The 131,467-nt window shown below is 40.4% G+C and overlaps 2 protein-coding genes across 12 annotated transcripts; both read left to right on the forward strand.

The window, feature by feature from the left end:
• Positions 1–1,087: 1,087 nt before the first annotated feature.
• ZNF143 (zinc finger protein 143) lies at positions 1,088–62,097 on the forward strand. 11 transcript variants are annotated; one of them, XM_036860194.1, is made up of 17 exons: positions 1,105–1,165; positions 11,597–11,717; positions 20,698–20,816; positions 21,144–21,236; positions 22,083–22,166; positions 22,699–22,782; positions 24,471–24,667; positions 25,217–25,291; positions 30,081–30,200; positions 32,752–32,827; positions 34,422–34,547; positions 35,985–36,164; positions 43,667–43,894; positions 46,399–46,547; positions 48,722–48,883; positions 60,363–60,509; positions 61,357–62,097. In XM_036860194.1, the coding sequence occupies exons 3-17, from the start codon at positions 20,705–20,707 to the stop codon at positions 61,438–61,440; spliced, it is 1,917 nt and encodes a 638-aa protein (XP_036716089.1). In that variant the 5' UTR covers positions 1,105–1,165; positions 11,597–11,717; positions 20,698–20,704; the 3' UTR covers positions 61,441–62,097. The 11 variants fall into 11 exon arrangements, with proteins under 11 accessions (XP_036716088.1, XP_036716096.1, XP_036716085.1 ...); XM_036860195.1 differs by lacking the exon at positions 1,105–1,165 and adding an exon at positions 8,578–9,279; XM_036860193.1 differs by lacking the exon at positions 11,597–11,717 and having other exon boundaries at positions 1,088–1,165.
• A 15,431-nt stretch (positions 62,098–77,528) lies between these two features.
• On the forward strand, positions 77,529–91,680 carry WEE1 (WEE1 G2 checkpoint kinase). Its single transcript, XM_036860203.1, has 11 exons — positions 77,529–78,375; positions 79,849–80,054; positions 80,510–80,573; positions 80,934–81,106; positions 81,594–81,715; positions 85,172–85,318; positions 87,770–87,865; positions 87,961–88,046; positions 89,170–89,340; positions 89,433–89,578; positions 90,353–91,680. The coding sequence occupies exons 1-11, from the start codon at positions 77,800–77,802 to the stop codon at positions 90,504–90,506; spliced, it is 1,941 nt and encodes a 646-aa protein (XP_036716098.1). The 5' UTR covers positions 77,529–77,799; the 3' UTR covers positions 90,507–91,680.
• Positions 91,681–131,467: the final 39,787 nt, after the last annotated feature.

Consider the following 131,467-nt stretch of genomic DNA (forward strand, 5'->3'; position numbering starts at 1 on the left):
AAATCTTGAGTCTACACACTTTACCTCATCTTTATTCAGCCTGGTTGCCCAAGCATATGAATACATACTGAATACTCCTGAAATGACTAGTATTTCTAATAGCTTAGAAAAATTCTGGGTTGAGAGCTACAAGAAACACTACCTAAACTTCACAACTAATTTGTATCCATTCTTAATACTGGGGAGACCGAGTCAATGCTTTCCTCAGCCTTTTGACTTTCCTTTAATTCGCGACACACACAAAAGGTTAAGTAAAAAAGAAGTTAGCGACACCATTACAGACGACTTCAAAATTTGAACCTAAGGAACATGAAAGCGCAAAAGCAACCGCAGTGTCTCCCAGCAGAGTCCAAGACCACCGCCGCGTTGTCGAGCTACCCCGGAGCTTCAGCTAAGGCAGGAGGCCCATCCTCCTACCAATGATGATGCCCCGGCGACTGGAAAAGCAAAGGGAGACTTGGCAGCCAGTGACAGGCATACAGCAGCTCTCGGAAAAGCAGAGCCTCCGCCCAAGACCAAAGGCCTCAGTTGGCACCGAGAGCCCCCAGGGAGCGGTGAGGCGTCCCATCCTGTCCTTCCCCACCCTACCACTTCCCTCCCAACGGGACGACACTCGGCAATTGCTAGGCAAAGCCCACCCGGTCTCCAGAACGCGCTCCAGCAAGCCCACCGGGAGAGCCAAGGCCACCTCCTAGCCCCTGTGGGGAAAATGGCGTCTGTGAACCCTTCTCCCTCCCGGCTAGTCACAAGGACCAGCCTCCCTCCCTCGCTACAAAATGGCGCCTCCTGCTGGGGCCACAGAATCTGCATAATTCACTTGTCAGCGAGGCGGTGTCGCGCTGGGACGAGCGGTTCTGCCAACCAGTCAGAAGCAGAAAATTTCGTTCCGCACTTTGGGTAAGCCACTCAGGCGCTGGCTGTAAGGCCAGGCGAGGCTGACGTCAGGAAAAGGGGCGTGGATAAGGCGGTCTCCTTTCGCGTCGCCTAAATTTGAGCCAATGGCAAGCAGGAAGCGTCCAGTGAGTGACGTAATGACAGCCCAATGGAGGCTGGGGGCGGGCCTCAGACCCACTATGCTGGTTGCGGGGTTGAGGGGCCGGGCGGCTGTTTCCTGTCCTGGTGCATGGTGGTCGGACGAAGGAATTGTTGGAAAATTTTCTCGGAGGTTCGTATATAAATGTGTTTTTACCCAGTGTGCATTATTCTCCGCCCGGCCGCCGCACTCAGCGTAGCGGCGCGGGCCCGCTTGGGCCCGGGCTCGGACTCCGGCTCCTCAGTCTCCGCCGTAGGCCTTGCAGATCCTACGGCCGGCCGCGGTAGAGACGCCTGGGCAGAAGCGGAGTTTATTAATAACCCGCGGCCGCCACTCGGGCGGCGGAGCTTTTCTCACTGAGGACGCACCCCCACCCCCCGCCCTTGTCTCTGCGCACTGCGCCCCGCCTGTTCCCCTCAGGGGACCGCCGAGGGGAGGGAGTGAAGGAGGGGAGGGTGGAGCCCTTGGGAGCCCGGCGGCGCTTCTCGGCCTGACCTCCGCGCGGAGCGAGTCCCCTGGCGCCGCCGAGGCGAAGCCCCTCCGGCTGAGACGCTGGACCCCGGTCGGCACCAGGCACCAGCTGGGGCGCCGGCGGCAGAACTGGTCGAGGGCCCGGTCGGCATCCCTCCTGTAGATCGCACCCAGAATTTCCTCCCACTCTGATCCTGCACAGATTTCTTGTTTCCCTCACTTAAAAAAAAAAAAAAAAATTATTTTTTATGGTCATTGAGGTCTAACAGCGAATATTCGAAATTGTCAATTTTATCATTCTCCTTTTTTCTCGGTTTTGGCCAAAGAGTGAACGAATGCTTTCGTTGCTTTGTAATATTTTATTGTGGAACGTAAATCCATTTTTATTCTCTCCCCTTTTGCTTTTTTTAACATTTAAGTTTACGCATTAAGGAAGTTAAGTAAAAAGTAGATAAGAATACAATTGCTAAACTGATTATTTGTTTAAAATCAGTTTAAGCCTTTGGAAGTGTCTAATCAGCTGGTATAGTCTAGTGGGGATGTGAAAAATTGTAGGTTCGAGGTTGTGGTCGGCTTTGTCCCGAACCTTACTAGAAGATACTTGTGTTTTGCTGTAGTTGACAAAAATCTGTGCAATATTTAATATATTCTCTTGCTAAGTGCTTAGTTTCAGTTCATTGTTAAGTGTTTAGTAAGAGAATAGGTAATAAGATCATACAAAAGCTCAGGTAAGACAGGTAACTAATTTATCCAGGTGTATTTTTATTACTTTGGAAATTATTTAGTGTACAAATACTTGAGTGCCTATTTCTTCCATAGCTGTCTTTTATTTTTTTAAAATAATGGCTTTATTGATATAATTTATATACCTTTACAATTCACCCATTTAAAGTATTATAATAATTAGGTAGGTTTAATGTATTCAGAGTTGTGCCACCATCACCAAAATTTTAAAACATGTTCATCACCCCCCAAATAACTCTGTATCCACTAAGTTACTCCCCATTTCCCCATAACACTCCTCCTTCCCCAAGCACTAATCTACAGATTTGTCTATTCCCAACATTTCATAAAAATGGAATCACACAGTATGTGGACTTCTGTGACTGGCTTCTTTCATTTAGCATGATATTTGCAAGATTCATGCATGTTACAGCATATATGAGTACTTCATTTCTTTTAATTGCCAAATATTTCACTGTATGGATGTAACACCTTTTATTTATCCATTCATCTGTTGATGGACAATTTAGGTTGCTTCCACTTTTTGTCTATGACGCATAATGCTGCCATGAACAGTTGCGGAACAAGTTTTTATGTGGACATTTGTTTTTATTTCTCTGTGTGTATATATATACCTAGGAGTAGGATTTCTTGGTCATTTGGTCATATGGTAACTCTGTGTTCAATGTTTTGAGGAACTGTCAAACTTTTCCAAAGTGGGTGTACCATTTTACATTCCTACCAGCAGTGTATGAGAGCTCCCATTCTCCATATCCTTGCCAACACTTGTTATTATCAGTCTTTTTGATGGTAGCCATCCTAGTGGGTACGAAGTGGTATCTCTTGTGATTTTGATTTGCATTTTCCAGTGGCTAATGGTGCTGAGCATTTTTTCATATGCTTATTGGCCATTTGTATATTTTCTTTTTGGAAATGTCTATTTGGGTCTTTCCCCCATTTTAAAATTGGATTGTTTATCTATTATTGAGTTCTAAGAGTTTCTTATATAAAGGTCCTTTATCAGATATATGATTTGCAAAATGTCCATTGCCCTTTGCTGCAGGTTGGGATATTGCTGTGAAGTAAGGATTCATCATATTCTTCATGGAAAGATGACCTAGCTGTTTTGGGGAATTGTGCCTCTACTATTACTTTAGCTGTTATTAAATATTTATAATGTAGGTACAGTTTATGATCATGGGAGGAGAACTTTCTGAGTCCTGATGTTCTCATCATTACTTAATTTTGAAGTTTTTATCTAGTTTTTGTTTTTGGTTTTTAATCTGAGGTTTTACCCAGTTCTGAGTCTTTTTGCTCCTGGCTTTGTTTCAGGACATAGTGATTTTTTAAAGAGTTGGGTTGCTTGAGTCATTGATCTTTGCTTAATTTGCATTTTAAGGGATGGCTTTTGTGAGACAGTGTTTTTTGTTTTTTGTTTTGTTTTAAGTTTTTTTTTTTTAATTTATTTTTATTTATTTATTTTTGGCTGTGTTGGGTCTTCGTTTCTGTGCGAGGGCTTTCTCTAGTTGCGGTAAGCGGGGGCCACTCTTCATCGCGGTGCGCGGGCCTCTCACTATCGTGGCCTCTCTTGTTGCGGAGCACAGGCTCCAGACGTGCAGGCTCAGTAGTTGTGGCTCACGGGCCCAGTTGCTCTGCGGCATGTGGGATCTTCCCAGACCAGGGCTCGAACCCGTGTCCCCTGCATTAGCAGGCAGATTCTCAACCACTGCACCACCAGGGAAGCCCTGTTTTTTGTTTTTTAATTAATTAATTAATTAATTTTTGGCTGCGTTGGGTCTTTGTTGCTGCGCGGGGGCTTTCTCTAGTTGCAGCAAGTGGCGGCTACTCTTCATTGTGGTGCGTGGGCTTCTCAGTTCGGTGGCTTCTCTTGTTGCAGAGCACAGGCTCTAGGTGCATGGGCTTCAGTAGTTGTGGTTTTTGGGCTCTAGAGCGAAGGCTCAGTAGTTGCGACGCACGGGCTTAGTTGCTCCGCGGCATGTGGGATCTTCCCAGACCAGGGCTTGAACCCGTGTTCCCTGCATTGGCAGGCAGACTCCCAACCCTGCACCACCAGAGAAGTCCCTGAGACAGTGTTTTAAACTTTACCGTACTGTCAAAATCAAAGTGATTTTGTTTTAAAGATGGATTTAGACTGGAAATCTTCCTCTTCCTCATAGAAATAAAAAATCGAAAACAGTAATACAGCTTTCTCCATACTTTCCCATAAATCTAATCCCATTTTAAAACTGTGCCGCAGTGGGAACTCTCTACCCTGTGGAAATAACTTGTCCATTAATGTGGAGACACAGGCATTTAACTCCAAACTACATTTTTTGTACTTAAAATACCACTTTACGGGAATTCCCTGGCGGTCCAGTGGTTAGGACTTGGCGCTTTCACTGCCCTGGCCTGGGTTCAATCCCTGGTCGGGGAACTATGATCCTGCAAGCCGTGAGCCGAGGCAAAATAAACAAAAAAGAACAAAAAACCCCACTTTACTCAGCACTTAACTTTGACTAGGCACTGAGTTAAATGATTTGTTGAGTGGTGTACATATATACATAAACTTATCTTCGCTGCAAACCTAAGTCAAGTACTGGAGTTATCCCTGTTTCGTCAACTGAAGTTTAGAGTAACTTGACCAACTGTTATACAGCAACGCTTGGACTTGAACCTATGACTGGCTCAAAAGCCCAGTCTCTCAACTGAGTTATTCAGTAACCTACCAAGTACCAACTTCTTTAACTTTTTAAAATACAGGATGTCTGTAGTTCCTAGAATGATACAGTATTTTGACTACTGTACATAATATGGCAGAGCATGAATGTTGTGCTGTTTATATACACCTTTAAGTTAAATAATGACGAATGCATTTGTCCTCATTTTGAAAATACAGAGATTTATGTAGTATGGATGTAATGGTCACAAGAAGTTGGAATCATTTAAATTAATGGCAGTTTATACATGCTATATACATAAAATATACAGTAATATAAGAAGTGAGGCACAATGAAAAGAGCATTGGAATAAAAGAAGACCTAATCTTTAATCCTGTTTTAGGCAATTAACTAGCCATGTCCTCATACTAATTGTATTCATTTGTTCAATAAATCTTTAGTAATTGTGTAGCATGTGCCAGGCATTCTTTTAGGCACTGGGAATTCAAGAGTGAACAGGACAGAGGGTGGTTCCTGCTATCATGGAACTTAGAGTTCACTTAGAAATTCTGATAAGTGGGACTTCCCTGGCAGTCCAGTGGTTAAGACTTCGCCTTCCAATGCAGGGGGCTTGGGTTCTATTCCTGGTCAGAGAGCTAAGATCCCACATGCCTTGCGCCAAAAACCCAAAACATAAAACAGAAGCAGTATTGTAACAAATTCAATAAAGACTTTAAAAATGGCCCACAAAAAAAAAAAAAAAAAGAAATTCTGATAAGTGCTATGAACAAGATAAGAGTTCTGTGATAGAGAATAAGAGGGTGGTGGTAGAATGGATATTTTAGATAGGAGGTGACACTGAACAATATGTGCGAAAACAGGAAGAGTTAGGTGTGTTCTAGGAAGTAGAAGGTCAGCATGCATGGTTGGATGTGTACAATGGAGGACCATTGAAAAGCACTCTGCAACATGAGTTATGTTAAACTCATTAGATGTTTATTGAACATATAATCTTAGGTGTCAAAATTCCAACGACCCCTAGGACAGAGTACCTACCTTAGAAGGCTTATAGTCTAATTGGGAACATTGGATGTGGGAGTAAAAGGACTAAGAAGAGAAAGGAACGGAATCAGAAGCCTTTCAGCCAAAAACAAGGTTCTGTAAACCTCACTTTCCTCACCTGTAGAAAGAAAACTGGCATGTTTTGAATACATCTTGAGTGCTAAGGGCTTTATGTACATTTATTTCACATAATTCTTTTACAACAGCCCTATCAGGTGAGTGTTCTCCCATTTTATCAAAAGAGGAAATGGAAGCTCACCAGCAGGTTAATTGCCTGGAGCTGAGAGCAGGATTCAACTGCATAGCAGGCCGGCAAATTATAAAACATACAGATGAAATCTATAATAATTAAAACATGATTGGTAATTCAAAGTGACGAGGGCTACAGGCCAAATATCAGCAAATACTGTAGGATTCAGATGATAATGGACTGAGATCTTGGTAGTGAGCAACAGAGGCACGTGGAAGAGCCAGTGACAATTAAAGGCTGTTCCCTGTGTCTGGACTGCCTTCTCTACTCTTCCTACCCCTAGGAAATGTTTATTTATCTTTCTTATGCCCATATTCACATGTAATCATCTTTGCATACCTGAGGCAAAGTTAGGTGCTCCTTACTTTATTAATGCTTCTGTTTATAGTAACTTTTTTTTTTTTTTAAGTAACTAGTTCTAAAACCATGAAAATAATACATGGTAAATTTCTTTTTAACTTATGGAATGTATACAGTAGAAGTTAAAAGCCCCGTCCCCAGTCCACCCTCATCTCCTAGTCCCATTTCGGGGAGGTTCTGCTATAAAAAATTACGTATGTGTGTGGACAGCAAGAGTTAAAGAAGAAAACCAGGAAACGAAAAGATTTGATTTATTAAGCTAGTGGGAATTAATCTTATTAACTTAAATTTTTATTACAATATTGTATGCAATGAAAATTCTGCTGTTGTACAAGACAAAATAAGGTAGTTGGCGGTGTTACTGGACTGGAAGGATGAGAGACTGGAGCAAAGAAAGCAGTAAAGAAGTTATTGCAGTAGTTAATGTGTGAGGAGTTGGACAAGAAAGGTTTTGAAGGATAAAAATCACGGAGTTGAGGGGAATGCCCTGATGGTCCAGTGGGTAAGACTCCACACTCTCACTGCTGAGGGCCTGGGTTCAATCCCTGGTCCGGGAACTAAGATCCCACAAGCTGGGCAGTGTGGCCAAAAAAAATTAAAAAGATGAAATGCTCTCTGTCATACCAAGTTCCCATATATATGGTTCCATTAAAAAAAAATAATGGAGTTGACAATTGCCCTATTGTGAATTTAAGAATGAGGGTTTAGTCAAGGATGACTTTTGATCATTTTAATCTGTTGTCTGGGTTTGGTGGAAATAGCCAAGTCCATATGGCAAATTGATTAGAGTGGAAAGATGAATTGGCAAACCTTAATGGTGTATATGGAATGTGTTGTGTTTAATTCAGACAGAAAACAAGATGTATTTTGATATAAAATGAATGACAACGTGGTACATTCCTAGGAGACCTCCCCACCTACCTATTGGATAGTGTCTTCCCTTTCCTCTGGCATTTGTCCTTTCAAACAGAAATGCTGAGAGGAAAAAGAATCACTGGCAGACTTTTGGATGGGGCAGTTTGATTTGAGACCTAGGAATGTATGTAAATGTTTTTAGTTGATGGATTATAGATCTGTGTTTTTAAATGAGGAGTGAATGTTAGATTCAACTGGGGAGCTTTTTGTAAGTGGACATGCTTATTGTTGAGAAGATAATATTTAAGGAAAATATACTAGGAGATAAATGTCTGTTATTAAAAGTCAGTTATTTAAGGAATTCCCTGGCAGTGAAGTGGCTAGGACTCTGAGCTTCCACTGCAGGGGGCACAGGTTCGATCCCTGGTCAGGGAGCTAAGATCCCACATGTGGCAGCATGGCCAAAAATAAATAAAAAAATTTTTAAAGTCAATTACTTAAAATCACCTTTATTTTATCTTATTTTTAAAATAAATTTATTTATTTATTTTTGGCTGCGTTGGGTCTTTGTTGTTGCTCACGGGCTTTCTGTAGTTGTGGTGAGCCGGTGCTACTCTTCGTTGTGGTGCGCGGGCTTCTCATTGTGGTAGCTTCTCTTGTTGCGGAGCATGGGCTCTAGGCATGCGCCCTTCAGTAGTTGTGGCAGGAGGGCTCAGTAGTTGTGGCACGTGGGCTTAGTTGCTCCACGGCATGTGGGATCTTCCCCGACCAGGGCTCGAACCCGTGTCCCCTGCATTGGCAGGCAGATTCTTAACCACTGCGCCACCAGGGAAGTCCCTAAAATCACCTTTAGAAATTATTTTTTGTCTTCCTTTTTTGGGGAAAAAGACTTTCAGAAGGAAAAGGAGATTTTTTTTTTTTTACCTTTTTAAAATTGAAGTATAGTTGATTTACATTATTATTCTTTTAAGGTGTACAACATAGTGATTCATTATTTTTATGGATTGAAATTTTTTTTTATTTTTTTATGGAGAAACCTTGAAAACATTATGTATAAGTGAAAGAAGGCAGTCACAAAAGACCACATACTATGATTCCATTTACATGAAGTGTCCAGAATAAGCAAATCTAGAGAGATAGAAAGTAGATTAGTGGTTGCCTAGGGCTTTGGAAAGGGGGAGGTAGGGTTTTCTTTTAGGGGGTGATAAAAATATTGTGAATTCAGGTTGTGGTGATTGTACAACTCTGAATATACTAAAGTCATTGAATTGTACACCTTAAATGGGTACATTTTGTGATATGTGAATTATTTCTCAGTAAAGATATTTTCAAAAAGGAAAAGCATGAGCAAGAGGAAAGTTCCTCTTGAATAACACATCTCTGAAACTTTTTTTTTTGTCTTCTTTCTCCTCTGACAATACCCTTTTACAGTAGTAGGAGAAAATAGTGAATAAGACAAGAGATAGAGCCGTACAGTCTCTTCTCATTTAGCTTTAAACTACTGATAAGCATTTATAGCAAACATATATATAATGCCATGTGCTGTTACAAGTGCTTTGTATTTAACACAGATACCTCACAATACCTCTGTGAAGTATCTTCCTTTTACAGATAGGGAAACTGTGGCACAGCATGGTTAAGTAACTTGCCCAAGGTCACATAGATAATATGTGGTAAAATGAGATTTTGAAACAGGCTGTTTGGCTCCAGAGTCCTTATTCTTAAGTATAGTGTTATACTACCGCTCATAAGCATTCCTTCCTAGGTATAACCCATACTTTCCAATCTATCTATAGGGAAATCCTCCTTAGATATGTTTTAGTAGCTGGTTACTGTAAATATACTGCTTCCAGTCTGGAGAAAAACAGGTAATTATACTGTGATAAGTGTTATTATAAGGGTATGGACAGAGTATCTTGGGAAGTACATGTAAAGCATTCTGACCCAATTTGGGGAGTTCAGATAAAACTTTCTGGTGGAATCTGAAGAATTTAGCCAAGTAAAGAGAGGAGGAAGAGTATTCTAGAGGGTATGAATAGCAGTGTTCAGAGCCCAGATGCAGGAGACACCTTGGGCTGTTCTGGGAGTGGCAAATAATCCAGCAGCTCATGTAAAAGTTGTTGAGCCAAATGGTTAGAAGGTTGACTTTGCCACTTACTTATGTTGTGAAGTTAAGGACATCATTTAACCTTTGTGAGCTTCACTTTCTTGGTCTGCAAAATTGTGATAAAATGGTACTTAATTCATAGGATTGCTAGAAGGATTCAATGAATTAGTAGTAATGCCTGGCATATAGTGTTTTGGAAGGGTTAGTTATCATTTTTTTTATTTTTTATTTATTTTTTTTAATGCTATTCTTGTCTGCTTACATTCTTTTTATGTATGTATGTATGTATGTATGTATGTATGTATGTATGGCTGTGTTGGGTCTTCGTTTCTGTGTGAGGGCTTTCTCTAATTGTGGCAAGCGGGGGCCACTCTTCATCGCGGTGCGCGGGCCTCTCACTATCGCGGCCTCTCGTTGCCGAGCACAGGCTCCAGACGCGCAGGCTCAGTAATTGTGGCTCACGGGCCTAGTTGCTCCGCGGCATGTGGGATCTTCCCAGACCAGGGCTTGAACCCGCGTCCCCTGCATTGGCAGGCAGATTCTCAACCACTGCGCCACCAGGGAAGCCCGGGTTAGTTATCATTATAATCCTTTTTATTTATTAGTATTATTAACATTTTAATTAATATTATTATTAAATGATACCAGTATCATTAACTACTAGAATTTTAAACAGTATTGCTGGAGTGTAGAATGTGAGGTTGTGCTAGAACAAGACTGGAAGATAGAGTGACCAACTTGTCTTGGTTTGCCCAAGACTATCCCAGTTTTATAACAAAGTGTCCCCGGCCCCGCCCCCCCCCCCCCCCCCCCCACCAAAAAAAAAAAAAAAAAAAAAAGAACTGAGAGTCCCATGACCCAGGAAGCTTCTCAGTCTTGGGCAACCCAGGATGATTGTCCGTCTTATTGGAGAAGTTAGTAGAATCCAGATCATATTTGGACTATATGGGGAAATGGGAAAGTTTTGAAGGTTTTGAGACAGAGAAATGCTCTGATTGGATCTGAAAGCACTTGGACTGTGCTTTGGAGATTAGATTGGAGGAGGGTAGGAGTGGATTTTAGGAGGCCGATGTAGTAACCCAAGCGGTGATGGTACCCTGAATTAAGACAACCTAATAAGAGAAGCGAATGGATTTGACAGATATTTAGGAGGTAGAGTGATAGTTCTTAGTGATCGGTTGGAGAATAAGGGGGATTTGACTACTGGGTAGGTTACTGCGTTTATCATTGAGGGAGAAAATACAAAAGTAGAATTTTGTGGCAAACTGTTTTGAGATGGAGGTGACTGTGGACCATGAAGGTCACCAAGGCCAGTAAGCAGCTAGATATATAGATCAGGAGCCCTTAAGAGAAAGGACTAGACTATGAATAATTTTTAGTATATGTATGTCCCCTGTGATACTTGGGACATATTTACATATAAAATAATTCCTTGTTTATTTGAAATTCAGATTTAACTGGTGTTCGGTGTTTTTCTTTGCAAAATCTGGCCACCCTAGTTCCAGCTTCTAAATTGAAATGATTCCACACTCTTCCCTGTGATGCCACAGCGGTATGGGTGGTAACTGCTTCTTTTTTTTTTTTTAATTTATTTATCTATTTTATTTCTTTTTGGCTACGTTGGGTCTTCGTTGCTGCACGCGGGCTGGGCTCTCTCTAGTTGCGGCGAGCGGGGGCTACTCTTCGTTGCGGTGCGCAGGTTTCTCATTGTGGTGGCTTCTCTTGTTGCGGAGCATGGGCTCTAGGTGGGTGGGCTTCAGTGGTTGTGGTGGACAGGCTCAGTAGTTGTGGCTCGCAGGCTGTAGAGCACACGCTCGGTGGTTGTGGCGCATGGGGTTAGTTGCTCCGCTGCATGTGGGATCTTCCTGGACCGTGGCTCGAACCCATGTCCCCTGCATTGGCAGGCTGATTCTTAGCCACTGTGCCACCAGGGAAGTCCCGGTAACTGCTTCTTGAAGTTACTCTTTTTATGATACTTTAGTTTCTTTTTGCCTTTTTGGTTCTCTAACATCTGCTTAACAATTATTTATATTAAATGCTCTCTTTTTTAAAATAACTGATATGTTTTCTGTCTCCAGATTGGATCCTAACTGATAGACCAGCGCAGCCCACTTCCTGGTGATGTAGATTCCAGGACCCAGGAATGGCCTCAAATACAATCCCTCAAAAACTTAGTAGCTTCTAGTCTCTTTGCTTCCGGTAAATTTGCTTCCATATGTAAACAAACAACTACAGCGAAAACTCTCCTCTAGAGTTGTTGGCTCTTTATTGCTGACCTCTGAGCTCTGCCCATCAACTCCTCTCTTAACTTAATGGCCACTGTCATAGAAACAATAGATGAGCTCATTCGTGAGGGCTGGCAGGTGAAAGATGCTTTAAAAAGGCCTTTAAGCCACAGTCTTATCTCCTTCCAAGGTAACCACTTTGCTGGCACCACCAATGGCCTGTCCAATTTGGGATACAGAAGCAGATGGCTTTTTCAGCTGAGCAAGGGACCAAATTATGGGGTTCTAGTCAATTTAGATTTCAGGCTTTAGGCAGAGTTCCTTCCTTAGTAAAGCTATGCTCCAATCATCTCTTCTTGCAAACTGGCTGGCTCTACTGTGAGTTCCTCTTTCCATCAAAGAAACACACCAACAATCTGAATTTTCCTACCACTACCCCTAAAGCTACTGCCTCAGTTGGTTTATGATCTGCTTTCCAAGATAAGACAGGCAACATTGGGAATAAATATTTCACTTCTGTCACTTTATTTTTTTTTAAATTTTATTGAAGTATAGTTGATTTACAATGTTGTGTTAATTTCTTCTGTACAACAAAATGACTCAGTTATACATATATATATTTCACTTCTGTATTAAAAAGTTCACCTTGGGAATTCCCTGTGACAGTCCAGTGGTTAGGACTCCACGCTTTCAGTGCTGACGGCCCGGGTTCAATCCCTGATGGAGAAACTAGGATCCCACAAACGCACGACACAGCCGAAAAAAAAAAATCATGTTTTCCAGCCTGAAAAAATCTGTTTCTTCACTGCCCCAGACCCTACCTCCTCCCTGATTCCACCTTCTCTAGGTTCTGTTTCCTGCAACAACAGATATAAAATTCTGATTAAAATAGGAATTGTTATATAATAGAGATCTGAAAAATCTATAACTTAAATTCTGGATTTAATTTTTCTAATGAAAAGAGAAGTCCAGAGGTAGGCAGCCAGGGCTGTGTAGTTCCATAAAATCATCAGGGACTCAGGTTCCTTCTGTTCTCCTGTCTGTCATCTAGCACACAGCTTTCATATTTAAGATTCCCTCAGAGGCCATAGGATAACTGCTGGAGCTCCAGTCATTAAAGCCAACCTCCAGGAAGGAAGAAGGAGAATATAAAAGGGCAAAAGATATATACTAACTGAGCTAGCCCATCTTGTAAAGGAGTTTTCCTGGAAGCCCTACCCAATAATTCCTACTTAGATTTTGTTAGCCAGAATGTAGTCACATGCCCACTCCTGTCTCGAGGAGAGGCTGGAGAATATAATTTCTTGGCTGGGAATATTGCTATCTCAGGATGGTGTTAGTAAGAAAGAAAGTGGGAAATGAATATTGGTAAGTACATCTCAGCTGGTGGGATCAGCATTGACAGGGGATACTAGAGTGTAGCCCACAAGCTACAAGCATCCCACATGATGTGGGCATCAGTAAGTATGTTTAAAGAAAGCATGGACAACCCACAAAAATCTGTTTTTTTGTTTTTTGTTTTTTAAAATTATTTATTTATTTATTTATTTTTGGCTGTGTTGGGTCTTCGTTTCTGTGCGAGGGCTTTCTCTAGTTGCGGCAAGCGGGGGCCACTCTTCATCGCGGTGCGCGGGCCTCTCACTATCGAGGCCTCTCTTGTTGCGGAGCACAGGCTCCAGACGTGCAGGCTCAGTAGTTGTGGCTCACGGGCCCAGTTGCTCCGCGGCATGTGGGATCTTCCCAGACCAGGGCTCGAACCCGTGTCCCCTGCATTGGCAGGCGGATTCTCAACCACTGCGCCACCAGGGAAGCCCCCAAAATCTGTTTTGATTCTATATACCAGCAATGAACAATCTGAAAGGAAATCAAAAAAACAATTCCATTTACAATAGCATCCAAAAGAATAAAATACCTAGGAATAAATGTAATCAAGAAGATGAAAAACTTATACCCTGAAAACTAGAAAATATTGCTGAAATTAAAGAAGACCTAGTATAGCAGAAAGTAACACAACATTGTAAATCAACTCTACTCCAATAAAAAATTTTTAAAAATCAAAAAAAAAAAAAAGAGAAAGGACTAGATAGATTTTAAAGAGCTTATAAATTCCAGAGATCTTTGAAGCCAATGGAATGGATATGATATTCCAAGAGGAAAAGTGCATAAAATGAAAAAACAAACTAGGACGGAAACTTGCGGGTTCTCAATATTTAGGAACCCATAGGAGAAATGGAAAAGGATTAGCTAGGAAGCTGGAAAAAACCAGGAGCGTGTGGAAGTCATAGAAGCCAAGGTGAGAGAATGTTCTAAGAAGGAGATAAAGGTCAGTGATATCAAACCCAATATAAGACAGAAAAGTATCCATCACTTTTTTTTTTTTTTTAGCTGCGTTGGGTCTTCGTTGCTGTGCGAGGGCTTTCTCTAGTTGCGGCGAGCGGGGGCTACTCTTCATTGCGGTGAGTGGGGGCTACTCTTCATTGCGGTGAGTGGCTTCTCTTGTTGCGGAGCACCGGCTCTTGGTGCACAGGTTTCACTAGTTGCAGCAGGTGGGCTCAGTAGTTGCAGCACGCGGGCCCTTGAGTGTGTGGGCTTCAGTAGTTGTAGCGTGAAGGCTCTAGGGTGAATGGGTTTCAGTAGTTGTAACACACGGGCTTAGTTGCTCCGCGGCATGTGGGATCTTCCTGGACCAGGGCTCGAACCCACGTCCCCTGCATTGGCAGGCAGATTCTCAACCACTGCGCCACCAGGGAAGCCCCATCACAGCTTTTTTATCTGTTCTTTTATTGATGGACATTTGAGTTCATTCCAATTTGGAACTATTATGAATAAAGTTGCTATGGACATTCTTGTATAAGTCTTTCTGTGGATGAATATTTTCATTTCTCATTCATAGGAATGGCCATTGAACTTCATGTTAAAGTGGAGATTAGTGACCAGCGAGAGCAGTTTCAATACTTAGGGACAGAAACCAGATGGATAGCAGTGGGAAATCAGGAAATAGTAACAACTGTTAGAGAAATCTAGCTGTGATAAGGAGGAAAGGGAGACTAGTAGCTGAGTCAGAGGCAAGATTTTGTTTTTTCGATTTTGTTTTTGTTTTTTTAAATATTTATTTTTTGTATTTGGCTGCGCCGGGTCTTAGTTGCCATGTGAGGGATCTTCATTGCGGCATGCGGGATCTTTTAGTTGCAGCACGTGGGCTCTTAGTTGCAGCATGAGGGATCTAGTTCCCTGACCAGGGATCAAACCCAGGCCCCTTGCATCGGGAGCGTGGAGTCTTAACCACTGGACCACCAGGGAAGTCCCTGTTTTTGTGTTTTTTTTAAGTTATTGATGGGAAGGAACTGGGAGAGAGAGGGAAATTGTTTACAGAAGAGATCCCTGAGATCCCTAAGGAGGAAAGACAGATGAAATGCAGAATACAGGTTGGAAGGATTAGTCTTACCTTGTAGGAAGGTAATATTGTAGGAGAGAAGGAAGAAATGTGTGGAAATACAGTGAAGTGAGGTTTGTTGGCAGAGAATTCCTCTGATGACTTCTATATTTTCTGTGAAGTTGGGAGCTGATTAATTTGCTGAAAATGAAGTGGTGAAGGAGACAGGGTGGGAGGATAGCAGGAGAGGGAGTGGGGGTAGAAGGTTTGAGGTAAATGGAAAATATTTTAAATAGTCACCATGAAGAAATAAAGACATGTAAGTTTGCTGGACCGCTTTGGGGGTTCAGAAGAGGTTGGAAGAGCCCAAGAACTTTTATGGCCCTTCAGGACTATTCCATCAAATAAGTTATTACATCTGAAAAATGCTTTGTAAATACCTATACAAACAGTTATTTCTGACTAGAGGTGTATGTTTTAACTATCCATGTTTAGTGTCCTATTCAATGTACTTTTTTGGACAGAGGATCTATTTTGTTATAGAGTTGTGTTTCAGGAGTGCCCTCTCTCATTTTCATAATTGTCTCACAATGCTTTGCGTCCCTTACCTATGACAAGATGAGCAATTTGGGTAATAAAATATTAACATACACAGTGTTTATCTTGAGGGAAATAAAGTACAATCTAGCATCATAGTTTTGAAACGACTTTATGCTTTTTTTAACAGAGCAATGTCAGAAGTTGAGTTTGAATATATCAGAAACTTTCTCTTACTCCTGATGCTTCCTCAAACTCCCTAGTCTCAGTGAAAGCAAGCCAGGGCATGCTTAGCAAACTGAGCTATGCAGGTGTGCCCTTATCAAGCCCTGTTTTTAATGCTACACTGTTGAGGTTTGAGAGAGATTTTTTTGGGTTGTTTTTCACATCAGTGGTTCAGTTAAGAACAAACCATCACCAAAATTGACGTTCCTGATGACTAGACCTAGATGTCCATTTCTCAATTCTTGTCTCTTCTCACCTCTTTTTCTCACAAGTATTTTAGTTTTAGGTCTCCTAGGCCTCATCTCAACTACCTGCCAGTCAGTTTCAAATACTCTATTTCTGAATGGTCCTGGAACTTGGCAAAAAGCTTGAAAGCCTTCAATTTCCAACATTTCACCCATCTGATAGAATATTCTACTTCTTTAAAATAGGTAGTATAAACTCTATCCCTCAGTTTTACCCTTTAGCATTCTGTAGAGCCTATGAAAACTCTACATCATTCACCAGCACATTCTAACTACTCTGTACTTAACTGAATTACGTTTCATCAGCGGAACATGCTTATTCCCTGGGTGTATTTAAATAAAATTGAAGGGATTTAAAGACAGTTTTCCACAAATGTTAATCAAAGCAGTGTTACTGGATCAGCATACTGCAAAGGTACAGGATAGCCTGCTATTTTTATGTTGCTATACTAAGGAACTTCCTCATTCCAGGCTAGGAGATGTCATAAAATGCAGCACAAATGACCATGCTTAAATGGAGAAGCACTTTGTATAGTAGTAAATTTATGAGGAAAATTTGGAATTGAGACCAGGTAATAGAATGGCATAGCTTCTCTGTTAAGTGTTGAGGTGAAACCAGCCTGAGGTTAGGATCTGAGCTTGACAATTTCTGAAGGCCTGGCTTCTGTGGCTTCATGCAAAAAGACCTCTAAGATTTGTTAATCTAGATTTCTTTTTGTATCATTTCTTACCCCAATAGAGCTTACTTGTAGTTGGAGTTCTTTATACCTGGACCATTGGATTTATATTTTCATAATCATTTGTGGTAATAATTGTATCTAACAAATTAGACCAAACTTGAAATATCTAAGGGCTTCACATTTTAAAATATTGGTCTGATGTAGATTCATACCACTGAGGAAACACTGATTCTTTTTTTTAAGGGATGAAGTCAGCTAGTATTTAGTTACTAATTTTAACCATCAATTTTCAGACATTTTTTTTCTTCCTGCCAATAATTTTGGATATTTTTCACTTTTAAAATTATGAAATCTATCAGATATAAGGAGGAGTACCTGTATAAGTAATTGAATAAAAGCTTATGTACCCACTTGGTTTTTAACAGATCCTAACATTTTTCCATACGTGTTCAGACCTTTTTCTAAAAATTATGGTTAAAAACCCACAACATAAAATTTACCGTCTTAACCATTTTTAAGTGTAGGGTACAGTAGTGTTAACTATATGGACATTGTTGTGTGATAGATCTCTAGAACTTTTTCATCTTGCAAAACTGAAACTATACTCATCAAACAACAACTCCCCTAGTACTTGTAACTACCATTCTACTTTCTAATTCTAAGAGTTTGACTACTTTAGATAGCTCATATAAGTGGAATCATGCAGTATTTGTCTTTTTGTGACTGGCTTATTTCACTTAGAATAATGTCCTCAAGGTTCATCCATGTAACATATGACAGTATTTCCTTCTTTTTTAAGACTGATATTTCATTGTGTATATATAAATTGCATTTTCTTTATCCATTCATCCGTCGATGGACATATAGGTTGCTTCCACCTCTTGGCTATTGTGAATAATGCTGCAGTGAAGAGGTGTGCAAATATCTCTTTGAGATTCTGTTTTTAATCCTTTTGGATATGTACCCAGAAGTGGGATTGCTGGATCATATGGTAATTCTATTTGTAATTTTTTGAGGAATCTCCATACTGCTTTTATTTTATTTTTATTTATTTATTTGGCCGTGCCACGCGGCTTGCAGGATCTTAGTTCCCCGACCAGGAATCAAACCTGGGACCCCTGCAGTAGAAGCGCAGAGTCTTAACCACTGGACTGCCAGAGAAGTCCCGATAGTGGGCATTCTAACAGGTGTGAGGTGATATCTCATTATGGTTTTGATTTGCATTTCCTTGACAATTAGTTATATTGAGCATATTTTCATATGTTTGTTTGCCATTTGTTTATCTTCTTTGGAGAAACTTCTATTCAAGTCCTTTGTCCAATTTTTAATTGGGTTATTAGTTTTTTGATGTTGAGTTGTAGAATTTCTTTATATATTCTGGATATAACATTTGCTACATTTTGTAAGTGTGTTTTTTTCTCTTATGCTAAGATCCATCATCATCTTCCAGAAAGGCAGGCACTTTATTTATTACACACATGTCGTCATTTGAGATTCCTGTTGTGCCCCCATGACAGCCTCCTCTGTGTCTGATTTTGGCCCATGATTCATTATTAAAGCACAGGAAACTGACTACCTTTTGCAAGGTGGCCCTTTCTAAAGGTGTCATGTGTATCTTACATGCTTATTTTCACACAACCTGAAAATGTTGGTGCCAGAAATAATCAAGACATGATGGTGGATATGGTGTGAGCAACTATAGAGTGTTTGATCTCTAGCTTATTTATTTCATTTATTCGCTGTCATATTTTCCCCAGTTGATCATTTTCTAACAAAGGGCATTAATTGTATCACAGAGCCTTTTTGAGAATAAGATGGGCTGTGTACCTGCCATCACTTATTATCTCTGGTAGTTGTAGTGCCCATATGATCTCTTCTGAATCCTTCACCACCCCATGTATTTGCCAGCAGTTTGTGTCCAGGAACCAGCTGGACAGTTAGTGTAGATTATTTTCCCTTAGGATAGAAACTATAGGTCCTGAAGCCTTCCTAAAGAAAGTTAACACTTGACCAGCTTTCAGACAAGAAAGAACTTTTATTTATTGCAGATATATCAGTTACCTGTTGATGCAGTTATTTGGAGATTTATAGATAATTCAATGAAAAGGACAAATGCTTGAATTATGGTCACACCATAGGCATTTCTTAACATCATGACCCAAATTAACTTGTAATCTGCCTTTTTCAAAATTCGTCTTCTAGATGAATACTGTAAAAATCATAGAGTGCTTATTACATTTTTATAGGTGTTTTCCCTTCCATTTCCTTGTCTTATTTCTGTTATATAGTGACAGTACTTGTTCTGAAAATTAGCCTGTCCCAATCCTATACTCATCAGGGGGCTTAACAGCAGAGTACCAGTTTTACTTTGAGGCTTCTCTGTTAGCCCTTAGAAGTAGCAAGGAAGTATTGAAGTTTCAGTCTGCTTTATGAACAGTTATAGATCAGAAATATTTCAGGAATCCCTGAAAAGTCAGCCCGTGATTGACTTTTATCACAGCACTGATACCTTTCAGAGTCTAAACCATAGTCCCTGGCTTTAATCCAAAGAGGGTGTAGTTTATAGTGTTTATAAAACAAAAATCTTCAAGTAGTCCTAACATAAATATAATTGCATATTATTACTACTATCTGCACATTGCTCTTTTAAATATTGACACTGAAATCAGATCTTTAGACCTGGAAAGGTCCTCAAGAGATGCTCTGGTATCCAGTTCCCTGGCTCAAGGCAGCTAAATTATCCCAACTCATGTTTGAGACAACTCAAGGCCTACAGAGGTAATGGGACCCGGAGATGGGAAAAGGGAGGAAGGGGGTTGTGGTGATGATTGGTAAAAGAGCCATTCATCCATTTATTCTGCACCTATTGTGTGCCAAGTACTTTTTAGGCACTTTAGTCAGCAATGAGCAAACAGGTAAAATACCTGTCCATTCTACTTGAGAGAGAAATAGATAAGAAAAAAACAAGTAAATACATGTAATATGTCAATTTATTAGTACTATGCCAAAATATAAAGGAGGGAAGAGGGCTGGGGTATATCATCATTGGGGGGTTGGAGGTACAGTTTGCAATGAGGTGAATAAGGAAGCTCTCGTTGAAGTGCCATTGAACAAAGACTGGAAGAAGATGAGGGAGTAATAATGAAGATACCAAGAAGAATGTTTCAAGCAGAAGGAACATCAAATGTAAAGGTCCTGAGGCAGCAGAACATCCAGTATGTTTGAGGGAAAGCAAGGGCACCAGTGTGACTGAAATGGAACGAATGAGACGGAGAGTAGTAGAAATGGGGCAAGATCATTGGCCTCATAGGCTAGTGTAAGGACTTTTGGCTTTACTCTGATGAGAAATCATCAAAGGGTTTTGAGCAGAAGAGAGATGTGATCTAACTTTTTCATTCAAAAGGACAATCTGACTGTTGTGTTGAGAGGAGATGAGGGAAGTCACAGTAGAAGCAGGGAGACCAGTTAGAATGCTATTGCAGTAACATCTCAGGGTGAGAGATGGTAGTGGCTTGGATCAGGGAGGTAATGGTGAAGCTTGTGAGAAGTGGCCAGGTTCAGCATAGATTTCTGAAGATAGAGTCAACAGGATTGACTCAATCCATTCATGGATTCTAAGTGGGAATCTTCAACCATGTTAAACCCGAAGAACACTAATTATGGGAATTTTAGACATGGTACAGAACTGATGGGCAAGACTTGGGTGTGCTCAATAGTTTACTGATGAATTATTAAAAGCATGGCCTGGACTTTACCCTGCATATTAAGTGAAATTTCAGCTTATTTCAAACACTGTTTACTTCCGTAGCAATTTTTTATGGTTCATAAATATTGTTTGTAGATCTTGTTTCATATACATTGTTCTTTGTTCTCAATGCCTACATTTTTTTCAAGGTAGAAAATGTTGTTAGCCCAAATAAATCGAGATTCTCAGGGAATGACAGAGTTTCCTGGAGGAGGAATGGAGGCTCAGCATGTTACCTTGTGCCTGACAGAGGCAGTAACTGTGGCAGGTGAGCAATCTTATTTGAAGGGATCATGTGGGTTTGGAAATATTTATCTTAAGGGAAAATGAAAACTTACAATACTGTTTATTTTGTTCCTCCTCCTTTAGCTAAAGTCAACACAAAGCTAAGCCTTTTTATGAGCATTTTTACCCTGGTATGGATGCTGGTATAGTAGGGTGTAGAAATATTTTTTGTAAATGCTATAAGAAATCCCATTTGAGTCTAAGTTAAGCAATCTGCCTTTTGACTAATTTTTATTTCTAAAAAGCTTAACTTAAACAGCACACACATATGATAGTTATCTAAAGAAAATAACTATTTTTTTTATAATAGATGGTGACAATTTAGAAAATATGGAAGGTGTAAGCCTGCAAGCAGTAACACTTGCAGATGGTTCTACTGCTTATATACAACACAATTCTAAAGGTATGTGCCTCATATACAACCCATTGGTTATTACCAGCAATTCATAACCTCAGAGTTGGAACACCTAGCAGTTATACCCCTTCCCAGTCCCTCCTACAGACACTGTACTACATATGGTAGTAATTTCAGTTTAACTTAAATTTTGTTTTGATAATTTGAGGACACCTTTTGAGATATTTGGAAGATACTCTGGGGTATCAGAATTAGTGAGGAAAAGGGGAGGGGGTAGTGTCCCTGACCTATTTTTAGTAAGACCTTTCTCACTTTTTCCCTTTAAATTATTATTTAATGTTTTTACAAAATATGCGTAAAAGTAGACATTTGGTTTTGCTTTTATAACATTGTTTCTAAATCAGTGTTTACTTTGCTCCAAGAAATAGCCTAGTTCTCAAATTCCTTATTTTTTTGGAAAGCTACTGAGCATATGTATACATAGTCAAGGGACTTGTAGCCCCCAGGGATGAGAATGACAGCTGGCCTCGCGTGCACTGATACATCTTTCTATCTTCCCAGTTTCAGCTTCGCTGGGGTCAGGGTCACGATTCCTAAGTGGCTCTGAAAGGTATATAGAGGTTTGACTCATGTAGCTTGCTCAGATGAGCCACTCTTCCTCTTGAACTTGTCTAATTGAAAATCGGAGGGGAGAAAGGATGGCTGAGGGAGGATTTTCTGCTTTCTGTAGGATCACTGGATGTGTTATTGAATTGCCTCAGAACATTGAGGGAAGAATCAAGATGAACATGATCTTAAGTAGTGTATGTTTTTATAGTTGATATCATTTTGAAATTGTATGAAGTTTAAAATTTTTGCTTGTGCTAATTTATTGGCTTAAATCTTTTGTTCTAGATGGAAAACTCATAGATGGTCAGGTCATTCAGTTGGAGGATGGTTCTGCTGCCTATGTTCAACATGTACCCATACCTAAGAGTAGTAAGTATTTGATATTAACTTACCCTTCTGATTCTCATACTTCAGTATTTGCTGCCTCCAACTGCCTCTTACTACTTAAACTTAGTCCTGATCTCTAGTCCTCCTTCTGAAAGGGGAGATAGGTAGATGTCAAAGAGAGGATCTAAAGACCATTTTAACTTAATTGAGATTTTCTCTCAAAGATAATGGAAAAGAAGTTACTAAACTGCACTCTGGAGATAAATGGGCAACAGTTCTAAGTGAATATTTCTATTATTTGAGATAAATCCTACACACCTTCTCATTTTCTTTTTTTCCCTTCTTTCAATTCTCCTATCCCCTGGTAAATATTCCTAAAACAGGTATTCTAATATCTTTTTACCTTTAAACGCTTATTCAGAGCAGCTTTGCTGAAATTATTTAAATGTTGAAGGATCCATAAAGCAAATATAGGTTTGTATGATGTGTTTAATGGTTTATTGACTCTGTTGTTGCTGAGTTATCAGAATATGCTTGGAAAATATGAAATCTAAATGTAAACATTTTTTTTGAGCAGGGGACAGTTTGCGTTTAGAGGATGGGCAAGCAGTGCAGTTAGAAGATGGAACTACAGCATTTATTCACCATACCTCCAAAGGTAAATTAGCTTTGAACATTTGAATAAAATAAGGGAGAGGTAGGGTGTGGGAAAAATAAGACCTGCCTTTAGTTGCAGAAATGCTGCTGTCATGTAAAAGAAGGATTATGCTTGCTCTCTCAAATATAAGATGGTAGATTTTGGCACAGTCTAAGGGAAAACTTTATAATAATTTGAGTTGTCCAGTAACAGGTTGAAATAGCAAACCCCTGGTCCTTGGAAGACTTCAACTAGAGGCTGCTTTTAAAATATGAAATTGAACATTTGTAAGTTAAATTGTTGATTTTTTTTCTTCCTTTTAAATATAATGTCTTTAGCAAGGTCCTTTGCCCCTTGTGTTGGTCTTTAAAACTAAATAAAAATTTTAAAACTATCTGAAGCAAATATGGCAAAATGTTCGTGTTTATTAGCTTTGTGTAGGGAGGATCAGGGATTTGAGGTGGAATGCATAGGAGCAATGAGCACAGCTCTGTAGCCAGACTATCTGGGTTCAAATCTGGGTCTGCTGTCTTTTAGCTGTGTGCCCTTGAGCAAATTATTTAACCTTTTTGTGCTTCAATTTCATCATCTGAAATGAGGATTATGATAAGTATCCACATCATAGGGTAGTTGTGAAGACAAAATGTACAAACATGTAGAGCACTTGGAACAATATTTGTCACATAGTAAATGCTCAATAAATATTAGCTATTGTTATTACTTTATAAAATACTTTATTATAGAATGACTGTAAATGTTTTAAAAGACTAGTTGTGAAACCAAAGGAAGAAATTTTTTTAAATTTAGAATATTTGAATTTGTAAATAAATTTATTTAAAGTTGAGAAAAAGTAAACTCTGAAAATGTTTTTTTTTTTTTTTTTTTTTTTTTTCTGAAAATGTTTTTTCTTTAGCAGTGGGAGTTGATCACAGGTTCACTGTATTTGGCTAGATTTATTATTTCACAATGCTGTATGTTTCTTAGTATGGTTATTTAGAAGGGGGAAAAAACCATGGAGTCATAATGACATGAGTTCAGATCCTGGTTTCTTTGCATACTGATTTTTTTTAGTACTTTTTTAAAAAAATAAATTTATTGATTGATTGCTGCGTTGGGTCTTCGTTGCTGCGTGCGGGCTTTCTCTAGTTTTGGTGAGCGGGAGTACTCTTCATGGCGGTGCGCGGACTTCTCATTTTGGTATCTTCTCTTGTTGCGGAGCACGGGCTCTAGGCGCGCAGGCTTCAGTAGTTGTGGCACACAGGCCTCAGTAGTTGTGGCTCACGGGCTCTAGAGTGCAGGCTTAGAAGTTGTGGCGCACGGGCTTAGTTGCTCTGTGGCATGTGGGATCTTCTTGGACCAGGGCTCAAGCCCATGTCCCCTGCATTGGCAGGCAGATTCTTAACCACTGCGCCACCAGGGAAGCCCTGCGTACTGATTTTTGACTGTTAACTGTTAGTTTTTTTTATTTCCTGGGTCCAAAGGAAAGTGACTTTACTTCCTCAAGCCTCAGTTTCCCATTCGTACAATAAGGTGGTAAATATACCTGCCTCACAGAATCATTGTGAAGATTGAATGAAATAACACACATAAAGCACATGGGCCCTGCTCATAGTAAATATTCGATAAAAATTCATTCCCTTCTTCCTTTAAATATGTAACTGTTTATCAGACTACCTTTAATTTAATGCCATTCTCTTCTACTCCCTCAGATAGTTATGACCAGAGTGCATTACAGGCAGTTCAGCTGGAAGACGGCACCACAGCTTACATCCACCATGCAGTGCAAGTCCCACAGTCTGACACCATCTTGGCAATTCAGGCTGATGGGACAGTGGCAGGTCTACACACTGGGGATGCCACGATCGATCCTGACACCATCAGTGCTTTGGAACAGTATGCAGCAAAGGTATACAGCATTTTACAATGTGAAGAACATCCCAGATACAGCTTCTTTATCTTTCACTAAAAGAAAAGAAAGCAAAAAATAAGAAACTAGGAATTCAAAGTCATATCAGACAGCATCAAGGAGAAGATCAGCATTTATCTTAAAAGAAGTGAAGGGTAGAAAGAAACATTTGAAGACAAAAAAAGGAATGGAGTAAAAGCTTATAGAAGAGAAATGGGTGGCAGGTAATTCACAAAAAGATATACTCAAGGATGAGTGCCATAAAAGAAACAATGAGGTATAGATGGAACTGCTTATGAATTATAAAGTAGAAACTAGAGTTTGGAAAGGTGAAGGAAAATCTCAAGTTTTACATCAAAAGGGTTGTGTTTTTTTTCCTGCATTGAAATTATATCATTTATATAATTTAAAAGGTTTTTCCCCTATTTTTTATAACGGAAATTTTCAAATATACACGGAAATAAATGATAATGTACCCATGTACTTATCTCCCAGCCTAAACAGTTATCAATATGTGAAATTTTTTTAAGCTTTATTTTATTCCTATAGGTGTCCATTGATGGAAGTGAAAGCGTAACAGGTTCAGGAATGATTGGAGAAAATGAGCAAGAGAAAAAAATGCAGGTATGTAAGGCTACTTTTTTATATTAGAATCTCTTTCTCTTATCTGGGCCCTTCTAGGGATGAAAGCAAGAACTCACTACCTCCCTAGGAATATCTTCAGAAAAACAGTGTATGCATTAGGCAGCAGCTTTCTCAGATTACCTCCTCAGGTCTCAGAATTCATTATATGGATGAAAGTGGCACTGAAGAATTAGAAATATCACAGAAATCCAGATGAAGCTTGTGTTCTGGAGTCCAAAGCAGTTTTGGAGACCAGGCGGTCTTCTGTCTGCCCCACCCTTGGCAGTTTGTGGATCCTTTTTCTGGGCCTTCACCCTTACTGTGACTGACTAACCCTTGCTACTTTGGTTTTTATATGTTTTTGTTTCTTCTGTTTACAACTGGTTCCCTCCATACTTTCCTTTTCAACTTCTGGAGAGAAGGTCCAGTCTAGCTAATTGCCATTGTTCCTTCTGGGCAAAGCTGTTTTTACCGCTTCTACCAGACTCCTTCCTGGGCTGCAGATGGCCACGGGTTGGCTGCCCTTGATTCAGATGCTCACCTTGCGTCCAGTCCTTGGCTATCCCTTACCCAAATAACAGCCTAGAGCTGCAGAGCCTCGCCAAGGTTTGTAGTTAAGTACAGAGTAGTCACAGATGCATTCTGGGAGATCTACAAGTCAAAATTCAAGACTCTGTTATGAATTATGTGTTTTTGTGTTTGTTTGAGGGGTTGGTGTTTGTGTGGGTGGATGTTCTTGGAGCTTATATAATCACTGTAGTATATTACTGCTTTAATGCTGCTCCTTTTTTTCTCAGCAGTTATCTCTAGTATTTGGCTGACTGCTTCCTCATAGTTTTTTGCAGTCTTCCAAGTGTTTTATCATATTTAACTCCTAAAGTTATTGCTCAGGGCAACACTTTTTAACTTGAGCATTAGCATCACCACTTAATGCCACTGAGTAGTACTGTTGGGGGTTATCAAGAAGATTTTATATTTATAATAATAATAAATAATAAAAGAAATCACTGGTGAAAATTTGATGCTTTTAAACATTGCTGGATAGCCAGTATTTCTATTTATCACTGAAGTGATGCCATGAAGTAGCAGAAATATAAACACAGTTTGTAATTCATTAAGCCCACCAGCTTTGAAACTACATGATTCTTGGCAAAATTTTCAAGTCTTTGAATTCATAAAATGAGACTTTAATATTTTTTATACTGCAGTATGTCAAATCCATCTAAGTCAAACTCTACTAAAATGCAAACACAGTGTAAATATATACAAGAGATGTAGGTCAGTGCCTTGGAGTGGCCCAATAGGGTTCTGTCTCTTATTAGTGACTAACAATTAAGTTTTTTTTGTTTTTTTTTTTTTTTAAATATAAATTTATTTTATTTTTTAATTTATTTTTGGCTGCGTTGGGCCTTTGCTTTCTCTAGTTGCAGCAAGCGGGGGCTACTCTTCGTTGTGCGGGCTTCTCATTGCGGTGGCTTCTCTTGTTGCAGAGCACGGGCTCTAGGGGCGCAGGCTCTAGGGGCGCGGGCTTCAGCAGTTGTGGCTCGCGGGCTCTAGAGCGCAGGCTCAGTAGTTGTGGCACACGGGCTTAGTTGCTCCGCGGCATGTGGGATCTTCCCGGACCAGGGCTCGAACACGTGTACCCTGCATTGGCAGGCGGATTCTTAACCACTGCGCCACCAGGGAAGCCCCAACAATTAAGTTTTTAAATAATAGAATATTTTTAAAGAAAGACAGTTGTAACTACACTTGTAATAAACTAGAATAGGTCTTACAAAAAATGAGTGAATTTACCATTGGTCCGTATAACATTATACTATTAGCATAAAATTCTGTTACAATCAATAATTAATTTCTGAACCCAGAAACATACTAGGAATTCAGAACTGCTGAAACAATGTCGTAAAAAGCATACTTACTCTTTATCTGCAGACATATAACCATTTGGTGTTTGTGCCAATAGACAAAATGAAGAAAGTTGAATAGGGTTTTTGTTCTGACTGTAGCTTTTTCTCCTTTTCCCTTTGTACCTCTCCCTTACAGACTAGATCTGTGCTGTCCAAAATGTTGTCGCTACTGAGCACTTGAAATGTGACTAGTCAGAATTGGCATGTGCTGTGAGTGTAAAATGCATACCAGAGTTCAAAGACTTACAATGAAAAAAAGAATGTAAAATATCTCATTAATAGTGCCTCCCATTGATTACATGTTGAAATGATAATATTTTGGACATACTAGGTAAAATAAAATAATTACTAAAATTAATTTCACCTGTTTCTTTTTCCTTTTTTAAATGTAGTTACTAGAACATTTTAAATTATATATGTGGGGACTTCCCTGGTGGTGCAGTGGTTAAGAATCCGCCTGCCGGTGCAGGGGACACAGGTTCCATCCCTGGGAAGATCTCACGTGCCGCGGAGCAGCTAAGCCCATGCACCACAACTACTGAAGCCCGCATGCCTAGAGCCCGTGCTCCACAACAAGAGAAACCACCTCAGTGAGAAGTCTGCGCACCGCAACGAAGAGTAGCCGCTGCTTGCCGCAGCTAGAGAAAGCCCACGTGCAGTAATGAAGACCCACCATGGCCAAAAAAAAATATTATATATGTGGCTTGTATTTGTGACTCATATTTCTCTTCATTAAGTGCTAGACCAGAAGTTCCTGAATCTTCTATCCTCCAAAACAATTGAGTACCATAGTTGAGGTTGAGGACCCAATACATGGTATTAAAAGGTCAAAATATCCCAAAAGAACTGCTGCAAATAAGCAGGACCTGTAACGTCTTGGTTTGTCTCTTAGTACTCATCCTACTTCTGCCAGAGTTGCTTAAGAAGTTGTAACTCTGTGTCTGGCTGAACTTTAAAGTAAAGAGGTCTATACCTAATGCGATAGTTTTTTTACAGTCTTGTTTCAAAGCTTTAGTTTTTTTTCATGTGATGCTTACAGTTTAGAGCTTTTTCTTTCATCTGTAATATAAGCATACTAGTTGTGCTGCTGAGCTGATCTCTTACTTGAAACCAGATTTCATAGAACAAGAAAGACCTAGAGTATCTAAAACATAATGCGCTCGTGGGAAGGCAATTTTGCCCCCTAGGGGACTTTTGGCAGTGTCTGAAGACAAGTTTGGTCGTCACAATTGGGGACATCTACTGGGTAGATGTCCTGCAAGGCATAGGACAGCCCCACTACAACAAAGAATTATTCTGTTCAAAATGTCAGTAGTACCGAATTTGAAAACACTCATTTGAAGTACTCTGTTTAAGGATGCCCATGTGTTCAGTTGTAAGAACCATAAGGATGTTGGGATGTGTGTTTTCAGGGAGGCTATGACGGTTGTCATCGCCCTCCAGCTACACCACCCTTAGTTAAGCAGAACAGCGTGCTATTAAAGTAACATGTAATTTGTAATAAAAACATCTCAGTCGAGCTTCCATTCTGCTATGTAGTATCTGTGTGACTGTGGGCAAATTACTTAATTTCTCTGGATCTGAGACTTATTAGCTAAATGCGAACAATAATCTTTGCCTTACCTATCTCGTGGGGTTATGAAAACCAAATGAGAGTTTCATTTGATTAATATTTTAGGTAACACATGAGAATGTAATTTGTAAATGTGTTAGCATCATTGTTGATGCTTTACATGTTCTGTTAGAATCCAAGGCCCTTTTTCATGGTTTCCATTAGTTTTGACTTCATTAAAAACTAACTTTATTTACATTGGAGATCAAAGTCCTTTGGCTTGGCAGTTTTTTTAAAATAAATTTATTTTTATTTATTTATTTTTGGCTGCATTGGGTCTTCGTTGCTGCGCGGGCTTTCTCTAGTTGTGGCGAGCGGGTGCTACTCTTGGTCGCAGTGCACGTGCTTCTCATTGCGGTGGCTTCTCTTGTTGCGGAGCATGGGCTCTAGGTGCATGGGCTCAGTAGTTGTGGCTCGCGGGCTCTGGAGCTCAGGCTCAGTAGTTGTGGTGCACAGGCTTAGTTGCTCCATGGCATGTGGGATCTTCCCGGACCAGGGCTTGAACCCGTGTCCCCTGCATTGGCAGGCGATTTTTAACCACTGCACCACCAGGGAAATCCCAGAGTCATTTTTGAGCCAAGTATGACACTCTGCACAGATAGGACGTGGCAGCACCATCATCACATGCCCACAGAATAGAAAGTCATTCTTCAATTTTCATGGTATCTCAATTTCTAAAATAGGTCATAATCTTTAAAAAAACCTCTAACATCAGTGCAGTTGTTTAAAGTCTTGTGTTGAGTTCCAGAGAAGTGATTTTCTACTTAACACTATATAAGTATAGACTAGGATCATATGGATTGTAATGTCTCCCACAGGCGACTCAAATGACCTAACCCCCGCTTTTCCATTGCTTTTGAAATTGAAAATGATTTTTACATTGTTTAAACATATGTCCTAAAATACATATATACATTATAAAATATATATATATGTATATATACACTTAATGCCCTGGAGTATGTCAAGGAACACCTGCATATAATGTGTTGATGGATGCTCCCTGGCTTGACTTTTCTAGAGTGGGAATCGACCTGAGAGCGCTGACTATGCCCCCTTGTGGGTCTCCTTTTGACTTCTTCCAGAGCTGCTGACTTCAGCCATGGAACAGAATTAACCTAACTGGCTCAGCATGATAGAATCTTCATAAAATGATGACCTGAGTCTGGAAAACCACATTACAGTTTTATCTTTTTTATCCTGAAAATTGTAACTTCATCTACTTTATTTCTGTATAAATAATTTAAATCATACTCTTTGTTTCATCTAGATTGTCTTACAAGGACATGCAACAAGAGTAACTGCTAAGTCTCAACAGAGCGGAGAGAAGGCCTTTCGATGTGGCTATGACGGGTGTGGAAAATTATATACAACAGCTCATCATCTTAAGGTATATATGAAGGAAAGGCTGTGTCTAGTTATGAGAATATCTAGGGCATTAAACGCCAATATAATGTATTTGCAGTATTCAAACACCATTGTTCTCCCCCACCTATCAAGATACAAATACCCTGGGCTTCCCTGGTGGCGCAGTGGTTGAGAGTCCGCCTGCCAATGCAGGGGACATGGGTTCGAGCCCTGGTCTGGGAAGATCCCACATGCCGCGGAGCAACTAGGCCCGTGAGCCACAATTGCTGAGCCTGCGCATCTGGAGCCTGTGCTCCGCAACAAGAGAGGCCACGATAGTGAGAGGCCCGCGCACCGCGATGAAGAGTGGCCCCCGCTTGCCATAACTGGAGAGAGCCCTCGCACAGAAACGGGGACCCAACACAGCCATAAATAAATAAATAAATAAATACTAAAAAAAAAAAAGTGCTAACAAAAGATCAAGATGAAAAAAAAAAAAAATTTAAGATACAAATACCCTCATATACAAAAGCCTGTGCAGACTGGGCCAGTGAGCCACAATTACTGAGCCTGCGCGTCTGGAGCCTGTGCTCCGCAACAAGAGAGGCCGCGATAGTGAGAGGCCCGCGCACCGCGATGAAGAGTGGCCCCTGCTTGCCACAACTAGAGAAAGCCCTCGCACAGAAACGAAGACCCAACACAGCCATAAATAAATAAATTAAAAAAAAAAAAAGCCTATGCAGATTTTAGAAACTGAACTCTTTGAGGGCTTGGACTATGCTTTCTTCATTTCTGGCTCCCTCATGTCCAGCATACTACGTGGCACATGATAGGTACTCTACATATTTGAATACATTTTTCTCAAATGTGAAATTTATGTAATTACATGGGAGATGTATGTGTAATTATTCCGTTAACAGTGATTTGCTGAAATGTAGCGAAAGTTGGTGTTAGTTTGTCCTGTCTGTTAAATACATAGGCCAAGTATTTTGATTGCAGCTAAACACAACATACCATGACCCATAAAAATAATAGCTAACATTTATTGAATAACTTACAATGTGTCAGGAAGTGTGCATTTAGCATATTTGGAATAACAGCCGTAGAGCCCATCTCCACTACTTATCAGTGTGTACATGTTACTTGACCTCTTAAGTACCTCATTTTCCTTATCTATAATATTGGATGATAAAAGTACCTCCCTCAACGGTGGTTGTGAGAATTAAGTTAGTTAATTCTGTACGTGTAAAGTATTGAAGAGAATGGCCTGGAATGTGGTAAAGGTTCAGTAAATGTTGGCCATTGTCATGAGTATTCATTTGTCACAGCAGCCCTCTATCGTAGGTACTATTATGTCCCCACTTTACAGAGAGGACTTTGAGGCTGAGAGAAGGCAAGTGCCATGGCCACACCACTAGTCAGCAGTGAAGCCTTGCCTCAGATTGAGGCCCCTCTGCCAGCAGCCTCCACACTCGTAGCCTTATGTTGTGTAACGTCTCCCTGTACTCCTGCGTCTCACCAGGTACATGTTCCATTCAAACACCTTTGACCACTCTAGAAAAACTCAAACCTCCAGTATTCCTGTTCCTTATTTATTATTTTTTAATTTATATATATATATATATATATATATATATATATATATATATTTTTTTTTTTTTTTTTGGCTGCCTTGGGTCTCCGTTGCTGCACGCGGGCTTTCTCTAGTTGGGGTGAGTGGGCTTCTCATTGTGGTGGCTTCTCTTGTTACGTAGCATGGGCTCTAGGCGTGTGGGCTTCAGTAGTTGCAGCACGCGGGCTCAGCAGTTGTGGCACGCAGGCTTCAGTAGTTGTGACTCACGGGCTCTAGAGTGCAGGCTCAGTAGTTGTGGCGCACGGGCTTAGTTGCTTCGTGTCATGTGGGATCTTCCCAGACCAGGGATGGAAGCCGTGTCCCCTGCATTGGCAGGCGGATTCTTAACCACTGCGCCACCAGGGAAGTTCTCCTGTTCCTTATTTATTTATTTATAATTTTTATTGATTGATTGATTGATTGATTGATTGCTTGCTGCATTGGGTGTTTGTTGCTGCGTGTGGGCTTTCTCTAGTTGTGGCGAGCAGGGGCTACTCTTCGTTGCAGTGCGTGGGCTTCTCACTGCGGTGGCTTCTCTTGTTGCGGAGCACAGGCTCTAGGCATGTGGGCTTCAGTAGTTGTGGCACGCGGGCTCAGTAGTTGTGGCTCATGGGCTCTAGAGCGCAGGCTCAGTAGTTGTGGCACATGAGCCTAGTTGCTCTGTGGCATGTGGGATCTTCCCAGACCAGGGCTCGAACCCGTGTCCCTTGCATTGGCAGGCGGATTCTTAACCACTCCGCCACCAGGGAAGTCCCCTGTTCCTTATTTAAAATGAGTACTTCTTAACATACAACATTTGGTCTATATTGAGAATTACTGACCTGTAGTTTTTGAGAAAAGAAAAGTTATCTTTTGATTTTCAAAAATAGCATACAAGCAACAAAATAATTCAGCAGCGGGGAAATAAAAAAGGTCTCTGTGGAGACCATCCACCTGTGGAGTGCCTCAAGGAAATAAACTCATGCCTGTGTTTTAATAACAGGTGCATGAGCGATCACACACAGGAGACCGGCCTTATCAGTGTGAGCATGCAGGCTGTGGGAAAGCATTTGCAACAGGTAAAAACATGAATTTTCTTTGTTTCTTGGTTTCACTTGGGGGTCACGCAGAGACGGGTCAGAGGCAGGAACTGACCCCTTGCCTTGGTCTGAATTAGTGGGCACACAGTGACTAGTTTTCCAGTCTCTCTCTTATTGCCTTTTGTCCTGCATGCTCTGTTCTCTCTCTGTGTTCTCATTTTGCTCCTCAGACCTGTTTCTGCCTACTGTGTTTGTTATTTCACTCCACACTCTGCTTTCTTTTAGCAGGAAAAACAAAAGTCGAGCATTAAAGCTGACACAGAGTTTAACATTAGGACAGACCTTAGGGGGTACCATGGGAAACAGGGGCTTAGCAGTGGGACGGGTCCTGCCCAGGTACACATCCAAGAGGGCCAGGACTGTTGCCAGGCCTCCTGACTTCACCCTATTCCTCATTCCATGTCTCAATTCTTTTTGGTTTTGTTTCTCAGGATTTTTTCTTTTTTATTATGAAAATTTACAAACATTTATATAAATGAAAAATAATGTTATAGTATATCACCATAAACAGTTCAGCATGCATATCAGTAACTAACGTTTTCAGTATTTGTTTACATTTCTTTTTTGAGGTAAAATTTACATACAGTTTACTGTACAAATATTAATTGTAACATTCTATAAGTTTTTTTTCCTGTATTCATCCATTTATTCATTTATTTATTTTTTAAAAAATTTTATTGGAGTATAGTTGATTTACAGTGTTGTGATAGTTTCAGGTGTACAGCAAAGTGAATCAGTTATACATATTCATATATCCACTCTCCCCTTTTTTTTTTTAGATTCTTTTCCCATATAGGCCATTACAGAGTATTGAGTAGAGTTCCCTATGCTATACAGCAGGTTCTTATTAGTTATTTTATATATAGTAGTGTGTATATGTCAGTCTGAGTCTCCCAGTTTATCTCTCCCACCCACCGCTTATCCCCTGGTAACCATAAGTTTGTTTTCTACATCGTGACTCTACTTCTGTTTTGTAAATAAGTTCATTTGTACCCTTTTTTTTAGATTCCACATATAAGCAATATCATATGATATTTGTCTTTCTGTGTCTGACTTCACTCAGTATGGCAATCTCTAGGTCCATCCATGTTCCTGCAAATGGCATTATTTTGTTCTTTTTTATGGCTGAGTAATATTCCATTGTATATATGTACACATCTTCTTTATCCATTCCTCTGTTGATGGACGTTTAGGTTGCTTCCATATCCTGGCTATTGTAAATAGTGCTGCAGTGAACATTGGGGTGCATGTATCTTTTTGAATTATGGTTTTCTCTGGGTATCATGTCTTGATTCTACTTCAAGATTTTGGGGTATGAGTTGTAAACATCTAATAAGATTGGGGCACTTTAAAAAAAGAAGCACACAATCTCTTCTAGACAGAGATGAAACTATTGAATTTTCAGCAGGACAGTCCTGAGTTGTCATACTCTTGTACCTTTTTAATTGTTATTCTGTTGTGTTTGCCTAGTATTATATCCTTGGTGTTTACTATATTTTTCAATAACTTAATCTCAATGGGCATGCTTACAGGGGTCTTGTGTAATTAAATTTCTTTTAAATTTTTCTTAAAGGTTATGGATTAAAAAGTCATGTCAGAACTCATACAGGAGAAAAGCCATATCGGTGTTCAGAAGATAATTGTACTAAATCTTTCAAAACTTCAGGAGATCTACAAAAACATATCAGAACTCATACAGGTACTGGTGTGAAGAAATGTCAGATCTAGGCCAGGAGTTCTTAATCTGCAGGAAGGGACTTGGGGAAGTAGTTTCTGGAAGGTTTCAGGAAGTCAACGTCAAGGGCTTCTCTTAAACTCCCAAAACTCCATGCAATTTGCCATTCGTGGATGTATGCTTCTTTCCAGGATGAAGGCCTTGTAACGCTGTTAGATTCTCAAAGGGGTTCATGTTCCAAGAGATTAACAATGGCCCTAGACCACCAACCCTCTCAGTTTTCAGGAATTATCTGAGCAACAGTCTTATTTACCTAGGATTATACATCTACTTAGTAGCCCAACAGAGACCAGAACCTAAGGCACCCAATTCCTCCTCAGTTTAGTACTGCTTCTTCTGCATTAAGCTGCTTCTAAAAAAAGTGTCTGAACCCCTCACAACCCCACAGAAAGAAAGACTTGTTACTTCCTTGTGATCATCTCCCCTATCCTTAAATTCCTTCTCTCCTTTTCCTAAAGGGTACTTTGTTCTTATCTTCTCTCCCCTCCCCTCCCTTCCTTGTACTTGATTATTTGCAGATTGGTAATATAAAGGTAATTATTTGCTTTGGATCAGAGCTGGAAGAGTTTCAGAAACTGTTGATAAGAGATGCTATTATAAGCTGTTGACTAAGTAGTATAGCATAAGGTCCTTTAGTTTGAGATTTTACTGCAGATGTTTTAAACATAGTGTTATCGCTTTGTCCCCAAATACTTCTAAGTATTCTGAGATCGTTTAGCAGATTTTCATGGAGGATTCTTCCTGTCATTAAAGTTTAACTTTTAGTTCAAATATGATCCCAAATCGGCTTTACTGTACAGTGTTCAGGAACAAAGCTGTAGGTCCCTGCTTCTATTTCATTCGTGCTCTTAGTTTTATCCGTTATATCAGAGGCAAGCGTCTCCAAGCTCCTGAGAATAGTAATATATTCAGCAAGTATTTTTGATTCATATTATGTGTTAGACACTAGATTTTAAAAAGACCAAAAATTCTTTTTCTTCAAGTATTATAGAATAAATAAAGTAGGAGGTAAGCTTTTAGGGGATTCTAGGGTTGTTTTAACTTAATCCTTATTCCTGACTCTATTTTTCTTTTGTATTTCTTTATGATATGTATTTCTTTGTCTTCTTTTCTCAGCTCATTTTTTAATATGCCCTTCTGGGTGATTCCATCTTGGAAAGTCATGTAATCAGTGATGAGTTTTGAATACTATTCAGGTTTTCCTATGTAAATTTAAGTTTGGAGTAGACTGTGCTGTTGACAGAAAAAAAGAGAAAAAAAAAAAAAAAACCTCAAAGGGAAGCTCAATACAAAAAGGCTAGAGTCTGAGCATGAATGATCCTAGGCAGAATTGAAGGATAAGACATTTCAATTTTCTGTGTATTTTTGCACCATTTAATGTATTTCCCTTTGTGTTTTCAGGAGAAAGGCCCTTTAAATGTCACTTTGAAGGCTGTGGTCGGTCTTTCACAACATCGAATATCAGAAAAGTGCATATTAGGACACACACAGGAGAAAGACCTTATTACTGCACAGAACCAGGATGTGGGAGGGCATTTGCCAGTGCAACCAATTATAAAAACCATGTGAGGATACACACAGGTAACGGTCTCTAGTTCTTGGTCTTCTGTCTTTCAAGGCTCAGTTGAACTCCTGCCTCTCCTATAAACCATTTACAAGTAATCTCTTCCCTCCTTCCTGCCACTTGGCATGGTAGAAATGGATTATGCAACTTGAAAAAACTTCACCTTGGCATTTTTACATTTATTTATTCAATAGTTATTGACCATCTGCTGTGTGTTCCCCTGCCAGACACCAGAAATACAGAGACAGACAAGATACTGTCCAGGACAGTTGATTTAGGGAGGGATAGTAGACATAATTATTGCAGTGTCTATGGATATATTTTTTAACAGCTTTATTGAGATATAATTCACGTACTGTACAGTTCATCCATTTAAAGTATATGATTCAGTGTTTTTTATTATATTCATAGGGTTGTACCACCATCACCAAAATCCAGTTTTAGAACATTTTCATCTCACCTGAAAGAAACTCCATACTTGTTAGCAGTCTTCTCCCACTCTACCCCCGAGCCATAAGCAATTATGGATTTTCCCATTCTGAATATTTCATATAGATGTACAGTATATGGTATTTATTGTCTGGTTTCTTTCCCTTAGCATAATAGTACTGAGATTCAGCCATGTTATATCAGTAGTTCTTTCCTTTTTAATTACTGACTAGTATTCCTTTACATGAATGCATCAAATTTTATTTATCAATTTACCAGTTATTTTCACTTTTTGGCTATTATGAATAATGCTGGAGTATTCATGTACAGTTTTTTGTGTGGATGTGTGGTGTTTTGTTTTGGCTGCACCACACAGCTCTTGGGATCTTAGTTCCCTTGCCAGGGATTGAACCTGGGCCCTCAGCAGTGAGAACACAGAGTCCTAACCACTGGACAGCCAGGGAATTCCCTTTTTTTTTTCTTTTTGGATATATGTTTTTATTCCTCTTGGGTATATACCTAGGAGTGGAATTGTTCGATCTTATGATAACTTTTTTTAACATTTTGAGGAACTGCCAAACTGTTTTCCAAAGTGGCTGCAACATTTTACATTCTCACCAGCAATGTATGAGGGTTCCAGTTTCTCCACATCCTAGCGAACAGTTGTTGTTATCTCTCTTTTTGATTATAGCCGTCATAGTGTGTGTGAAGTGATATCTACCTCATTGTGCTTTTGATTTGTATTTTCCTAGTGTGCTAATGATGTTGAGCATCTTTTTATGTGCTTATTGGCCATTTGTATGTATTTTGGGGGGAAATGTCTTTTCAAATTCTTTGCCCATTTTTTAAATTGGGTTGTCTTTTTTTTTGTTGGGTTACAAGAATTCTTTATTATATTCTGCATACAAGTCCCTTGTTAGGTATGTGATTTACAGATATTTTCTCCTGTTATTGTGGGGGTTTTTGTTGTTGCTTTTTTTTTCAGTTTCTTAATGGTGTCATTTGCAGCTCAAAAGTTTTTAATTTTTTTTTTTTTTTTTTTGACTGTGCTACATGGTTTGTGGGATTCCTAGTTCCCCAACCAGGGATCATATCCGGCCCCCTGCAGTGAAAGCGCCGAGTCCTAACCACTGGACTGCTGGGGAATTCCCCAAAACTTAAAATTTTTTTTTTTTAATTGGAGTATAATTGTTTTACAATGTTGTGTTAGTTTCTGCTGTACAATGAAGTGAATCAGCTATATGTATACCTATATCCCCTCCCTCTTGGACCTCCCTCCCACCCTCCCCCATGCCACCCATCTAGGTGGCCACAGAGCACCGAGCTGAGCTTCCTGTGCTTTATAGCACGTTCCTGTTAGGTATCTGTTTTATGCATGGTAGTGTATATATATCAATCCTAGTCTCCCAATTCATCCCACCCTCCCCTTAAAACGTTTTAATTTTGATTCTCCACTTCGTGGTTGTATTTTTTTTTATTTGAAGTATGGTTGATTTATAATATTGTGTTAGTTTCAGATGGTTGTATTTTTGATGTGAATGGAAAGGTGAATGAGAGGAAGATTTTTAATATATTGTTTTTATTACTGATATTAAGAGTAAACTTGTGATAATTCAAAATGAAAAGACATTTTTGTAGAATGGAACTTTAGTTGTGCAAGTTAGTCTGCATTCTGCAGACCCCTGGATATCTCTGGAAATGTTTTCGGGCATTTACAACAATCCCTTTCCTTTGAAAATGGTACATTAACAAGTTTTGAATACTGCTATGGATAGAGGGGAAGCCTTAAGAGGATTTAAAGAAAATTTGCTTTTTTAAGAAAAAAAATCACTCTGTCAATACCATAGAAAGAATTTAAAGGGAGATGAGACCATAAGCAAGGAGACTGATTAAGGGCCATTCAAATATTTGAAGTGAGTGAGATGGAGAAGGATAAAAATGAAAGACATTGAAGAGGTATCAGCAAAGGACCTGGTGACCAAGTTAGTCATGAGGAATGAGGAGAACCTATCATTCTGACTTGTGTGATGGATTAGATGATAATGCTAAGATGAGGAAGAGAAGGTTGAGAAGGGAAGATAATAGTGTCGGTTTGCAATATACAGATCTCTGGGTTTCCCTCACACCTGAACTCTCACCATCTGTATATTTGCTGTAATGGTTGGTAAAATTTTTCCTCAAAATATATGATTCAAATTGAAAACCCACTATAATGAATCTACTTGTACATGCATTTTCCTATAAAAGGAAAAAATTTTAAGTTGCATGTGAGTCTATGTGAGATAACATAGAATACACTGAAGTCATATTTGTGATACATTCATACCTTATGCTTACATTGTATATTATACATTATTGCTATCATCTTCCCTACATTATTTGTATGTTTCCTAAGAAAGTGGAAAAGGCTGTGAAAACCTAAGAGGCCTAGAAAAGAAGGCTGTAGGTTAGAAGAAAAATTGTATTTTGCTAATATAATTTGCATTCCTTTATATCTTTAAGATATTTCATTTTAAAATTATAGTATGTTTGTGGTGTAGAAAGAAACAAAATTCTTGTTTGATACTGCACTATCATTGTGTATTACACACAAACATATACCGGCTACTGAGTTCATTGAGTGTTAAATAATTAGATAATTGGTATTTTAAGTGCTTCATATTATGCAGACATTTTTGGTGTGTTGTAACATGGGTGCTTAAGAGCCTTTTTGTGATATTTGGGAAAATTGGCTGGGATTTTCAGATGGGCTGGGAAAACTATTTTTCCCATTTAAAGTAATGGAATATAGACTCATTATCTGAAAGTTAGCGATTCAACATGCTTTATGGACAAATTAGATTCTAATAAGAGGGATGCCTACATTAAGTTTGGCCATGCCGATCTTTGGAACATGTAGGTAGAGTAGTGCTTTCAAATGTGGCTGTGCATTGAATTCACCTTTTTAAAATAGACTGGCTTCCCAGATCCTATCTGCAAAGACTCTGACATAATTTTATTTAGGTGAGGCCCAGACATCAGTATATATTAAAAACTCTCCAGGTCTTTTATGTGCATATATGGTTAAGAATCATTGAAGTAGGGATATCCAGTAGATAGTTATAAATGGTGGTCTGACCCAAGAGGTAGGTCTGGGCTGGAAGAAACGACTGGCTAATGATCATCAAGTACATAATACCATAAAAGCCCACATTATGCTATAAGTGCAGTGTAAAGATTCAGCTGTGTAAAATGCAGTCCATTCTGGAAGGTTGGTCAGATGACCCAGTTGAGACTGTGCAGCTAGCCATTAGGGAGCTCAAAAGTGCAATTCAACTCTATTTATGTCTTCATGAAAAGATGCTCAGCATCACTAATTATCAGGGAAATGCTAATTAAAACCACAATGAGATATCACCTCACACCTGTCAGAATAGCTGTTATCAAAAAGACAGTAAATAACAAGTGTTGGCAAGGATGTGGAGAAGAGAAAATCCTATTGCACTGTTGGTGGAAATGTAAATTGGTACAGCCACTATGGAAAACAGTATGGAGGTTCCTCAAAAAATTAAAAGTAGAACTACCATACGATCCAGCAATTCCACTTCTGGGTATTTTAATGAAGAAAACAAGAACACTAATTCAAAAAGGTATATACACCCCTGTGTTCATTGCAGCATTATTTACAGTAGCCAAGATATGGAAGCAACCTAAGTATCCATTGATAGATGAATGGATAAAGATGTGATATACACAGGGACTTCCCTGGTCGTCCAGTGGCTAAGACTCCATGCTCCCAATGCAGGGGGCCCGGGTTCAATCCCTGGTCAGGGAACTAGATCCCACATGCCTCAACTAAGAGTTTGCATGCCGCACTTAAAGATCCTGCATGCCACAACTAAAAGATCCCACATGCTGCAACTAAAGATCCCACATGCTGCAACTAAAAGATCCTGCATGCTGCAACTAAGACCCGGCGCAGCCAAATAAATAAATATTAAAAAAAAAAAAAAGATGTGATACACATACAATGGAATATTAGCCATAAAAAAGAATGAAATCTTGCCATTTGTGACAACATGGATACCTAGAGGGTATTAAGCTAAGTGAAATAAGTCAGACAGAGAAAGACAAATACCATATAATTTCACTTATGTGGAGCTTAAAAATAAAACAGACAAACATAAAACAAAAACAGACACATGGATAGAGAAAACAAACTTGGTAGTTGCCAGAGGGGAGGGGGTTGGGGGATGAGTGAAGTAGGCGAGGGAGATTAAGAGGTATAGACTTCCAGGTATAAAATAAATGAGTCATGGGATATACAGCATAGGGAATATAGTCAATAATATTGTAATAACTTGGTACGTTGATAGATGGTAACTAGACTTATCGTGGTGATCATTTCGTAATGTATAAAAATATTGAATCAGTATGCTATACACCTGAAACTAATGTAATATTGTAAGTCAATTATACTTCAATTTAAAAAAGTATAATTTCAAGACAAAAACACAAAACAACCCGCCTCCCACCAAAAATACAAATTCATTTCCATCTTGACTCTGGTTTGGTGCCACCTAGTGGCAGTTTCTGCTCCAGCCTAAATATGAACAGGGCTGGTTCTCTGAGTTGGAATTGCCTGACATTTCCCTGCCTGGCCTTGCCCTTGTCATATCTCCCCCACAACCATTCCGCAAGATAAGAACTTTAACCTGCCCTGCTTTGAGAATGCAGGCTGGGCAAAGGACGGAAGCAATCTCAATTACTAATGTCTAAGACGTATATTACAGATTACTTTAGTGATTTTATTATTTGTGGTTGGTTTTACTGTGTTTAGAACCATGGAAAGAGATGGAGTTAACCCAAGAAAGGTGTAAAATGAGAACAGACTGGGATATGCATATGTATACACACATAAGCACATTTTAGAGATTATATGAGTTCACACCAGTACCTCCAATTCCAGCTCATCTTACAGAGCTCTTTTCTTCCCTCATTCCGTATTTGTATGTCCCTTCTTCCATAGTAAGAGCTCTGGCTTCCAACAGCATTGACACATTTATTCATCGCTTAATCCTTTATTACACCTAAAATAGTTTCAGAGTTGTTTTGCCCATAGCACTACAATAAACAAGCCTACCAAGAAGAATTGAAGATTTGTTTGCAGTTTTCCCTACTCCAGCCTAGTCCAAGACTGAGGGCATTAGTCAAATACTGTGTGTATGAGTTACTTTAATTAGTTTATTCTCCCCCCGCTACCCCCCACCCTGGCCCTGGCCCCCATACCCCTTCTAAGTGGTTACAAGTATTCATTTAAACTAAGGTTAGGGGGACTTCGCTGGTGGCGCAGTGCTTAAGAATCTGCCTGCCAATGCAGGGGACACAGGTTTGAGCCCTGGTCCTGGAAGATGCCACATGCCGCGGAGCAGCTAAGCCCGTGTGCCACAACTACTGAGCCTGCGCTCTAGAGCCCGTGCTCCGCAGCAAGAGAAGCCACCGCAATGAGAAGCCTGCGCACCACAACGAAGAGTAGCCCCCACTCACTGCAGCTAGAGAAAGCCCGAGCGCGCAACGAAGACCCAACGCAGCCAAAAATAAATAAGTAAATAAATTTATAAAAGAAAAAAAAACTACAGTTAGGTTAATTTCTTCCAGTTTGCTCTCAGTGTTAGATTCCCCCCACTACATGTTAACAGTGTCTAGATATTTTATGATATTAAATAATTATTGTTAATTTTGTTATTTAAAAAAAGCATCCATCTTTTATACAATCTGAAATATTTATAGATGAGATAGAATGCTATCTGGAGCTGTTTCAGAATAATCCAGGGTGGGAAGAGGGGGTAGAAATGTGTGGTGAATAAATGAAACTATATTGTCCATGAATTGATAGTTGAAGCTAGATGATTGGTACATGGGGGTTTATTGCACTGTTTCTCTATACTTTTGTGTATGTTTGAAATTTTCTATAATGAAAAGTTGTAAAAATATATGTACTGCCTACATTGTTCTCAGACTGTTTCATGGAAAAAGAATTACTTTGTATTGAGTTGGTTTTAGTGAATATTTAATAGCTTTTGATTGGATGCAAGAAGTCAACTGAAGTTAATATAAAATGTGTGTCCTTTTAGATTTACTGAAGTGTCCAAACTATGTCTCATAGACTTTTCAGAAAATCTTTGTTTATTATCCTTATAAAACCCTTAGGGTGGGATTTCCCTGGTGGCACAGTGGTTAAGACTCTGCGCTCCCAGTGCAGGGGGCCTGGTTTCAATCCCTGGTCAGGGAACTAGATCCCACATGCATGCCACAACTAAGAGTTCGCATGCCACAGCTAAGGAGCCCGCTTGCCACAACTAAGACCCGGTGCAACCAAATAAAATAAATAAATAAATATTGGGACTTCCCTGGTAGTGCAGTGGATAAGACTGCGCTCCCAATGCAGGGGGCCTGGGTTTGATATCTGGTCAGGGAACTAGGTCCCACATGCATGCCGCAACTAAAAGTTCGCATGCCACACAACTAAGGAGCCCGCCTGCTGCAACTAAGGAGCCCTGGAGCCCCAACTAAGGAACCCGCCTTCCACAACTAAGACTCGGTGCAACCAAATAAATAAATAAAAATTTTTAGAAAATAAATAAATATTTTTTAAAAAACCCTTAGGGTAAGCTACATTAGTTATACTAATAATTGCATTTATTATTGCCATTATTAGTAAAGTATCACTAATGATATCTAGATTATCTAGTTACAGGTAACAATAACAGTTTCACCAAATCTTAGAGTTAACTGGGCAATAAACATCTCCATCCTTATTTTTTCACATCCCTTGAAATTAAGGGGAAAGTGGTATTCAGGCATGGGATGAGACTCAGGGTGCAGACCACCTTTTGAGCCAAGTTGAAACCATAGTTAAGGAGTCTTTTCTTGTGCACTGCCTCCTAGCAGGATAGAAAGGGATTTGACAACTATTTTTGCCACTAGAGGTTCCCCCTCTCTGCCCCCTCCCCCACTCCCATCCCCCCTCCCCCCCCAGAAGGTATGGAATGATTATGCCTTCGTAGGTAAAAGTTGATTTTTTTGTATGTGTGTGCTGTTCTTTACTTAGGGGAAAAGCCATATGTTTGTACAGTCCCTGGGTGTGACAAAAGGTTCACAGAATATTCCAGTTTGTACAAACATCATGTTGTTCACACTCACTCCAAACCGTACAACTGTAACCACTGTGGGAAGACATACAAGCAGATCTCCACGCTGGCCATGCACAAACGGACAGCTCACAATGACACTGAGCCCATCGAGGAGGAGCAGGAAGCCTTCTTTGAGCCTCCCCCAGGTAAGGGTTTTTTCCAGTATGTCTATGTCTGTGTTTGAAAAGCAACAGTTATGAACGTAATTTATGACTTAAAGCATTTTCTCAAATCATAAAGTTTTTCAAATAGTCACACAAACATATCATTTACAGCTGTGATAATTGCTATCAAAGAAAGGTGCTTAATGCTCTGGGATATAAGAGGGGAAGTTAGTCTAGCCTCGTAGGTCAAAGAAGGCTCTCCTGAGGAAGTGAGAGGAAGTTTTTGGAGAGATCTACAGGGTGAATAGGGGTTAACTTGGTGTAGAGTCGGGGATGTGGTGGGTTGGGGGGGTGGTAAACAGGGAGCAAAGGCAAAAGAACATTCCAGATAGAGGGATTGGCACAAGCAAAAAGCCCTGAGGTGGGAGAGAGCAAAGTAAATTGGAGAGACTGAAAGAAGCCTGGCCAGCATGGCACTTCTGCCTGGGAAGGTGGTATGAAATGAGACTGCACAGCAAGGCAGGGACAGCCTAGACTATTTGGGTGTATTAAGATGTTGGTCTTAATCATAAGAGTGGTGAAGCACTCCCAGATAACTCTTAGTTGATTCATGTGCTATTCAGTAGTGTTGTAGGAGACAAAAACATTCATTTCAATGAGGATAAACTCTTGGAAAAAATATTTTAGAGAATTAGATTCTATGATTTCAGTTAAATAAATCAGCATAGTTAAATAGGTAAAATGAAGTAGGTTTTTCTAAAACAAAAACATATGTTGTCCTGTTTCATTGAGTACCTCCAAATGGAGTAAATTTGAAAATTAAAACATCTTTACCCATTCTTAACAACTAGTATTGAAGAGTTGAAAAACATTTAGGTAGGAAAAAAATGATTGGAGAATAAGGAAAAGAACAGATCATTCACTGTCTACTCAAATAATTCCCTGTAGTTCTAATTTGTCTTTTCAGATATCAGTCATGTGATAGTAAGAAAATAACAATTCCTTCACTCTTTTATTTTTAAATTTTTTTTATTTTTGGCCACGCCACGTGGCTTGTGGGATCTTAGTTCCCTGACCAGGGATTGAACCCGGGTCCCTGGTAGTGAGAGCGCCTAACCACTGGACCACCAGGGAATTCCCCAAAATTCCTTCACTCTTGAATGCTATACTGTTTTCTAGCCAAAGCAGTGTAAGTGTGCATGGTTAGATATTACAACAGCTGCTAAATCGTTGCAATTAGAAAGCAGACTTTCATGATGTCAAACTTAGGTTTAAGACTGTTCCTCTTTTAAGCTTCCTCAGTCTCTTCCTTAAATGTTGATATTTCAGATTGTCAGAATTTCTTGTGTTCTAGAAGATAATCTATAATATAATAATACACATTTTGTTAAAAAAATTAAGATTGTTTTTCTAAGAATAAGGATGGGTTTATGTTCCTTTTCTCCCATATGGTCCCCTAGGTTTTGAACCCATTGGAATAATGGTATAATAATAAATATAATAAATAGCCATGGAACAGAACAAAAAGAAATGAAGTAGTGAGTGTCATAGAGATTACACCATGATGACTATAGCTGTATGAGTGTAGGCATCAACCATAACTTTGAGAAGTACTCATAAATTAGCATATAAAGTCCTTCTTTGAAGGAAAAAAAAATATTTACCCTTTTTCTGGCATCATGAGAGGTGGAAAGCAATAGAAGAGAGGGATCAATAATCTTCCTGGTTGCCAAGTATGGCAGTAATTGACTATTGAAACTGCTGTTTACTTGCTGGTTCTTTGTGAAATAAAGAAGCGGAGGGGGGCTCCTGTTCTGTTACTTACTAAATGGTTAACCTTAACCCAGATAATATGCCATTACGTTGTCTTTACACAATGATGTCACTGTGTACTGATGACTTATAATCAGTCACTTGTGTTAAAAGAGTAAGTAACTTAGTGTTAGTACGTTGTGTTTACATACCATTCTGGTTTTGTGGTTAATGTTCATGAAGGTTGTCTTATCATTTTTAGCAGCTTCTTAAGTGACTGCAAGGACTTAGTGCATACTTGCCATGTTGGAAGGGTTATTTGCCAGTTAGTCTCCCTGTACAGTTCCCCCACTCCCCGCCCCAGCACACATGCATGGTATCACATAATTACTCCAAATAAGAGAATAAGCAAGGTCTCTCAAAATTAGAACAGTTACACTTTATGTGGAAAAGTTTGGTTTGGTCTGCTTTGATTTGGTTTGGCTTTGCAAAAGAGGAGGTGGAGAAATTGGCAGGAGGTGCTGGAAGCCATTTTCATGGTTTAGAATTTAGGGACTTCCTTGGTGGTCCAGTGGTTAAGACTGCACTTCCAATGCAAGGGCCTCGGGTTCAATCCCTAGTCAGGGAACTAAGATCCCACATGCCACATGGCCAAAGAAAAAAAAACATGATTTAGAATTTAATACACATGCCATTTAATTTTTGTCAGTTTTCTCTGTAATATTTAAAATCTCCTCTCTTTTCTAAACAGCTTGGTTGTTTGATCAAATAAATAATTCATTTGTTTTAAACAGGTCAAAGTGAAGATGTTCTTAAAGGGCCCCAGATCACGTATGTTACAGGTGTAGAAGGGGACGATGTTGTGTCTACACAAGTAGCCACAGTAACCCAGTCTGGGTTGAGTCAACAGGTTACTCTCATATCCCAGGACGGGACTCAGCATGTAAGTACCCACCAAAAGTCAAACAAGTTAAATAATATTTCTCTGAGCCTGGGCTTGAAAGGCAGGTTGGGTCCCAATTGAGGAAAGCCTTGAATTGGGGCACAGAGTTTGGAGTTTAGCTTGTAGGCAGTGCTGGATCTCCTGGAGTCTTTCCAGTAGCCTGTTGAAAGCGACTACATGCAGGGAGATTAGTAAAGAGAGAAGGTTTGTGACTCTCTAGAATTCAAATGGTGTTATGGGTAGTTCAAATGTGAGGTGGTGAAGGTCAGAACCACAGTGAAATTGAGGGCTTGAAAAGTAATAGATCCATGTGAAACCCGATTCAGAGAAGGGATAGGATTGAGAAGTCAGCAGAGGTTTGGCTGAGGTGACAAGGACATCATTAAAACATCCTGGCAAGTCAGTGATGGGCACATCTGTAAAATTTCCAGAGTGTGACTCTCTCCCTACCTGGAATCATGGGAGTTTACTTAACTAGCTTCACAGAATTAATAGAAGAGGTATCTTGATTTCCCCAGGAAAAGCAATGTAATGGCTGTTGTTCAATAGTCAAACTTGTCATTGTTTTCTAGATGCCACTAGCCTAAAATAATTCAGACTTGATTTCATTTTTAAGCTCTAGCTAAGGTTGTCTTAATAACTGGTGGAAATAGACATATGGGGTTCTTTATCCTTCTATATCTACCTCTTCCATGGAGAACTCTCTTCTTACCTGTCTCTCTCGGACCTTCACCTCCCATGATTAATTTGCCCTCTGTGTTGATAACTGTTAATGTGCTGATGTTAGCTAGAAGGCAGAACGTATTCAGGATAGGAAAATACAAAGCACTTGTACCATCCCATTCATCCCTCTTCCCCTTACTTTTGACATCACTAATTCTACACAGCACTCTTTGTCCACTGATTGACATATAAGATTTAACATATTTACTAACACAATTTTAATTCAGCATCAACCCTAAGCCTTTTTTAAAAATTAGGTCATCACAGATAGGCTCTGTGGAGGTCATTTGATCTAACCTCCTTCCCTCCTTATACTGGAGAAATTCCCTCTACAGCAGCCCCCATATAGATGAGGCAGTTTCTCTCTTAAGAGACAGTCTGTTCCATTGCTGGATAATTTGAGGGTTTATCAGACTGGAACCTACCACTGTGTCATCCACTCATGGCTTTTCTCTGACCATATAGAATGAGTCTAATCCCTCTTCATATGTTTTAAAGCAGCTATTTTCCCCATCCCAATGTTGTATTTTCTCTAGATATAACCTTCCCATTTGCTTTAGGGATTTCTATTCCATTCCTTTGGTCAATTAAAAAACAAACATTTATTGAACCCAATGACAGATATTTTGGTAAAGTTAGTGTGGGGAGTACTGGAAGGGGGGGTATCGTAGTCTAGTAGGAGAGGGACGTTCCTAAAATGAACAATAATTTCTCATAATGATGGGTATATAATCGACAGGTATGTAAAGTGTTGTGGCAACCTGGAGGAAGGAGTAAATGATGCTTCCTGAAGGAATCTTGGAGGCCCTTGTAGAGAATGGCCATTCAGCTGGATCTTGAAGAATTTTTATGAGTTAGCCAGGCAGAGAGTGAAGGAAAGGGCAAAGTCACAAAAATATAACAGAATATGACATTACCGGGGATGCAAATGATTTGTTGTGGCTGGAGTGCCAGATTTGCGTGCTGGTTTGGAAGTAGTGAAAGATGAGTCTGGAGAAGCTGTTAAGGCCAGATGATGAAAGGTCATGAGTGCCATGTAAGAAGTCTGAACTGTAGTGATGGGGAGTCACTGGGGATTTGAGCAGGGAGCATAATGAAATTTGTTTGTTTTTTAGAAAGGTGACAAGGTAGAGGATGATTAGGGACGGGTTAGACTAGGTATTTGGAAAGACATTGTATTGCAGAAAATTAGATGAGAGAAAAATAAGGGTCTAAATTGGCAGTAGAGATGGAGAGGAGTAAATGCATTTAAGGAATATTCAGTTTTTCCAATAAAGATATTAAAAAAAAAAAAAAAAAGGAATATGCACTTTTTCTGATGACCTCTTTCCATTGTAAAATGCTTATTTGCTCCCAGAGTAGACTTATACAAGGATTAGGCCTAGCCTTTAATAAAGACTGCCAGATAAAACAAGAAACATTGCCTGATTGTAAAATGCATTGTATTGCAGGTCAACATATCTCAAGCTGACATGCAGGCCATTGGCAATACCATCACAATGGTAACACAGGACGGAACGCCCATCACAGTACCTGCTCATGATGCAGTCATCTCCTCAGCAGGAACACACTCTGTTGCTATGGTTACCGCCGAGGGTACAGAAGGGCAGCAGGTAATTGCTTTTTTCGTTTATATCAGTCAATACATATATCAATATCAAAACCGTTACATAGATGTACAGTGTGATATAGTGGTTAAGCACACAAACCTCAGATTGAATCCCAGTTTTACAACTTCTTAGCTACATAACCCTCTGAGTCTCAGTTTTTCCTCATCTGTAAAATAGGAGTGATTATTGCATCTACCCCATGAGGTTAATAGAAGGATTAAGCAAGATAATGCATATAAAGTAGTCAGCCCAAGTATATATTAAGTGTTCATTAATGGTTGCTCTTCCTATCATCATTATCATCATCAGATACTTAGAAAAAAAATTCATTTGCAAAATTTAATTTTTTGAATATGTAATATATTCACATAATTCAAAAATCAAAAAGTATATACAGATATGCAGTGAAAAGTCTTCTTTCCACCCCTGCCCCCATAGATATAATCCACTTTTATCAGTTTCTTGCATAATTTTCCCAACAACTCATTAAGCATATACAAACAAATACAAATAAATAGTCATCTTCCCCCCCTTCCCTTTTTATGGTAGTAAATTCTATACTCGTCTTCACCTTTTTTCTTTTTTAACCTTAATAATACATCTAGAAAATCTTTCTATTTCATTATAGAGAGAGTTTCCTCTTTTTTTTTTTTCCTGCTGTGCAGCATGGCTTGAGGGATCTTAGTTATCTTAGTTCTCCAACTAGGGATCGAACCCGGGCCCCAGCAGTGAAAGCACCGAGTCCTAACCACTGGACTACCAGGGAATTACCTCCTCATTCTTTTTTTAAGCTATATCATATTCCACTGTATCGGACATGCCATAATTTATTTAAAGTATTTTGCTGTTTCAAACAACACATAACCTTGTGCACACGTGATTTTGCATGTGTGTGAGTACATCTGCTACTAGATAAATCCCTAGAGTGGAATTGCTGGGTGAAAAGACATATGCATTGGTAATTGTTATAGATATTCCCAGACTTCCCTTCTAGGGTTGTACCCATCTACATTCCTAGCTGCAGCCTTTGAGAGTGCCTCCTCCCCTTCTGATAGTCAACATAGTGGTAAAACCTTTGGATTTTTGCCAGTCTAATGTATCTCTTTGTAGTTTAATTTTTCATTTCTTTTAAAATAAATGATATTGGTTAATAACATTTAAAAACTCTTCTTGTGCTATGCTGAAGGCAGTGTGGGGTTTCACTGCAGCTACCTTACCCTGTTCAGTGAAAAAGTCTGTCAGTTAGTAGCTGTCATTCTTCCTAAATTCAGTTATAGATTCAATACCATCACAATAAAAATTCCAGCAGGCATTTTTGAAGATACAGATAATTCGATTCTAAAATTTACATGAAAATACGAAGGACCTAAAATAGCCAAAACAGTCCTGAAAAAAGGAACAAAATTGAAGGTTTTCTACACCTTGAAATACAAAACTCAGAATCATAAAGCTTCTAGAAGAAAAGTGAATGTTTTTGCAACCTTAAGGTAAAGATTTCTTGGACAGGGTACAAAATGCACTAATAATAAAATTTTTTCTTTTCTGATAAATTGGACTTCTTCAAAATTAGTTCTGCTCACCAAAAGACAATGTGTAGTAAAAGATTAGATAAGCCCCAAACTGGGAAAAAGATATTCACACTATATCTGACAGTGGACTTGTATTGAAAATATATGACAAACTTCTATAAATCAACAATAAAAAGGTGAACAACCCATTAAAAATGAGCAAATCATCTGATTGCTTATTTGAACAGACCCCTCACAAAAAAAGGTACATGAAAGGCAATAACACAAAAAAGTGCTCAACATCTTTAATCATCAAAGAAATGCAAGTTAAAATCACAAAGAGATACCATTTCAGACACAGGGAAATGGCTAAAATAAAAAAGACAAACAAAACCAAATGTTGGCAAAGATATGAAGCAACTAGGACATTCAACACACTAGTGAGTATAAAATGTTACAACCACTTTGAAGAACTGTTTGGCAGTTTCTTATGAAGTCGAACATACCTCTACTCTATGACTCAGCAATTCCATCTAGAATATATACCATATGATTCCACTTACACGAAATCCAAGAACAGACAAGACGATCCATGGTGATAGAAATCAGAAAGTGCTGCTTGGCTGGGGAGGAAATTGATGGAATGAAATATGAAGGAACTGTTCTACATCTTGTTTTAAGTGGTGGTTTCACAGTTGTATCTAACTGTCAAAACTCAACAGAACACCTAAGATCCATGCATTTTTATTGTTTCTAATTTTACCTTATGCCAAAACAAACAAACAAAAAACGCAACCACTAGCTTTCAGGCTGTCTTATGGAATGGTCCCACCTAATCAGTTTGCAGTCATTTCCGTGGCTTTAGGATTCCTGGATGGGTTTATAGCCCAGCTTGGGTAAATACACCTTGTACAGTTGCAGGTCTGGAAAGATAGTGACCCTAAAGCACACATTCTCATGTAGCTTATCTGTAGCCTGTGAGCTAGAAAAGTTCTCAAGAGAGAAGGCTTTGAGAGCTAGAATGAAGCCAGGCAGCTTCCAGCAACTAGGGATATGACAACAGGGATGGGGTTTCACTTGCGGACCTGCTGCTGCTACTGCTCCTTCTGCTGTTAACTACATGTAGGCCATCGGGCAAACGTTGGCTAGCCACTGGGGTGTTTGGACCCACCTGTGAATTATCTGTAACACTTAAATTGGTTGTAACCATTTCTTTACATGCATGGGAAGAAAGTAGTCAGTCCTTCCCTAAGTCTTTTTTTTTTTTTTTGGTCATTAAGGTAATTGCATTTCTGAGACTGATTTTTCCAGGTGCCTTTGGAAGCCTAGTTAGGTATAGACTAAAGAGTCAGTGCTTTCCATCTATTTTCGTTAGTTAATTTCAGATTACAAAAGTAATACATATTCCCAATGGAATAAAATAGAGAATCTAGAAATAAACCCTCACATATATAGTCAACTAAATTTTGACAGTCAGAATTTGATCATTCAGTGGGAAAGGGCTTTTCATTTGTCTTTTTAACAAATGGTGCTGGGAAACCTGTATATCCACATGCGAAAAAGTGAAGTTGGACCCTTATCTTATACCATATATAAAAATTAGCTCAAGATGGATTAAAGACCTAAACTTAAGAGCTAAAACTATGAAACTCTTAGAATAAAACATAGGTGAAAATCTTCATGATCTTATTTCTTATGTATGACACCAAATGCACAGGCAATGAAAGAAAAAATAGATAAATTGGATTAGGAGATTAGTTCTTACATATGACACCAAAATGATAAGTGATGAAAGAAAAAAATTAATTGAACTTCTTCAAAATTAAAAACACTCGGAAGTTCCCTGGTGGCCTAGCGGTTAGGATTCCAGGCTTTCACTGCCGTCGCCCGGGTTCAATCCATGGGCAGGGAACTGAAATCCCACAAGCCACGAGGAATGGCCAAAAAAAAAAAAATTAAAAACACTTGTGAAAAAAAAAAAAACACTTGTGCATCAAAAGCCACTACCAAGAAAGTGAAAAGACAATCTACAGAATGAGGGAAAATATTTGCAAATCATATATCTAATAAGGGATTAATATCTAGAATATATATATTTTTTTTTTTAAGATTTTTTTTTTTAAGTATTTGTTTTTATTTATTTATTTATGGCTGTCTTGGGTCTTCGTTTCTGTGCGAGGGCTTTCTCTAGTTGTGGCAAGCGGGGGCCACTCTTCATCGCGGTGTGCGGGCCTCTCACTATCGCGGCCTCTCTCGTTGCGGAGCACAGGCTCCAGGTGCGCAGGCTCAGCAATTGTGGCTCACGGGCCCAGCCACTCCGTGGCACGTGGGATCTTCCCAGACCAGGGCTTGAACCCGTATCCCCTGCATTGGCAGGCAGATTATCAACCACTGCGCCACCAGGGAAGCCCAAGATTTTTTTGATGTGGACCATTTTTAAAGTCTTTATTGAACTTGTTACAATATGGCCTCTGTTTTCTGTTTTGGTTTTTTGGCGGAGAGGACTGGGGGATCTTAGCTCCCCAACCAGGGATCGAACCCTCACCCCCTGCATTGGAAGGCGAAGTCTTAACCACTGGACTGCCAGGGAAGTCCCTAGAATATATTTTAAAATAATAAAATAAAATAAAAATAATATTATGAGGGGAAAATTATCTAGACTATATAAAGAATTCCTATAACTCAACAAGAAAAAAGCAAGCAAACCAATTTAAAAATGAGTGAAGGGGACTTCCCTGGTGGCGCAGTGGTTAAGAATCCGCCTGCCAATGCAGGGAACACAGGTTCGAGCCCTGGTCCGGGAAGATCCCACATGCCGCGGAGCAACTAAGTCTGTGCACCACAACTACTGAGCCTGTGCTCTAGAGCCCGCGAGCCACAACTACTGAGCCCGCGTGCCACAACTACTGAAGTCCGCACGCCTACAGCCCGTGCTCCACAACAAGAGAAGCCACCACAATGAGAAGCCCGCACACTGCAATGAAGAGTAGCCCCTGCCTGCCGCAACTAGAGAAAGCCCAAGTGCAGCAACAAGACCCAATGCGGCCAAAATTAAATAAATTAAAAAAAAAAAATGAGTGAAGGACTTGAATAGACATTTCTCCAAGAAGATTTACAGATGGTCAATTAGCACATGAAAAGATATTCAACATCATTATCATTAGGGAACTACAAATAAAAACCACAATGAGATCCCACTTCACCTACATTAGGATGACCGTTATCCAAAAAACAGAAAATAACAAGTTTTGGGGATGATGTGGAGAAATTGAAACTCTTGTGCATTGCTCATGGGAATGTAAAATGGTGCAGCTGCTGTGGAAAACAGTGTGGCAGTTCCTTAAAAAGTTGAACATAGAATTACATATGATCCAGTAATTCCACTTAAAGGTATCTACCCAAAAGAATTTGAAAATAGAGACTCAAACTAAAAATCAGCTATTTACCTTGATGTTAAAATAACCAGTCTCAACATTTAAGACTATTTACTTCATCTTTTTTTCTGTGTGTGTGCGTATGTGAACAAAGTTAGGATTATAATACAATTTTGTATGCTTGTCATCCACTTAACACTACATCCTGAGTACTTTCTCATATCAATCAAATGTTCTTTTTTTAATATTTTATTTATTTATATTTGGTTGTGCCGGGTCTTAGTTGCGGCAGGTGGGTTCCTTAGTTGTGGCTCGCCTTTTCCTTAGTTGCGGCTCACAGGCTTCTTAGTTGCGGCATGCATGTGGGATCTAGTTCCCTGACCAGGGGTTGAACCCGGGCCCCCTGCATTGGGAGCTTGGAGTCTTAACCACTGTGACACCAGGGAAGTCCCTAAACGTTCTTTTAAAAGGATTTTTAATATTTACAAAATAATCCATAAAATGGATATGCATAACATATTAACTCATTCCACATTCATAAATTGTGCAAGCCTCTGATTATTTTCATAGGAAACAAATTCTAGACATGGCATTATTAGATTAATGGTATGAACTATTTTAAGCTTCTTGCTACATATTGCCAAATTATTTTCTGGAAAGTATTAGCAATCATGCCATGGATCTAAAAGTGTTCTTGTTTTCACTGTATTCTCACTAGCATTAGGATTTTTTTTCTATATTTGCATAATTCACAAGCCAAGGATAAATTATATTTTTACTTTCATTTGTTTGGTGAGGTTGAACATGTTTTTCATATTAGCCTGCAATCTGTTTTTTCTTCATTGAGGTAAAATTTACATACAGTGAAATGCACAGGGTTTTTGTTTGTTTGTTTGTTTTTTGGGTTTTTTTGGCCACAGCGCGCTGTTTGTGGGATCTTAGTTCCCCAACCAAGGATTAAATCCGGGCCCCTGGCAGTGGAAGCACAGAGTCCTAACCACTGGATTGCCAGGGAATTCCCTGCACAGATCTTAAGTTTACAGTTCAGTGAGTTATTAAACATACACACCCATCCCATCCCAAACAAGATCTAGAACATTTCTGTCGCCCCAGAAAGTTCTCTTGAGACCCCTTCCAGTCAGTCTCCACCTAGTTATTCTGATTGTATTATTTTGTTTGTTCTTAAACTTTGCAAAGTGGAGCCAGAGTATGAACTCTTCTGTTTTTGGGTTTTTTCTTTCAACATAATATTTTGGAGATTTATCCATGTTCTTGTTTATAACATCAGTTCATTGTTTTTTATTGCTGATCAGTATTCTGTGGTAGGAATATATCACAATTTGTTGATAGATTCTCCCCTTAATGAACATTTGGGATGCTTCCAATTTTTGATTATTGTGAATAAGGTGGCGGTGAAAATTCTAGTACAAGTATGTTTGTAGACATATGGTCTCATTCTCTTAGATAAACACCTGTTAGTGGAATTGCTGGGCCATGGGGTAGAGGTATATTTAACTTTATATGAAAGTGCCAAACAGTCCTCCAAAGTGGTTTGACCATCATACACTCCCACTAGCAATGTATAAGACTTCTGTTTGGGACTTCCCTGGTGGCGCAGTGGTTGAGAATCTGCCTGCCAATGCAGGGCACACGGGTTCGAGCCCTGGTCCGGGAAGATCCCACATGCCATGGAGCAACTAAGCCCGTGCACCACAACTACTGAGTCTGCGCTCTACAGCCTGCAAGCCACAACTACTGAGCCCGCGTGCCACAACTACTGAAGCCTGCGCGCCTAGAGCCCGAGCTCTGCAACAAGAGAAGCCACTGCAGTGAGAAGCCCACGCACCACTACGAAGAGTAGCCCCCGCTCGCCGCAACTAGAGAAAGCTTGTGCGCAGCCATGAAGACCCAACATCGAAGACCCAATGCAGCCAAAAATAAATAAACAAATAAATAAATAAATAAATTTATTAAAAAAAAAAGACTTCTGTTTGTTTCACAACATCAACATCTTGTGTTGTTACTTTAAAAAATTTTAGCCATTCTAGTGGATGTGAAATGATATATCATTGTGGTTTTAATTTGCATGAAGGTTGCTTAATTTCTTAATATCTGGTACTTCTCCAGATACCTGTTGTTCTTTTTTTTTTTAATAAGAAAATGTGTTTTTTTTTTTTAAATAAATTTATTTTATTATTTATTTTTGGCTGCATTGGGTCTTCGTTGCTGTACACGGGCTCTTTAGTTGTGGCAAGCAGGGGCTCCTCTTCCTTGGGGCGCGCAGGCTCCTCTTCCTTGGGGCGCGCGGGCTTCTCATTGTGGTGGCTTCTCTTGTTGCGGAGCACAGGCTCTAGGCATGCAGGCTTCAGTAGTTGTGGCACGCAGGCTTAGTAGTTGTGGCTAGCGGGCTTAGTTGCACCGCGGCACATGGGATCTTCCCGGATCAGGACTCAAACCCGTGTCCCCTGCTTTGGCAGGCGGATTCCTAACCACTGTGCCACCAGGGAATTCCAAGATACCTGTTGTTCTTGATTTTTAATTTAAATCTGTTATGGACAGAGAACATATTCTGTAAGATTTCATTATTTTGAAATTTGAGACTTGTTTTCCCTGTCTTTCATTGATTTCCCATTGTATTCCATATGTATTTGAAAAGAATGTGTGTTCTGCACTTGTTGGGTGTAGCATACTACACATTAGGTTAAGGTGGTTGATAGTGTTGTTCAAATATTCTATACCTTATTAATCATTTCTATATTTGTTCTACTAGTTACTAAGAAAAAGGAATTATTATCTCCAACTATGATTGTGGATTTGTATTTCTCCCTTTTAGTTGCTAGGGGTTTTTTTACTTCCAGTATTTTAAATCTCTGTTATTAGGTGCATACATATTTCATTTTAATTTCTCAAATAACTTCCTAATAATACCCTTCTGTGTTACTTTTTTGTGGTTGCTCCAGGGATTAAAATGTGCATCCTTAAGGTATTGAAGTCTACTTAGACTTAACATTGTACTACTTTACATGAAATCTAAGAACCTTGCAACAGTATATTTTCATTCATGCCCCTACTCTTTGTGCTGCTGTGATATATTTTACATTTACATGTTATAACCCCGACAATGCAACATTATATTTTAGCATTAAACAGTTAATCTTTTAAGTAAGTTATAGGATGACAGGAAACATAATATTTTATACTTACCCACTAATTTATCATTTCTAGTGCCTTTTATTCCTTTCTGTAGATTTGAGTTTCCATATGGAATCATCCCTTTTGCCTGAAGGATATGCTTCAGCATTATTTGTAGTGCAGATCTACAGTGACAAATTCTGTTTTTGTTTATTTGAAAATATATTATTTCACCCTTCTTTTTGAAACATTTTTGTTTTGAAGGATATTTTTGCTAGATATGGAATTTTTGGTTGGCAGTTAATTTTTTTCTTTCAGCACTTTAAATTGTCTCTGTCCTTCATTGTTTCTGATGAGAAATCAGCCATCTTCATATCATTGTTCCCCTGTATATAATATATCAGTTTTCCTCTGGCTATTTTCTAGATTTTTTTAGCAATGTGATTATGGTGTGATCTTCTTTGTATTTATCTACTAGGTTTCTTATATATAATTATAAGACAATATATATAATATTATAAAACATTATATAATAATTTTGGGGGGCTATTTCTTTCTTACCGGATTTAGGAAAAGTCTGGCCATAATTTCATCAAAAGTTTTTATTCTGCCTCATTCTGTTTCTCTTTTCCTTCTGGGTCTCTAATTACATGTATATTAACTTGGTATTGTCCCACAAGTTGCTGGGGAGCCATTCTTTTTTTTTTTTATCTTTTTTCTTGGTTCTTCAGATGGATAATTCCTATTGATCTTAGAGTTCACTGACCTTTTCTTTTGACTTCATCATCTTCTATTAGGCCCATGCAGATAATTTTAGATATTCTCATTTTCAATTGTAGAATTTACTTTTTTTTTTATAGTTTTCATTTATTTACTGAGATTTCCTCTTGTGTGCATTCCATAAGCCTTTTAACATATTTATAATAACTGTGTTAAAGTCCCTGTTTGCTAACTCTAACGTTTTGGTCATCTCATGGTCCGTTTCTACTGACTTCATTTTCTCTTGACTCTGGGTTACATTTTCCTCTTCTTATGTGTTGTAATTTTTTTATTGTATTCTGGACATTATGGATGATACATTATAGAGATTCTTAATTTTGTTATATTTCTCTGAAGAATGTTGATTTTGCTTTGTCAGGTAGTTAAGTTACTTGTAGAGGCTGGGTTTTATACTTTATTAAAGTAGTTCTGTTTTAGTTTTGCCATTTAGTCTCAGGGTGAATCTTCAGTCCTGGGATACAATCTTTACTCCTAAAGTGTGGCTCTTAGGGTTTCAATGGAAAGCCTGAGGTATTTTCCAAACCCCTCTAACTTAATGGGATTGAAATTCTAAATCCTGTCTGTCCTGTGGTATCGCTGAAATCTCTTCTCAGCTTTTCAGCCTTCTAGCTGCTGCTTTCTACCGGATTTATTGGAACCTCCCCAACACGTTTGCAGTTCTGAGGTCTTAAAGAATTGAGGGGAGTTTATACACAGGTTTGGGAGCCCCCCCCTCCCTCTGGTTTTCTCCTTTCTAGGATATCCCTCTCAATACATAGCCATTCTGGCAGCCATAGACTCCATTATCTGATACCTTAAGTTGCCCTGTGCTGCTCAGACTGGTGAGTGCCCTCAGTGGAAAAGCTATTTAAACATAGATGTGACCCAGTGTGGTTCCCTTCTTTTGAGAATCCCCTCCGTTTCCTGCCTGCTTTTCGTCATTCACCACTGCCTTCAAATGGTTGCTTTTTCATATTTTTTTCCACACTTTATGATTGTTATCTGCAGGAAGGGTTAGTCCAATATAAGCTACTCCCCCACTGCCATACTGAAATCTGTTGCTGGACTATGGAACATTACTGGAATTGATCCAAGCTAAATATCTATTAGCTCTAAAATCTAGCATTTTTAATGGATTAATGGCCAAGTAAAATAGTAGTTTCAGTTTTTAACTTATTCTTTCTCTGAGTTTGGCTGGACAAAATTCTTAAATATCATATAACAGAAGTAATTGATGCCATTTTCTTTGTTATCCACATAGCAAAAGCTATATTTGTGGTTTAAGAGCCACAAAAGCACTTTTAACCACTTTGACTAGATGCTTCAGGAACAAGATGGAAAGATTCCATGGAATCTAAAAGAGGAAGTGAGTATAACAAGATGTGTTGCTTGGAATTCCCTGGCGGTCCAGTGGTTAGGACTCTGCGCTTCCACTGCAGGGGTCATGGGTTCGATCCCTGGTCAGAACTAAGATCCCTCAGGCCATGGTGAGGCCCCCCCCCACAAAAAAAAAAAGATAGTTGCTATTTTGTCAGTAATGCTACTGGTACTTTGTCTTCCTAGTTAATGGAAATCTTTTTTTTGTTGTTTTTTTTGGCCGCACCATGCAGCTTGCCGGGATCTTAGTTCCCTGGCCGGGGATTGAACCTGGGCCCTTGGCAGTGAAAGCACCAAGTCCTAACCACTGGACCGCCAGGGAATTCCCAATGGAAATCTAACTTTATTTTTATTTTTTATTCTTTTGTCTTATTTTTTATTTTTAAAAATTTTAATTGTTTTTTATTATTTTTTAATTTTTTAATTTTTAATTTTTTATGGAAATCTAATTTTTTAAAAAATAAATTTATTTATTTATTTTTGGCTGCGTTATGTCTTCGTTGCTGCACGCAGGCTTTCTCTAGTTGCGGTGAACGGGGGCTGCTCCTCATTGCAGTGTGTGGGCCTCTCACTGCTGTGGCCTCTCCCGTCGCGGAACATGGGCTCTAGGCGGGCGGGCTTCAGTAGTTGCGGTGCACGGGCTTAGCCGCTCCGCGGCATGTGGGATCATCCCAGACCAGGGATCGAACCCGTGTCCCCCGCATTGGCAGGCGGATTCCCAACCACTGCGCCACCAGGGAAGTCCGGAAATCTAATTTTAAATGCAACAGATAAACAGGAGAAAATAGTATATCTACCAATGATCCAAACTCGGGAATAAATAGACATTTGAGGTGTGAATTAGTCCACGTGTGTAACTTCCCAGGCAGCCGCTTAGGGATAATAGAATCTAGGCACAGTCATGTCTCTCCTGGTTAATGGAGCCTGACATAGCGAATCCACTTTTTCAGTGTCCTCTACCCTGTTTTGCCATTGGCTCACTTCATAACCTTAGATACGTCCCTTCTATCTGAGCCTCAACTTGCTCAAATAAAAAAGAGGAGTCCATGGGAATTCCCTGGTGGTCCAATGGTTAGGACTGCCGCTTCTCACTGCCAAGGGCCCGGGTTCAATCCCTGGTCGGAGAACTAAAATCCCACAAGCTGCGTGGCACAGCCAAAAAAAAAAAAGAGTCCGGAATAGACAATATGTAAAATCTTTTCCAGCTTTAGGCTTCTACAAGTGTATGGTCAGAAGGGAGGTTTTCCTTTTGAATTTGAAGACAGTCCCTTGTGTTAAATGGATTTTAACCTATTTAAATCATAGTTTTAATTTTTCTGTGTATTTTTTAAGGTTGCAATTGTGGCTCAGGACTTGGCAGCATTCCATACTGCATCATCAGAAATGGGGCACCAACAGCATAGCCATCACTTAGTAACCACAGAAACCAGACCTTTGACCTTAGTGGCAACATCCAACGGCACCCAGATTGCAGTTCAGGTGGGTACAATGGCAACTGTCCTCCATTGACAGCAGTGCCGCTCAGCTCTCAGCCTTGTACACTCTGCTTTATGCGTAACCTTCACAGAGGCAGGGCACAGAATCATCTGTATTACTTAGCCACATTAAGGAAATTGCTGTGTTTGAAGTAGACTCAAAGAGACTAAAACTTTGTTTTCTACCATCCTTGTATATTCTAGGGGAATTTATAACAAGAAAAATAAAGCTCCTGGTGTATATATATACCTGTGTGTACCTGGCCAGCCATCTTTACTCTCAGAATAAAAGTCTAATTAGGCAGGACTCTATAAAGCACTTAAGAGTTATTCCTTGGAAATGAACCTCCTGTAAACATAGACCCCAAGTTAGTCCTCTGAGAATCACTGCACAGCTGTATTTTATGGTGGGGAATGTCAGAAGACTGTGAAGAACACATTCTCTGGGAAGTCACTGCATTCAGGCAGAGAATCTAGAATGCTAGGTGTAGATTACCTTTCCTTGGGAAGATTTTTTTTTTAATGTATTTACTTGGAAAAGGGTTAGAACATACTCAGGAAAATGCCAGCTGGTTTTAATTTAGTTTATGGGCATAAAAGCTAAAGGCTCAGGAAGCTCTCTATCTCCACTGGAAAAGATGAGCATCTTTTGTTCCTTGCATGTGTGAAGGTTTATCAAAATCCTAAATAAAGAAACTGTATCCCTGGCAGGAATTTGTTTTTATGTTTTGTGGATCAGCAGTAGTACCTTAACAAGCCCAGGTGTCAGAGTTACAGAGAGAAATTTTACTTCTGGTATGTTATATTTCTTTGGCATCTTGACTGCGGTTTTGTGTATGTTCCTGTTTCAGCTTGGAGAACAGCCATCTCTGGAAGAAGCCATCAGAATAGCATCCAGGATCCAACAAGGAGAAACGCCAGGGTTGGATGATTAATCCTCAGAACAATGGAGCAATAAACCAAGAGGAGCCTTTCATCTTCAGGCAGCAGAGATCCATGAAGCCCGGGCCCAGGAAAATTAGAAATTTTCCATTCCTGAAACACTGTACACATTTTTATGCAAGAGTGGAGAACATTTTATTCTTGACACTTTTGTGTATATAACCCTTGGAATAGATTTCCCAAACTGATTCATTGTGTACAAGGAAGTATGAAATTAGGGCAATACAGTAAATTTTTATGTTACTCTTTTATCAGATTGCAAAATCCTAGAGTCTACATGCAAGACCAGTGAAGTCTTATGGAGTCTTATGATAGATTTTTAACTTACTGTGAAAAATTAAAGGCTGTATCTAAAATGTCAAAGGTTCTATACATCAAACAATCATAATTCCAAAAGCCATCATGGATAATAAAGGATGTAAAGCCTTCACATATTTCCCTCAGCTAGTAGAGTGTCTGCAGTTTTTGTTCTACTGTATACTTGTCCATTTTTATTTGTATCTCACGGTTTGAAGACTATTCACTATAGTTTTCCATCCCTGTTAAATACCAGCTCTTCAAGCTGAAGTGCTAATTGTATTAGCATTACATTGGATTATGTATAAAATTACAAAGTTTGGTTATTTAAAATTAAAAAGTTAAATCCAGTACTTTGGTTTTGTTAAAGATTTTCCTTAGTGTTCAGTTTCTTGTTACTGTTTTTTTAAAATACTGAACTATCAAAGTTTGACCACAGGCTGGAGCCCGGGATAATAGTGCTGTAATTGGAAATGGCTTTACTCTGAAAATTAGGTTAGTGGGTTGGTGTAAATTATTTATTTTTGCTTATGTACTTTTGTTTTAAAGCTTATTTACCCTAAAGTTTATTATTAATTTTGAATACAGCAATTTTTTAAATGTTACCTTTATATTTGTTTCATTAAATTGGTATGGAGGTGGGGGGAAGTGTTGTAGAAAATACCACAAACATAATAAAATACAACACATATATTGAGAGTATATTGTGTATCAAGCACAAAATAAGTACTTTTCCATACATTTTTATCTACTCATAACAATTTTGTGAGATATGTGGGATTTACTACTCCTGTTTGTACATAAGGAAGCTGAAGGTCCAAAGAGGTTAAGTGTCTACCCAGGCCTTACAGCTGTGGTGAGGCAGGGCAAAGACTTAAGAACCCAGACTTTCTGACTCCCAAGTCCAGGGTGTTTTTTCACCACACCACAACTGCCTTCTCAGATGATAACCTGTGGCAGAGATTATCAAGATGAGCTATGGTGATCTCGATTGCCCAATGACCTGAGCACCTGAAAAACCATCTCTAATGTTGGAAAATCAGTGTAGGCTCTACCAAGGTCCAAAAAAAGGGGGGGAGGGTGTGTGAGGGTTGTCCTGCAACAATCACTTCTTTGCTGTTGTTCACCATGCTTTGTTTGCCAGGGAGCTGAAACGTGGCTGTTTTTCATTTCAAGCCTTACAGTAAAAAGGAAAAAATGTTGTGCTGTTTTATTTAATATAAATGTTATCTTTGATCAGGTTCTTTGAAGTCTTGCTAAAAAGGGTCATGATTTAGTCATTTGAAATGGGAAACCCTTCAGGGTTGGGCGGGGGGATTGGCTGCTTTCCCTTCAAAGCTCTTCATAGATAGATAACGTTAGAAAAGGTCTCAGTCACCCACAGTCTCAGTCTCCATTCTTGACAGAGACATTTAAACACACCCATAACTCCCAGCTGAGGCTCAGAAAGGGGCCAGCATGGGGGGATAAGAGGAAGCACAGAATCTCAGACTCACGGGGTGGTGCTCCCGCCTCCCGGTCCCGGGTCTGGCTGCTGACAGGGAGCTCCTCAGCTGGGCCCAGCTGGGTCTGCTGTGCTTCCCAGAACCAAAACCCAAGCTCAGCCTCCTTAGGCTTTGCCTTCCATCTGCCTTTGTTCAGGTTCCAGGGTGTTTCTCCCTCGCCCCAGCTCCTTTGCCAGCTGGATTGGGCAGTGCAGAGCTGGACGCGGCTGGTGGGCCTGATTATACCTCAGCTCAAAAGAAAATGCCTTCCTACTAGCACCAGAGAAAAGGGTAGAGGGGTGCTGCTGGTTTGTCCCCTATCTGCCTTCCTGCGAAGGGACCTCAGGAGCATAGGAAGGTGGCATATTGCCCCAAGGGAAGACTCCAGCTGATGTACTGAGAGTTGCTAGTAAAGCTGGTGTGGGCTTTCTTAGTGCAGGGTGCAGAAAGGAGCCCTCTGAAGTTGTAGAGTCCCCCAAGACCCTTGATGAAAGCAGAGTACACTTTTTTTTTTGGCCGCTCCACGTCTTGCAGGATCTTAGTTCCCCGACCAGGGATTGAACTTGGGGCCACGGCAGAGAAAGCCCCAAGTCCTAAACCCTGGACTGCCAGGGAATTCCCCCAGAGTACATTCTAGCAGATGGAGCTAGTTGAAGCATAACTCTCTGCAATATGATCCAGGCGATGCTCAAGGCAAACATTTCAGTCTGAGAAAAACACCTCCACTCTATCCCAGACACAAATTGAGGCCACTACAGTCCACACTCATAAGAATTTAGAAAATAAAGAGAAGGATTTGGCTTCCCTAATCCTCTACAGGTGGCAGCTCTCCAGAGGGCCACACTGATCTGTGGGCCCCCCACTTCACCCCCAGGCCATTAGGGGCAAACTAACCTTGGACAGTCTCATGTGCTGCCTTCCTGTATGGCAGTCCTGGGACTAGGTAACTCGGGAAGCCATGCACTCAGCGCTGAAACGGGCTGGATTCCATGTCTCATCCCAAAGAATTTACATTTCCTGGCATGGATTAGTTGTAGACCAGTTGACCAACAGTGAGCGGGGAGTGGGGAGCTGAAAGCAAAGGGGCACAGATGGAGTCTGTTGTCAAGGAGGGAAAGGAAAGGGAAAGGCTGCTTCAGCCCCTCCACTGTGAGCACTTATGCACTTAGTTAGGTTTCCTTCAGGGATGAGGGGGTGTTTCAAAGAATATCCTAGCCAAACATGCTCTTTTCTTTGGCCTGAGGAACGGGACATGTGACAGGTACCGTTGAGGACCCTGCACTTGGGATTTAATGCACTGTGGTTGCAGTCTTGAAATTCTTAATCATTTTATCTTTAACTTTGGGTTAAGGGAATTCTCATGGAACAGTGGAGCAGGCACTGGGGGCTTGGAGCCTGAACTTACACACATTCCCACCCCTGCGGCCTCTGTGGATGGGTTCTCACTGCCACTCCCCTGCCTGGCAGGGGCCTGGTGCCAGTGCAGGAAGGTGGGTGCTGGGGGCACGCATGCTGTGGAGTGGGGCATGGTGGCAGCCATCCTCACCCCAGCCTGGCGGCACCACGGTGCTCCTGGTGGGCGGCCGACGTTAGCGGAGTCTTGACAGGGGCAAGCTCTTGCCCACGCTTGTACTGAGTGCGTCTGAGTTTTGAGGATACCTGGGAGTAGCCTGTTTGCTGTGGGCTGAGGTGGCAGGCCTGTGGGAAGGGGAAGCTGGCAGCTGTCAGGCCGAAGAGACCACCCGCCTCAGGCACCCATGGGGTCCTATGCCCTGGAGGGTCCTTTCTCCTGGCTCTGCGCCAGGGGGATCCTCACTTCTTCCTTTCACTTTTCCTGAGGCTGGCTCTGTTTTTCTCTTCTAGCCAGCTCAAGGTACCCTCCTGGAATGAGCCACAAAATTCAAATTGTGTAATTTCAATGATTCCAAATACAACTTAAATACTCTTGACATTTTCATCTAAAACTGGCATTGCATAATATAAAGATGAAGGGTAAAATTCATGCTAAAAATTTGTCTTTAATTTTTCTTTACTTAGGACGACATTAAATAGCAAATAAAAAACATCATGACAAGTCGAGAGAGTCTGCAAAAGGAGGAAAAAGCTTATGTATTTCTTTATGTGTATGGGGGTGTGGGCTAAAATATACATAACATAAAATTTACCATTTTAACCGTTTTTGAGTGTGCAGTTCAGTGTCATTAAGTACATTCACATTGTTGCGCAAACATCACCACCATCCATCTCCAGAACTTTTTCATCTTCCTAAACTGAAATTGTACCCGTTAAGCAAAAACTCCCTCTCCCCGCCCCCTCCAGCCCCGGGCAACCACCATTCTACTTTCTCTTTCTATGACTTTGACTACTCTAGGTACTTCACAGAAGTGGAATCATATGCTATTTATATCTGGCTTTATGCATACCTTTAACAGCCCTTTTTTCCTGCTTTTTGACCAAGAATCCCCATATTGTCTTTTTGTACTAAGCCCCACAGATTATGTAGCCTGCCCTGCTGAGGAAAACTCTTCAATTCTCTTTTTGCTGTCACACAAGAGGTGTGACTCGTGTTTGGGGAATATATCATATGCTTTTATGGGCTCCCTTAGGGTAACTGGGAACTTCTACTTCCCCATAACTCCTGGAGGTCCTGCAAAGCAGGTCACCTCTGGCTGTTCCCTCCAGCTCTAAACTCACCTGGCTTGAGAGGTACAGCGTCCTCAATTCTCCATACAAGAATTTCATTTTGCTTCCAGAGCACGGCTAAAATTGAAAGACAGAAAGCAAGTCATGTTGAGAAGAAAGAACACTCAAGAATCAGGATAATTGCATGAATAGGTAAAATGAAAATTAGCTGGCAAAAGCTTTTTCTTTTCACTTTTCTGCATTCAAATGACAGAAAATAGGATTCTTGCTCTAATGTCAATCCCAAATTTCTCCCAGTTTGTTTCCCTTCTGCAGAGTTTCCCTGGACACACAGGAGGCATCCAAAAAAGCTCTCCAGAAGACAGAGCACCTTCACTAATCTGTCCAGAAGCCCATCTGCCTAAGAAAGGATGTGGAAAACAGCTCTAATCTGAGTTGCAGACTCAGTCCCAGTGCCCTCCAGATAAATTCTGCAATTTCTAAGGAAAAAGGAAAGAGGTAAAATCGCTGCTTCCGCAAGGGAGTTGCCTTATATTTTTAAATAGGGAGCTTTTGCTCCAAGCCAGTGACAGGACTTTTGCGCCGATGAGGACCCTGGGAGGGCAATGGGTCCCAGTTGGGAGCAGCTCTTACACTCACCAGACCTTTTACCCAGATGAAACTGATCAGCCAAGCAGTTTCCCCACTGCATTAGAGCTTTTCTAACATTCTGAAATTACTTAATGTTCTTTTAAACGGAAAATCAGGAACAACAGAAAAGTGGACCATTTTTTTCTGCAAAGGTGATCTTCACTATTGTGAAGCTGGTGAAATTTTGTGGGTATATCAAAGTCAAAAAGAAAGCAATTAGTTAAGGATGAAAGGCTATGGCAAGCCTTGGGGTCAGCCACCAGCAGGAGGCGCTAAGTAGGTTCAGGGAGCAATCGACAGCTACACACTGCTTCACCACCTCCTTCTGGAACAAATCAACCGGCTGTGCCTGGGCGAGGGCAGTCCTTAATCTTGAAGGAAGTCATTTCATGCTAGGAGAAAACAGGGTTAGTGATAGGAAGAGAAGGACCCTGACTGCCTTCTCAGGTCACAGAGTTTGACATTAGGAGGAAATGCCCACACCAGACCTTGGAGACTAGTTTTGTGTCTTGGCTCAACCTGGCAACCACTTTTGGCTTTATAACCAGTGTTGACCAAAGAAATACTTCTGAGGGCATCTGAGATTCAGTTCTGAGATGCCAGCTGCAATCCTTGTGACCAGAAGGTGCTGAGGACTAAATATTCTCACACATGCACTTACAGGGCAAATCTCTGCCAGGCCTAAGAGTCCCAAGTCCTAGTCACTTATTCCTACCAATATTCAACACTCCTTAGCCCACTCCTAATTAATGCATGGGCAGGTTGTTGGCAGTGTTTGGCATCCTGCATCACACTGCACAGTCTCAGGGAAAGGTCTATAGGGTCACCTTCCTCCATCCCCACAGGAAAAGTCACTTGCTCACCCAAAGGTAGAGCCCAGTCCAGGGCCCCAGTGTCAACCATGATTGGATGCAACAGGGTGCTGAAGCTCCTACCCCATGTTCTTAGACAGCAACCACTGGGATAAATGCCCTTTGCTGCCCTACCCTTGGATCCCAGTCTAACAAGCAGGCTCTGACCTTGTTCCCAAGGGTTGCATCTGCTACTACTCTGGAGAAGTTTTTAAAAACTGTTGCCTTTAACTACCCTCTTTGGCTAGCTTTCTTCCTCTTTCTTCCTCATTGCATATCAGAAGAAGATGAGGAGGAGCTTTTTATTCCAAAGCTGACTGTTCCTTATTCATACTATATGTGCTCTGACTAAGGACTTGCTCATTCGGAGGAAGAAGAGCCTGTTTCTAGCTCCACCTCTGAGACTAGGAAGTTAGAACTTAGTCAGTCTAATGCACTCAATCACTAAGAAAAATTTTCAAGTTTTCCTAAACAACTCTTCAATCAGTGACAGACCAAAACTAAATTATAGACTAGTTTTAAGTACACAGCAATGAGAATGTATGATCTTCAACTGCATGTAAAAGTATGAATGATCCTTATAAATATAATGTTCAGCAAAGGAAGCTGGACCTAAGAGTGCGGACCAAACCATTCTCATTATTTGAAGTCAGGACAGTGGATACTCTTGGTAGGGAGGGGAGCTGGGGGTGAGAAGAAAGCCCAGAGGGAAGTTGAAGCTCTAGCTTCATGGGCATGTCCATAGGGCCCTGCACTTAGAAAGGCCTCACTGGTGGGTTAATGCTCTGCTGTCACCATCTTAAAGTTCTTAATAAAACTAGAACATTGCATTTTCATTTCTCATTGGACCCTGTAAACTATGTAGCTGTAATGTTCTATTTCTTAATCTGAGTGTTGAATTTGTGAATATTCACCAAAGTGTACATATTTTGATATGTTTGCTTTTCTGTATGTGTATTATATACCTCAACATGAAGTTTAAAAAAGTTGAATTATAGATTATTTTAAAAATAAGTCAATGAAACATTACTTATGGAATGCAGCCAAAGTTGTATTCACAAGAAAACTCATGACCTTAAACACTTTTACTGATGAATAAGAAAAAATAAAAGTTCATTAACAAAGCAGACAATGCAGGACCTCAAAAAAAAAAAAAGCAATACCTCAAAAAAAAAAAAAAAAGCTGAACCTAGACACATTAATGAGCAACATCCTTCAAACTTTCACAGAATCAATCATTCTCATACTATTAAAGCTGTTCTAAAGCACAGAGAAAGAAGCAAACATTCCAGTGTTTCATGAAGCCAAAATCCTATTAAGATTGTACAACAGAAAAACTATGGACCAGTTTCATATATAAATATAGATGCAAAATGCCTACATGAAATACATGAACATAATTTTGCAGTATGTTCTGAAAACAACTTGACTACAGTTTATTTCAGGAAGAATAGAGTGGCATAATAGAAGGAAAATCTACTCATCTAATTCACCACATAAATAATTAAAAAGAGGAAAAAGCATAATAATTAAGAGAAATGCTAAAATGTGATATAATTGAATATTCATTCCTCATAAATATTCTGACAAAAGGAAAAGAATACTTCCCTAACAGATATAAATCATGTCCACATGCACACATACACATAATCGCATCTTATCAACCAATATTCTTCTTCTTTTTTTCCAATATTATTCTTAATATCCCCATTAAAGTCAGGAGCAAGACAGGAATGCTCTCTACCTCTCCTATAATTAGCACCATGTTCTAACCAACTGAGCTAACCAGCCATTGAACACCTCACCTCTTATTTAATGTTGTTCTGGAAGTGTTACTTAATGCAATTAGACAACAGAACAAAGTAAGAGTCATAAATACCAGGAAGAAGGACAGAATTATCAATTATATGATTGCCTACTTAGAAATCCAAAATAATCAACTGAAAAATTGTTAGAAGTAATCCAGGAGCACAGAACATGTTTTGTGTCTTTATTTCATCTTCGCCATTTTTCTGTGCTCTTGTTGTTTCTAACCACTGGTTTACAAGCACACAGACACACAGGACCCTGGAAGTCAGCAGAGCTTGGTAGTGGTGGGTGGGCATCAAACACAAGGCTGGGCTGCTTCAAAAACCTTGAAGGCAAGGCAGGTGATCCAGTCAGAATTGGCAGGAGCGTGTGTGAGCAATCCTACGTCCCAAACTGAGCTCCTGGCTCAGTTAAGATTCTGAAGCTGGTAACCAGGGACAAAGCCTCTTATTCTGTGTTTAAAAGTGAGCCTGTAATAAATCAGAGGGCTCCTGGAAGCCCCTTCCTTATCAGCACCTCACCACAGACTGCAGCCAGAGAACAGAGCTGCTTGTCTGAGACCTGCAGGAAGACCAGTCCAGATGAAGTAACCAGGCTAAGAAAACAGAAGCACAGGCTCCTTTCCCAAGAGCAAAGCCAGGGGAGGGAGATAGGGAGGTGGGGAAGCGAGGAAAGGGAAGGAGGGCTAGGGCATCAGTGACCAGAAAGAGAGGAGAGCTCTAGTATGTCAGAAAAGGCAGGGTATGGGTCTCCAGGACTTGTGCCATATTCCACCTTCCCCATCCTGTTTTAGAGCAATGATACGGCCTTCCTCTTGGCTCTCTCTTTAGTTGGTACCTAGGCATTTTGGAAGTGAGATTTTTTGATAATTTTGTATATTTCTCCAAATGTCTTCCCTGTGGTAAATACATTTACTCTAGGTTAATTTTTTAAAATTGAAGCATTATACAGTTTTGCAACCTTTTTTTCGTATCTTAGATATCTTTTCATTTTGTACATATAGCTCTATCTCATTATTTTGCAAACTGTGGTTACTTATTATTTAATGGACATTCGGGTGGCTTCCAATTTTTGGTATTTTAAACAATGCCTACAACACAATTTCTCCAAATCTCCATTTGGCTGATTCCCTCACTTCATTCAGATTCCTGCTCAAATGCCACCTCCTCAGAAAGGCCTTCCTAGATCATCCTATTTAAAATAGCACCTCCCTCCAACCCTCTACCACTTCTTAATCCCTGACACCTCCCTTTTTCTTATATAGCACTTATCACTACTTGATACTTTTTGTACCTTTGTTTACTTATATATTGTCTGTCTCCACCAGAGGCCTCAAAGTTTTATGAAAGTAAGGACTTTGTTTTGTTTCACTGCTGTGTTCCTAGTGCCCAAAAGGGTGCCAAGCCCATAGGGGAATCTCATTAAGTATTTACTGAATGAATTAATACAACAATAAACATTCTTTTATATATTTTTGCAAACCTGTAGAAATGTTTACTAGCATTGCTGAGTCAAAGATTATAAATATTTAAATTGTAACAGAAATATTCAAAACAATCTTTTAGGGACTTCCCTGGTGGCGCAGTGGTTAAGAATTCACCTAGCAATGCAGGGGACACAGGTTCGATCCCTAGTCCAGGAAGATCCCACATGCCACAACTACTGAGCCTGTGCTCTAGAGCCCGTGAGCCACAACTGCTGAGCCCATGTGCCACAACTACTGAAGCCCGCATGCCTAGAGCCTGTGCTCCACAACAAGAGAAGCCACCGCAATGAGAAGCCCACACACCGCAACCAAGAGTAGCCCCCCCTCGCCACAACTAGAGAAAGCCCACGTGCAGCAACGAAGACCCAACGCAGCCAAAACTAAATAATTAATTTTTTAAAAATATTAAAAAAATATCTTAAAAGTGGTACCAATTTACACCCACCCCCATAGCAGACAACCCTCTGCAACACAGCATAGTATCAATCTTTATAATCTTTCCTCTTGACTTTAGAATTTAAAATACATGTGGATTTTATGGTATAACAAAAAGGTAGAGGTGCCAAGTCTGACTGTCTCTGATTCCCACTCCCCTCAATCACGCCGTACAGGAAGTGTGCCCTGCGGTCCAGACTCTAGCAGCACACTGTACAACTAGCCTGGCCCACGGCTGGGTCCTGTGACACTGTCTCCATCAAGTCTCCCAGTGAGTTCTCACCCTCACCTTACCCCATTCCTGACAGGGTAGAAAGAGCTATTCTTTAAGTCAGTAGTAATACAGTCTCAGTAATGCTGGCTCTATGACTGTGTGATACAGGCATTTAACGTGTCTGGGTTTCATTTTCTTCATCCGTAAAATGTGAATAAAAATACCTCTTGGATGGTTCCTATAAAGATTAAATAAGATAAATATGTAAAGCATCTGGCTCGGTGCCTACCATATAGCTGGCACTATAGCCTTCCCAGCTCCCTTCAAAGCACTCCAGCTTTTTGTGGCACTTAGGACATTTCTCATATTCTGACCTGTATAAAAGTAGGGGCAGTGTGTAGGATATGGATGGTGCTTGAACATGGCACGCACTCAATAGAAGATGCCAGGTAGAGTTGATTTTTGCATTCAGGAACTAGTCCATCCTCACTGGTATGTTTTTTTCCATGTACATATTTACACCACCAATCAGCTGATTGTATCCCACACTGCCGTGTATTCTCTATCCAACTAGCTACTGGATGAGCTCATCTCTCAATCCTGTCTGAGCTGAACAAGGCCTTTTACAGAACTTTAAAACTGACTCACCACTGAGTCATCAAAACATAGCAATACCCAAACACACTCCTGTTGCTTCACAAAAGACCAGCATGGGATGTCTGCCTTATCTCCTTTCCCTCTCCTACTGAGACTGGGCCCCTTGTCTCACTGGAGAGGAGTCATCACATCTTTTGTGCGGCAGTAATCTGAACAAAGCTGGTTTAGATAATCACAGTGTGGCCAGCAGACAACTCGTGGTCATCCGGGTCATTTCCTGTGTATGTCACTAACCCAGGAGGAGAGGCAATTAATCAATTACCCGATTGTGTATTTAGCACCGACATTCTGTTGGGCACTCACTTACTGATTCCTCCTGTTTATAACTGTGGCCACTGTGAAGTGACCTTTTCAGTTATTGAAACTCATGAAGAATAGAGAGAAAAGCAGCCCTTTGCAAGTAATATTGGAGAAAATGGGGCTACTTCATTCCATTCCAGTAAAAACAAGTTCTAAAATAGCAAATAGGAAGCATGATGTTTTGGCTAACTGCCTCACAGAGCTGTAATTTTAAATGTGGGTTGAGAACTCCTCTCTTATCTAGAAATAATATGGCCAGTGGTCAGTATTTTCTCTTGGGAAAAGTCTTAAAGTTAGTATTCTTGCCACAGGCCTTACTGATTGCAGTGGACTATCAAGTCGTTGAAGATTAGGGGGGCCTGTGTAAAGGCTGAGATAACTGGGAGCAGGCCTGAAGGCTTCTTTCACTAACAAAACTGGTTATAGCCAAGGTTTTGTGTATGTACAGACGCAACTGTTAAGCACCCCAGCACGGTCTCTCAGTGTTGAAGCCCTCAAGAAAAAACTGAATGAGAATCTTAGATCCTCAAAGTTTTTGTACATAATCTATATAATTGCATGTAATGGAATCTGCCCTTGATCTTATATAAATGTCAGAAGGATAAATGAAAATAGTATGTTAGTAATCCTTAAAGATTCATTAGGCATGAAAATAAATTATGCTCATTTCATTAAAATACAAGCTTTCAAGTGGTCATTCTTCCCTAGCTATACTTTTCAAGTTCTTATCAATACTATCTCTGTTCTGATTTGATTATCCTTGCTGGTTGTACACAAACTTTAACTGTTGATCCACGTTAAGCAAACTTATTTTGGTGACACCAGGAATCACATGTTGCATTTACTGAGTATAAAGCCAGTAACAAGTATGAATATTCTCGAATAACACTGTTATAAGTAAAAGCACACATAACATTTATTGAACACTATTCGTCAGGGACAACGCTAGTCTCACATTTAATCCATTGAACAAAGGAGGAACTGGATTTGATTATTCTGTATCAGAGTAAGCTGATGAACATGTGGTGAAATGGTCAAACAGTGTCATCCATCAGAGGGTATTAAGGCAAGTGACAAAGGAGAGAAATCTAATCTATACCTGAGAAGTCAAACAGGAGCAGTGGTAGGAGTTACCACATTCTAGTTTGAGAACTGGATTCCTGGGGCCAACCAGCAGTTGGTAACAGAGCTGGGTTGAAGTGAGATGAGGTTTGCTGAGAAAACCAGCAGAAGGAGATAGGTAAAGATATTAAGCAAGATGAAGAAGGACAGTTTAACTTTTTTAGCATATTATTTGGTTTTTAAGTGAAAAACAGATTTGACCAACATGGCTTTTAAAAAAAATTAGATATCTATCAGAGTAGGCTCGTCTTTAGAAAAAGTTATTATTTCTCCAGAATCAAAAACATAAACTGGAAAGGATTCAGCTTTGGGTAAAATCTGGCTAGTCTTAACAAACATTCCTAGAGACTTTACATCAGTGTGAAAAATTAGGGCCTAGTTCTGAAGGACTTTTCATTCAAAAGTTCATGGCTTATGTTAATGAGAATATGCACATATATTTATGTGCTGTATATATTAAAAGTATTTGAGGACTTCCCTGGTGGCGCAGTGGTTAAGAATCCGCCTGCCAGTGCAGGGGACACGGGTTTGATCCCTGGTCTGGGAGGATCCCACATTCCGTGGAGGCAACTAAGCCCATGTGCCACAACTACTGAGCCCTCGTGCCACAGCTACTGAAGCCCGCGCACCTAGAGCCTGTGCTCCGCAACAAGAGAAGCCACCGCAATGAGAAGCACGCCCACCGCAATGAAGAGTAGCCCCCGCTCCCTGCAACCAGAGAAAGCCCGCATGCAGCAACAAAGACCCAACGCAGCCAAAAATAAAATAAGTAAATTTATTTAAAAAAAAAGTATTTGAGAAGGTGATTCAGGACTCTCAATTATAAATCTTCAGGGCAGGAATCTTGCTTATTTTGCTGCTAAGGAAGGTGAATAGGCTGACAACAGTGGCATGAAAAAGACTTTTACTTGCTAAATCATCAGTCTAAAGGAGATAAACAGGTTAAGTTTGTTCTCCCAATACCCAGAGGCAAAATTTTCGCTCAGTTATTACAACATTACCACAAGCCTGTGGATTCTGCAAAAGTTGCCTAGCAACATTACAGTTAGTAACAACACAGGGTAGGGAAAGAACAGGAAATTTGAATTAGATATGCCCTGGGGCAGGTGGGCGTAACCCTGTCTCTTAGTACAGTGAGTGCTGTACTCTGAGGAGCATGAAATTTTAAAAATCGGAACAATCATTTAGAATTTCAGTTAGGACATTGCTGCAGTTAAACCGTAACATTGTGCCTGTTCTCAGCTGGAGGAGGCAGGGCCTGGGTTTCTTACTCATTTTGCCACTTTTGTTTTAAAGAACACTACATTTTAATTATTCCAGAAACATTTATTAAGAACCTTCTTTGGGGCCAAGGCACCTTGCTGGTTGCTGGAGCTCTAAAGACAAATAAAACTCGATCTCAGCGCTGGGTGGAAGAGAAGCCAGACAGTAAACAAAGAGTGTTACATAGTCCATGCCGGGTGCAGTGTAAAGTCTGGAGCCGGGAATATCTATTTTACATGGAAGTGGCGAAAGTCAAATGGTTCTTGCCCTGATTACTGCTTTTAACAATACTTAAAAAAAAAAAATTCCTTCTTTCCCCCAGTAATTTTATACATTTGTTGGGAATTTACCTCTCCTATTCTGTGTGAGGACCTGGGTGTGAACCAAGAACTCTTCCCTTCCCATCCGGAACCCAGGTCCTTTTGCCCCAGCCAATTTCAAGAACCTCCCAGTTCAGGGAAGCAGACAGGTGGAAAAGTTAAGAGGTGACAAAACCCAAAAAATGTTAGGGGGCTTCCCTGGTGGTGTAGTGGTTGAGAATCCGAACACAGCCACAAATAAATAAATTTATAAAAAAAAAAAAAAATGTTAGAAGAGTGTTTTCCTCCAGGAAGGGGACTTGGTCTGGGGGTTGCAGGGGTGAGTCGGAGACTTCTATGCCATTTGAATTAATAATATAGAGAGAAAAATAAGCCAATCAACAAATATTTAAGTAAGGGCTCTGTTATTCACTCAGAAGATATTGTGCACCTAAATCACATCAGAATACTGCAATAAACAAATGGAAAATGTCCCTATACTCAAGGACCTCATTTTCTAGAAGGGAATAGGAGTAAACAATCAACACACTTTGAAATAGATATAAGCCTGTTAAGGAAATAAAGCAGGGTGTTGCGAAAGAGTGAAGGGGGGGTGGCCAGCGTGAGCTTGCATGCGTAGCGATATAGAGGATACAGGATTCCTATATAGGAGAGGCTTAGGGACAAAAACCTCGCTCTGGAGAGGTGTTTACTCAGCTTTAAAGTTTCTGTTTACCTAGGAAGCACACTATTTTTACATACAACTCATGTTACAGATCAATAAAGAGCAGAAGTTTTCTAAAGTTATTTTTATTTACACTTCACATGAAATTGAGAAAATGTCAACTATCCGTATCAAAGAATTTATATTTCTCACTAGGAGAGAAGTGTTGGAGGGAGGGTGCTAAAAACCACTCCTTGGCTTTGGCCACGGATCATCAGAGAACACCTCTCTCTGAAATATACAAAAGGGTTGAGTTCCAGTCTTCTGAGAGCTTAAAATTAAGTTTGGACTAACACACAAAAAAGACACATTTATACATCAGTTAGCAAATATTTGGAGGAGACGACTGTTTACCCTTCACTGCTTCTTCAGTTATGTGATCTCAGGGAATTTCCCATGTGATAAGTACTAAGATGTGTTTCCATTGTTAAAAACCACCTTGAGTTTAACCTTTGAAAAGTGTTAGAACAACATATATGGTCAGGTGTTAATATCCATAAAGTGCCACAATAAGAAAAACAGACAAGAGAGATAAATGCAAATGGCCATTAAGCCCATGAAAACTGTCCAGTGATACGAATCAAAACAACAAAACTATATCTACAAACATTAAGTACCCACTGATGTCCAGAATTCACCAACGGTGTACTCTAATCCTCCGCTTGTGAGAACGTAAATTTTTTTTTTCTGGAAGGCAGTTTGGCAGTTTATATATACTTTGAGCCAGTAATTCTTACTTCTTTGAATGTATCCTAAAGAATAAAAAACAAAACACAGAGGAAAAACAACACGAGAAGGAACAATATTCATTACGGGGTTACTCACAACTGAAAAATTGTCAGAAACTTCTATGTGCGACAGTAAGGGACGGATTAAATCACAATTTGACGGAGTACTAAAGAAATTTTTTCTCAAGTTGCTTTGAAATTTGCAGCGAGCGGAGCCAGCCTGTTTTGCCAACACTTGCCCACGTGCTGGCAAACAAATATAAACACCGTGGCCGCGTGGTGGGCACTTGGTTTTGTGCTTAGGGCCGAGTGTGGTGCTGCTTTATTTACTGTGGGCAAGTGGGGGGCGGGCGGTGGAGAGCGGGGACGGCAGAGGGGACCATAGCCTGCGGGCGCTCCCCTCGCTGCGGACACACCGGCCCCTAACAGACTCTCCGGGGGATAACTGGGGTTCAGAGGTCGCCCCGCATCCAGTGACCTCGCCTCGAGAACTCGAGCGTCCGTCTTCCGGCTGACTTCGGTGTCGGCCTAACCCATTTGCACACGGTTCGCAAGGGTCCAGAGGCCGGAGGCACCATTCCCGGCTCAGCCCTCGACCCTGGAACCAGACTCCCCACAGCCACGCCCACTGAGTCCCAGGGCCCGGCACCAAAGGGATGCGGGACAGGAGGTCGGTCTCCTTGGGCAGCGCCCAAGGGCCACGGCGGTCCCCCGCTCCCCGCGACCCGCAGGGACCCCGAGGCGCTCCCCCATCGCAAGTCCCACTCCTGACTCCGGGGAGCCGGAAGGGCGGCGAAGAGGTCGTGCCCAGGCCGGCGCTACGCTCGGCCTAGTCCAGTCCCCACCCTTCGCTCCTCCCAGAGGGCCGCCTCTGCTCCCCGGCCCGGCCCCATCCGGGCGGTGCCGGACCCAGCTCCCAGCCATCCAGCTCGCTCATAGGTCCGCGGCACCGCGCCCGCCCAGGCCTGGATCCGCGCCGAGCGGGGGGCGGGGGCGGGGGCGGGGGGGCGGAGCCAGCGGGTTCGCGCCAAAATCGCGTAGTTGATCCCTCCCCCGCGGGCTACGTCGCGCCCTCCTTTTTTTTCAAACCCCGGGCTGGGCGGGGATTGGTGGACTGGACACTCACGTGGTTAACGGTCGCGGGAAGCCGCGGAGCCCGAACTTGCTGCTGGACCTGCGGAGACCCCAGCCTCGGCGCCCGGGCCGCCCCGCCTCTGCAGAAGAGTCCGCGCTGCCGCCGCCGCCCCCGCCGGCCGCCGCCCCGAGCGTCCCGGAGGCGCCGCGCAGGCCCGCCGCCGCGGCCACCGGGCGCGCCCAGTCGCACGTGGCGGACCCGCCCCCTGGGCAGGCCGTGCCCTGGACTCCGCGGGCCCAGGTTCTCCGGTCCTCCGCCCCAGCCCCGTGGGCGCGATGAGCTTCCTGAGCCGGCAGCAGCCGCCGCCGCCCCTCCGCGCCGGGGCCTCCTGCACCTTGCGGCAGAAGCTGATCTTCTCGCCCAGCAGCGACTGTGAGGAGGAGGAGGAGGAAGAGGAGGAGGAAGGCAGCGGCCACAGCACCGGGGAGGACTCGGCCTTTCAGGAGCCTGACTCGCCGCTGCCGCCCGCGCGGAGCCCCACAGAGCCCGGGCCCGAGCGCCGCCGCTCGCCCGGCCCGGCCCCCGGCAGCCCCGGGGAGCTGGAGGAGGACATGCTGCTGCGGGGTGCCTGCCCGGGCGCGGACGCGGCGGGCGGCGGGGCCGAGGGCGACTCGTGGGAGGAGGAGGGCTTCGGCTCCTCGTCGCCGGTCAAGTCGCCTGCGGCCGCTTACTTTCTGGGCAGCTCGTTCTCGCCTGTGCGCTGCGGCGGCCCGGGGGATGCGTCCCCGCGGGGCTGCGCGGAGCGCGGGGCTGGCGAGGGCCCCTGCTCGCCGCTGCCGGACCACCCGGGCACCCCGCCCCACAAGACCTTCCGCAAGCTGCGGCTCTTCGACACGCCGCACACCCCCAAGGTGAGAGGACGCAGCTGCCGGGGCGCCCCGAGCCCGCGCCGGCCCAGCCTTTTAAAAAGGCAGTGGCGCCGGGAGCCGAGCGCGGCGCTGCCCGGGTTCGGTTACATAACCGCCGGGCCGCACCCGCGCTCGCTCTCCTGCGCCGCAACAAAAAAGTTGGCAGCCCCTCTTTTGGGCCCTGCCCAGAAGTTGTCCGTTAAGATTATGTAACTGAACAATGGGCCTCGTCTGGAACTTCTTCATCTTTCAAAGGGGCTGATCGGCGCCGTCCAGGTGGCTGACGATTTGACGCCCGCCGAGTCGGGGCCGCCCCGAGCGTGGCAGCCGGGAGTGTGGCACCGATAACGTGGTTTGGAATGATGCTCGAGTGGTTCTGGCCCGGCCACCAGACACTCCCGAGCGCCGCAGCCATCTGGTGCCTTTTAAATGCAGAGATCGGTCCTGTAATTTGGGCGGCGCACGCAGGAGTTCGGTTAAGAAAAAAAAAAAATTCATGCGCTTATCGTTTCGTATCAGGTGGCCTTATGGGGGAAAGTTTGAGATACGGAGGGAGACTGCGCTTCGACTTGGGAGAAAAGGCTGGCCTTCAAGCATTTACAGTCTTAAAAAGATTCGTAAATAACTTAGGGGTAGCGTTTAAGCCTCTTTCCGGACAGAATATTTATTGGGTAAGCGTTTGTTTACAGCATTGGGTTTGCAATTCCCAAGTTTGGTCAGCCTGAGTGTCAGGATTAGGAACGTCCAACTGTTAAAAACCAGCATTGGTGTTGTTGCCTGGATCCTCAGGCTTTCATATACCATTGATAAGGTATCTTAAAGAAGTAGGTGTTCAGCACCTGTTTGCTGAATGGCTAGTGAGTAAGCCGATGACCACTTCTAGAACTTTAGAAGTAACAGAAGATTTTAAAACGGACACTTCCCGAAATTAAGACAGGTGCCGCATTTATAAGATTAATGCAGGAAATGCACCTTTTTAAGTGAGTCAGTTTCAGTACCGTTACTAGTCATAAACCTCAGGAGGATGTGTGCTTTTGTGCTCTACTGTTTGCTAGCTGACTTGCCCACGGCAAGATCCCTCTGGAAGTGAGGGGAGGAGTCCTACGGAGGAGGCTTTCAAACCCTACTTGGATGGGGGAGGGGAGCTTTTATAGGGCTCCCTGACTGCTTTCCATTTTTAGATGGATTGAAAGGTTTTGTTAACTTTTATCCTCTAGAATGAACTTAATTTTAGTCTGCATTCATATTCTTTTTGGGGTTAGAGACCTTATTTTACTTGGCCTTTTCAGAAAAGGTGGTTAGTATCCAGCTTCAGGCTCCTAAGTTAACCACTGTTTATTTTGCTTGAAAGATAACAAAGGCTTGTGTGTTGCTTTGACCTACACATTCAGCCTCGTGAAAGCCTTGTTGAAAGTTAGGTTGAGAAGGCCGGCTGTAGCACTTGGATCCTAAGCATTTGTTTTTTCCCCCTCCTAGAGTTTGCTCTCCAAAGCTCGAGGAATCGATTCCAGTTCTGTTAAACTCCGAGGTGGTTCTCTATTCATGGATACAGAAAAGTCAGGAAAAAGGGAATTTGACATACGACAGACTCCTCAAGTGAATATTAATCCTTTTACTCCAGATTCTGTGTTACTTCATTCCTCAGGACAGTGTCGTAGAAGAAAGAGAACATACTGGAATGAGTAAGTTATTTATTATTCAACAGTTTGGTTCCTCAACCACCCAAGATTGGTTTGGTATACTTATTAAAATTTAGTTTCAACTGAATGACATGGAAGTTTATGCACTGAGAATTTTCTCCATTACTAGCAATTCTCAGTAATCACCTGTGGAAAAGAGTGGTGTGGGAAAGGAAGGAATAAAAAGCCTAGATAGTAGGAAATCTGCTGTCAAAATGAGACAGGCAGAGAAGGTTGATTTACAAAGGCTTTAATTTTGATATGCGTGGTGGTGGTGGTGTATTTAAGCAAGAACAATATTTCCATCAGTTGAGCTGTATCTTGTCATTACACAATTAAATGCTTTTCTGTTTTCATTCATTAAATTTTCATTTTGTTATATACCTGTTAGATAAAGTTTTGGATCTCTAGTTGATGTATCTGTCAGATATGTTGATGGAAAAAATAATATTTTTCAGTTCCTGTGGTGAAGACATGGAAGCCAGTGATTATGAGTTTGAAGATGAAACAAGACCTGCTAAAGTAAATAGCTTTTGATTTTCTTTTTATTGTTTTTGAAATTTGATTTTCTACATCTTAACAAGCTATCACATATACATGTTAAATAAGCCACATATGCAAGCTACCATATATGCATGTTAAAACATAAGATATAATTTTTAGGGAGGAGTCAAGATGGAGGATGCGGAATTTGTCACTCCTCACAAGTTCATCAAAAACACATCTACAAATGGAACAATTCCCACAGAGCACCTGCAAAACATAAGATATAATTTTTAAATTTCACACATAGTGCTATCACCATAGTGAAAAAATCATTTTCATACCTTTGTATTTTATATATATATATATATATATATATGGATACACTTTTTATTACAGAGAATTACAATTACTGAAAGCAATATGAAGTCACGGTATACAACAGAATTTCATGAGCTAGAGAAGATTGGCTCTGGAGAATTCGGTTCTGTGTTTAAATGTGTGAAGAGGCTGGATGGATGCATTTATGCCATAAAGCGATCAAAAAAGCCATTGGCTGGCTCTGTTGATGAGTATGTATTAAAGATTTTGTCTTCTGCTCTTTTGTTCAGTATGATGTTACAAATGTTAAGGTTTTAGGTGGTCAATCATTGAATTTAATTAATTCTTTAACGTTTGAGAAGTTGTAATGATTTAATCAGATCCATTTCATTTTTTGCCATTAGTTCTTACTGGACTTGGTAGAATAATATAAGGGGTCTGATCTTGGAGCCTAACTTAAATTTCTTATTTCTAGTAGCATCTATGAATTCATAGTAAAGTGGAGTTTCATCTTTTCTGAATCCTAGGGCCAGCAAGCTTCCTTCTTTCTAACATTCTTTAATGGAAGTCTTTGGAAAAATCTGGTACTGAGTTTTAACTCCCTCTCTTTCAAGCAAGTTGTCATTCAGCATAATGATAGATCCAGAAGTCAAGATTCTTTTATGAACTTTCAGATAAATTAACCAGTTCAGGCTTGAATAAAAATGATTTACCATTCTCTTAATCTCAAACTTCTAGGCAGAACGCTTTGAGAGAAGTATATGCTCATGCAGTGCTTGGACAACATTCTCATGTAGTTCGATATTTCTCTGCATGGGCAGAAGATGATCATATGCTTATACAGAATGAATATTGTAACGGTGAGTAATACAACGGTTCCCCTGTAAACTCGTAAGCTCAAGAAAATGAACACCAAGGAGATACTTCTTTTTATCTAAAGTCTTGCTCTAATTCTGTATATCTTTTATCTCTTGTAAATTCAAAGATCAGAAGCCTGATCTTTGAATTTCAACATGAATTTCAAGTGCAAGTAATTCTTACGTGGAAGTTAATATTGAAAACCTTGTTCTTGCTACCTGGATAGTAGAACCGTGCGTGTTATTTGTGTGCCTTTTACTAAAATTAAACTGATTTTCTTGAGAGGACAGCAGCCTTGCCATATATATTTTGGTATCCCTAGCACTTAGCATAGTGTGTGGGGGGGATATAGTAGTTAATAATCCAGGCTCCCTGCATCTAGCCTTCCCTTTCCATTTCATTTTGTGTGCTGCTAAAACTGATATTGGTTACTCATAAAATGACAGTGACTCTCCATTGATATAAATTTAGCCATTTGTTGAATCTTGCTCCCCCTTCCATCTATCCAACCTAGTTTACCACTAGAATCCACTGAGATGTTTCTGTAAAGTAAGAGTTATGCTCTTTTAGTTCCCTAGTTGTGCCTCCCTCCTTCCTTCACCCCCTAAAACAAGCATTTATAGAGGTTAAGCTTTGGACCTTTGTATAGCTTTGAATTTCAGCAGGTCCTTCAGCAATCAACGTGTGTCCTTCCTTTTTATTAAAGCTTTACCAGAGTCCCGGCCTCACTTCTGATTCTTACAGACAGCTGTTATTAAATACCTAAATCTTTATATATGATGGATTTTTATTTCTGTGTACCTTCGGTGAATATTAGAGAATTTAGAATTTAATGAACAGTCAAGTAGCAAAGATTATTTTTGTTGATTCTCATTTTTTCTTAAGACCAGCCATTTCATAGCTTGTGAATAAATAAGTGGTATAGGTAGTAGATTCAGGTTTTCTGTATTTGAAAACAATGAACAAACAGAAGTAAAAGACTCATTTCTCATACCTGACTTCTCATTGAGTTGTCATTTTAATCTCCACCCTTGAAAGAATAAGTGCTCAGTATACAGCATTGCTGCTGTTTCGTTTCACACATCTCTTGAAATGTTTCTCTTCATACCATCAAAACATTTATGAAGCTATCGCCCATGGCCTTGTGTTTCTTAACCTCCATTTTTTAGTAACTGCATTTAATAATAGTACAACTTTACCGTAATACCTTCTCCCCTCCATATTTGCTAGACGCCATCTCCTTTTAGTTTCTTTCTCCCTCTCACCTTGTTGGATGTGGCTGGCTGTCTTAAGTATTTCAGCCACAGTCCAGATGCATGGTTGTGTCATTCAGATGATTTTGAGAAAACTCTTGGGCCTGGGAGTTGGGAGGGAATGAGCCATCTTGCTAACCCTCTCAGATTACAGAGACCTTGTCCTGTAATAAAGTTAGATTATAAAATAATCTTTCGAAATAGCTTATTATTTTGGAGCATTGTAAAACACTTAAGGAATATGGATCTTTAAAAAACAAATAGACCTCTGTAAAGTAGGACTGCCTCTTTGTATGGTTGTTTATTTTGCTTAGATGAAAGACAGTGAGGCTATCTAGATACATTTGTGAGCTCTTCTTTTGTTTCCCTTTTCCACCATTATCTCCACATAAACCCTTGAATGTCCTAATAGGCCTGGTCTTTAGATCCTTTCCTACAGTTTCACAGGGAAGGATTCTGTTATCATTCATTTGTTGTGTTGATTAACTGATATCCTTTATCTTAACTGAATTTCCTTGTTGTCTCAAAAGTAGTTTGCATTTTGAGCCTTTTTTCTTGGTTTGGTGATAGACTGAATTTCTACTCTTGATAAACAGGTGTAGAAAAATGTTGATCGATAGGGGAAGAGAACCTGAAATATCAGATCAGTGGTTTGCTTTTCTTACCTCTTGCCCTTTCAGCAACAAGATAGAAGGAACTGGCCTAGCTGTAGTTGCTAGACCTACTAAAAAGCAGCCATGTTATTTCTTGGTAAACTTGATCCAGGACTCCGAGCTCACCTGTCTGACAGGCTTCTTGACCTGCTCCCTCCTGGAGCCCTCTTCCTGCAGTTCAAGATTTGTTCAAGTTAAGTTCAGAAAACATACTTAATCCTAAGCTCTCCAGGTGTGTGATTTATTTATTTTTTTTAAACACATTTGACGTTTTGTTATTCAGTCTTGTTCAAATTATAGGACCTCCTTTTCTGAGTAGTATATCATTGACCTAGATTTTATTACCTTGGTTCTGATTTTATTATTCCCAACTAAGCTTTAAACAGAAGTGGTTTATTTATTTATTTATTTATTACAATAACTCCTCGTTTCCTCTGAGACAGAGTATAAACAAAGTTTTTAAGTATAAACTTAAAGTTTTTTAAAGTATAAACAAATTAGCTAATTGGCTTGACTGATTCTATAAAAGCAGGCTATGTTCTTATTCATAGTAAGGGTAGTATAAATTAAAACGATACTAAGATACTGTTTTTTACTTACAAAATTTTTAGACTCTGTTGTTAAATGTGTGGGAAAACAGGTATTCTCACACATTAAACATGGTAGTATGAATTGGCACAGCCTTCTCTAAGGGGTACTCTGTGTGTGTGTGTTATTGCCCCAGATTTATCTTCCAAATCCCCAGATTTACATAAGCTTATGCTAGCAGAAGTTAAGTATTAGCCATTTTGAAATTAGAAACTGAGTGTACTGTTATTTTATGTGAGCTTTCAGAGGCAATCAGATCTTGGCACTGATGGTGTGAATACCAACCCTAAGCTCTTTTGCAGGATAAACAGAAATGGCCCTCTCAGCTACAGAAATTTATTCTATATGTAATAAAACACTGTCTCCCACATACACTATGCATGTGTATATTACATTGTACATACCCTTTGACCCAGCAGTTTGTTTGTAGGAGATATACTAAATATGTGTGAAATGACCAATGTACGAAGTTATTCCTGAGACCACAGTATGTAGTATTAAAGGCTTGGAAATTATTTCTAAATGTCCATCAATTAGGGGATTGGTGAGTGCATTACCATTCAATTATACAGTGGAATTCTGTAGACACAAGAAAGAAAGGGGTAGTTTTGTATATTGGTAGAGAATGATCTTCAAGATAATGAAAATATGTTATCGCTTGTGTAAAAAGGAGTTGAAAAGAATACATAAGAAACTGATAACATTGATTTACTCTGGGAAAGAGAACCAGGTGCATTGCTGAAGTATGTATTCATAAGACAGAGACTTTACATTGTACTTTGTACCCATGTGAGTGTATTACCTACTGAAAGAATAAATAGAATTTTGATTTCACAAACAGGTTGAAGAGAATAGGTCCTATATAAAATGTCACTTTCTTGGTTGCGTGTGGTCATACAGTAAAGGTGGAAGAAAAATAATAGTTCAGGAAGAAGAAAATTCTAATTTTTCTTGTGTTTGTTAGGTGGAAGTTTAGCTGATGCCATAAGTGAAAACTACAGAAGCATGAGTTACTTTACAGAAGCAGAGTTGAAGGATCTCCTTTTGCAAGTTGGCCGGGGCTTGAGGTATATTCATTCAATGTCTTTGGTTCACATGGATATAAAGCCTAGTAAGTATTATAGATCCTCTGACCTGTGTTCTTTAGGGTTATAGAGAATAAATGACTTCATTAAAATAATATGGGAACATAAACATCTTACTATGTTTTTTCATTGTTAGCTTTAAAAGATTTTTGACCCACTTATTAGTATTGTTTTATTTCCCATCACCTCTTCCCTTGTTATCCCAAATTTGAAATAACAAACTCATTTTTACTAAAAGCTGAAAAAAAATGTGCTGCATCTTATGGGAACCACATAGTCTCGGAGTGGGACTCTGGGGAGACTAAAAGAACCTGTGTTTAAAGCCCGTCTCTTGTACTAGGCTATAGATCCATAATTTTAAATTAATGCTGGTGCCACTAACATGGTTATTAGAATAAAATGAGAAATGTGAAAACGTTTTGAAAACATAGGTACTACAAACCTGGAGGTATTTCTAGTCTGTAAAAGAAATAATAAAATTGTCACTGTATGACCCAGAAAACAAAATGACAGATGTATTGTGATTATAAATGTATTTAAAATGTTGTAGATAAATAAGCACTGGAGAGTTTAGGAACATAGTGGTTTTATTTTTTTTCTCTTTACCGTTAGATCATTTTCAGCTAAAAAAATTGATTTTTATATATAACTGGCTCTAGTAGATCGACCATACTATGGCTCAGAACAACGTCATAGTATTCTTTCAAAGGCTTATGAGGTTTCAAACTAAAGGAGCAGTGGTACGAATCAAGGTGTAGGCCTACATAATTTTAGGTTAAACTGAAACAAAATTGTATTTTACAAGTAATAATTAGTACATTGTAGAATATTTTAAAATATAGACAAGCTGGACTAAAAAAAAAAATTAAATCCCCATTCTTCTATTAATCTTTGGAACTACAATTATAATGTCAGTGCTGCTAACAGGGTTATTAGAATAAACTGAGCTGTGAAGATGCTTTGAAAACTTACGTGCTGTACAAACATGGTGGTATTTCTAGCCTGTAAAATGCCATCAAAATGTTACTGTTTTATTCAGAAAACAAAATGGTACATGCGTTTAGATTATCTTGCATTAAAAAATGTATGCAAGTGAATCCTACACTAACATTTTAGTGCAAATCCCTCTCATTTTATCAAAAATAACATCATAATGTACATACTGTTTTATAACTTTTTTTTAAAGACAACTGTCTCTACCTTTCCATTTCAGTAAATTTTTATCTCATCTAGTAGCCAGATCATATTAAAATTTTTCCTAGTTGACCAAAGTCCTTAACAGTTGATTTGTCCAAACTAGTATCCATTTCAGGACCATGCAATACACCAGGTTAAATCCATTTTTCTTTTTTGGGTTTTACCCTTCCCCTACTTAAATAATAATAATAATACAGACCTTGTCTTGCAAGATATCCTTTCTTCTGGGTTTGACTGGTTGCTTCCTAGCTTATTCCTTTCTCTATCCTATAAATTAGAAGTTATAACTAAAAGGTTGATGGATTTAAGTTAAACATTGTAGGCTAGGTGTTTTTAAGTTGAATTTAATGAGATGGTTTTCTTTTTTCTTTTTTAATCTATGGAAATATGTGTGATTCATGGGAATTTAAATCATTTTGCACAACTTAATTATATGAAGTATGTGAAGAATTTTTGTACATTAACTTACTAAAATGTTTATTTTCAAAAAGGAAAAACTATATTTGAACTGATGGCAGTTAATGTGGATCAGTAAGGTTTGCCCATACTCACTCATAGCTTGTATTAAATGTCAGACAAACATAGTGGATGCTTATATTACAAGTACAAAAGTTGAAAATATTAAGGTGTGTGAAGTTTTAAATTTACAAATACCACCATAAAATAAGTTGTCCTGTAAATAAAGCAAAATTGGAAAGATGACTCTAGTGAATGTAACATTTATAAATTCTATACTATATTGATAAAACTACTAAAATAAAATCTGCCCCTAAAACTTACGTTAATCATGAGCTTACCTGAATTAGAAAAAAAAAAAAATGTGTACAGCAGAAATAGTGAACCACAGAACCTCACTGGGATGTAGATGCTGTATGGTCAGCCAAACTCAATAGCTACATGACTTATTCTTTTCACACCAGCCTTGTAGCATTAGATTAAAATTTGTTCTTTGGCAGCATCACAAATTAGTATGTTAATTGCCTTTTGTATTATTTCTGAATAATTAAAACTGCTGAAGACCAGTGTGTAGGTGACAAGGGTCTAATGCAGTGGTTTCCAAGTGTTCAAGGACCAGTGCTAGGCCAGAAAATATATTCCTAGAAAATATAGTCCCAGTTCTTGTCCCCTGAGATTTTCATTCTCACTGGGTTTGGGGTAGAACACATAAGAATCTATATATATTTAAAAGCTTTCTGGTTGATTCTGTTATATGACTTGTTTGTGAACTTTGGTTTAACTGTTAACTGTTAGTATGGCTTACCTAAATAACTGTTTGACAGGTAATATTTTCATATCTCGAACTTCAATCCCAAATGCTGCCTCTGAAGAAGGAGATGAAGACGACTGGGTGTCCAACAAAGTTATGTTTAAAATAGGTAAGAAAGAAAAATAACCAGATTACTTCCTCAAAATAAAGAGGGAGAGGCTGGTTTGTTTTAATTCTTGACTGTATTTTTTTCAATACTTCTAGGTGACCTTGGGCATGTAACAAGGATCTCTAGTCCACAAGTTGAAGAGGGTGATAGCCGTTTTCTTGCAAATGAAGTTTTGCAGGAGGTAGTTTTTCTCCTTTAAGCCATTTGCCTTGTAACACTTACCAGTTGCTAGAAAACTATAAATGCAGATGTATTGAAATTTTAAGTTAATAACTGGTAGAAAGGTAATACAAAATAGAAAGTGTAAACTGTTAGCTGTGGATGTATTTTATCTAGCGAAAGTCAGTAAAGGCAAATATTCAACAGTGGTGGAGTTGCAGTAAAAGAGAAATTTCCATACACTACTGGTGGAACTTTAAAATGGCATTGCCTTTTTGGGGATCAGAGTGTTAGTATTGGGACTTCCCTGGCAGTCCAGTGGTTAAGACTTTGCCTTCCAATGCAGGGGGTGCGGGTTCAATCCCTTGTCGAGGAGCTAAGATCCCACATGCCTCGCGGCAAAACGTAAAACAGGAGCAATATTGTAACAAATTCAGTAAAGACTTTAAAAATTGTCCACATCAAAAAAATCTTTAAAAAAAAAAAGTTAGTATCTTTCAACATTTTAAAATCACAAACTCTTTGACCCAGAATTTCCATTTCTAGGAGTCTCTCCTTCAGAGACAGTCATATACAAGTAAATTGAGAACGATGTAAATATGTATTTAGCAATAAGGGAATGATTAAGTAAATTATGGCACATAGTTAATAGTGCTATTTCAAAAAGAGTGTTGCAAAATATTTCTTGATAAGAGTTTTGAATGAAAATAGAACAAGTAGAACAAATGAAGTGTATGATTCCATTGTTCTTTTTATATGTATATTTGTGTTTTATATGTATATGCATATTTCTGACTTGCTGATGTATGTATGTTTTGTATTTTCATATGAATGCCCCTAGGGGGATAGGAGTTTCTTCTGAGAGTTGAGTTGGGCTAGTGATAAAGAAGAGGCCTTTTAGAAATGCCTAAATACTTTTAGAAATGTATTTACTTTCCCACCCCAGAGTGTATATTATTTTATCATTAAAAAAAATAATAATCTCCCCAAATTTAGCTTGTTCTCTGAATAGTTCCTAAACTTAAGTGTGGCATTGGACATTTTAATTTCGTTTATTTCGCACCCAAATCATCATTGAGGTGTAATCTTACTTTATTTTGGCCATTTTTATATTCCCTTAAGTTTTTTTTTTTTTAATTTTACAGAACTATACTCATCTACCAAAAGCGGATATTTTTGCCCTTGCCCTCACAGTGGTATGTGCTGCTGGTGCTGAGCCTCTTCCCAGAAATGGAGACCAATGGCATGAAATCAGACAGGGTAGATTACCTCGGATTCCACAAGTGCTTTCCCAAGAATTTACAGAGTTGCTAAAAGTGAGCATTTTATATATGAGGCACTTTATTGACATGATTCAATATTTTATTAAATTGCATGTCTTTACATTAATTTTACTTCTCTTTTTAAGGTTATGATTCATCCAGATCCAGAGAGAAGACCTTCAGCAATGGCACTGGTAAAGCATTCAGTATTGCTGTCTGCTTCTAGGAAGAGTGCAGAACAATTACGAATAGAACTGAATGCTGAAAAGTTCAAAAATTCACTTTTGCAGAAGTAAGTGATGGGGTTTTTGTTTGTTTTGTTTTTACTTTCTCATTTTTATTCTCAAATTTTAATGAGAGATGATTTAGGCTTTCCATCAGTGAAGAATATAGTGGCTTGGCATGTTATATGGTTAAAGTTTGGGGATTTCTGCTTTACATTGGTATTTGACCTATAAATTTGTGTTGTTTCTAAACTTTGAAATTATGGACTTAAAAATTTTTTAAACTTGCATATATTTGCAGTGGTGATAATCCCCAAGCCCCAAACTATCACAAAAACTAAAATGAGCAGGTATCAGTTTTTTCCCTCCAAACTCTCAACCATAAACTAACATTTTCCTTGAAACGTTCTATTCTACTTATTTTTATGAAAGAATGAAATAAATGTCGATTAGGTTAGTAGATAATTCTCATATTTGCTCTGAATGACCTTTGACATTTTTGAAAACTGGTTGGAATGATCATTCTAATTCATTTGCTTTATTGCTGCCGTTTTGATTCTAACCTAATAAAACTGACTTGAAATATTTAAAGGTTCCTTTGCCATTAGTTTGATAGCCATCATAGTTCATATAAAGAGGAAGTAGAATTTTCCTTTTGTCTGTGTTATGTAAAGAGATTTTCACAATATTGTATTTTTTCTTTCCTCAATTGCATCTTAGAGTAATGATGTCATGCAAAGATCTCCCAACTGATAATGTAGTTTGTATTTGGCCTCTTAGGATCCCTTCCTAGGATTAATACAGTAGGTGAAAAGTCTTGTTTCCTGTTTTTACGTTCTTAGAGAACTCAAGAAAGCCCAGATGGCAAAAGCTGCGGCTGAGGAAAGAGCACTCTTCACTGACCGGATGGCCACCAGGTCCACCACCCAGAGTAATAGAACATCTCGACTTATTGGAAAGAAAATGAACCGCTCTGTCAGCCTTACCATATACTGAACTACTCATTTCCCACCCCCCAAAAAAAACTGTGACAAGAGGAAGCTAGGTTGAAATCACTGCTAGAATTCAGTTTGCAATTACTTTCTCAGTCCGTGTCAGTAGTTTTACTGAAATATCTTTTAGGACTTTTATTTGTGAATTACAGTTAAAAGCTGTATTTTGACCAGTGCTATATCAGGCTTTTGTCTAGTTTTACCAGTCTGTCTTCTGTAGGATGTCAGTCACTGTTGGATGTTACACCAGCCTTTCCAGGGTTAACCACTGTGGTGGTGTGCTGCTTATAGTTAGCTGTTGCATTGTAATAAAAGGTATCTGTCCCTGTAGTGACTTGTAAAAAAGGACTCAAGGGCTTTATTACATACCTATTCTCCCTTTGAAAAGGGAAATGCTAAGAGACTCAGTACTCCTCAGCCTTCAATGTACCTGTGTGTCAATCTTATATTTCTTTTTTAAAATTGTGAATTATACTTGTATATCCAACTGGGAGCACTTTGTAGGCATTGCATGAACCATGGAATGATAATTCTGTGGAAGTATTGCCTTGTGAATTTGCTGCTATTTTAGTTTTGTCTTTGCTGTAAAATTGTAGCATTAAACAATCATCGTTGTTAATAGGCTTTCTTTTTAAAACAATTATGTGAAATATATAGCTGCTCTTGATGAAAAGCAGCTATTTGCCTTTTTTTTTCTTTGAACTTTGAAGCTAGTGCATTGGAGAAATGCACCTTCCCCCCCCCTTTGGAATGCTGTATTAATGTAGTATAATTATTACTGGTTTTGTACTTTTTCCTGATAATGCCCTTCCCTGACTCTTTTTAAAAAATGTTTCCTCCCTCCACCCACGTTTTGTACTTGATTATATTGTTAGTCTGTTTTTTAAATGTTTTGCCTGGTTTCTCTTCAATATTTGTGTATATAAACTAATCTTGGTGATACTGTACATAGCTATTTGAAATGCCAGAATGACTTCTGACTGTCCCAAGCTTATCACAAAATATGTTTTATGTGTGATTAGCCATTTGACTAATAATACTGGCTAACAGTTGTTGCAAAAAAATAGAATTTGTCTGTTGTTTGTTTTCCTATTTTGGTTTAAAACATGTTTGCACTAGTCTGTTTGACTTGTGTTTTATTAACATTGATTGGCATATTAAAAGTCACTCTGAGCTTACCTTAATTGTCTAAATCTTTATGATGCCTATTTTCTACTATTTTATCTCCATTATCACTACATTTTAAAATGTAGAGTATAATGTATATGAAATACTAAAAGCAGAGGGCACATTTTTGACAGAATATGAAACACTGATTATTTAATGATGAGCTTTAGTCTACATTAGTTACATTTTGAGATTTAACAAAAATTTACCCATCAACCCTCAATGTTTTTTGTCATAAATAATATCTTTACGTCACATTGCATATTATGCATTTGATCTGCTAGAAATGTATAATGTGGTTTAAAATAGCTTTAGATTATTAAGTGAATATAATGGATAGGACTTATAACATTAATTTGAACTGAGTCACAGAAGAGAGTTTTGAAGTGGGGAGGGTTTTATCTCACTAAACTGGGCTGGATTTTAGAATTGAGAGTGCTAATTCTATGTGACATCTTTTTCTGCCGTAGATTAGAACCAGAGAGTAAGCAGTGAAGGCCTTTTAGCAGGTAAAAATGAACATTGCAAGATCCTTGGGCTTTTTGATCATGGGTACATCGTTTCTCTTGATTAGGGTCTATTTCTGCTATAAACATTTCTAACAAGCTTGATTATTTTAGCTTTTAAGCCCATGGCATGTTAAAAAGTACAATTTAGAGGCACGAGAGGAGTTGGTGCAGATAAATTAGATATAAAAGCTGACAGGTGTGGAAGACAGAAAAACTTAAAGCTGCATAGGCTGGAGCAGGTAATACATTTCAGCCACTGAGGACAAAGCTATAAGAAATATAATAATTGGTGTTTGTGAGCATCACTCACTAAGTCATTAAGGTGCATTTTTCTAGTGCACTAGCTTCAAAGAAAAAAATCAGGTGTTGTTTTTCATCAAGATTTGCAGTAAGTTTTTCACATTGTTTAAGAGTAGTAGATTGAGTAGGAAAAAAATCTGATTTTCAAAGGAAATTCTTAGGCTCTCTGAAAGCTGATATGAGAGTTGGGCTCATATTCAGTACAGTATACTTAGGTTAAGTGCCTTTTATATACTAACTGGTAGACCAAAGAAATAGGTCCACTAGGGACTCGGGATAGAATAGAGGAGATTCATGTAAACACAAAATGACAATAAAATGTGGTAAGTGCTATGTTGGAGGGATGGCTCAAAGGACAATTTATGTACCTATACCTTGGGAAGATGCTGGTGGCAGGTTAGAGAATGGATTGTGGGAATTAGGTTTAGATTGGCTTCAAAGCCATTGTACTAAATCAGTGTAAAAGTAAGGAGGGCCTGAACTAGGAGGTCTATGCATGGAAACAAGGGGATAGGATTTCATTAGATGGGAACACTGCACATGGAACAGGTTTTGTTTGTTTTTATAATGGAATGAGAACTTGTTAGATTTCATTAGATGGGAACACTGCACATTGAACAGGTTTTGTTTGTTTTTATAATGGAATAAGAACTTGTTAGCATAAGGTCAGAATTGGAGAATCAGCTGCAAGTGCTAATATGGAAGCATTGAAGAATTTCCCAGAAACATTAATTAGAATGCAGAGGCCTGTTATTGTTTGAGACAGATATTTAACACTGGTAAAATTACTTTTTTGGAAAGCTAACTTCAGTGAGGAAGAAATTTTTAAAATATTGATTATGCAGTTGAGTAGGAGGAATCCCATACTGCAGTTGACTACAAATTGAAACTGTTGCCTTACCTTTATCTTGCCAAGAATTCAAGGCAGTCCCCTTTAATTAATGAACTAATGTCTTTTGAAGACCCGATTCTTAAGCTTTGATTTTTTCACTCTGTTCCAGAGGGCAAGAAATGGTATTTAAAAAATTGGTAACAGCTGGGTTTGGGTAATGCTTTAGGCTGTCTCCTAATTCTTAAGCAGCAGCATCCTGACATTAGTTTTTCTTCCTCCCCAGTTCACATCCACAAAGCGTCTCACTGACTTTAGCCAACAGATCAAAGTTGTTGCATCCTTACGGTATTTTTATTTGTGAAATTATTAAAGGCCAGTTAAAGCAATCAACAAAGAGGATGGATCAAAAGAAATTTTGGAAGTGTTTTGGATATCGTGAAAATCATAACTGAAGCTTGGAACTAGGAATTTGGAGGAAACTGCCTAGTATTTTGAAGGCATTCGTGTAACTGTAAAAAGCATCACTGAAACTGATTGACATTGTGGAGTGAGTGGATCTAGACATTTCTCCTGCAAACCTTGTTGTACTGTTAGACATTTCTCAAGCTCAGCAAAGTAGATTTTTATATAAATGCAAGAGTAAGACATCATTGAAACTGTCCCTCTCCCAGCATTTAACTTTCAAAAACTTTGAGAGGCTTTCATCTGAACGTCATTAAACTTTTTTTTTCTTTGTGGCAGATGACCCTAATTTTCAATGCAGTTTAAAGGTCTCTGGAGTAGGGAAAAATATCTGTGTATGCTCTAGGAAGAGTTACCAGGAAAAGATGGCATGTTCTGTCCAAACTTCGTTAAACTAAGAGCCTAAGAAACCTCAGCCAGCCCAGCCCATGAAGAAAAATGCCTCAAAGGAACATTTATACTATAGCTCATATTGTTTAGTTTTATATGGTTAATAAATATTTTGAAGAGCATTTCTTTGTTTTGAGTTTTGACATTCTTGAGGTATGAAATGAGTTTCTAGGCCTGGAATTCCAGTTTATGGCTACCAATCCATTACACCAATGGGAAATGCAGGTTCAGTGTACAATGACTCTATTTAGGTTGATTATCTAGGAGAGGAGTTACCTTTCCACAGATTAGCATGTGGAGGCTCAGGTGAGTTCAGTAACTTAGGAACTCAATTTGGTAAGTAGGAGAACCAGAATTTCAACTCAGATCTCATAGCAAAGAATCATGCTTTTTCCAGACGCGTGAAAGTTGAGGGCAACACTAATTAAAGGGCAGAGTGAGGCAGCAAAGGAGAACAGGAAGGAACAGTATGAAAATTAGGAAAACTGGGAAGACTCTGGTATCAGGGAGACGGAGAGAAGTTTGAAGGAGAAACTGGTTAACTGTGACTGTGTGCAGAAAAGATTAAGAAATGACTCAAAGCTCCATGAATGCATCTGAAGTTCACTAGATCTTTGGCAAGCAGTGTCAGTGGAGGGGGAACAAAAGACAGATTACAGTGAGTTGGGTGTAAGTGGGAGATGGGCAAGTTGAGATAACAAGTATAAATTATTTTTAAGAAACATGGCTGAAAAAGCAGGGCAAGGGAGGAGAAGACCATACAGCTAGAGAGGAATCTTTGGGTCTTATGCTATCATTTATTGATCACCTATTATGTGCTAAATGTTTTCCGTACATAATGTCATTAATCCTTATAAGAATTCTACACAAAAATCCCCATTTCACAGATGATATATAGAGTGGTAAAACAAATTTTCCAGATGATATAGGTACAAAGATTCAGTGTTCAAACCTAAAGTGTTTGGCTGAACTACTAGCCCAATTCATAGCAAGTCCTTTGAGCCTGCAGCAGAGGAAGAATGAGTGTGGATGAGACAAGTTTGGAAGCATTTGGGGGAATGCAGGAAATGGGGGAGGGGAATCCAGTCTGAGGCCTCTTATCGAATCCCGTGAACTGAAAGTGCCTGTGCACAGATGCACACACGTGCAAGGAATGCCGCCCTACCCCACTGCATTCTTTCCTTCTAAATGAGAGAAATACATAGAGAGTATAGTATATAACCATTTAAAGCAAAGTTTCAAGGAATTTTTATGACTTAGGGAAATGTTTGAGTTATAATGTTAAAGTGAAAAAAAAAATCAGGAAGCAAAATTGTATAAGAGATTTTTTTTTAAAGCATTAAAAGAATAGAGGCCTAACAATGTCATTTGAGCGGTGAGATTGTGGGATATTTCCCACTCTTTTCTCCTTTATGAACCTTCTATATTTTAAACAATGAGCCTTTATTTTGTAATCAGAAAAAATACACTTTAAAAATGTTTGAAGTTATTAGCATGTGCAGTCAGTACAAATTGGGCAAGTCAGCCAGCTTGCAGAGACTTGTCCAGTGATCACACCTGCGGGCCCTAAAATTTCTGGTAATGAGACTACTCCCTTGAATCCAGGGGCACCTATGTGATCTGGGCTGGGTCAAATGGAGTTTTTCCTGGAACCCTGAAGTTTCTCCAATTGTTATTAATATATAGGCAAAGATGGGAAAGCCAGACTTTCCACTGCTTGGAAAAAGCCTATTGCAGGAGGAGAGAATGAACCAGCACAGAACCAGAACTGAGAAATGAGAAGAGCAAGATCTGACAGTGTTATCAGTCCCTGACGCCAGTCTTAGTTTGGTTCCATTACTGTATTTATTCCTCTTTTTGTCCTAAGCTATACTGAGGTGAGTTTCTGTTGCTTATAATTAAAAGAGCTTGAGTGGTGCAACATATTTCTCTAAACTTGCAGCCATGAATTAAACATTCTAGGCGTTGTATGACTGAGAAATGTATGCCAAAGATTCTAGGGATCCTGATAAATCCCTTTGTTAAGGCTCCTGCTGGGTCAAGACTCGTGTGTGACGGCAGCAGACTCCTCAGCATACCCCCCTGGCCGGCCTCATTTTTTCTGGTTACCTGTGGTTATAGCATCAATTTTCTAGTGGTTCTTTTCTGTGAAGCACCACGCACAGCAGTTCCAGAAAGAATTCTGCTGATAGACTTAACCCCTGCCGAACAGGATTAGAAAACACACAGTTTTATTAACAGCTAAAGAGACTTACCCAGCCTGGTGATTTAGACAATGATTAGACTGTGCAGTCTGTTTTCCTGTCTGCCATTCACTATTGCTATGAGGTCAAAGATGCTTTTTTTTTTGGCTGTGCTGTGCGGCATGCAGGATCGTAGTTACCCGACCAGGGATCGAACCCGTGCACCCTGCATTGGGAGCACAGAGCCTTAACCACTGGACCACCAGGGAAGTCCCAAAGATGCTATTTTTGAATGAAGGACCTGGAGATAAAAACCAGCGACGAGTCTTAAATTTGTATTTGACATATAAATTTGGGAAAGGATGGTATTTATGCCTCTTCATTCAGAGAGGTGGAGGGAATATTGAAGTTGGAGAAGGAAGAGGACCTAGTTCCCAAACAGATTCCTGGGTCCAGCTTTTTTTTTTTTTTTGGCCGCACAGCGAAGCTTGCGGGATCTTAGTTCCCCCACCAGGGACTGAACCCGGGCCACGGCAGTAAAAATGGAGAGTCCTAACCCCTGGACTGCCAGGAAATTCCCTCCTGGCTCCAACATTGAATGGACTGAAGTACAGAGTAGAATCGCACCCAGTTTTACTTTGTCGATTACATTCTTTGGTTCATTTTTTCAATCAACGTGTATTTTGAGGACCTGCACTGTGCTGGGGGTTACTAACTAGTGCTAGGCACTGAGATACAAATACAAACAAGGTAATCCCCCACCCTCTCCATTGCACTCAGTTACGTGGAGGTGTTAGAAACATCTAACTATATATACAGTAAAATAAGTGCATTTTTAAAAAACTTTTTTTTAAAATGTATTTATTTTATTTATTTATTTTTGGCTGCATTGGGTCTTCATTGCTGCGTGTGGGCTTTCTCTAGTTGCGGCAAGCTGGGGCTACTCTTCGTTGTGGTGCGCGGGATTCTCATTGTGGTGTCTTCTCTTGTTGCAGAGCACGTGCTCTAGGCTCACCGGCTTCAGTAGTTGTGGCACATGGGCTCAGTAGTTATGGCTTGCGGGGTCTAGAGCGCAGGCTCAGTAGTTGTGGCGCACGGGCTTAGTTGCTCCACGGCATGTGGGATCTTCCCGGGCCAGGGCTCGAACCCATGTCCCCTGCATTGGCAAGCGGATTCTTAACCATTGCACCACCAGGGAAGCCCAATAAGTGCTTTTTTAGGGCATGCATAGGCCACTGTGGGGACAAAATGATAAGCAATTAATCCAGTGGAGAGAGGGGTGAATGTTGCTGCTCCCAGGAGAGGTGACATTTCATGTAGGTCTGGAAAGATGAGTAAGAGCGTGCCAAGTGGATAAAGTATCAACAGAAGGGTTTCTTAGGTAGAGGGATTAGCGTAAACAGGGCGCAGAGGAATGGAGCTGTGTGGGGTATTGGGATGGGGAGGATGTACTGTGCGTTAGAGGAGAGGAAGTGAGCTAGTGTTGCCCAATTGTCCTGGGAACCCAGATTCATTTTGTGATGTTCATGTTTTCCATTTCTGGGTTTCAATTCTGTGATAAACTGCTGAGAAATATGGATTTCTGTTTATTCTTGTTCAGAGAAGAGTTGAAAATAATGATGAATGAACAAATGAAAGAAAAATATATAATAGGTCCTAGGCCTTGTCAGTCAAGGAAAATGACTCTGGGAGGAAAAGGAGAGAAGAGCTTCGATCACCATTGCAACTTTGGCCTCTTCCAAGCCCCCTCTTCTGGCAAGAGCCCAGAGTCCGCTCCTACCGCAACACTGGTCCTGCTGTCTGCTCCGTTAGCAGGCCATTTGCAGGCACTGCTCCTCCTGTCCCCTGTACCATCCTCCTGCCTCCAGTGTTCCCGGTACTGCCTCCTCTGTGCCAGGCCCCTGTGCCTGAGCCTTGGGCATAGCCATTCCCCTGCCCCTTCCTAGCCCCTGGTCCCTGAATGCCGAGCAGCCAGCCCCAGCAGAGACAGGAGTTGGGGCAGGTGGAGGGCAGGGCTGTGCTTTGGAGCTAAGCATCCCTTCGCCTTTGGCAGGGGCCGCTGCTTCTCTTCCTTTCTTATTCCTTGGCCGCTGCTGTTGAGCCCCCGGGGTGTTGCTGTTATGATCTTGGCTGGAGTGCTTGCCAAGCAGGCTGGGGCAGAAGGTTCTATGTAAAGGCTGAAATTAAAGGGGGAAAGATCCTAACCAATGTAGCTAGAAGGTGAGTAAGAGCTAAATCTTAGAGAACTACGAGGGCCTGTGTAGAAAACCAAATTCAACTGCAAGCCGGAGGCAGAAGTTTTGGATCCTGGCTTGGATCAGGCTGACACAACCCCCATCTACTGCTTCGTTGGTTGTCAGTCGTGTGTCACACTGGCTCCACAAGCTCACCCACACTGGCTCGCACATCTGGAGGCCAGAGAATCCCTGGCTTCACCCAGGAGAGAACCAGACCCACCTGGGGAGTCTGCGACACGAGTGCTCCTCCCCCTCCCCCTTTCCTCCGCGCTTGGTCTGGGAAGGAAACTCTTCCTCAACCACCAGGCTCCTTCTGTGAAACTGGAGCACATGCAGATTTACATCTGTTTGCATTTTCCCTTGGCAGGGAGGCAACTTCAAGTCTCTCCCTTTGGGCATAATAAAAAGAGAGAGCAACTCAGAGATAAGACGGTGTGAGGGAGGGAAATACAGAGGGCAGCTTGTGAAGACACTTTCGGGCAGCTTGGGACAGATGAGAGGGGCTGATGCCTTAGAAGTACAGCAGAGGGAGAGCAGCTGACAGAGCAAGGAGAGAGGACTCAGCCACGTTCCCATGTGCTCTAACCCTTGAACTTAGCATGGGCAATGTGTTAAGGCTATTTGACTGTGTTTTGGGTAAAGATTGAAAAACACTTACTTAACAGTGATGTAGCAATCCTTGCTAGGGGTGAATGCCTGTATTCTAATTATAGTATTGTAATTGTAATGTTCTAATACTTCCTTCTGCCCTGGGAAGTGTTCTTATTACATGGGGTGGGTGCCCAGTGAGTGGGTCCGTGCTTTGGGACTCTGTCTCCTTGGCTCACTTGACTCAAGAGGGCTCTCAGATCTCTTCACAGCCCAGCCATCGGTGGTACTGTTACAAGACCAGACTTGGGTCTGCTTGCCCTCCGCGCAGCAAAGCCAGTCTACTGACACTGAGTCGTGGTGAAGGAAAGTCTGGTGTTCACTGCAGGTGCTAAGCAAGGAGAAAGGGGCCACTCATGCTCAAAAGTCCTAAACTCCTGGATGGCTTTTGGGGAAGGGTTTTCAAAGTCAGAATGCGGGAGGGGGTTTTGGGGTGTGTGATCAGCTTGTGTACATCCTTCGGATTTGTTGGTAGCGAGGTAACAGGGTGGTGCTTCAGGAGTCAACATCATCAACTTTCTGGGTCCAACTGGTCTGGGGGCAATGTGCTGGTGGTCAGCAGGCAGTCAACTTCCTCCACCTGCTGGGGTTTTTAGTATCTGCAGAACAACTTAAGAATGTGCGTCAGACTTATCCTTACCTTTGAAACAGAACTGGGGGTCCTTGTGACTGATTTATTGTTTAAGTTATGGCTACTCTCCTGCTTGACTGCCCTATCTTTGTTTCTGCATTCTTTACTTCCCCAAACATTAACTGCTGGGACCTATTCTTTGTTCCACAAGGAGGGCCTAGGAGGTCACAGTGTATTTCCATAGCCTCTTTTCCCGATCAAAAATCAGCGGGGACACAGAGGGGCCTGAGAGAGACTAAGCTCCTACATGGGCCTGGACGGTTTCAGTATGGGGGTCAGTCCCCACCCTGAGCCAGGCCAGAGTCCCTTCTCAGAGACTAAGCCAATTCCTCTCTGCAGGGGCAGGTGGGATGTGAGAGGCCAGGGAGCTATTGGCACTCAGCCTCACTGAGGAGCCTGGTCTGTAGTGGGAAAAGTTGAAGCCAGCATGCAGAGAGAACCCCAGATATTGAATCCTTGGTTCCAGTTATACCTGACCGAGGCCCAAACTCAGGGTTTCCCTGCCGTTCCTCTAGTTTGGTTGCTATTGAAACAATCATTTATCCTTCCAGTAAGCCCCACGCCCCTGTTTTTCTTTCTCAAAGTAGTTAGCTAGTTTTTGGTTTCTTTTTTCTTTTTTTTTTTAAAATTAATTAATTAATTATTTTTTAAAATTTTTGGCTCTGTTGGGTCTTTGTTTCTGTGCAAGGGCTTTCTCTAGTTGTGGCGAGCGGGGGCCACTCTTCATCACGGTGCGCGGGCCTCTCACTATCGTGGCCTCTCTTGTTGCGGAGCACAGGCTCCAGACGCGCAGGCTCAGTAGTTGTGGCTCACGGCCTAGTTGCTCCGCGGCATGTGGGATCTTCCCAGACCAGGGCTCGAACCCATGTCCCCTGCATTAGCAGGCAGATTCTCAACCACTGCGCCACCAGGGAAGCCCCAGGTTTTGGTTTCTTGCATCATGCACCAAGAGGTCTCTCTTACACAGATGACGGACTGAGTAGGTTAAATTAATCCTATCCAAGCTTTCTTCTTTCTCAGACCTCCGATTACTCTGTATCCCTTGATCACAGTGATACCCAAGGGGAGCTGTGTCAGTAGGGACTGTTTTGCTCCCAGCCAGTTTTGAAAGCTCCATTACCAGAGCTTGCATCTGCCTTTCTAGGAAACTCTCAGTCCTAGAAAGACCTGAGACCTGCCTCTGAGAGCCCACAGTTCAGGAGAGAATACAAGACCCAGAAACCTAGGCACTTTCCTGGAGTGTTCTCATAGGACATCTGTTTTTAGCTTTTTTTTTTTAAACTTTTTTTTTTTTTTTTTGTCAGTAGAACACCAATGATGTATTACTATAATGTCTATATCACAGTTAAAATCCAAATAGTGTTGTTTTTTGTTTTTTAAGTCAACTCGATCAAAGTCCACTACTTCAAAATCAATAGCCTCTTTGAAATCATAGTAACATTTAAATATGGTTAAAACTCAAATTCAGAAGTTTGGTTAGTTGAAGAGCTTAATCAATTTCCAACTTGTCCAAATAGAATTACCAAGAGCAAAATTTAGGGTTTTTCTTACAGAAATACAGTGCACTAGAATCACTAATACTAGACAGTTGTTAGAAAATTTGGAGTCCTGAGATGCAGAAGATTGTTTTTCAAAGATGGCTACACAATACCTCCCAGTTCAGGAGAGAATACAAGACCCAGAAACCTAGGCACTTTCCTGGAGTGTTCTCATAGGACATCTGTTTTTAGCTTTTTTTTTTTTAAACTTTTTTTTTAAAACTAATTACTTAATTTATTTATTTTTGGCTGTGTTGGGTCTTCGTTTCTGTGCAAGGGCTTTCTCTAGTTGTGGCAAGCGGGGGCCACTCTTCATCGCGGTGCGCAGGCCTCTCACTATCGCGGCCTCTCTTGTTGGGAGCACAGGCTCCAGACGCGCAGGCTCAGTAGTTGTGGCTCACAGGCCTAGTTGCTCCACGGCATGTGGGATCTTCCCAGACCAGGGCTCGAACCCGTGTCCCCTGCATTGGCAGGCAGATTCTCAACCACTGCGCCACCAGGGAAGCCCTAGCTTTACATGTGACCCATCCTCTTCTCATAGAAAGCTGAATATCTGCAATAAAGCAAAACTCATTTTTAACCATGCAGACAAATGCACTGTATCTGCTCACCTAGACCCTGCTCTGTACTGCATGACTCATGTCAACTGCCAACCCAAGATGAGCAACTGGCCAAGGCACCGTATTTCCCCCTGAAATCATCCGTGGGAAAAGAATTTACAGTTGAGCAACTCAGGACTTTAAGAGGAGAATAGGATTGTAAATGATTTTATATTCACCAACGTGCTGAATCAAAGGAAGGTTTGGGACATATTAATGCATCTTAAATTGGTAATAATGAGTACTATTCAAGTTTCCCTTCCTATCCAGGGGAGAGGCAGCATCTGCTGGTCTTAACTTAGACTCTGCCATTTCACACAGAGTATGATGCTTTAGTGAAGAGAAAGGGGAGTTCAAGTTACAGAATAGAAAGTTCAATTTTGGACATATTAAGGTTAAGGTCCCTGAGGGGCACACTGGTGGCAGTATCCAATGGGTGATCAGCTATATATCCATGCCCAAGTTTTAGATTTGGGCATCACTGGCATTTGAGTGACCATTGAAACCGGGGCCTGAGAGAGAGAATCTGAGAAGAATTTGTAAAACGAGAGGAGAAGTAAACCCAAAGAACAACAATATTTATGGGGTTGATGGAGGAAAGGGAACTAGTGACAAAGATGGAGAAAGAGCATCCAAGGAGACAGAAGAAGATGAGGAGTGACAGGTGTCTCGGTAGCCCCAGGAGAAGAGAATTTCAAGAATGAGGAAGTGGTCAACGTAGAGAAGGGGACTAATAAGATAAGGACTGAAGTGTCCCTCTAGTTTAGCAACATAGAAGTCTTGTGACATTAGAGGGAGCAGCTTTGGAAGTGTGGTAGAGAATCCAGATGTCAGGGGGCTGGAACTGGAGACCCTGGTCCCAGTCCAAAGGGGAATGGAATTTTCCCCACCACTGCTTAGCAGTATGTGTTGACAAGAAGATGGAAGGATAAGGAGACAAAGGAGGTGGTGAGGTAAGGGAAGGAGAGCTACAAGTATGGCCATGTTTGGAGAACGGGGGTTTTGTCAGACAGTGGAGCCCTTCAAGGTGATGACAAGGCTCAGAGTGTGCCCAAAGGATGAGTGGCCTAAGTGGCAAGAAGGGCCAAATTCGTTGGAGACACGGGAGTCAGAGACTTCAAGATGTAGAAGGTATTACCCACAGAGACACTAAGTTATCCAGGCTGATGGCAATATTTCCCAGTGAATGTTGGGAGGTGGGAAGATGGCAGTGCCAATGAAGGGAGACTCAAAGCAGAGTGATGGTCCAAAAGAGGCGGTGAGAGGTGGAAAGATGCTGACCACCATCCTCCTTGTCCCATGGTAGGTGGACAATGGGAATGAGTTGGCATCTCTCAAGAGATCAGCAAGGGAAGCCATGTCCTCAGCCAGATTTCAGTTAAGGCAGAAAGTGGAGGGCACTTCTTTCTGTAGGTGAACAAAGGTTGCAGGTGATACAGGCTCAGGAGGCTGAGAGTAGCGGCAGGAAGGACAGAGAGCAACACCACCCAAGACTAAGGGAGGGGCCAGGTAACTGGACTGACTTGCATTTTGAGAGTTAGCCTGAGATGACAGGGAGGGAGGGAGGCACAGTGGGACTGACTGACCAGGACCAAAGGAGACCGTGATTGAAGTGGCCTCTATGATTGTACAAACCAAGACCCTAGGCAACCCAGTGTGTAATTTAGGGCTTTGCACCAGGTTCCCAACAAAAATTTGGTGATGTTCTTTGGGAGCCTCTGCAGGACCTGGCCCTGGTGAAGGGATGGGTAATTAGACCTGCATCAGCATAGAAGTAGACAATGATCTCCTGCACCCCAGCCCTTGGTGCATATTCCTTTGTCATGGATCCTGTGGCTGGTCCGCCGCATCCATTCCACTCTCTCTTCTCTATGGAGAAACCATGCTCTTTAGATAGGATTGACTTCACTTCCAGCCCCAGTGGTGTGTTTCAACTAGCTAGAGAAAGCCCATACCCCTGGCCCAGTGACTGACTCAGGGGAGGGGCCTAAGGCAGCTTCCTCCCAAAACCCTAACCCCCCATCTGCATGTTGGCTTTTCTCTGGCCACAGGGGTTTCTTTGGGCACATGGCAGACACTGACCCAAACAGACTGAAGCCTGGAATCTGTATGCATGGGGTGGTCTAAGAATGTACGGTCTGAAAACACTGGAGCCATTCCTGCTCCCACAAGGGAAAACAGTCTAAGGACAAAGCCGACACACAGAGGAGGGCAGAGCTGAGAGACAGTCCAGAGAAACAAGCCCCTGAAGTTGTTGAGAACTTCTGGATCAAACAAATGGTCAGATCCTCATTGCTTCTGAGACAGTAATGTCTTTTTATTATTTAAACCAGTTTGAGTTGAGATTTCTGTTACCTTACCTTACTTGAGAGTATCCTAAATGAGACAAACATTGTCTTAGGCATCCCCTTGTCCCATCAGCCCCTCCATGCCACCTTCCGGGGCCAGGGTATGTCTTTAGGGCAGGGCATGGTGCAGATTCTGGCATTCTTACCCTTCAGGGGACTGATTCTGAAGATGGAGCCTGATGTAAAGTACGAACTAGGGAGGGAGCCAGTCTTCTTTGTCAGAGAATATTTGGCCTCCAGCCTTTATCTTGGTGACCCAGACACCTATTTATATTTTGTAGAACCTTTTGCACTACCACACCTGTATTCTTTTTATTTTTTTAATTAAAAAAACATTTTTTTTTGGCTGTGCCGTTCGGCTTGGGATCTTAGTTCCCTGACCAGGGATTGAACCTGCATCCTCGGCAGTGAAAGCTCGGAGTCCTAACCACTGGACCGCCAGGGAATTCCCACACCTGTATTCTTAATAATCTCCCTAAGCTAGTTTTCTGGGTTTTTGTTTGTTTGTTTGTTTCGGTTTTCTGTTAATGAGAATGTTTCCTCCTGTCTCTGATCTTTACCACATTGCATTACCTTCTTTCCTTTCCCCTCTAATTTATACAGTGAACATTTATCCACTGCCCACCATGTGGTGGCAGGCACTGTTCTGGGCACTGTGGATACGTCAGTGAACAAAACAGACAACCATCTCTGCCCTCAGAGGCTTACATTCTAAGGAAATATAGATAATATACAAAATACACTAGTGAAACATATATATATATATATATATATATATATATATATATATATATATATATATATATATATACTTTTAGATAGTGATAAAGTAGAAAATCCAAAGCAGGGAGTTTTTTGTGTGTTTGTTTCACTGAGAAAGTTGTTTTGGCTTTTGAGTAAAGATCTGCAGGCAGTGAGGCATGTACCGCATTTGAGTATGGAGGGGAAAACATTCCTGGCTGAGGAAACAGATCCTTCAGGTGGGCACGTGCCTGGTGTATTTGAGGAATAGCAAGGAGGCCAGTCTGACCAAGAGGAGTGATGGGAGGGGAGAGGCGTAGGAGAAAAGGTCAGAGAGGTGGTGGGGCCTTTAGGGAACAGTAAGCAGTTCAGCTTTTACAGATATGATAGATGGAGAGACATGGTAGGTTTTAAGTAGAGAACTGATGACCTGATTCAGCTTTTAAAGGAAAGGGAGGACTCAAGGATGACTCCAAGTTTGGAGCCTGAGCAATTGAAAGAATTGACTTGCTATTAACAGATGAAGACTGTTAGAGAAACTACTTTGTCCGTGGTGTGTGTGTGTGTGTGTGTGTGTGTTTGGGGGAGGAGGGATGGAGAACAGGTGGTCAGTTTTGGACATTTACATTTGACATCCATTTGGAGAGGTCACATGGACAGACAAATGTTTGAGTCTGAAGTTCAGGGCAGAGGTTCGGGTTAGGAATCTGTTTTGAGAATCATTAACATAGTGATGGTATTGAAAACCACAAAAGTGGATAAACTCACTCAAGACCTTTTTTTGCTTTTACTTTGAAGACCCTTTCCCTAAACTGTGGCAGTACTTTAATTCATATCTTTAGATACTTTATTTTGAAACGGACTGAGTGTACTGAAAATGAAGAAGTGGCATTTTATGTCTGGCTAACTCCAGCTCTGGAGGAGGATGGGGTGAAGCAATCTTTTTGCAATGTCACCTTCCATTGAGGTTAAGGTTTTGTTAATTTAGTGAAGATAAAATGACACATATTTGACTATATCACTTCAGCTTAATGAATTTATCATTGTCTTAATATGTATGTAAAATAAATCAATTTTAAAAATATTCATAGTATTAGTGTGACTCCATTATTTTTCTGCTTTGCTAACATTATGCATTATAATTTTAAAACATTTTTGCAACTTTAGTAGATGTAAAGTGCTATGTCAAGGTTTTTTTAAAAATTAAAGTATAATTGATTTATGATATTATATTAGTTCTAGGTGTACAACATAATGATTCAATATTTTTCAAGGTTGTTTTAAGTTTAAAATGTTTGATTTTCAAGGACAATGAACGTTTCCCCATGCACTTGTGCAGTAATTTTATTTCTCCTCATGAATTACACACTTAACTTCTTTGTCTATTTAGTTATTGATATCTTGGTTGTTTTTATATATTTAAACAAGCTTTTATACGTTTGAGGGGTTTTCTGCTTGTTGTTTGGTGTCAATATTTTTCTTTTAAAAATCCTGTTCAGTTTTTATATATATATATACATTTTTTTTAAAGATTTATTGATTGATTGATTGCTATGTTGGGTCTTCGTTTCTGTGCTAGGGCTTTCTCTAGTTGTGGCAAGTGGGGGCCACTCTTCATCGCAGTGCGCGGGCCTCTCACCATCGTGGCCTCTCCTGTTGCGGAGCACAGGCTCCAGACGCGCAGGCTCAGTAGTTGTGGCTCATGGGCCCAGCTGCTCTGCAGCATGTGGGATCTTCCCAGACCAGGGCTCGAACCCGTGTCCCCTGCATTAGCAGGCAGATTCTCAACCACTGTGCCACCAGGGAAGCCCAGTTTTTATATTTTTGAAAGTTAGTTTTCCTTTGCATTCTTCTATTGCTTTACAGCTTTGAGAATGCTGACATTTAGCCATAATTCGGTTTTATCCTATTTGATATAGTGTTTCTATGACTGTTCTTTAAAATATTTAGAATTTTAATCCACATGGAGTTTATTTTGATGTATAATGTGGAACTTACATTTTTTTCTCCAAGTTTTCATGCATTTATCCGAGCATTCCTTACTAAGTAATCCCGCCTTACAGCCGTGTTTGGGAATATTACTTTATTGTGTGTCCCATCAGGATTTTAGACACACGCATATGTTTGTTCAGTCTCATTCCTTTCGGTTGATCTCAGCTTCTATTTTTGGCTCTGGTTTCAGCCGCAGCCCAGCAGGAGGAAGGAACGTTTTGCCCCCTGCAGGCTGACATTACCCCTCAGGACCTGAGCAGCCTGGGTCAGTGCCGCAGGGACGCTCGCCCACTGGTATCTGCCCTCCGAGCCCGCAGGCCGGGGGGAATGTGTCGCTCTGTCTCTGCAGGGAGATTTGGGGTCCCTTTGACCGGCTTCCTTGTGTTCAGGTCTCTTGGGGTCTCTAGTATCCCTTAGAGCTGGGCCTGTATCCAGCTGTCGGGTGGGGACTGTCCCCTTCGGGCTCTCCCTTTAGCGTCTTTTTTTTTCCAATTCCGTGACCCCAGGGCCCGTGGCCCGCGGCTCTGGCTGACTGCGCGGAATTCCGCGGCACCCAGGCGCTGCGCCCGGATGGCTTCTGGGCGCTGACTTTCCAGCTCACTCAGAGGCTGCTCGCTGGGCCCGCGTATCTCCCCTCACTTCCCGGGCCGCCCCCATCCTTCTCGGCACATCACTGACTGTACCTACTCTTCACAAGGAGCTCACTGTTGAAGTGTTGTTGAAGCAGACACAGTTCAAACATGAAAAATAAAATATTTATTTATTCAGCAGATGCACACATACCTACTGTGCGCCAGATACTATTGTCAGATGAGTCCCAGACTGAGCCAACCCGGGGCTTCTAGAACCAACCAAGTTTGGCTGCCGAAGTCGAAATCAGGTCTTGGAGCATCTCAGGGAATGAGTATAGAGCCGGGAGGGGGATCGTCCTGGAGTCGTCAGTGATGGGGAATGGGCCGGGCCGTGGGCCCCTCTCCTCCCAGTCTCCCCTTCAATCCGCGAGCCGCCAGGCCGGGGAGGAGGGTGTCCAGGAACCGCACAGTCTCGGGCCTGGCGCCGCTCCGCCCGAGGCCGAGGCCTGCCGGGAGCCGGAGCCCGACAGCGGCCTCCACGCCGCGCCGCCCGGTGCGCCCCTCGGGCCGGAAGGAGGCTCACTCCCGGGTCCGGCCAGGCCTCCGGGCGCGCCCAGGAGGGGGAGCTCGCGGGCAGGACATTCCGCGGCTCGCCGCCCCAGTGACGGCCGCCTACGCCCGGGCCCCGCGGGGCTCTACTCAGGGGAGCTCACCCGGAGCGCCCTGGAGGGCTGCGCTACGCTCTCAGGCCCGCGCTGCTTACTCTTTTAGACACGCGCCGACGATCTACGTCCGGAAAACCCGCTGATAATTGGAGAGTAAAACTTAAATACAGGTGAGCCAACCAGCGGCTGCAGCGTTTCCGTGAAAAAACCCCGAAAAGCAGAGGCGCCCTCCAATGCCTGGGCCCTGGGACCGGGGAGAGGCGGCAGGACCCACTCTCTTGGAAAGGACACTTGGACGACAGCCTTGCTGCAGGGATAGGGGACCCGCGGGGTAGAAGACCCCCTTTAACATGCTCCTGGACCTGCAGGGGAATTTACTGTCTGCCTGGAGAACATACATAACATCAACAACAACAAAGTCTGTGAATTCAGTATTTCTTTTAAATTAGTTGGTACTTATTCATCACAAACCTATCAAGAGACGAAAAACAGCGCTCACGTTGTACACATTGTATGTAAAATGTATTTATTGAGACCCAGCAGCAGTTACTTAATCTGGGGGTACAGGGCCAAGTAAGATTGTCTAGGATTTAGGGAGTCCATGACAACCCTGAAATTGTTTCCAATTTGGCGGGTGATGTGACTTTTTCTAGTAAGAAATTTTGTATCTTTTATGATGACCAATGTTCATAACCTTAGTTTGGTTAAGAAAAGCTTGTCTAAAGTTGACATTCAGTGCGTTTCTAGTTTCAGAACCCTTGGCACTAACACAGAGGTCTCCCTGAGGGCCCGAGGCCCATGAATCTGGACCCCAGTGTAAGAGTTTGGTTCTCCAGTGAGGGTCATTAGAGCTTGGACTTGACTTTCTCTCCTTACAGAAGCTCCTCCCCACCTCCACCGCCCCCCCCCAAAAATACCCTCCAGGGGCACTGTTGGTTTCGTTTTAAAGCCAACTTGGGTTCAAGTAGATTTACTTCTGCATTTCTCTGCGCTTAAATAGAAATAACTCTCTGGTGGGTTTTTTCCCCGGGTTAGTCATGCAAACGCTCTATGCCTCACTTACCACTGGGTTTCAGCCTCTGGGGCAGCCCTCGGCGCAGGCGTGGCCCAGGACCCCTCTTCCGCTCGCTGGAGTCTCTGGGGGAACTTGGGTACTGACTTCACTGGGCTGGGATTTTCCTCAGTCAATGTGCCCAGGGAGTTAAAACGTGTTCCTTTTAAGGAAAAAAGAATACAAGAATTTCTTTTTTAATTGTGAAGGAAAAAAAAGATTACAAAACCACCACAATCCCATTAATAGGCCTAACGAAATAATTTGTTCTAAACATCAGCTCTCCTGTGTGCATGCATTTTGCATTGCTGTGATTATAGTAGCACAATAATTGTATATTGAGAGCTGTTCTATTTCACAATCTACTACTTTTCCTTAACATACCATAAACATTTTACTATCTTCATAATTAGTGTTTTTAATGGCTATATACTTTTCCACCCCACAAGCATATTTCATCATCTCCCTTTGTTGTACATTTTCATGGGTTTCAGGTTATTGAGGGTGTGTGTGTGTGTGTGTGTGTGTGTGTGTGTGTGTGTGTGTGTGTTGTTATGCTATGAACTTGTGTTCAGAGAGTTCATGCTGAGGTCTTTTTTCTCCAGCCAATTTCTGGTGTCATGATGAACCCTTAAGCTCCAAAGAAGCCGGCCTTCCTTCCTTCCTTCCTTTCATCCAGCAAATATTTAATGAATGTCTACTATATGCCAGGCACTGGTCCAAGCACTGAGGATAGAGAAGTGAACAAAACAAAGTCTGTGCTACTATGGAGCTCAAATTCTAGTTAAGAGAGACATACAATAAACATATATATTAAATATTAAGTATTATATATTATATTGTCAGATAATCATAAGTGCAACAGAGAGAAATGAAGCCAGGTGAGGGAGATCAGGTGTACTCTTTTTTTATAGAGTAGTCAGGGCAGATTTTTTTTGATAAAGTAACATTTGAGCAGAGATATGAAGGGGGTGAAAGAGCAGTCCTTTTGCAAATCCGGGGAAAGGGTTTTCTAGACAGAAGAAACACAAGTGCAAAGGCCCTGAGGCAGAGGCGTGTGCTTGGCATGTTGGAGGAGGCCAGTGTGATAGAAGTGGAGTGAGTGGGAAAGATGAAAGTGGATGTGAGCAGAAAGGTGGATTGTACCACACCCTCTGATAGTGGAGCCATTAGAGGGTTTTGAGCAGAGGAATGAGATGCTCTGATTTACCTCTTAAAAGAATCAATTTTGTTGTTGTGCAGAACAGACTATCAGAGTTCGCAGGTTGTTAATAATCTAGGCAAGAGATGATACAGTGCTTTGGACTAGGGTGCACTGGTAAAGGTGGTACAGTTAGCCTGGGCGTGGATCCAGTAGGATTTGTTGATGGTTTGAATGTGAAATTTGAAAGGAACCGTCAGTGATGAGTTAAAGCTTTAGGAAGAATGGAATTGCCTTTTTTTTTGTTTGTTTTGAGTTTTGCTGTTTGTTCATTTGTTTGTGTTTTGTAGAGGGAGACAGGGAATTAGGAACGTAGTTTTGGACATGTTAAATTTGAGATGTCTGTTAGAAAGCTAAATGATTAAGTCAAATAGGCGGTGGAATATAGGAGCTTGCAGCTTAGGGGAGAAGTCAGAGCAGATTTTGGAGATGTCAGTGAACTCATGATATTAAAGCATGAGAAGACATGAGCTCTAGTTCAGACCTCTCTCCCCATTTATCCAGTTGACATCTACTTGACATCTCCACTTAAAAGTCTAAACGACAACCCAAGGTCAGCGTGTCCACACCCAAAATCTGATCTTACCCCCTAAACTGCTCCACCCACTGCCTCCCCTGCCTCAGTTGATGAGGGTGCCATTCTTCCATTGCTCAGACTAAAACCTGAGAGTCATACTTTACTTTTTCTCTCACCTCCCACATCCAATCTGTCAGGAAATCCTGTTGGCTCTGCCTTCAAACTATATCCAGAAATGAATCCAAACACTTCTCACCACCTGCACTGCCTCCATCCTGGTCAGACCTTCTTTTAGTTATTTGTTGCCTGGGTTACTACCGTAGTAGCCTCCTACAATTTCCTCTGTTTCTACACACCCCTCCACCCCCCGCAGTCTCTTCTCAGCACAGGAGCCAGAGGGATTCTTTCAAAACATGTCAGAGCAAGTCCCTCCTCTGCTCAGAACCCTCCAACAAAGTCCTTATAAGAACCCACGAGGCCCTGTGCGGTCTGACGCCGAGGACTGCACCTCTGTCTCCTACTGTTCTCTTCATTCACTTTGCTCCAGCGACACGGGTCCCCTTGTTGTTTCTCAAACATTCCAGACACACTCCCACCTCAGTTCTCTCCACTTAGAACATTCTTCTCTCAGCTACCCTCCTATCCCATTCCCTCACCTTCTTAAGATTTTTCTTGGCTCACTTTCTCAGTGGGACTGTCCCTGGCTGCGTCTTTCTGCCTGCACTCTGACCCTGCTTTCCCTGCTCTACCTTTTTCTTTTTTATCTAACTTTTTAACCACATAACCTATGTATTCAAATACATAAATATTTGAATATGAGCTTTTGCAGAGCAGGAATCTTTGTTTTGTCTTTTTTTTTTTTTTTAAAGATTTATTTATTATTTATTTATTTATTTCATTTATTTTTGGCTGTGTTGGGTGTTAGTTGCGGCATGCGGGATCTTCGTTGGGGCATGTGGGCTCTTCACTGTGGTGCGCGGGCTTCTCTCTAGTTGTGGCGTGTGGGTTTTCTCTTCTCTAGCTGTGACGCGTAGGCTCCAGGGCGTGTGGGCTCTGTGGTTGTGGTGCATGGGTTCCAGAGCACGTGGGCCCTGTGGTTTGCTGCATGCAGGCTCTCTAGTTGAGACGCGCGGGCTCAGTAGTTGTGGTTTGTGGGCTTAGTTGCCCCGCGGCGTGTGGGATCTTAATTCCCTGGCCAGGGATCGAACCCAGGTCCCCTGCATTGGAAGGAGGATTCATTACCACTGGACCACGAGGGAAGTCCCTGTTTTGTCTTTTTTAATTACTGATGTGTCCCAAGTACCCAGAGCAGTGCCTGAAACATGGTGGATGCTCAGTACATGTTTGTTGAATGATTGAATGGTTGAATGTAGAGCATAATGAGATGAGCTTGAGGGTCTCCAAGGCAGATTGTGATGCTGAAGCTGAAATGTGGGAGTGACGGAAGCTGCCAAGAGCCGGTATAAGTATAATGCTGAGACCCCTGGTCTGGGTGAAGGGTACAGGTCAAAGATTATGAGGACCTGAACCAAGACAGGAAATGGAAGGATATTTTAAAAGTGACAGTCTTGGGACTTCCCCAGCGGTCCAGTGGTTAAGACTCAGCCTTCCAATGCACGGGGCGCAGGTTCGATCCTTGGTTGGGGAACTAAGATCCCACATGCCTGTGTAGCGTGGCCAAAAAAAAAAAAAAAAAAAGTGACAATCTTAAAAAACTGGAACTTACAGAGACCATGTAGTTATTTGTTCATTTATTCATTTACTCAGTCATTCATTCATCAAATGCGTTCTCTGCTCCTACAATATGGAAAATAGGGAGAAAATCAATGCTGTATCCAGTCAGAGCCTTCCTGAGTTAAAAGGTGAAGTGTCCAAGTGAATGAAAGAGCTAGCGTATTCCCTGAGTAGGGCATTTGTCTCAGTCTCACAGGGTTACCAACACTTATATGGGCTGCCAAGGTGGGAGAAGTGAAAGCAGAGTGAACTGAATTGGCTGGTGCTCCTGTGGCAAATCCACTTGCTCTTTGCTGCCCAGGACCTCTGGGCCTACCTTGGGTCAAGGAGGCACAAATATGGGACCAGAGCTCTAAAGCTTCCCAAACAGCCGTGTAGGCTGAGACCCTGCTTACTGCCCCCCACTCCTGCCTGCTGTGTACTGTCTAAGGTGGGTCAGCTCCTGGGGCAGGACGTGTTGGCCAGTGGAGGGGGTGCTGGGAAGACCTACCAATTAGACCAATTTTGAGATTCATCTGGGTTAACCAGTGGGGTTTTCAAATATACAAGTCCCTGAAAGGACTGATACGGATGGGGCCTAGGGTTAGCAGAGCCCTGGGAGGGGGAATCGGCTTGCAGGGGCTATGCACAAACAAATGCACTGGGCCCTGGAGTCCAGAGGCAGCTGGAAACACAAAGGGTGTCACAGTTTCATCTTTCACAATCCTGAGTGTGTCCGTGTGTGCGTAACTTGCCACGTTGCTTTAGACCTTCAAGGCAAGCAAAGACCTGGATCCAGGGCAGCATGACACAGGAGTCTGGCCCCCTCACCTTTGACTCCTGTCCACATCCTCTCCCACTTGGGGTCTGGCATCATAAAAATCATCCCATTTTGTAACTGCAGTTGCTTTACGGAAACGAGATTGGATGGGACAAAGAGGCTAACTTTTCACTTTTACACTTTGGTGTTACTTGAATTCTTAAAATGAGCAGGAGTTATTTTTGTTATTTAAAAAATTGGTGGTGGGTGGAGCCTGGGTCATAAAATCACTCAGTTTCAAGAAGGCCCTGCATTTGCGTTCTCAGTATTTGGACTTAGACTTTCAGCAAGTTAGTCTTATTTTTTATTTTGTATTTTATATATATTCATGTACTTCATTTATATTTTCATGTACTTTATTTATTTATTTATTTATTTTTGGCTGCCTTGAGTCTTTGTTGCTGAGCGTGGGCTTTTCTCTAGTTGTGGCGAGGGGCGCTACTCTTTATTGCGGCTTCTCATTGCAGTGGCTTCTCTTGTTGTGGGGCACGGGCTCTAGGCGTGTGGGCTTCAGTAGTTGTGGCACGCGGGCTGAGTAGTTGTGGCTCATGGGCTCTAGAGCACAGGCTCAGTAGTTGTGGCGCACAGCCTTAGTTACTCTGCGACATATGGGATCTTCCTGGACCAGGGATCGAACCCGTGTCCCCTGCATTGGCAGGCGGATTCTTAACCACTGTGCCACCAGGGAAGTCCCAGTCTTATTTTTTAAAAAAGGAAGACATGGAATAAAGACAAGACATATAGATAAGCCAGCAAGTGTCAGTATTACTGACATCTATCCCCTCACCTCTACCCTCGATGCTACTGCCTTGGTTTAGGCCTCATTGCCTTTCTCCAGGCCTGTCAACTTGACAAGGGCAGGGCCATGGTTACTATTTGATCTCCAGATCATAGTACAGTTCCCAATTCAGAGAAGCCAGTCCATTAATAAAATTAAAAGTGAATGGACTATGGTAACAATCTCCTCATGGTCTCCCTGCCTCTAGTCTTAGTCTCCCTGCCTCTTACTGCTAATTAAATTCAACAAAGATTCATTGATACACCTACTATGGGTAGGTATTTCCTGCTGTTGTCTTTAGCCAGCAGTCCTCAAACTTTTGAGCTGCTGTATTCCCCACAATCATTTTTAGAATTTGTATTAGAAGTTTAAATAATTTCAAAGGATGTAATTTCTGGTTGCACATACTGATTTTTTTTTTTTTTTTTTGGTAGCGCCACGCGGCTTGTGGGATTTTAGTTCCCCAGCCAGGGATTGAACCCGGCCCTCAGCAGTGAGAGCACGGAGTCCTAACCACTGGACCGTCAGGGAATTCCTGCATATATTGACACCTTAAAAAATGTATCAATAGGATCTAAATACCATGGCAGTTTGATGCCCACCATTATTCATTAAAAAAAAAAGAAAACAAGGTCTTCTTTAAAGTTGGAATTGTATCTTGCATCTTCTCCTTGGACTTGTAAAATCCATTGCACTTCTCCCCATGGAATTTTATCCTGATATAACATATTTTTATCCTTAAAAGTTTTTTATTGATTACTTTATTATCCTTTTCTGCAACAAAAAACCATATGAATTGAAATTTAAAAAATATTTCCTATGATTATCAGACTATAGATGTTAAATTTCTTCTGGACTCAATTAGCATCATAATTATTAGTAGTACATAATTGGTCAGAACAATATAGATGTTATAAATTATGATAAATAATTATTAAACATGAAAAATTTTAGTAAAAATGTTTTTCTCAATGAGATGATATGCCTATGTTTTTATTTGGCCTATGTTTTATTTGGTGGTTAAATATTACATTGTTCACAAAAATAAGTAAATGAGAATGGAAGTTTTCTTTTTAATTTATTCTATTGAAGTATCATTGATTTACAAAGTTGTGCTAATTTCTACTGTACAGCAAAGTGATTCAGTTATAATATATATATATTCATTTTCATATTCTTTTCCATTATGGTTTATCACAGGATATTGAATATAGTTCCCCGTGCTATACAGTAGGACCTTGTTGTTTATCCATTCTAAATGTAATAGTTTGCATCTACTAATCCCAAACTCCCAATTCATCCATCCCCTCCCCTCCCTCCTTGGCAACCACAAGTCTGTTCTCTATGTCTGTGAGTCTGTTTCTGTTTCGTAGATAAGGTCATTTGTGTCATATTTTAGATTCCACATATAAGTGATATCATATGGTATTTGTCTTTCTCTTTCTGACTTACTTCACTTAGTATGGTAATATCTAGGTCCATCCATGTTGCTGCAAATGACATTGTTTCATTCTTTTTTATGGCTGAGTAGTATTCCATTGTATACATGTACCACATCTTCTTTATCCATTCATTTGTCAATGGACATTTAGGTTGTTTCCATGTCTTGGCTATTGTAAATAGTGCTTCTATGAACATAGGGGTGTGTGTATCTTTTCGAATTAAGTTTTCTCCAGATAAATGCCCAGGACTAGGATGGCTGGATTATATGGCAACTCTATCTCTAGTTTTTTGAGGAGTCTCCATACTGTTTTCCATAGTGGCTGTACCAATTTACATCCCCACCAACAGTGTAGGAGAGTTCCCTTTTCTCTACACCCTCTCCAGCATTTGTTATTTGGAGATGTTTTAATGATGGCCATTCTGACCAGTGAAGGTGGTATATCATTGTGGTTTTGATTTGCATTTCTCTAATAATTAGCGATGTTGAGTATCTTTTCATGTGCCTGTTGGCCATCTGTAGGTCTTTTTTGGAAAATGTCTATTTAGGTCTTCTGCCCATTTTTGATTGGGTTGTTTTTTTATTATTGAGTTGTATGAGCTGTTTGTATATTTTGGAAATTAAGCCCTTGTTTGTCACATCATTTGCAAATATATTCTCCTATTCCATAGGTTGTCTTTTCATTTTGTTTATGGTTTCCTTTGCTGTGCAAAAGCTTGTAAGTTTGATTAGGTCCCATTTGTTTATTTTTGTTTTTATTCCTATTGCCTTGGGGGACTGACCTAAGAAAACATTGGTCCGATTTATGTCAGAGAACGTTTTGCCTATGTTCTAAGAGTTTTATGGTGTCATGTCTTATATTTAAGTCTTTAAGCCATTTTGAGCTTATTTTTGTGTATGGTGTGAGGGTGTGTTATAATTTCATTGATGTATGTGACTGTCCAACTTTCCCAACACCACTTGCTGAAGACTGTCTTTTCTCCATTGTATATCCTTGCCTCCTTTGTTGAAGATTAATTGACCATAGGTGTGGGGGGTAAGGAGTTTTGATATTGTAGACTTTCTCAATTATTTGAGCCCCTTCTGAATTAAATGCCAAAAATCACATAGCAATCTTTTAACAAAAATTATTTTTAATAATCTATCGGTTGACACCTCAATTTTCAGTTTTGTTGAAAGCAAAAGAGTTGGAAACCACCTAACTTTCAAAAGGACTGTTACCCAGTTAGAATCATTCACTTTTCAATTTCTGGGACGCATACCAGAAAGGCTTTACCAAGACTTAACAAATTAATGTTACTAATATATTTTATTCTTTCAGATAGAAAGAATTCTTATTTAACCCAATACACTCAGAAGGAACTGGGAACATAAAAAATGAATTTTAATATGCCTTGCCCATTCAGCTCACCCTTGAACAACATGACTTTGTGTGGGTCCACTTATATGCAGATTTTTTTAATAAATATATTGGAAAATTTTTTTGAGATCTGTGACAATTTGAAAAAATTCTCAAACCACATGGCCTAGAAATATTGAAACATTTTTTAAAAAGTTAGGTATGTCATGAATGCATAAAATATATGTAGATACTAGCCTATTTTACCATTTACTACCATAAAATTTATACAGATCTATTATAAAAAATTAAAATTTATCAAAACTTAGGTACACAAACACTTACAGATCATACATGGCGCCATTCGCAGGCCAGAGAAGTGTAAACAAACATAAAGATGCAGTATTAAATCATAGTTGCATAAAATTAACTGTAGTACTAACTGTACTACTCTAATAATTTCGTAGCCACATCCTGTTGCTATTGCAGTAAGGTCAAGTGTTGTGAGTATATGCTTAAAAGGCTTTGTGAGGATAATCATCTCCACATGAGCAGCTACTAACTGCTCTCTCCAGTAAGAAACATATCACAGTAAAAAGTGATCTCTCATGGTTCTCACGTATTTTCCATTGTGTTTAAGGCAATACTGTAAACCTTGAGTAACATCATAGGACTCATACGAAGTGCTACCAGTGATGCCGGAAGTGCTCCCAAGAAGCAGAGAAAAGTCATGACATTACAAGAAAAAGTTGAATTGCTTGATATGTACCGTAAATTGAGGTCTGCAGCTGTGATTGTCCACCATTTCAAGACAAATGAATCCGGCGTACGGACCATTGCAAAAAAAGAAAAAGAATTTCGTGAAGCCCATCGCTGCAGCTACTCTAGCAGGAGTGAAAACCTTGCACTTATTGCGAAATGCCTTTTTATCTTGTATTGAAAATGCAGCTTTTATGTGGGGGCAGGATTGCTGTAAGAAAGGCATACCTGTAAACTCAAATGTGATTCAAGAAAAAGTGGTCATTACATGACAACTTAAAGCAAAAGGAAGATGAAGGATCCAAGGCTGGAGAATTTAATGCCAGCAAAGGATGGTTTGATCATTTTAGAAAGAGGTTTCGCTTAAAAAATGTCAAGACAACAGGAGAAACAGCTTCTGCTGACCAGAGGCAGCAGACAGGTTTCCAGAAGCCATTAAGAAAATCATTGAAGAGAAAGGATATCCACCTGAACAGATTTTTAATGCAGCTGAAAGTGCCCTATTCTGAAAAAAAAAATGCCACAAAGGACATTTATTAGTAAGGAACAGAATTGAGCAGCAGAATTTAAGGCAGGAAGGGGTAGGTTAACTCTACTGTTTTGCACAAATGCAATGGGGTTTACGACCAGGACTGCCCTTATCTGTAGAGCTGCTAACCCCTGAGTCTTGAAGAGAAAAGATAAACACCAGCTGCCAGTCTTTTGGTTGTACGACAAGAAGGTCTGGACAACGAGAACCCTTTTTCTGGATTGGTTCCATGGGTACTCTGTCCCTGAAGTCAGGAAATACCTTGCCAGTAAGGGACTGCCTTTTATATTCTTTCGATATGGGACAATGCCCCTGGCCACCCGGAACCCTATGAGTTCAACACTGAAGGCGTCAGTGTGGTCTACTCACCCCCAAACACAACGTCTCTAATTCAGCCTCTGGATCAAGGGGTCATAAGGACCTTTAAGGCTCATTACACACGGTACTCTGTGGAAAGGATTGTCAACTCTGTGGAAGAGGACCCTGATAGACAAAACATCATGACAGTCTGGAAATGTTACACCAGTGAAGATGCCATCATTGTTATAGAAAAAGCTGGGAAAGCCATCAGTCCCCAAACAATAAATTCCTGCTGCAGAAAACTGTGTCCAGGTGTTGTGCATGACTTCACAGGATTTACGACAGAGCCCGTCAAGGAAATCATGAAGAACATTGTGGATGTGGCAAAAAAGGTGGGAGAGTGAAGGGTTTCAGGATATGGATCTTGGAGAAATTCAAGAGCTAATAGACACCACATCGGAGGCGTTCACAGAAGATGACTTGATGGAGGTGAGTGCTTCTGAACCAGTGTCATACGAGGAGGAAGAAGACAGAAGAAGCAGTGCCAGAAAACAAATTGACGTTAGACAATCTGGCAGAAGCGTTCTGATTAATTAAGACTGCTTTTGACTTATTTTACAACATAGACCCTTCTGTGATACGGGCACTGAAACTAAAGCAAATGGTGGAAGAAGGATTGGTACCGCACGGAAACATTTTTAGAGAAACGAAAAAAGCAAAAACGTCAGACAAATTATGTTGTGTTTCCATAAAGTTACACCGAGTGTGCCTGCCTCTCCTGCCTCTGCCATCCCTGAGACAGCAAGACCAACCCCTCTTCTTTCCCCTCCCGCTCAGCCTGCTCAACGCGAAGATGACAAGGATGAAGACCTTTATGATGATCCACTTCCACTTAATGTACAGTAAATAATCATCATGTGGTACAGTTAATAAACTTATCTGTTGTGTATGTTTGTGTCTTTGTATGAAAGTCTAATAACTGCACAGCAAGAACTGTATGAGATATTTTTGTGTCAGCATCAGCATCTCCTAAGTATTCGTCTTGTAGAACATCGTGTGCAAGACTGGTATTGAAGAGGATACCCTATCCTTACATAGGCATAAGGTGAGTGATATTTAATATAAAATTAATAATGTGTTAGTTTTCTTACTGTTTTATAACTTTGCTTTCAAAGAATTACATTACTGTACATTATGCCTCTCTGATAATTGGAGAAACTAGGTATCAGGCTATCATCACAGGTAAGTTGTTTTTAAAAAAATGTAACAATGTTTCCAATACTATATTATGAATATGACTGTAATACTATATGCTATAAAAATTTTATAGCAATTCATTAGTGTATAGGCTAGGCTACTGTGAAGCAATTGTATCAATTATACTAGGCTACTGTAAAGCAATCATATTGCTGCTTCTTCATTATCAATGCATGAATACCTGTAAATAAAAATTTCTTTTTTACATTATCTTTTCATTTTTCATGTCTGTTATTAGTGATACTTAAAACACCTACAGTGTTTTGTATCATATAAGACAATACTGATGAAGGTGCTGACAGATGATTCATCCTGTAAACAGAGGATTTAAGTTCATGGTATTGATAAATAAAGTAAAATACTGTAAATGTATTTTCTCTTCTTTATGATATCTTTTTGTTTTAATTAATTAATTTATTTGACTGCATCAGGTCTTAGTTGCTGCACACGGGATCTTCGTTGAGGCATGCGGGATCTTTTATTGCGGCATGCAGCCTCTTCGTTGCAGTGTGTGGACTTCTCTCTAGTTGTGGCGCTCAGGCTCCAGACTGCGTGGGCTCAGTAGTTGCAGCGCACGGGCTCTCTAGTTGTGGTGTGCAGGCTCCAAAGCACATGGGCTCAGTAGTTGTGGTGCACGGGTTCTCTAGTTGTGGCATGTGGGCTCTAGAGCGTGCGGGCTCAGTGGTTGCAGCGCATGGGCTTAGTTGCCCCGCGGCATGTGGGATCTTAGTTCCCCCACCAGGGATTGAACCCGCATCCCCTGCATTGGAAGGTGGATTCTTAACCACTGGACCACCAGGGAAGTCCCCTGTGATTTCTTTCTTTTTTAAATTAATTTTTTTTTTAATTTTAAAAAACAGCTTTATTGAGATACAATTCACATACCATACAATTCACCCTTTTTTTTTACACACACACACACACACACACACACACACTGTATTTTATTTTTACAAGAGATAAATCGACTGACACCAAGCATTGTACATGGATGACCACAACAAAAGCAACAATGATTGCAATTACCAAACATGAAACACACTCATACTATGTCATAATATTGACATTCAGTCCAGTAATCCTCCACTGAAACAGCTCCTTTACTTTGCAGTGAAAATTGATTTGTATATTCTTTGCCTCTGAGTCCTTGTGGGATTTTTTCTTTTTTTAAATTCAAACAGAAAGTCACAAAAATTATACTCATCCTCATCAGTTCACTCAGTCCCATGTAATTAATTTTTTTTTTATCTTGATCTTTTGTTAGCACTTTTATGAGCTCATCAGTTTTTCATTAGAGTTCTGAAAATGCTTATTCATTCAGTTCAGCAGTACAGTCAGTTACCAGAAACCTGTACTTGTCAGAGTCTTTTCCATGAATTTCCTGAAGATGAAACCCTTTTATAGGAACATATTTACATAAGCATCAGAGTACACCCAGAACTGTCTGTAAATGACAAAAGACTTAAAAATGACCATGGTTAAAGATTTGATGAAAGTTCATAATAATGCAGTTGACAAGAAAATTAGTTATTTCTGAGATATACATTTTAAAGTAATAACTAGGATTATGACTTATAACATTATACCAGAACATATAAGATTTTTAGAAATTTCATGTAATGTCTGAAACATTTATATTAACATATTTCCATACAAATAACCCAAAGAAAGTTGAGTATTAGTTGTTTTGTTTGTTTGTTTGTTTATACTGCAGGTTCTTATTAGTCATCAATTTTATACACATCAGTGTATACATGTCAATCCCAATCGCCCCATTCAGCACCCCACCATCCCCACCCCACCGCAGTTTTCCCCCCTTGGTGTCCATATGTCTGTTCTCTACATCTGTGTCTCAACTTCTGCCCTGCAAACCGGCTCATCTGTACCATTTTTCTAGGTTCCACATACATGTGTTAATATACGATATTTGTTTTTCTCTTTCTGACTTACTTCACTCTGTATGACAGTCTCTAGATCCATCCATGTCTCAACAAATGACTCAATTTCGTTCCTTTTTATGGCTGAGTAATATTCTATTGTATATATGTACCACATCTTCTTTATCCATTCGTCTGTCGATGGGCATTTAGGTTGCTTCCATGACCTGGCTATTGTAAATAGTGCTGCAATGAACATTCGGGTGCATGTGTCTTTTTGAATTACGGTTTTCTCTGGGTATATGCCCAGTAGTGGGATTGCTGGGTCATATGGTAACTCTATTTTTAGTTTTTTAAGGAACCTCCATATTGTTCTCCATAGTGGCTGTATCAATTTACATTCCCACCAACAGTGCAGGAGGGTTCCCTTTTCTCCACACCCTCTCCAGCATTTGTTGTTTGTAGATTTTCTGATGATGCCCATTCTAACTGGTGTGAGGTGATACCTCATTGTAGTTTTGATTTGCATTTCTCTAATAATTAGTGATGTTGAGCGTCTTTTCATGTGCTTCGTGGCCGTCTGTATGTCTTCTTTGGAGAAATGTCTATTTAGGTCTTCTGCCCATTTTTGGATTGGGTTGTTTGTTTCTTTAATATTGAGCTGAATGAGCTGTTTATATATTTTGGAGATTAATCCTTTGTCCGTTGATTCGTTTGCAAATATTTTCTCCCATTCTGAGGGTTGTCTTTTCGTCTTGTTTATGGTTTCCTTTGCTGTGCAAAAGCTTTGAATTTTCATTAGGTTCCATTTGTTTATTTTTGTTTTTATTTCCAATACTCTAGGAGGTGGATCAAAAAAGATCTTGCTGTGATTTATGTCAAAGAGTGTTCTTCCTATGTTTTCCTCTAAGAGTTTTATAGTGTCCAGTCTTACATTTTGGTCTCTAATCCATTTTGAGTTTATTTTTGTGTATGGTGTTAGGGAGTATTCTAATTTCATTCTTTTACATGTAGCTGTCCAGTTTTCCCAGCAGCACTTATTGAAGAGACTGTCTTTTCTCCATTGTATATCTTTGCCTCCTTTGTCATAGATCAGTTGACCATAGGTGCGTGGGTTTATCTCTGGACTTTCTATCTTGTTCCATTGATCTATGTTTCTGTTTTTGTGCCAGTACCATATTGTCTTGATTACTGTAGGTTTGTAGTATAGTCTGAAGTCAGGGAGTCTGATTCCTCCAGCTCCATTTTTTTCCCTCAAGACTGCTTTGGCTATTCAGGATCTTTTGTGTCTCCATACAAATTTTAAGATGATTTGTTCTAGCTCCATAAAAAATGCCATTGGTAATTTGATAGGGATTGCATTGCATCTGTAGATTGCTTTGGGTAGTATAGTCATTTTCACAATGTTGATTCTTCCAATCCAAGAACATGGTATATCTCTCCATCTGTTGGTATCATCTTTAATTTCTTTCATCAGTGTCTTATAGTTTTCTGCATACAGGTCTTTTGTCTCCCTAGGTAGGTTTATTCCTAGGTATTTTATTCTTTTTGTTGCAATGGTAAATGGGAGTGTTTCCATAATTTCTCTTTCAGATTTTTCATCATTAGTGTATAGGAATGCAAGAGATTTCTGTGCATTAATTTTGTATCCTGCAAATTTACCATATTCTTTAATTAGCTCTAGCAGTTTTCTGGTGGCAGTTTTAGGATTCTCTATGTATAGTATCATGTCATCTGCAAACAGTGACAGTTTTACTTCTTCTTTTCCAATTTGTATTCCTTTTATTTCTTTTTCTTCTCTGATTGCCATGGCTAGGACTTCCAAAACTATGTTGAATAATAGTGGTGAGAGTGGACATCCTTGTCTCATTCCTGATCTTAGAGGAAATGCTTTCAGTTTTTCACCGTTGAGAATGATGTTTGCTGTGGGTTTGTCGTATATGGCCTTTATTATGTTGAGGTAGGTTCCCTCTATGCCCACTTTCTGGGGAGTTTTTATCGTAAATGGGTGTTGAATTTTGTCAAAAGCTCTTTCTGCATCTATTGAGATGATCATATGGTTTTTTTTTTTTTTTTAAATTATTTATTTGTTTATTTTTGGCTGTGTTGGGTCTTCGTTTTTTTTTTTTTTTTTTTGTGCGAGGGCTTTCTCTAGTTGCGGCAAGCGGGGGCCACTCTTCATCTTCATCGCGGTGCGCGGGCCTCTCACTATCGCGGCCTCTCTTGTTGCGGAGCACAGGCTCCAGACCCGCAGGCTCAGTAGTTGTAGCTCACGGGCCCAGTTGCTCTGCAGCATGTGGGATCCTCCCAGACCAGGGCTCAAACCCGTGTCCCCCGCATTGGCAGGCAGACTCCCAACTACTGTGCCACCAGGGAAGCCCCTGTAATTTTCTTTTTTTTAATGTGTTTGTCTGGTTTTGGTATCAGGGTGATGGTGGCCTCATAGAATGAGTTTGGAAGTATTCCTTCCTCTGCAATTTTATGGAAGAGTTTGAGAAGGGTAGGTGTTAGTTCTTCTCTAAATGTTTGATAGAATTCACCTGTGAAGCCATCTGGTCCTGGACGTTTGTTTGTTGGAAGATTTTTAATCACAGTTTCAATTTCATTACTTGTGATTTGTCTGTTCATATTTTCTGCTTCTTCCTGGTTCAGTCTTGGAAGGTTATACCTTTCTAAGAATTTGTCCATTTCTTCTAGGTTGTCCATTTTATTGGCATAGAGTTGCTTGTAGTAGTCTCTTAGGATGCGTTGTATTTCTGCGGTGTCTGTTGTAACTTCTCCTTTTTCATTTCTGATTTTATTGATTTGAGTCCTCTCCCTCTTTTTCTTGATGAGTCTGGCTAATGGCTTATCAATTTTGTTTATCTTCTCAAAGAACCAGCTTTTAGTTTTATTGATCTTTGCTATTGTTTTCTTTGTTTCTATTTCATTTATTTCCACTCTGATCTTTATGATTTCTTTCCTTCTGCTAACTTTGGGTTTTGTTTGTTCTTCTTTCTCTAGTTTCTTTAGGTGTAAGGTTAGATTGTTTACTTGAGATTTTTCTTGTTTCTTTAGGTAGGCTTGTATAGCTATAAACTTCCCTCTTAGAACTGCTCTTGCTGCATCCCATAGGTTTTGGGTTGTCGTGTTTTCATTGTCATTTGTCTCTAGGTATTTTTTGATTTCCTCTTTGATTTCTTCAGTGATCTCTTGGTTATTTAGTAACGTATTGTTTAGCCTCCATGTGTTTGTGTTTTTTACGTTTTTTTCCCTGTAATTGATTTCTAATCTCATAGCATTGTGGTCAGAAAAGATGCTTGATATGATTTCAATTTTCTTAAATTTACTGAGGCTTGATTTGTGACCCAAGATGTGATCTATCCTGGAGAATGTTCCGTGCGCCCTTGAGAAGAACGTGTAATCTGCTGCTTTTGGATGGAATGTCCTATAAATATCAATTAAATCTATCTGGTGTATTGTGTCACTTAAAGCTTCTGTTTCCTTATTTATTTTCATTTTGCCCTGTGATTTCTTAAATAACATTTTCTTTTCTCTAGCTTACTTTATTGTAAGAATACAGTATATAATACATATAACATATAAAATATGTGTTAATCGACCATTTATATTATAGGTAAGGCTTCTGGCCAACAGTAGGCTATGAGTAGTTAAGTTTTGGGGGAGTTACAACTATATAATGTGATTTTTGACTCTGCGGCTGGGGGCGGTGCTGGCACACCCAACCCTCACACTGTTCAACTATATAATTTTTAAAAATAAAATGTGTATATAGGGTCAACTATATAATTTTTTAAAATAAAGTGTGGTTTTTTTTCTTATTATGGGCTTTAACTATAATTTGTTAAAACCTTGGAGCTACAGATTTGATGCATTCAATTTAAGGGAAATGTCTGTCATATAAAAATATTGGCAAACCCAGATATTATCAAATTAATTATCCCATTAGTCTTCATTTTTCAATTTCAGTAAGCATGTGTTTCCCTATGGAACACATATCTCATCTGAATTCTAGCTCCAAACGAATGGCTAGATAAGGCAGAGAGCCTTGCCCTGAGCTTGCTTCCCTTTACTCCTCCCTACTCTTATGGATTCACCTGAGATCTTACCACCAGAATCTTCACCACTTGTGAAATCTCTACCTTCCAGTTCTCCAGCTCACTTGTTCTAGTCACTTGATGTTGTGGTGGGCAGAACAGAGGTCCCCCAAAGATGTTCACATTCTAAACCCAGGAACCTGTGAATATACTACCTTACATGGCAAAATGGACTTTGCAGATGTAAAAAAGTTACAAAGTTTAAGATAGCTAGGTTATCCTGGATTGTCTAGGTGGGCCCAGCCTAATCCCATGAAGCCTTAAAAGCAGAGAACTTTCTCTGGCTGGAGTCAGAGAAATGCAACAAAGAAGTAAAGCAGAAGAGATGTGGCAAAAGGGGCAGTCAGAGATATTTGAAGTGTGAGGAGAACTCCATGTGCTGTTGCTGGTTGGAGGATAGAAGAGACAACATAATAAGGAATGCAGGAGTTTCAAGAAGTTATAGAGGACTTCCCTGGTGGTCCAGTGGCTAAGACTCTGTGCTGCCAATGCAGGGGGCTCAGGTTTGATCCCTGGTCAGGGAACTAGATCCCTCATGCTGCAACTAAGAGTTCGCATGCTGCAAATAAAGGTCCCACATGTACAACTAAAAAAAAGATCCCTCATGCTGCAACTGAAAAAAAAAGATCCTACATGCCCCAACAACGATCCTGCACACAGCAACGAAGATCCTGCGTGCTGTAACTAAGACCCGGTGCAGCCAAATAAATAAATAAATAAATATTTTAAAAAAATAAAGAGCTGATGCTAGAAATTAAAAAGAAAAAAAGAAGTTATAGAGACTCCTGGCTGACAGCCAGAAAGGAAATGGGGACCTGAGCCCTACAACCACAAGGAACTGAGTTCTTTTTTTTTAAAGTGAAGTATAATTGACTTACAATATAATTGACTTACAATATTATATCAGCTTCAGGTGTACAACATAGTGATTCGATATTTTTATACATTACAAAATGATCACCAAGATAAGTCTAGTTACCATCTGTCAGTATACAAAGTTATTAAAATATTATTGACTATATTCATGCTGAACATTACATCCCTATGACTTATTTATCTTATAACTGGAAGTCTGTGCCTCTTAATCTTCCTCACCTATTTCACACATCTACCCCTCCCCCACCCCACCACTGGCAACCACCAATTTCTTCTCTTGTATCTATGAGTCTGTTTCATGTTTATTCCTTTGTTTCATTGTTTGGATTCCACATATAACTGAAATCATATGGTATTTGTCTTTCTCTGTCTGAGATTTCACTTAGCATAATACCCTCTACATCCATCCATGCTGTCGCAAATGGGAAGATTTAATTCTTTTTTATGTTTTTTTAAAAAAATTATTTATTTATTTATTTATTTTTGTCTGCGTTGGGTCTTCATCGCTGCTCGTGGGCTTTCTGTAGTTGCATTGAGCGGGGGCTACTCTTCGTTGCGGTGCGCGGGCTTCTCATTGTGGTGGCTTCTCTTGTTGCGGAGCACAGGCTCCAGGCATGTGGGCTTCAGTAGTTGTGGTATGCTGGCTCAGTAGTTGTGGCGCACGGGCTTAGTTGCTCCGCAGCATGTGGGATCTTCCCGGACCAGGGCACGAACCCGTGTCCCCTGCATTGGCAGGTGGATTCTTAACCACTGAGCCACCAGGGAAGTCCCTCATTGTTTTTTATGGTTGGGTGTATATATATATATATTTTACATCTTATTTATCCACTTACCTATCAATTGGCACTTAAGTTGCTTCCATTATGTTGGCTATTGCAAATAATGCTGCAGTGAACATAAGGGTGCATATATCTTTTCAAATTAGTGTTTTTGGATTCTTTGAAAAAATACCCAGAAATGGAATTGCTGGATTGTATGGTAGTTCTATTTTTAATTTTTTGAGGTAATGTCATACTGTTTTTCATAGGGCTGCACCAATTTATATTCCTACCACCAGTGTACAAGTGTTCCCTTTCCTCAATATCCTCACCAACACTTATTATTTGTTGTCTTTTTGACAATAGCCATTCTGACAAGTGTGAAGTGATAACTCATGGTTTTGATTTTCATTTCCCTGATGATTAGAGATGTTTAGCATCTTTACATGTGTCTGTTGGCCATTTGTATGTCTTCTCTGGGGAAATGTTCAGGTCCTCTGCCTATTTTTTTTAATTAAATTAATTAATTAATTAATTATTTTCTGCGTTGGGTCTTCGTTGCTGTGCACGGGCTTTCTCTAGTTGAGGCGAGCGGGGGCTACTCTTCGTTGCGGTGCACGGGCTTCTCATTGCAGTGCCTTCTCTTGTTGCAGAGCACAGGCTCTAGGCATGTGAGCTTCAGTAATTGTGGCACATGGGCTCAGTAGTTGTGGCTCACGGTCTTAGTTGCTCCACGGCATGTGAGATTTTTTCGGACCAGGGCTTAAACCCATGTCCCCTGCATTGGCAGCCGTATTGTTAACCACTGCGCCACCAGGGAAGTCCCTCTGCCCATTTTTTAATTTTTTTTTTTTTAATATGTTGAGCTGCAGGAATTCTTTGTATATTTTGGATATTAACCCCTTATAGGATATATCATTTGCAAATATCTTTTCCCATTCAAGAGTCTGTCTTTTTATTTTTAAAATTTATTTATTTTTTGGCTGTGCCACGTGGTTCTTGGGATCTTAGTTCCCCGACCAGGGATTGAGCCCAGGCCCACAGCTGTGAAAGCACAGAGTCCTAACCACTGGACTGCCAGGGAATTCCCTCTGTCTTTTCATTTTGTTGGTAGTTTCCGTCACTGTGCACAAGCTTTTTGGTTTGATGTAGTCTCATTTGTTTGTTTTTGCTCTTGTTTCCCTTGCCAGAGGAGATATATCCAAAAAAATATTGCTATGGTTTATATCAAACAATGTATCGGCTATGTTTTCTTCTCAGAGTTCTGTAAAATTTCAGTTCTTACATTTAAGTCTTTAGTTCATTCTGAATTTATATTTGTGCATTGTGTGAGAGAGTAGTCCAGTTTGATACTTTTCTTTTCTTTTTTACGATTTATTTATTTATTTTTGGCTGTGCCGGGTCTTAGTTGCAGCATGCATGTGGGATATAGTTCCCCGACCAGGGATCAAACCTGGGCCCCCTGCATTGGGAGCGCTGAGTCTTACCCACTGGTCCACCAGGGAAGCCCCTAGTTTGATACTTTTGCATGTAGCTGTGCAGTTTTCCCAGCACCACTTATTGAAGACACTGTCTTTCCCCCATTATATATTCTTGTTGTAGATTAATTGCCCATATAAGTGTGGGTTTATCTCTGGGCTGTCTATTCTGTTCCACTGATCTATGTGTCTGTTTTTGTGCCAGTACCATACTGTTTTGATGACTGTAGCTTTGCAGTATAGTTTGAAACCAGGGAGAGTGATACCTCCAGCTTTGTTCTTCTTTCTCAAGATTGTTTTGGCTCTTTGGGGTCTTTTGTGTTTCCATACAAATTTTGGAATTATTTGTTCTAGTTCTGTGAAAAATGCCATTGGTATTTTGATAGGGATTGCATTAAATCTGTAGATTGCCTTAGGGAGTATGGTCATCTTAATAATATTAATTCTTCCAATCCATGAGCATGGTATATCTTTCCATTTGTTTGTGTCATCTTTGATTTCTTTCATCAATGTCTTATAGTTTTCCAAGTATAGATCTTTCACCTCCATGGTTAGATTTATTCCTAGGTATTTTATTCTTTTTGATGCAATTGTAAATGGGATTGTTTTATTAATTTCTCTTTCTTGTATTTTGTTGTTAGTGTAAAGAAATGTAACGGATTTCTGTATATTAATTTTGTATCCTGCTATTTTACGGAATTCACTTATTAGTTCTAATAGTTTTTTGGTGGTGTCTAGCATTTTCTGTATATAGTATTATGTCATCTGCAAACGGTGACAGTTTCCTTATTGATTTTCTGTCTGGATAATCTGTCCATTGATGTAAGTGGGGTGTTTAAGTCTCCTACTATTATTGTGTTAGTGTCAAAATTTCCCTTTATTCTTGTTGATATTTGCTCTATGTATATGTGCCTCCTATGTTGGGCACATATATATTTACAATGGTTATGTCTTCTTCCGGGATCTTTCCCTTTATCATAATGTAATGTCCTTTTTTGTCTCTTGTTACAGTCTTTGTTTTGTTTTTTTTTCAATATTTATTTATTTATTTGGTTGCGCCGGGTCTTAGTTGTGGCATGTGGGCTCCTTTAGTTGCAGCAGGCAGGCTCCTTAGTTGTGGCTTGAGGGTTGCTTAGTTGCAGCTCACCTGCTCCTTAGTTGTGGCACCAGTCTTTGTTTTAAAGTCTATTTTGTCTGATATAAGTATTACTACCCTAGCTTTTTTTTTTAAATGAATTTATTTATTTTATTTATATATTTTTGGCTGTGTTGGGTCTTCGTTGCTGCATGCGGGGTTTCTCTAGTTGCAGTGAGTGGGGGCTACTCTTCATTGCGGTGCACGGGCTTCTCATTACAGTGGCTTCTCTTGTTGCGGAAAATGGGCTCTAGGCATGTGGGCTTCAGTAGTTGTGGCATGCAGGCTCAGTAGTTGTGGCTCATGGGCTCTAGAGCGCAGGCTCAGTAGTTGTGGCGTATGGGCTTAGTTGCTCTGCGGCATGTGGGATCTTCCCAGACCAGGGCTCGAACCTGTGTCCCCTGCATTGGCAGGCAGATTCTCAACCACTGCACCACCAGGGAAGCCCCAACCCTAGCTTTTGCTTTTTTGTTTGTTTCCATTTGCATGGAATACCTTTACCCAATCATCTCACTTTCTGTCTGTGTCTTTAGATCCAAAGTGAGTTTCTTGTAGGCAGTATGTTTATGGGTCTTGTGTTTTTAACCAATTAGCCACTCTATATCTGTTGATTGGAGCATATAGTCTATTTACATTTAAAGTAATTATTGATAGGTATGTACTTATTGACATTTTGTTAATTGTTTTCTGATTTTTTTTGTAGTTCTTTTTTTTTTTTCCCTTTCTTCTTGTTTTGCTTTCTTCCCTTCTGATTTGATGACTATCTTTTAGTGTTATGTTTGGATTCCGGTCTCTTTTTTGTGTATCTATTATAGGTTTTTGATTTGTGGTTACCATGAGGTTCATATATAACTACTTATAAATATACGTGATTATTTTAAGTTGTTAATCTAAGTTTGAACACATTCTAACAACCCTACATTTTTACACCCCCCCCATGTTTAATGTTTTTGACATCATATTTTACATCATTTTGTTTTGTGTATCCTTTAATTACTTATTGTGGATATAGGTGATTTTACTACTTTTGTCTTTTAACTACTAGCCTTGTAAGTGGTTGATCTACTACCTTTACTGTATAATTACCATTACCAATGAGATTTTTCCTTTTGTAATTTTCATAATTCTGGTTGTGATCTATTCTTTTCTGCTTAGAGAAGTCCATTTTATATTTCTTGTAAAGCCAGTTTAGTGCTATTTAACTCTTCTAGCTTTTGCTTGTCTG

This window comes from Balaenoptera musculus, chromosome 8 (assembly GCF_009873245.2).
Source record: "Balaenoptera musculus isolate JJ_BM4_2016_0621 chromosome 8, mBalMus1.pri.v3, whole genome shotgun sequence".
Lineage (NCBI taxonomy): Eukaryota > Metazoa > Chordata > Mammalia > Artiodactyla > Balaenopteridae > Balaenoptera > Balaenoptera musculus.

What these genes read in the sequence shown, in the direction of transcription:
- ZNF143 (XM_036860190.1), top strand. Translation starts at nt 1,124, where the DNA reads ATGGTGGTCGGACGAAGGAATTGTTGGAAAATTTTCTCGGAG. An exon ending in CAACAGCTCATCATCTTAAG is followed by an intron (nt 30,201 to 32,751) that starts GTATATATGAAG and finishes TTTTAATAACAG; the next exon opens with GTGCATGAGCGATCACACAC. An exon ending in TGGGAAAGCATTTGCAACAG is followed by an intron (nt 32,828 to 34,421) that starts GTAAAAACATGA and finishes TTTTTCTTAAAG; the next exon opens with GTTATGGATTAAAAAGTCAT.
- WEE1 (XM_036860203.1), top strand. Translation starts at nt 77,800, where the DNA reads ATGAGCTTCCTGAGCCGGCAGCAGCCGCCGCCGCCCCTCCGCGCCGGG. An exon ending in CAAAGTTATGTTTAAAATAG is followed by an intron (nt 87,866 to 87,960) that starts GTAAGAAAGAAA and finishes CAATACTTCTAG; the next exon opens with GTGACCTTGGGCATGTAACA. An exon ending in AAAAATTCACTTTTGCAGAA is followed by an intron (nt 89,579 to 90,352) that starts GTAAGTGATGGG and finishes TTACGTTCTTAG; the next exon opens with AGAACTCAAGAAAGCCCAGA.